This window comes from Archocentrus centrarchus, chromosome 13, assembly GCF_007364275.1.
Source record: "Archocentrus centrarchus isolate MPI-CPG fArcCen1 chromosome 13, fArcCen1, whole genome shotgun sequence".
Classification (NCBI taxonomy): domain Eukaryota; kingdom Metazoa; phylum Chordata; class Actinopteri; order Cichliformes; family Cichlidae; genus Archocentrus; species Archocentrus centrarchus.
The window spans coordinates 36,359,497-36,501,928 of NC_044358.1; the positions used below are offsets into that span (position 1 = coordinate 36,359,497).

At 40.9% G+C, this 142,432-nt stretch overlaps 7 protein-coding genes and 1 long non-coding RNA gene across 17 annotated transcripts; 4 read left to right on the top strand and 4 right to left on the bottom strand.

The window, feature by feature from the left end:
* Positions 1-424: 424 nt before the first annotated feature.
* Positions 425-35,747, bottom strand: LOC115791274 (von Willebrand factor A domain-containing protein 5A-like). The gene is made up of 24 exons (XM_030745462.1): positions 35,634-35,747; positions 22,678-22,725; positions 21,541-21,743; positions 21,224-21,446; positions 20,575-20,741; positions 20,377-20,491; positions 19,877-20,025; positions 19,701-19,789; positions 19,458-19,602; positions 18,973-19,052; positions 18,768-18,882; positions 18,470-18,628; positions 18,283-18,386; positions 13,395-13,615; positions 10,413-10,451; positions 9,679-9,714; positions 8,867-8,872; positions 6,788-6,817; positions 6,091-6,126; positions 4,131-4,160; positions 3,433-3,468; positions 1,940-2,085; positions 1,249-1,372; positions 425-1,145 (listed from the first exon to the last, which is right to left on the bottom strand). Exons 2-24 carry the CDS (start codon positions 22,718-22,720, stop codon positions 1,066-1,068), a joined length of 2,376 nt encoding a protein of 791 aa, XP_030601322.1. The 5' UTR covers positions 22,721-22,725; positions 35,634-35,747; the 3' UTR covers positions 425-1,065.
* LOC115791285 (uncharacterized) lies at positions 29,439-31,872 on the top strand. Of its 2 annotated transcripts, none has more exons than XM_030745482.1 (6): positions 29,439-29,895; positions 30,176-30,456; positions 30,553-30,743; positions 30,826-30,919; positions 31,085-31,281; positions 31,393-31,872. In XM_030745482.1, exons 1-6 carry the CDS (start codon positions 29,800-29,802, stop codon positions 31,572-31,574), a joined length of 1,041 nt encoding a protein of 346 aa, XP_030601342.1. In that variant the 5' UTR covers positions 29,439-29,799; the 3' UTR covers positions 31,575-31,872. The 2 variants fall into 2 exon arrangements, with proteins under 2 accessions (XP_030601342.1, XP_030601344.1); XM_030745484.1 differs by having other exon boundaries at positions 30,274-30,456.
* LOC115791282 (uncharacterized) lies at positions 31,987-35,051 on the bottom strand. 6 transcript variants are annotated; one of them, XM_030745480.1, is made up of 6 exons: positions 34,492-35,051; positions 33,775-33,851; positions 33,488-33,556; positions 33,221-33,330; positions 32,887-33,132; positions 31,987-32,445 (listed from the first exon to the last, which is right to left on the bottom strand). In XM_030745480.1, exons 2-6 carry the CDS (start codon positions 33,789-33,791, stop codon positions 32,144-32,146), a joined length of 744 nt encoding a protein of 247 aa, XP_030601340.1. In that variant the 5' UTR covers positions 33,792-33,851; positions 34,492-35,051; the 3' UTR covers positions 31,987-32,143. The 6 variants fall into 6 exon arrangements, with proteins under 6 accessions (XP_030601340.1, XP_030601339.1, XP_030601338.1 ...); XM_030745479.1 differs by having other exon boundaries at positions 33,775-33,946; XM_030745478.1 differs by having other exon boundaries at positions 33,775-33,903; positions 34,492-35,050.
* Positions 35,748-40,004: 4,257 nt separating the features above from the next.
* On the top strand, positions 40,005-94,695 carry LOC115791277 (von Willebrand factor A domain-containing protein 5A-like). Of its 2 annotated transcripts, none has more exons than XM_030745467.1 (22): positions 40,005-40,108; positions 57,872-57,919; positions 58,618-58,820; positions 58,915-59,137; positions 59,621-59,787; positions 59,860-59,974; positions 60,102-60,250; positions 60,338-60,426; positions 60,545-60,689; positions 61,156-61,235; positions 61,326-61,440; positions 61,580-61,738; positions 61,824-61,927; positions 71,109-71,329; positions 77,109-77,147; positions 87,207-87,239; positions 89,234-89,272; positions 90,446-90,475; positions 90,777-90,809; positions 91,878-92,023; positions 94,099-94,222; positions 94,333-94,695. In XM_030745467.1, the coding sequence occupies exons 2-22, from the start codon at positions 57,877-57,879 to the stop codon at positions 94,410-94,412; spliced, it is 2,337 nt and encodes a 778-aa protein (XP_030601327.1). In that variant the 5' UTR covers positions 40,005-40,108; positions 57,872-57,876; the 3' UTR covers positions 94,413-94,695. The 2 variants fall into 2 exon arrangements, with proteins under 2 accessions (XP_030601327.1, XP_030601326.1); XM_030745466.1 differs by lacking the exon at positions 40,005-40,108 and adding an exon at positions 40,856-40,963.
* LOC115791278 (uncharacterized) lies at positions 50,491-54,809 on the bottom strand. Of its 2 annotated transcripts, XM_030745469.1 has the most exons (3): positions 54,513-54,809; positions 54,327-54,395; positions 50,491-53,970 (listed from the first exon to the last, which is right to left on the bottom strand). In XM_030745469.1, exon 3 carries the CDS (start codon positions 53,189-53,191, stop codon positions 51,407-51,409), a length of 1,785 nt encoding a protein of 594 aa, XP_030601329.1. In that variant the 5' UTR covers positions 53,192-53,970; positions 54,327-54,395; positions 54,513-54,809; the 3' UTR covers positions 50,491-51,406. The 2 variants fall into 2 exon arrangements, with proteins under 2 accessions (XP_030601329.1, XP_030601328.1); XM_030745468.1 differs by having other exon boundaries at positions 54,327-54,809.
* A 3,142-nt stretch (positions 94,696-97,837) lies between the features above and the next one.
* On the top strand, positions 97,838-100,136 carry LOC115791290 (uncharacterized). Its single transcript, XR_004020859.1, has 3 exons — positions 97,838-98,056; positions 99,684-99,795; positions 99,935-100,136. It is a non-coding gene; the product is annotated as an uncharacterized LOC115791290 (long non-coding RNA).
* A 16,747-nt stretch (positions 100,137-116,883) lies between these two features.
* Positions 116,884-120,150, bottom strand: LOC115791284 (serine/threonine-protein kinase shk1/pak1-like). 2 transcript variants are annotated; one of them, XR_004020858.1, is made up of 7 exons: positions 119,863-120,150; positions 119,120-119,506; positions 118,904-118,998; positions 118,440-118,487; positions 118,070-118,279; positions 117,435-117,964; positions 116,884-117,347 (listed from the first exon to the last, which is right to left on the bottom strand). XR_004020858.1 is itself a non-coding variant. In XM_030745481.1 (6 exons), exons 1-6 carry the CDS (start codon positions 120,074-120,076, stop codon positions 117,779-117,781), a joined length of 1,140 nt encoding a protein of 379 aa, XP_030601341.1. In that variant the 5' UTR covers positions 120,077-120,150; the 3' UTR covers positions 116,884-117,778. The 2 variants fall into 2 exon arrangements, 1 of the variants encoding a protein (XP_030601341.1); XM_030745481.1 differs by having other exon boundaries at positions 116,884-117,964.
* A 3,952-nt stretch (positions 120,151-124,102) lies between these two features.
* LOC115791286 (von Willebrand factor A domain-containing protein 5A-like) lies at positions 124,103-136,374 on the top strand. Its single transcript, XM_030745485.1, has 9 exons — positions 124,103-124,297; positions 124,381-124,495; positions 124,623-124,771; positions 124,859-124,947; positions 125,046-125,190; positions 126,383-126,403; positions 135,287-135,432; positions 136,011-136,134; positions 136,233-136,374. Exons 1-7 carry the CDS (start codon positions 124,118-124,120, stop codon positions 135,329-135,331), a joined length of 744 nt encoding a protein of 247 aa, XP_030601345.1. The 5' UTR covers positions 124,103-124,117; the 3' UTR covers positions 135,332-135,432; positions 136,011-136,134; positions 136,233-136,374.
* The last annotated feature ends 6,058 nt before the right edge of the window (positions 136,375-142,432 follow it).

Consider the following 142,432-nt stretch of genomic DNA (forward strand, 5'->3'; position numbering starts at 1 on the left):
TCCTGGAAACGAAACCTGCTCATCTCCAGTGAGTTTTTGTAGAGTGTGAAGTTACTACCAAGGTGCAGTTGTTTTCATTGGTCTCACTTCCACCTGGTAAGAGAAACAGCGGAGGAGAGCCGAAACCACGACCCGACAAAGAGTCCTCAGTCAGCACGTTTGACTGCAGGTCACATTATTGAGAGTGCAGTTTTAGCCTTTGTGTATACGATCAGAGTTCTACATGGCAAAAATCACATCATCAAACCATCCAGCTGTGGTGTTATCTCCACGGTCCACGGACTACTGGCTTCATCAGGGCACTTAAGCAATAGTCCAGAATGAATGGGACACTATGAAACTGCGGAAAAATAAGTAATGCTTGCTGGGTAACTGGTTTTGGAAGAGGCCGAGACAATAGATGTAGTTTAATTTTTAAAAATCATTCAAGAGACTTTCAAAGTCTTTTAAAAGTTTAATGGTTTTTGTAATTATTATTGGTATTATGGTTAGTATCAGAACAGTTTTGTTTGATTAATTATACACAGACAGTCTGATTTAACTACACTAATGTTTTCCATACTTTTTTTGGACACCACTGGGACTATGTGCTGCTGTAGCATTTTCTTTTGTAAAAGGTAAAATACACTTTGGACCTTTTGTTTAGAAGCTGGTGTAAACTGTGGAAAGAGTTATTTTAGCTGTTTAGCTCCATTCACTCCAATTTACTGAGGACTAGCTTGCAGGGACCCTGAACTGCAGCTATTTACAGAACAATAACAGAAAGTGAAATGAACATCATCACCATCTAGTGGGAGAGAAAAGGAATGTACACACTTTCTGAATGAGCTGCTACAGTAGCTGTCCAACCTTTGTGTGTTAGTGACATTTTTTTACAGTGGTAAACCCAAATTAGGTACAAACTTCAAATATAATTAACAATAAAGAATCCATAACAGTCCTGATTACATAACAACTATAAAAGGGGTAGATAATATGAAACAGCACTGAATCAAAGGCAGTATGGTGAGAGTAGATCTGCTTCTGTTCATCAGCCCTGAAGGTGAAGCCACTTTAAGAAATCCCTCAGAGCCCCAGAGCTTCTTTCTTCACGCTGCAGCCCAACAGGACATTTCCAGCTTCCACACACTCTGTCACACATGGTGCTAAAAACACAAAAACAGAGTCATAAGAATGGATTTGTGGGTGGGGTGCTAACTGCAGCATCAAACAATGTTTAAAATAATTTGTTATTTTTATGGTTTCTACCGTTCTGAGCACGGAGCCATGATGTAGCCTTCATAGCCAGAAGCTCCCACTCGTCCTTTGCATCCATCTTTAAACCATGAAGCCAGATCAGAGCCAGAATGGTGGCCCACACTTCACTGTTGGCCTAATTCAAACAGTCAAAAATAATCAAATAAAACAGAACACACAAAAAAAACCCACATGATCTTTCTTTGTACAACTAGCAGTAGCAGCTAGTTTAAACGGCTCCCTTGTCACAAGGGGTCACCAAAGCTCTGCATATTTGATGCCCTTCCTGATGCAGCCATGAAGGGATTTGTGTCTCCTGCTGGAAATCTGCCGTCTCCAACTGTGATAACATAAATAATCTAAAATAATGTGTTGAAATACTTTCACAACAACTGCTGAGTGATGAGGGAAATACTTTCTCCTGCTGTGTGGTTACTTAGTAAAAAATCAGACTTTGGTGCAGCTCAGTGGGTGCTTAGGAGAGAGAGTACCACCAGTACTTTAACCTCTGATACACGTTTATTTTCATGCAGCAAGGCAGGCCTACATTTAGTCTGACTTCATTTTCATTTGTTGTATGTTCTCTTGTGTTTCCATGTGTTTCATTACATCCTGTGTTTTTGTCTGAATCATGCTTTCAAATGTATTTTACAACACCTCACATGATCATTTTGTTTTATTATTTAAATTGACAGCAACCCACCTTTGCAGGCTTTGACTTTTCCACCTCCTCGCTGCTCTTTCCCAGTGCAGCAGCCAGAGCTGGATCAAGCAGCCAGCAGCCAGACGCCTCCTGGAGGGAGACTAACTGCAGCAAAGGGTCTCTGGGAGGCTGATCGGGCACAGCAGCTGGTGAAATGAAAATATAATAACATAAAAAACAGACAGAAATAAAAACTGGATCTGATTGTGGTGCTAGATGAGAAGACTAAAACTCTACATGATAAACTCCATAAACCACCACACAACAAACTGTGTTACAAATAAAACATTTGAATATCTGCAAAATATTTAATAATTATATAAGAGATCAACACCGCAAATCAAATGTTTCAGGCTAAATACATGCAAGAAAAACAGAAACTTATAGACTAATAATTTATTCAACAGTAGAAAACTGGATCTCATTAAATTTGTTCTCCACAGAATTGAACATCGTACAGTTACTTTGATTTTTTGTCAAATAATGAGAGCAATTATGTCACTATAAAAATCAGTGAATTAGTGAGTCCTAATGAGTGTGAACTCACAGTTCATGTCCACCAAGCGACAAAATAAAACTCCATTACTAAACCAGTGACTTATATATATTTGGTTTTACATACATGAACAAGGCAAGAATTTCCATCAGTTGACTTTTGACAAGACACGCTTATTAATTAAAACTAAATTATTATTAAAACTTATTTGGCTTTTTACTCATCCTTGCTCTTCACCCCCCCCCCCCCCCTTCAAAGACTACATCTGAATTAGTAAACAAATGATGAAAAAAAAAAAAAAGAAAAAAGAAACATGCCCCTGACGTGCATGTTGCTCTGCACATACTCTGGACTGTCATACCAACTCTTACACGTATTAGCTCACATCACTTCCTCCATCTGTGTATTCATAGAAATACCTGAAGTATAAGTTTTAATTCTCTCATTCATTAAAGTTTTTTTGAAATAAAAATAAAAAAATAAAATAAAAAACAGTGTCAAGACAATTACAAGAATTTGTCAAAAAGAACTAAAGTACTGACTTCACATCTTTTCTTTGTTGATAAATACAAATTAAATTGTTTCAAAGTATTTAAATGTATAACAATCTGATCAGTCTGATTCTTCTGTTTTCAAGTCCCAACTCTGTTATTTCAGGACTTTCACCTCTCTGTTATGTCTGTCACCTGCTTCTGTCCTCTCCTCTGATTGGTCCCTGCAGTATTTATACCACCTTGATCACCATCCTTGATTTACCAGATTGCCTAGTTCCCACTGTTCTCCCTTAATTTTTTCATTATGATGATGAGCCTGGTATCAAAATGTAGGGAAAATTAGACCCTTTATTTTCTGTTTTGCTCAGTAAGTTTCTGGCTTCTGAGGTTTTCACATTTACACATTTAACATTTCAAAATAGTAGAAACAGAAATTTGCTGGTTTATATATTTATTTTTAGAAACACAAACATTTCCTGTACTGTCATTTAGATTTTACTTACTGGGCTCAGAATAATACATTGCCACGGGTCTATCCACTATGATGTTGGGGAGAGAGAGAAAAGAAAAAAAAAAAATCAGGTCAAAACATTTAATTTCTTAAGAACTACAACATTTACCTCTGAACATTAATAGAATGATATACAAATACAACAGAAATACTATAAAGAGCATTTAAAATATGAGATGTTCATCAGTGTGGTTGTTCTGTTTCATGTTCTAACTCTTCAGTCATTTCAGATCTTGTTACTCTCACCTCTCTGACATGTCTGCCACTAAAGTTTCCCCACCTGATCCTCCTCTCCACTCACCTGTTTTCCCTTCTCTGGGTGGTCAGTGTAGTATTTATACCCCTTGATCACCATCCTCATTTGCACAATTACCTAGTTCTATTGCACGCTTTTCCTGTTAGTTTTCATCCTATTATTTGCCTGTTCTGCATCACGTATGGTCTGCCACATAATTACTCAGCCTCACTTCAACTTAAAAACCAAAAAAATGTAAAGAATCACATTTTACTTTAATTTGTATTTAAAGTATCAAAGATATTCACTAATGTTCCGAATATCACAAAATGTTTTAGCAACTCAACCTTATAACCTTGTCACTTATACACATGGAGGACCACACTATGTGATCACTATCATATTAATAGAAATGTCGAGATATTTGTTGAACTTTCACCGAGTGTTTTACTCACAGTTGATCTGTGCTTCTGTCTGTCTGCAGCCTATCATGATGTTAACATAAAAAAAAAAGAAAGGAAAAATGACAGCATGAGATGAAGGCATTGAATTATTTAACAAGAAACAACAAGTTTTGGGCTTTTGACATTATTACAGTGACCTGAAAATTATTACAGCTCTTATTATATATACACAATTCTTCACTTCATCTAAAGATGAAGCAACTTATAGCAACTATCAAAGCAAATATTGGAGCTGCTGTACATACAGCTTTGCATATTCAACATTTCAGAGAAGTTAAAAAAAGAAAAATATTGGTTTGTTTCAGCGTTAATTTCGTTGACGAAATATTTTTGTCATAGTTTTCGTCGACGAATCTTTTTTTCATGACGATAACGAGACGATAACTAAATAAAAACTACCTAAAATGATAAAAACGATAACGAAATTAATTTACACTTTCGTCAACGAATGAAAACGAGACGAAAATGCTTGGTGGGACGAAATACAATCAGAACTGATTTAATTTTATAAAAGGGCGGGACAAGTGAGGAAAACATCCAATCAAATGCACAGTTGCACAAATTTGCTCTAAACCCAGGAAGACCAAACTAGTCTGTGATTTGTCTTTAATTCCGATAGAACTAAGTTATGTAAACAATGTCAGCAGTTTGAAAGAGAAGAGCCGACGTATGGACACATTTGTCCTTTGACGTTGTGACAAACAAAACGATGTGATGTGGGGCGACTATCTTGGGTAAAAACACGACAAATCTTAAACAACATCTGCAAACCAGTCACCCAGATCTCCATGCAAAGGTAAGCATTTTAATGTCATGCAGGGTAAAGTGTTTTTCCCAGTTTAGCGTTTGTGTTTAGAGAAAATCACCACACCGCGGTGGATTAGCCTTTCCTAATCTTAGTCCTGAACACTGCCCTGTACCTTTCAGAGTGTGTCCTGCTGTAAAAAGCTGTATTATCTCAGTAAGGTGGTGTTAATGATCAGGTGTGTGGGAAGCAGGTGAAACGCTAATGTTAATATTATTAATAATATTCCATAACTTTTAAAAAATGTTTAATTTTGTGTAAGTGTGTATAATGACTAATCCAAGGGAACTGAAGGAAAAGCATTTACATTTTGCACCCTTTATATTTTAGTCGACTAAATCGACTGTGGATTTCGTCGACTATATTCTTACAATAATTTTGTCGACTAAAACTAGACTAAAACTAAAACTATTCAGATGACTAAATTATGACTAAAACTGAATTACATTTTCGTCAAAAGACTATGACTAAAACTAAATCAAAATTTGCTGTCAAAATTAACACTGGTTTGTTTTGTTCAGATTTTACTTACTCGTGGCCTCTGGAACAAGCTTTGGAATGGAGTTACACACTATGATGTTAGAATAAATAAATACAAAGAAATACATTGTAGTAATAATAAATTTAAAATAAATAAAAAACAGTGTCAAGACAATTACAAGAATTTGTCAAAAAGAACTAAAGTACTGACTTCACATCTTTTTTTTGTTGATAAATACAAATTAAATTGTTTCAAAGTATTTAAATGTATAACAATCTGATCAGTCTGATTCTTCTGTTTTCAAGTCCCAACTCTGTTATTTCAGGACTTTCACCTCTCTGTTATGTCTGTCACCTGCTTCTGTCCTCTCCTCTGATTGGTCCCTGCAGTATTTATACCACCTTGATCACCATCCTTGATTTATCAGATTGCCTAGTTCCCACTGTTCTCCCTTAATTTTTTCATTATGATGATGAGCCTGGTATCAAAATGTAGGGAAAATTAGACCCTTTATTTTCTGTTTTGCTCAGTAAGTTTCTGGCTTCTGAGGTTTTCACATTTACACATTTAACATTTCAAAATAGTAGAAACAGAAATTTGCTGGTTTATATATTTATTTTTAGAAACACAAACATTTCCTGTACTGTCATTTAGATTTTACTTACTGGGCTCAGAATAATACATTGCCGCGGGTCTATCCACTATGATGTTGGGGAGAGAGAGAAAAGAAAAAAAAAAATCAGGTCAAAACATTTAATTTCTTAAGAACTACAACATTTACCTCTGAACATTAATAGAATGATATACAAATACAACAGAAATACTATAAAGAGCATTTAAAATATGAGATGTTCATCAGTCTGGTTGTTCTGTTTCATGTTCTAACTCTTCAGTCATTTCAGATCTTGTTACTCTCACCTCTCTGACATGTCTGCCACTAAAGTTTCCCCACCTGATCCTCCTCTCCACTCACCTGTTTTCCCTTCTCTGGGTGGTCAGTGTAGTATTTATACCCCTTGATCACCATCCTCATTTGCACAATTACCTAGTTCTATTGCACGCTTTTCCTGTTAGTTTTCATCCTATTATTTGCCTGTTCTGCATCACGTATGGTCTGCCACATAATTACTCAGCCTCACTTCAACTTAAAAACCAAAAAAATGTAAAGAATCACATTTTACTTTAATTTGTATTTAAAGTATCAAAGATATTCACTAATGTTCCGAATATCACAAAATGTTTTAGCAACTCAACCTTATAACTTTGTCACTTATACACATGGAGGACCACACTATGTGATCACTATCATATTAATAGAAATGTCGAGATATTTGTTGAACTTTCACAGAGTGTTTTACTCACAGTTGATCTGTGCTTCTGTCTGTCTGCAGTCTATCATGATGTTAACATAAAAAAAAAAGAAAGGAAAAATGACAGCATGAGATGAAGGCATTGAATTATTTAACAAGAAACAACAAGTTTTGGGCTTTTGACATTATTACAGTGACCTGAAAATTATTACAGCTCTTATTATATATACACAATTCTTCACTTCATCTAAAGATGAAGCAACTTATAGCAACTATCAAAGCAAATATTGGAGCTGCTGTACATACAGCTTTGCATATTCAACATTTCAGAGAAGTTAAAAAAGAAAAATATTGGTTTGTTTCAGCGTTAATTTCGTTGACGAAATATTTTTGTCATAGTTTTCGTCGACGAATCTTTTTTCATGATGATAACGAGACGATAACTAAATAAAAACTACCTAAAATGATAAAAACGATAACGAAATTAATTTACACTTTCGTCAACGAATGAAAACGAGACGAAAATGCTTGGTGGGACGAAATACAATCAGAACTGATTTAATTTTATAAAAGGGCGGGACAAGTGAGGAAAACATCCAATCAAATGCACAGTTGCACAAATTTGCTCTAAACCCAGGAAGACCAAACTAGTCTGTGATTTGTCTTTAATTCCGATAGAACTAAGTTATGTAAACAATGTCAGCAGTTTGAAAGAGAAGAGCCGACGTATGGACACATTTGTCCTTTGACGTTGTGACAAACAAAACGATGTGATGTGGGGCGACTATCTTGGGTAAAAACACGACAAATCTTAAACAACATCTGCAAACCAGTCACCCAGATCTCCATGCAAAGGTAAGCATTTTAATGTCATGCAGGGTAAAGTGTTTTTCCCAGTTTAGCGTTTGTGTTTAGAGAAAATCACCACACCGCGGTGGATTAGCCTTTCCTAATCTTAGTCCTGAACACTGCCCTGTACCTTTCAGAGTGTGTCCTGCTGTAAAAAGCTGTATTATCTCAGTAAGGTGGTGTTAATGATCAGGTGTGTGGGAAGCAGGTGAAACGCTAATGTTAATATTATTAATAATATTCCATAACTTTTAAAAATGTTTAATTTTGTGTAAGTGTGTATAATGACTAATCCAAGGGAACTGAAGGAAAAGCATTTACATTTTGCACCCTTTATATTTTAGTCGACTAAATCGACTGTGGATTTCGTCGACTATATTCTTACAATAATTTTGTCGACTAAAACTAGACTAAAACTAAAACTATTCAGATGACTAAATTATGACTAAAACTGAATTACATTTTCGTCAAAAGACTATGACTAAAACTAAATCAAAATTTGCTGTCAAAATTAACACTGGTTTGTTTTGTTCAGATTTTACTTACTCGTGGCCTCTGGAACAAGCTTTGGAATGGAGTTACACACTATGATGTTAGAATAAATAAATACAAAGAAATACATTGTAGTAATAATAAATTTAAAATAAATAAAAAACAGTGTCAAGACAATTACAAGAATTTGTCAAAAAGAACTAAAGTACTGACTTCACATCTTTTCTTTGTTGATAAATACAAATTAAATTGTTTCAAAGTATTTAAATGTATAACAATCTGATCAGTCTGATTCTTCTGTTTTCAAGTCCCAACTCTGTTATTTCAGGACTTTCACCTCTCTGTTATGTCTGTCACCTGCTTCTGTCCTCTCCTCTGATTGGTCCCTGCAGTATTTATACCACCTTGATCACCATCCTTGATTTATCAGATTGCCTAGTTCCCACTGTTCTCCCTTAATTTTTTCATTATGATGATGAGCCTGGTATCAAAATGTAGGGAAAATTAGACCCTTTATTTTCTTTCTGTTTTGCTCAGTAAGTTTCTGGCTTCTGAGGTTATTACAGTGACTTGCAAATGATCAAAAGTAGTGTTATACATAAAACCAGGAACATCTTGCCTAATGGTACAGCCCATTATAGCAACTATCACAGCAAATACTGCAGCTACTGTACATACAGTATTTCACATTTAACATTTCAAAATAGTAGAAACAAATTTGCTGGTTTATATATATTTATTTTTAGAAATGCAAATATGCACGTTGTACTATCGTTTAGATTGTACTTACCTCTTTCTGGGTTTTCATCATATATTCATATTATGAGGTTGAGAGAAAAACAAAACAAAAACAAACAAACAAAAAACAATAAAACACATCAAAACATTTCACTTCTTAAAAAACAACTACAGCATTTACTTTAACATTAATAGAGTGTTACAAATACAAAACAAATACCATAAAGAGTATTTAAGATGTCAATGTGTTCTAACTCTTCAGTCATTTTAGATCTTTTTACTCTCACCTCTCTGACATGTCTGCCACTAAAGTTTCCTCACCTGATCCTCCTCTCCACTCACCTGAATCCCTGTCTCTGATTGGTCCCTGCAGCATTTATACTACTTGATAACCATCCTTATTTGCATGATTACCTAGTTCTATTGTTCTCTAGTGTTTAGTTCTTCTCTCAGTTTTCTTCCCATTACTTGCCCATTCTGCATCAAGTACTCTCTGCTACACAATTGCTCAGCCTCACTTCAAGTTGAAAACAAAAAAAGAAAACAAAAAACAGGAAAGGTCAAGCCAGAGTAAACAAACAAGCCAGTAAACAAACTAAAATACTGGATTCTGGTATTGCTGCAATGCCTCACAGGTTTCTTTATGTAGTATTTAAAGTGTCAAAGATATTCACTAATATTCCAAATATAAAAAAAATGCTTTAGCAACTCAATGGATACAGCCCATTATTCTGACTACCAACTGTACATAGAGTATGTCGCACTAAACATTTCAAATAAGTAGAAACAGAAATTTGTTGGTTTGTTTTTTTTTTATTTTACAAACACAAACATTTGCTGTACTGTCATTTAGATTTTACTTACTGAGCCTGGAACGACACATTGCTATGGGTACACCCACTATGACGTTGGGGAGAGAGAGAAAAGAAAAAAAAAATCAGGTCAAAACATTTAATTTCTTAAGAACTACAACATTTACCTTTGAACATTAATAGAATGATATACAAATACAACAAAGACCATTTAAAAGATGAGATGTTCATCAGTCTGGTTGTTCTGTTTCATGTTCTAACTCTTCAGTCATTTCAGATCTTGTTACTCTCACCTCTCTGACATGTCTGCCACTAAAGTTTCCTCATCTGATCCTCCTCTCCACTCACCTGTTTTCCCTTCTCTGGGTGGTCAGTGTAGTATTTATACCCCTTGATCACCATCCTCATTTGCACAATTACCTAGTTCTATTGCACGCTTTTCCTGTTAGTTTTCATCCTATTATTTGCCTGTTCTGCATCACGTACGGTCTGCCACATAATTACTCAGCCTCACTTCAACTTAAAAACCAAAAAAATGTAAAGAATCACATTTTACTTTAATTTGTATTTAAAGTATCAAAGATATTCACTAATGTTCAGAATATCACAAAATGTTTTAGCAACTCAACCTTCCTCACTTGCTGAGGATACAGCCCATTATACTGACTACCAACTGACAGTATTTCAGTATTTCAAATAAGTAGAAACAGAAATTTGTTTGCATTTCTAAAAATAGATGGACGCAAACAGAGATGTGTGTTACACTGCCAATCAGCTTTTACTTACTCATGCGTGGTGGACCACACATTGCCATGGGAACAGCAACTATGATGCAAAAAAAAAGTGAAGACATTTCATAAGAATTTGTTAATAATTTTTGGTGTCATTTCAGGAATGTACAAATACAAGACAAATACTGCACCAAGTATTTAAATATCTTGATCTGTTCATCTATCTGGTTGTTCTGTTTTCATGATCCAACCCTTCAGTCAAATTGGTCCTGGATGAGGGGCCAGAGAAAGGTTCCTTTCTCTGGAAAGAGACTCCTGGAGAGGGGCTGGACTCTGTTCCAGTCTGGAATTGCCCTCGGTGAGAGGCGGTGAGCTGGGGTGGGTATTCTTGTATCCCCTCAGCTATCTACCTGTACCTTGGAGTTTTCACCAGTGGACGACAGAGTTCCTTCCCTGTGCCTTCGGGCTGGGGAACAGGTCCTGACTTGTTTGCGCTTACCCACCAAATGATAGTTCAGAGTACCGAGCCTTCTTGGAGTTGCTGGGTGGGGTGCTCCATCCAGTGTCTCTAATGAGTCTGAATGGACAATGGTCCACACCTCCATTGTGGAGGCTGCTGCAATGTGGTTGGTGCCTGTTGTGGTAATACCTGAACCAGATATTGGTCACCAGAGGTGAAGGGAGCCATCAAGCTGAAGGAGGAGTCCTATCGGGCTTGGTTAGCCTGTGGGACTCAGAAGGCAGCTGATGGGTACCTGCAGGCCAAGCAGCTTGCAGCTTGGGTGGTGGCCGAAGCAAAAAGTTGGGTGTGGGAGGAATTTGGTGAGGAATTTGGTGAGGGCATGGAAAAAGACTTTGTTGGTTTGCCAGAATCACTTCAGGGCCATCCCAGACAACTCAGGAGAGGGAAGTAGTGCTCTACTCACATGGGATATGGTGTGGGTGGGGCTCTGCTGACTGACTGAAGCTATAGTGGGGAGGTGGAAGGAATACTGTGAGGACCTCCTTAATCCCACTGATGTGCCCTCCGTAGTGCAAGCAGAGTCTGGGGACAAGTGGGACGACTTGCCCATCACTGGAGGTGAGGACACTGAGGTGGTTAATAACTCCTTGGTGGCAGGGCCCCTGGGGTGGACAAATTGTGACCCGAGTCCCTGAAGGCTCTGGATGTTGTAGGACTGTTTTGGTTGACATGTGTGGAGATCGGGGGCGGTGCCACTGGCATGGCAGACTGGGGTGGTGGTCCCCATCTTTATGAAGGGGGACCAGAGGATGTGCTCCAACTATGGGGGGAGCATAGTTGGAACACTCCTCAGCCTCCCCAATAAGGTCTATGCCAGGGTGCTGGAAAGGAGGGTCCGTCCATTAGTCGAACCTCAGATTCAAGAGGAAAAATGCGGTTTTCATCCTAGTTGCGGAACACTGGACCAGCTCTATATCCTCTTGAGGATATTGGAGGGTGCGTGGGAGTTAGCCCATCCAGTCTACATGTGTTTTGGGGACTTGGAGAAGGCATTCGACTGCATCCGGGTTTTCCCTAATCAGAAATCCTGAATGAACAGCCAGGTCTGTTCACTCCTCTAAACCCACGATGCTGCCTTCAGGTCAGGTAACAGAGCTCTGTACAGTGCTGCTCAGGCTGACCTGAAAAGAGGAATTAAAAAAAGCCAAGGTGGACTACTGTAGGACAATAGAGTCCCACCTGTCCAACAATAACACACGAGAGGTGTGGCAGGACATTCAGAACATCACAAACTTCAGAGGCTGTGATGTGACAGCAGGAGACCTGAGTGTGTCACTAGCAGAGGAACTTAACTGTTTCTTTGCTCGCTTTGAGACACCTCAGGACCAACCACCCAAAAAGGTCTTCCATCACCAGCCTAAATGATTACTGCCCTGTGGCCCTCACACCGGTAATCATGAAGTGCATTGAGAGTGCCCACTCTGGCTCAGGGACATGTTGCTGCCCCAGGTGGAGGAGTTTAAGTGTCTCTGGGTTTTGTTCATAAGTGACGGGAGAAGGGAGCGGGAGATTGAGAGAGATTGAGGTTACATCTGCAGTGAAGATTCATTTCAAATCCATTTTATTTATATAGCGCCAAATCACAACAAACAGTTGCCTCAAGGCACTTTGTATTGTGGGTAAAGACCCTACAATAATACAGAGAAAACGCAACAGTCAAAACGACCCCCTATGAGCAGCACTTGGCGACAGTGGGAAGGAAAAACTCCCTTTTAACAGGAAGAAACCTCCAGCAGAACCAGGCTCAGGGAGGGGCAGTCATCTGCCACGACTGGTTGAGGCTGATGCAGCAGTTGTGGTGAAAAGGAAACGAAAGCGAAGCTGTCGGTTTACTGGTCAATCTACGTCCCTGTCCTCACCTATGGACATGAGCTTTGGGTAGTGACCGAAAGAATGAGATTGCAGCTACAAGCAGCAGAAATGAGCTTCCTCCAAAGGGTGGCTGACCTCTCCGTTAGACAGGGTGAGGAGTGCAGTCAGAGCTGCTGCTCCTCCACATTGAAAGGAGCCAGCTGAGGTGGTTCGGGGCAGACCCAGGACACACTGGAGAGATCATATCTTTGGCTGGCCTGGGAATACTAAGGTGTCCCCTCAGATGAACTGCAGGAGGTGGCTGGGGAGAGGGAGGTCTGGGGTTCTCTGCTTAGGCTGCTGCACACGCAACCCAGCTTTGGGTAAACGGAAGAAAAATGGCTGGATGGAAGGAACTCTTCAGTCAATTCTAACTTGTTAGTCTCACCTCCCTGACATGTCTGCTACTAAAACTTTCTCACCTGCCCCACCTCTCCATTCATCTGCACCCCCCCCGGTCCCTGCAATGTTTATACCATGTGCTCAAAATCCTTTATTTCCCAGATTGTCTAGTTTCCATTATTCTCTAGTGTTTAGATTATTCTCCTATCAGTATCTTGATTCCTTGAGCCATCTCATTGTACTCCTTTCATTCATGTTCAGTTATCTTTAACTTCAAGCTGTGACTGACAGTTTTAGTTTTTCCTTATGAAACAAACTCACAGGGTGTTGGAATATTTCTGCGCACAAGAGGTCCTTCAATCACTTTGCTGTTGTCTTTGTTGACAGCAATGAAGGCGGTGAAAGAACTGCTCACTCCTGATTGGACACTGAGCTTCACCACCTTCTCCTTCACTCCTCCATCCTGCTGTCCTCTGTGCTCTCTCTCCTCCATCTCCAGGGAGCGAATAAGAGTCCGAGCACCCAACCTGTGGACCGTTAATCTGCAGACAAGAAGGAAAACTTTATAGAATCATAATGTTTGTCATTTTTCTTACATTAGTTTATCAGTAACTTGCATCTATTTTTATACCATTGTATCCCCTTTCAGGTTTTGCCTTTGCCACGGGCACCACAATAGTTGGGTAATTCACGCAAATACGCTTATTTGGGAAAATAGTATAAAGTAAATAGTATGAAGATCACAATAGATGGCAAGAGGAAATGCAACAAGACAAGATGTCTGTGAGATCATCTAAGTCAGAAAATGACTGCTCCCTCAGTTCTCCCTCAGCAGTCCGTCAGAGTCTTCAGGTCACACTAGAACAACTCTGTGCTCAGTTTTATCTCTCTAGGGCTGATCAAACAGTACTGTGATCTGATAAACCCAGAGAGGCCACTGGTTTATACTATCCCCTTATATTAGCATAGCACATGTCCAACCTTTACCCCTTGTTGCAGCAGGGGCGACATATTGGAAGAAGTTACTGAGTGACTTAGTTATAGGACATTGATTAAAACTTCCCATAACTGGGTTCACTGAGGCATATATGTTATAAATGCTGCACAGTTTCCACTGTAGTTGCTCTTGTGTTGTCCACATCTGGCCTAGGGTGGCGGCAGACAGCTGTTACACATCTGTGGAAATTCGTGTGATAAATAAAGGGGACAAATGTTCAGTGTCAGGGGTACAGTACATACAGTATACCTGATAATGATAGTTGCAGACCATCAGGTGTCTACATACAGGCACATCACCTTCCTGTGGTCTGCCAGTCAGGTGTTAATTGCAATCAAAGTGCCAAGGACAGTCAAAACATACTGAGCTCCGTCTCATTCATCAACTGCTTCCTGACACTATTACTCTGGCTCAATTATGACATCAAATTCAGTGGGCTTTATCAATCTTTTCCATTATGCATACACATTTTCTGTTGTAGTTACATTGTGCACATGGTGAGTCAGTTTATTAGCTTGAGTTAACTTAGCTGGGCTAGATTTTACGGACTGTGAAAGTTACAGTTTAACAAGCAACTAGTAGCTTAAGTAGTACAAGAACAATTAACCATCAGCTTGAGAATGTCCTGTGCTGCGTTTCAGTCAACACTAAAGCTGCACCTGTTCCCTTGACCTCAACATACAATAACTGTTGTGGTATATGAACATGAGCCAAAAATACTTTTGGCCAGAATTTCAGTTAAAAAAATCTGGAACTTAGCAGAAATCCCGACAAGCAGTTTGTGTTATCATTTGTGATTAGCCAGATTATTGAATTCAATTCAGGTTTATTTATATAGCACTAATACAACAACAGTTGCTTAAAAGGTGCTTTACATATATTTTGAGCTGACCCAGGAGAAAACCCCAGAAAAATCAGATGATCCCCTTAAATAAGCACTTGCCAATGGTGGGAAAGAAAAACTCCCTTCGAACAGGAAGAAACCTCCAGCAGAACCAGGCTCAGTGAGGAGCAGTCATCTGCCATGACCGGTTAGGGGTGAAAGAAGAGAGGAGAGTGAGAGACGCCATGCTTCTAAGATTGTTTGGGCCAAGTACAATAACTTCAGTTTTATCTGAATTTAGAAGCAAGAAATAAGAGGTTATCTAGTCCTCGATGTCTTTTAAGACATTCCTATAGTTTAATTGATTTGTGTCACTGGGCTTTGTGGATGATTAGTTAAGAAAGCAAAGAGAAATTTAAAGATTAAGATTAAAAGGTAGGTGTTTTTGCTGTTAAAGTCCAGAGTATTTTTTTTAAATAATGCACACTGCAAAAATAATTGACTAAGTCTCACAATCTCATATTCAGCCAAAAAGTATTTTTGATCTTGTTTTGAGAGTGAATGTGTAAGATTATTAAACTTCTTTTTCTAAAGACATGATTTGTTGTCTTATTTCAAGAAATCTTACCAAGTGTAATATTTTTACTGCACTGGCAGATTATTTCTCTTGATTATAGTCTTTATACTTTACAAAGTAAGTGAAATCATCTGCCAGTGCAATAAAATGATGCTATAAATTTTGTTTCCATCGCTCACACAAACAGAGGACGGTGACCTCTGGTGTAAGATATGCTGTCTGTCTATTTAACCACCAGGCTGAAGCAGTCCTGACAGTATCTTTCCCAGATTCCTTTCTGCAGCTGATTGATTTGCCTCGAGAGGTCAGACATGCTATGATTTCTTCTCTAAACAAACTGTGAAATTGTGCAATGCACAGACAAATCTGTCATGCTTTACAAAAACAGGCACTGAAAAACACAAATTAGTTGCTTTTGGTGAGGTACCGGTGTGTGTCAAGATTTTTGTTCTTGTACAGCACTAAAGGTGGCAGATTTATTGCACAATCTTGGACGTGAGTCCAAACAATGGCTCCTTGATTTCACACAAACTTAGTGATTGTCATTAATAACATACTGACACCCTTAATCCAAGTATGAAGAAAATATCCATCCATCCCTCTGTGAATCGCCATCTTATCGTGGTGGAGAGGTTTGTGCCCCCCAGTGAACCTAGGAGCTATGTTGTCTGGGGGCTTTTGCCCCCTGGTGGGGTCTCCCATTGCAAACTGGTCCTGGATGAGGGGCCAAACAAAGAGTGATTCCAACAACCCTTATGAGAGAGAGATTAAGGGAACAGTTTACCCTGACCAAGATAGGGTTACTGGGACCCCACTCTGGTGCCAGGCTGGGGGAGGGAGCTTGAGGGAGGGCATCTGGTGGCCAGGCATTAGCCTGTGGTGCCCGGCTAAGCCCAGCCTGAAGAGAAGACATGGGCCTGGCCTCCAGCTGGCCCATCACCCAAAGGAGGTGTCATAGGGATGAAGTGCAATGTGTGTCAGGTGGCACCCAAGGGTGGAGGTCATGGCAGACCGATCCCTTGCTATTAAGGCTGACTATCAGGACATGGAACGTCACCTCTCTGTGGGGAAGGAGCCTGAGCTAGAGCGTGAGGTCAAGAGATACCAGCTAGATACAGTCGGGCTCACCTCAATGCATGGCCTGGGCTCTGCAACCAGTCTCCTGGAGAGGGACTGGACTCTGTTCCAGACTGGAGTTGTCCTCTGTGAGAGGCAGTGAGCTGGGGTGGACTAGAGGGTTGCTTCCCTGGGAACAGGTCCCGACTGTTGTTTGCACTTAAGCGCCAAATGACAATTCAGAGTACCCAGCCTTCTTGGAGTAGCTGGGTGGAGTGCTCCATTGTCCTACTTGGGGATCTTAATCTCCCACCTCCGGCAGCATTCTGAGGGAGGCTGAGGACATTAGATCCGAATGGACCATGTTCTGCACCTCCAATGTTGAGACTGCTACTCAGAGCTGTGGCTTCAAGGTGGTTGGTGCCTGTCATGATGGTAATCCCCAAACCACATATTGGACACCGTAGGTGAAGGGAGCCATCAATCCGAAGGAAAAGTGCTATCGGGCTTGGTTAGCCTGTGAGACTACTGTGCCACTAGATTGGCAGACTGGGGTCGCGATCCTCATCTTTACAAAGGGGGGCCAGAAGGTGTTCTCACATTCCTCAACCTCCCTGGGATGGTCTATGCCAGGGTGCTGGAAAGGAGGGTTTGTCTGCCAGTTGATCTTCAGATCCAGGAAGAACAATGCAGTTTTCGCCCTGACCATTCGGTCCCTTTACAACTGAGTCATTTCCTGTGGGTGTTGGGCTCCACCAGGGATGCCCTTTGTCAGTAATTCTGTTCATAATTTTTATGGACAGAATTTCTAGATGTAGCCAAGTGGTAGGACACTTCCACCTTGGTGGACTCAGACACTCATCTCAGCTTTTTCCCGATGATGTGGTCCTATTGGCTTCATCAGGTGGTGGCCTCCAGCTTGTACTGGAACTGTTCACAGCTGAATGTGAGGCTCCAAGGCACAGTCCTTAGCTGGAAAAGGGTAGAGTGCCCACTCTGGCTCAGGGATGAGTTGCTGCCACAGATGGAGTTTAAATAACTTGGGGTCTTGTTCACGAGTAATGGGAGAAGGGTGTGTGAGATTGATAGACTGATTGGTGCTATGTCTGCAGTGATGCAGACATAGCACTGGTTTGTCGTGGTGAAGAAGGAACTGACCGGATGAACTGGAGGAGGTGACTGGGAAGAGAGAGAGGTCTGGGCTTCCCTGCTTAGGATGCTGCCCACTCGACCCAGCCCCAGATAAACAGATGAAGAAAATATAATCAAGAAAAGGTGATGGCACTGAAACATGTTTAAAAGTAGATAAACAGCATCAGGTGTGTGTTATTAACAAACTGTTTCCCAGTAAGTAGTGCCATTTTCTGAAAATATGCTATTATTTTTAACCCAACACATGTAAGCTCATGATTCAAAGCTGAACATTGCTGCTTGCATTAACCCTTTAACTCCGAGTGATCGCTGCTGAAGCGCCAGTTTCCTGCTCTTACAAGCCGCAAACAGCTGCTTAAGATGTGTATCACCGCCAAGTCAGCTGGCCAAAGGAACTTTTATCAGCTGGCTTTTTACCGTAACTCCGTGACCATTTGCCCTGTCGGGAAAAATTCAAACAGTTCCTGAAATCTCAGATATTGTACTTCACAGCCATATAGGGTTATTATGGTATTTGTTGCCAAAAGTCTGCAAACGGCAACACTTTTGAAGTAGGTTGTGCCATGGCCGACGCCTTTGGGGTTATAGGGTTAAATTATTTTACCCAGTGTCTGCTGCAGGTCTGAGACTGAAGTGCAGCTGGTTCTCAGAGGGATGACCTGCCAGGCTGTACTTCACTGTCACACAGCCCTCTGCTGCCTCTGAGCTCTGAGACAGAATTACAGTGTTTGAAGTCATGTTAATGACTGTCATCAAATACCTAAACAACAACATGATGGTGCTGCTCCTACCTGTCCACTGAGCTGGGCATAAATCAGTGACCTCTGACCCTGGAAAAGTGCTGTGATTGGTGGAGAGAGGACAGTGACAGACACTTCCTTTGGTAAATCCCATGTGACTGAGATGTCGACCACAGTCGGCTGCAGAGCAAATCGCAGTGACTGCATCACCTGAAAAATAATGAAAAACTCTCCAAATCTACACAAACAGCTGGAACAGACATTTTACTCACTGCAGGTCTGATCTCAAATACATATCTGCTGCTGCTGCAGTGTTTCACTTCACTTCTAATTGTGTTTAATGTCTTACTTTTGGTTGCATCCTGTCAGTCCCTGTGATGAACTGAGCGTGACCTCCTCCTTCCTTGGCAATCCCATTGATGAGAGCAGAGCTGGCCCCTTCCCCAATCCCAAAAGAAAAACACCTGTAGTACAACAGTTTTCTTTAAGTACATTGAGGACATGTTGGACATCCTGGGAATTGTGTAGATATAGTTGTGTGTTTGTAGTTTCACCTGTGAGAATCTGAATTCTTCTTCACCAGATCTATCACTTCTTTGGTGTTCCCCACCTTTCCATCAGTAAAGACAAACAGCTGAGAGGAGAGTTGGTACATAAGGGACAGAACATCAGACCCAGAAACACACAGTTTGTGCTGAGAGCTGAGTTAGCTTTCAGAAACACAAATGTGTGAGTGTGACTGGTCGTCAGCAGTGTTAATTTCATTGATGAAATATTTTTGTCGTAGTTTTCGTCAAGACGAAATCATTTTCGAAAGTATCAATTAATTTTCTTGCAAAATTAATTGATACTTTCCTCAAGACGAAAGTGTCAATTTTGTCATCGTTTTTATCCTTTTAGGTGGTTTTAATTTAGTGTTAGCCCTAAGATAAGCTGGCGACCTGTACAGGGTGTACACTGCCTCTCGCCCTATAGCAGCTGGGATGGGCTCGAACCCCCCTGTGACCCTGAAAAGGATGAGCAGAAGTGAATGTGTTACCTGTCTAGGCTGGTTGGGAATGCAGGGCTGGCTGTAAATATGTTTGAGGGGCTGCAGGATCTCCGTTCCTCCCAGATTAGCCTCCATCTGCTCAACTTTCTTCAGAGCTTCCTCCATGGTCTGCTGGCTGTACTCCACACTCTTACTGCCATCACACAAAGATGCACCAAAACACACATGCAGATAATTTACCAAAGACAGCGGAGACTTTCTTGAGCTGACTGATATGAGGGAGAGACTTACGGGAAGATGTGTTCATATCTGGACCCAAAACTGTAAATGTTGAAATAGCAGCCCATTGGTAAACTCTTCAACAGGAGCAGCAGAGAATCCTTAAGAGAAGAGGGAAAACATGGTGAGACCACTGTGTGAGAGGGACACTGAAAGACTTTATGATTGTAATAAATTATTATGGATACCCTGGCACTGCGGATGCGAGTATTACTCATACTTCCAGATCGATCCATTAGGAACACAAACTCTCCACATGAAGCCAATGAAGACATCACAGACTGGGGGAACTCAGGGTACAGACTCACCATCACCACTGGATCACCCATCAGAGTGCCTGAAAAAGAAGAGGGACAGAAATCTGTTTTTACTGTTTATTCCGACATATTTACAGTGTATCACAAAAGTGAGTACACCCCTCACATGTCTGCATATATTTAAGTATACCTTTTCATGGGACATGGGAGTTATTTTGAGGGAAGAATAAATTATCACTGTTATATAAGCTGCACACAGACTACTTTTCATTGTGTCAAAGTGTCATTTTGTCAGTGTTGTCGCATGAAAAGATATACTTAAATATCTGAAAAAATGTGAGGGGTGTACTCACTTTTGTGATACACTGACATAAAGAATGAAGATAATGAAAATTTATTTGCAAACCAACAACTTCACAGTCTTCACTGACCTGCCTCAGCAGAGGCCTGTCCTGCCTCCACCACAGCAGTGGGCTGGTGGGCGTCTTTGTAATAAATCAGCAGTTCAACATCTCTGTCAAACTTGTGTCCTGCAGCCAACTTGACCTGCAGACCACAAACACATTCATATTTAGTTCTCAGTAATCAGTAACAACCACACACAGCAGACACATCAGCACTCTACCTACCGTGGCCTGGGTTTGATCAGTGCTGAGGTACTGGAGAGGGTCCAGGGAGCAGTTGGACTCTACTTTAGAGACTGGACGAGGAGAGGACACTCGGGCAGAGAAAGACAGACTGTAGGGCACCAGAGAGGCTGGAACAGAAGTCACCTGGACACCTGCAGCTTCACTACCTGCACACAACATCAGGTTAGAAATGCTGTAAACAACAAGGCTGCTCACAGTCAAATAATTTAAGCTGTTAAGAACCTCTGATCCAGATAAAGGTTTCAGTCTTTTGAGTAAAGATTCTGTACATCTGAAAATATTTTACAGCTGTTCTTTAAAACATAAATATGACATCAAAGTCAAACAAGAGTCCTTGTTTCAGTAAATATTTCCATGTATTTTTAAACTGTGTACATTAATATACAAATTAGTTTAAAGCTGCAGAGCTAAAAAAAAACCCATCAGAGCTCAAGTGTCTGAGAACTGTGCATTTGTGCAGTTTGACAACTTAACTGTCCAGCTGTGTTCTGCAAATGATCCACATACTTACTCAATCTTAAGAGAGAGCATTTCAAATAGTTTTATAACAATGTTGGCAAAATAATGGAATCCACATCAATTGTTTAATCTTAAGGATTTCTGGTCCAACTATGTTGAAGTTTCCTACCCTGAGGTTGGTATCGAGGGTTGAGCACAGCAGGCAGACAGAACCTCAGCCCATCATCAGCCTGCACAGCCAGCTCAGTGACGTACTCCAACCTGATGGAGGCGCTCTCTCCTGGAGGCAGACTGCCCACACTCAGAGAGAATATATCTGGACTCTGCTCACTCTCCTCCAATAGGAAGGCCTGCTGACCGCTGCTCAGAGCATCATCATACTCCTCACGAGCCTGAAGGACGGAGACACACGTCAGTATCATTCACTGTGTTTATTGTTGTCTTTAATCTTACTTATAATGAGGTCATATTTACTGTCCAGCTCACCTCCTGTTTCTCCTTCACCTCAGCTACAATCTGTGTCTGTCCAATCTTAGCACTGAAATGACAGACAGCAGCATCTCCAGGCAGAGGGAAGACAAAAACAGCCTCTAATGGTTTGTCCTCCTTGTTCTCGTAGTTCAGAGTGGAGACCACTGTAGCCACATGGTCCCTCACCTCCAGCTCCACCTCAATGCTCTTCAGAGGAACTGACAGAGAAACAGAATTACCATTAATGCATAAACCACACAGTTATTTTTCAAATGGCTCTCAGATTGTTTGTGTCCCATTTCAGTCACACAAAACTCTGACATTATGGACGAAAGCTCTGGCCAGGTGATGGATTCAAACACAGGACCTTCTTGCTGTGAGGCAACAGTTCCAACCACTATGCTCTTTTTTGGGGGGGGTAATTACCTCCACCAAGCAGGTAATGTTTTTTGGTAGCAAACAGGTTCCCCTGACAGTTTGAGTCGTAGTATCTACCAATCATGTAATCCACCACAGAGGCAAGGCTCAGTAACAACCAAGTACAATCCCCAAACCTTCACTACTCCATCTTCCTCCACTTTAGAAAACACACAGTGGTTCAAAGTGGAGCCATCAAAGCAACAGTTCAACAAACTGCTAGAGGAGAAACCTCTACTTTGTTGTCTGTGGAGAGCAATGAAAAAAGAACAGGAGCCAATATTTATGTGTGTTATATATACTGTAAGAGTGTCAGAGGTTGTTGTCCAATCCAGAGATTTCGCAAATCAAATTCCTTATTCTTTTATTTATTTTTTAACAACCACACACACACACACACTTACAAGCTGTATTTGGGATTGAAGGCTCTGTGCCCTACTGTGTGATCAGAGTGCCTATCCTTTTATTTTTCTTTTTTTCCATTTTTGGCCACAGCGGCTTTTTGTGACAGTGGAGAGAGACAGGAAATAGGGGAAAGATACAGGGGAAGACACGCGGGCAAATCGGCGCCGGGCTGGGACGCGAACCCGCGCCGCCCGCACCGCAACGCGGCGTGTGTATGTGGTCGCTAGCTTCACCACTAAGCCACCCAGGCGCCCCCAGAGTTTGAACATTTGAACATTACAAGAATGAAAAGAGGCTGCAGAGAAAACAGAAATCTGTTTCCATCAGTACCTGGTTCCTTCTGCAGAGTTAGCAGACCACAGCGGTTCATCATCGTACCTGTGAAACAAGAACATTTGAGGACTTAGTGTTGAAATAAACTTTAGAGCTGCTGCACAGTCTGGACATTCCTTAGGAATATAATTTTAAAAAATAAATAGAAACACATATTTCCACATAATCTCAGATAATGTTCTGATCAAATCAATGAATGCGACAAACTGATGAGCTGACCTCAAGTATTATAATTGTTGTTAATACTTATTACTTGAGTATTAAATGTTTCCTCTGATATGGCCAACAGCCAATCACAGCAGGACGTCTCTCCAATATCAAAGGTAGGACCAACCATTACTTCCATTTTCTGGTTACATTCTTCCTGTCGTCTGCCTCACTGAGTTTAAAAACACCACAAATATCTGAGCCTGACTAAAATCATCTGTTGTAGCCAAATACACTTTGTTTATTGTATCACATTATACACATGTGAATCAGTGTGAAAGCACCCATATGAGTCTTAAGGTTTTTAATGCAAGTTTACACTAAATGGACACTGTGCAGTGAGTCATTACGTAACCCTCATCCTTTCAAAATACATGGACTACCAACTCTAGGGTCTGAAGACTTCAAGAATAATTTACATATTAACATATTTATAATAGTAAAATCAATTTCTTCACAAAACATTACTAAGCAAATTAATACCATCTAAAGAAGAAAAAAAAACAATTATACAGCTGTGATGAGGATGCTGTCATAGTTTAACGTGGATCTACACACACACACACACACACACACACACACACACACACACACACACACACACACACACAAATGGCAAAGAGAAATAGGTGGAGGAGCCCTTCATCAATACACCTGATCAATGTGAAGAAAAGCTAACTTTGTAGCTGCTCCCATCCACCACCATTTGTTTTACACAGTGAAAATCTACAGTAAATATACACAAGTTAAAATATGCAGATTAACTGTTAACTTAGTCTGAAACAATGTGTAAATCAGGCTGCTGAAGGCTGTCAGCAACCGTCCTGCTTTATATGGCAGTGATACCTGCAGCAAGCAGGTGTGCGTCTGAACGGGGGTCGTGGGGTGCACTAGACCATATTGATTTAAAGAACTTAATAACATTATTTTGCATATATAGATTAATACAAATATGCATAAAATATTTTATTGACATTTTAAAATAGACAAAAGCCCCCCCCATAGGCCAGTAAAAATGTACACACGCCACTGGGCACAGAATTAATATTAACATTTATTGTTAACATTAATTATGAACATCTACACCATCACCAGCAGGACACAAAACAAACAAACCTCAGTTCTGAGAATGTTGACATGCTCGCTTTTCTTCATTGCAGTCACTACAAGCTCCTTTAAAATCTTACACCCACACATTCATTCACACGTACACCAAATTTACCTCATCCAGGAGATACAAGATTGACAGAGCTCGCTTTTCTTTTTGCTTTATCTTAATGTAAGAAAGCCTTCCAAGTAGACAGAGTAAAAGCTACTTTATTTTATGCCTTAGTTTAGGTTGTATACTTTATTATACTTGACAGTAATGTCAACTATACTTTATTATACTTGACATTACTGTGCTTGTGATTATTGTGATGATTTATTTTTGAAGAAAATGTTTTCTTTAAAAATGTGATTTTAATATAGCACATAAAAACAATCAAAGGGTTTAGGTTTTTGGACAGATGCAGTATACAGGTAAACTATTATAACACTGCAATTCCTACAATTGAAACCAATTAGTTTCTTTTAAAACACCTGTGTTTTCTCTTTTAATATTTATTATTGCTCATTAATAAGACAAAACTATCTCTTATTCAATTACTTGATTAATGACAGAATAATCAACAGAATACTCAATTACTAAAATAATCGATAGCTGCAACCCTAAAATAAATCATCATAATTTTTCTTTTGGTGGAGAGTGACACATTTTCACCCGACAATTCAATTCAGTTTTATTTATATAGCGCCAAATCACAGCAGTAGTTGCCTCAAGGCACTTCACATTACAAGGTAAAGATTCTACAATGAGACAACCCCCTATGAGCAAGCACTTGGCAACAGTGGGAAGGAAAAACTGTTCAAACTCCCTCTGACCAGGAAGAAACCTCCAGCAGAATCAGGCTCAGGGAGGGGCAGCCATCTGCGACGACCGGTTGGAGGTGAGGGAAAAAGAAGAGAGGAGAGAGAGCCAAACTATGCGAGAGAAAGCAACAGTTAATCACGAAGGCTGGTTTAAAACTCTAAATGCAATGTGGTGTATAAACTCATGGTGAGTGAAGAACAGTGCATCATGGGAAGTCCCCCAGCAGCCTGGGCTGGGAGGGATGGTTTCGGGGGTCACTTGATCCAGCCCTAATTGATCAAAAAGGAAAGTTTTAAGCCTAATATTAAAATTATGACATTACAACGTCCTCTCAGAAATAAACTGTAATCTTGAAGTGCCTTGACATCCTCTGACTTTATTGGAGCCCATGACAACACCTTTTCCTTGGAGGCAACTACAATCCTTTGCTCATTTGCAAAATGTTCCTGCAGCAAAGCCTTTGTCTGCATAACCTCTCACAGGGTCCACATGACGACAACTTTTCACCAGCTCCTTTGGGTGACCTCTAGTGAATTGCTCAAGAAAATACAGACAGTCACTATGGCTGTCAGTTTTACTTTCAACACTCTTTTCTAAACTCTCATAAATGAGTGATACCCCAACGGTTCTCCATCAAAAACCTTAATATCTCTTTTAGGCAAAAGATGACAATTGCTGTTGTTGAATCAGTAAAGTTATTTCATTTTGCTTCTTCAAAACACTCAATACACTGCTGCCATCACCTGTGCCTGAGCAGGTATTGATAGAAGGTATTGTTAGAAATTTGTGCATGAGCAATATGTGGCAGTGTTTCAACCTTTGTTAGCATTCCTTTACTTCTGACATATGGGTTCATGGCATCTGACTGTCATGTAACACTGTTTCTAATACCATTAGTACTCACAGCTGTTGGAACACTCAGCTTAGCCATATTTGCAGCAGTTGGATTTGGATTCACATCATTTTCTTGGCTCACTTGAGATGCAACAGAACCGGTGGCTTTAATTATTACTTGAGGCAAATTGTCCATTTGAAAGAATGGCACTTCAATACTTGGAACAAAGTCAGACTCCTCTGGATTAACAGAGCTTTCAACTTTATTCAACCACTGACTTACAGCTTCCTTAAAGCCATCAGTGTAACTTTCAACACTTGAAAACCAGCTATATTGTTTCATTTGTTCATCCTCAGGCAATAAAGAAATAAGTGTTTTCATGACCTCTTATGCGTGTTTGCAACTGAACTTTCACCTGTTGACCATTTTCATTTTGTTGCATAAGCCCATAAGGTCATAAGGTCTCAATTCTCTGGTTTCATTCACATGTATCTTGCGCTCCTTTTGCAACTTTTCAGTTTTGTTTCCTAAAGCCTTTGCAGTGAGTTTGACTTTTCTCTTTACAACCAAAGCCTCAGACTCCTTATTTTCAGCGTTTATATTTGCTTCACTCATACTGGCTTTATAAAACTCCACAGTTTTATATGTTACAGCAAACACACTCAAAGTACAGTCCATTCAATTACAATTTGGCGTCTCCCTCTTCCAACTCCATAATGAACTTAAGATGTAACATCTTCAATAGTCAGGCAAACTTCGCCCCCAATAACACCATTTCAGCGTTTTCCCCCATGCACAGCAAACAAACAGCATTGTTGCATGCCTGTCTTTATGCTCCCATATCCGCCGTTCTCTTACTTGACAACTGCACACAGTTCAGTGTAACATTAGTCCGATCATACCGATGGGATTCTGTTACGACGGGACAACTCTGTACTTCCATAAAAAGCAAGTAACTGCAGGATTTCAAAGCGTCCATTTTTCTGTTGACAAACTTGTGCAGCGACTCCACACCTTTTTGCCACTGTTGACTCGTCTTGAGCTAACCAGGGGCCTATTCCAGAAAGCAGGTTTTGCTAAAAACTCTGGGTTTGTTAACCCTAAAATGAGGGAAACTCGGGTTTTCAGTTCCAGAAAGTCAGTTACCGAGGTAACAGACTCTGTGAACCTAACCTGCTCGCTGGCAGGTTTTATCCAACGCCGAGATCCAGTTCAGGCTCCAGTTATTTTGCAGCTCATCCAGTCTGGATCTGTTCATAATGTCTTCATCTTCCAGACACGATCTGCATTCTTTAATTAAAATGCCTCATCCTCCCAAAATGCACTGAATTTTAAAATGTATAAAGCTGAGGCATTTATCATAACATGTTTGCCTTTACTGGTGAAACTTTACATTCATTACAGACTTGGATGCTCTGAATGTTTTCAGCTAAATATGAAACTATAACTGAACTCTGACCTTTAACAGTAACTCAGTGAAACATCTCTGCTGTGGCTGTCAGAGAGCTGTCATCTATCAGTGAAGCTGATCTTAGATCAGATTAAAACGGTTAAACTGGAAACATTAAAGCAGTTTTTCTGCAAATCTCATTTTTATCCAGTAATGGCAGAAATAATGAAAAACTGCAGCAAAAACCGTTTTTATTAAATAAACTGACCTGAGGTCAGCTCCCTCCGGGGTCTGCTGCTGTCTCAGTCTCTAACACACAGGTCGGTCAGTAAACTCAGTCTGAGCTGTTTCTCCACATCTTCACTTTCTGTCTCCTGCAGTTTGTCCTTCAGGCTCAATAATTAGATTTTATAAATTAAATGTAAAATTAGGATTCAGCTTCATCTGATGGAGATTCAAGTTGTGTGAATGATGACAGCAGACATTATAAAAGAAATGATATATTTGATAAACTTTTTTCTGTCTATGATGATGACAGAGTGGGTCAGGCTGATTAAAGTGACTCGTCATGCTCCACACTGACACGTGCGATCCTCCATCCATCGGATTAAAATGGAGGCTCCGCTCTTTAATTACCCGTTGCCATGGTGAATCCTGTTATCAGAGCTCCATTGATGATGGCTTTCTTTCCTTACTCACGCACGTGCTAAATCAGGGTGAACCTACTCAGAGTTGATTGAACTAACCCTGATCAGCTGTTCTGGAACGGGAAACTCAGAGTTGCCGATCAACTCAGAGTAGGTTTATAAACTCAGAGTTTGTTGAACATGCTTCCTGGAATAGGCCCCAGCAGATAATCCGGTTCCAAACATTGCAAATTAGGTTATTTATTTGCATGTTTCAAACATCCACACTGCAGTCAAGCCCAAACACAAGCAAGCTCATGGCACTTCATACAAGGCAATTGGCATGCACGTAAAAGGCGTAAAGAAAGCTGTCAACAGAAAACACACTCTCTCTACTCACCAATACTTCATGTCGCCACACCAGTGACCAGGTGATTATATTTCCTACCCAATCATTAAACACCTCCCACGTGACATGCGTGCCTACTGCAATCCTACGTACAGTATGAGTAAACATGCAACACCATATGACTACCTTAATACCATTAGCTGTATATGGCTCTTATACTATGGTTTCTAATAATACTGCCTAAGGGAAGCATGTATAATGTAATTAGAATTGGTCCTACCACAGAACCCTGTGGAACTCCATAATTACCCTTAGTGTGTGAAGATTCCCCATTTACATGAACAAATTGGAGTCTATTAGATAAATATGATTTGAACCACTGCAGTGCATTTAATACATGCTCTAATCTCTGTAATAAAATGTTATGGTCAACAGTATCAAAAGCTGCACTGAGGTCCAACAGGACAGTCACAGAGATGAGTCCACTGTCAGAGGCTCTAAGAAGATCATTTGTAACCTTCACTAAATGGTAAATGGACTAGTTCTTATATAGCGCTTTTCTACTCAGATATGAGCACTCAAAGCGCTTACACAACACGTTCACATTTACCCCATGCACACGCATTCATACAAGCACTTCCATGATTAATTAATTAAGCTAAGTGCTTTAATCGTCTAACATTCACTCACATTCATACTCCGACGGAACGGTCGGAGAGCAACTTGGGGTTAAGTATCTTGCCCAAGGATACATTGGCACGCAGCCTGCAGTAGCCAGGAATTGAACCACTGATCTTCCAATCAGTAGGTGACCTGCTCTACCTACTGAGCTACAGCCACCCCAATGCTGTTTCTGTACTGTGATGAATCTGAAACCTGACTGAAACTCTTCAAATAAACCGTTCCTCTGCAGATGATCAGTTAGCTGTTTACAACTACTCTTTCAAGAATCTTTGAGAGAAAAGGAAGGTTGGAGATTGGCCTATAATTAGTTAAGACAGCTGGGCCAAGTGATGGATTTTTAAGTAATGGTACAGTAATTACTGTGGTAATATAGTTTGATCATATTTAACATCAGCACATTGATTAATGGTTCGACTTCTTTGAGCAGTCTTGTAGGAATAGGGTCTAATATTGATGGTTTGGAGTAAATAACTAATTAAATTAATCCAAAGATCAACCGGGGTCTAAATAAATGTCAGCAGTGTTGAAAGTAGCTGTACATAATGGTATGTCCCGCACTTTAAACATGCTGTAAATAAAAGAAACAGCTTCCAGAAGATTTCAAACTGCAACTCTGAACATAACCTGCTGGTTATGTGCTCAGTATAAGTTTCCACGGTGATTTAGCCAGGTTAACTCTGACTTTGAACTCGACATAGCTCGCAGAGCCATTAGTCTCACTTCGTACACGCCTCAGCTCTTTCCAAACGGTCCGTGTATTTTGCGGCCAACGGATTTTCGTTTAGGAATCAGAAAACGAAAAACGGGAAACGCCTCGTTTCCCGATTTTAGTTTCAAAGTTTAAAAACGGAAAACGGAAAACGAACCGTTTCCCGATTTTCATTTCAAAATGGGAAAATAAAAAAATGGAAAACGAGCCGTTTCCCGATTTTTGTTTCCTGATTAAAAATTTAAAAATGGATTTTAAAAATCCGGCGTGGAAATCGGATTTCTGAGTTTTTATTTTTTTCCCCAATTCTCACCCGGAAGTTGTCCCCATACATTTGACAGTTTCATGACAGTAGAGGGCGTGCTGCAGTTTCCATCGTTGTCAAGTGTATTTTGGATGTCTGCGGGATGGCAACGGGCAGTTATGTCCTTTTTCGAGAAAGCAGACGTGTTACACTTAAGGAAGATGACATGTCTGTGGACAAGATATGCAGGATTTTTCAGGTGCCGTAACTGTTCAACTTATAACTGATAGATTTATATATAAGAATATTTATTTTGGCTTTACGGAGCCTTGGTTAGCTTAATGGCATGTGATCGAGTAAATGCTAATGTTAGCTAAAAGTAACTTTGTGGTATGTCTAAACATTTAAAGTACATTGAAATATGATTTAGAATTGAATGTTTCCAATATTATTTTGTGCAGATGTTTGTTCTAAATAACATAAAATCTGTGAATAATTAGCACTTTATAATTTTTTTTTTATTTTGCCAAATTAAACAGGTTAATTGCAGTAGTCTGTACATTACAGATGATGCAAACACTGCAATATTTCCAGAGCCAGCAGGACATTTTTCCATCCTAAATCTTTCACATCACAGTCATTATGAGGTCCATGGAGATCCAGTTCATAGTCCACTTCCTGCAAGCAGATCCCTACCCACTACTGGTATTCCATTTGCCTTCATGCACCGACCCTCACCTTCTGCTCTGACTGACACACCACGGCCTTCAGCTGGAACGCCACGAGCAAGCAACCTGTTCCCAGCAAGATCTTTCCAAAGGTTAGCTGTTAAATATTCAACTTGTCTTTACTAGTAAAATCTCTCTACAGCCATATTTTTTCATCTTATTTTTTTAATGATCTAATTCCTCCACAGGGCTATCCATATTGCCAAAATAGTAAATGACAAGCTCAGTACTTCCAAAACAGTCATCATTCGCTTTTTGGAAGCTGAAGCAAATGTGGAAGGAATAACACAGAAGGTGAAGGATGCCTTGGGCTGTGATGAGGTGATTACCCTGACAGACAGCCAAGGAAATGAAATAGTAGACTCGGAGGGCACAAGAAGTAAGCTAAGTGATCAAAAACTTGCTTTTTACATTTTACCATTAAAATTAATAAATATAGAAATACATTGTCTTCTCCTAAGGTTCCCATTACTGGAAACAGAACTCCAGAAAAATCTATGCAATCTTTGAGGATGACTTTGTGGAGTTCCAGAATGGAAGAACAGCTAAAGCAAGGTAATGTATGTAAAGTCAAACTCATTCTCTACACAAGGGCAAACAGTATAAGTCATTTTACCTGACAAATATTTTTTAAAAGAAAAACTGAAGGCCTCATAGGCAGATATAAGAAAAATATTCATGCATTTGGCGATTTCACTATTTTGTCGTTCTACATTTAAGTCGAAGGGCCGACGACAGTATGAGCATACAAGAGGTCATTGGCAAAATTGACCAACTAAAGCAAGCTGCTGAGAGCCTCCAAGATATCACCTCAGCAATAAACCAGCTGTCTGAGCTTGCAAAGCACACACGCAAAGCAGTGACTGATGCCCACCTGCATTCTGTAAAGGATGCCTTTGCCTGCCTCGTTTGCAAAGGTATGCATTACATATTACAGCAAATTTAAATGTGTTTAATTTTCTTATTTTATATTTAAAGTAACTGGCACATATTTTTCTGCATCAATTTCTTTTTTTAAAACCTTGTAGCTCTAATGGAGGAACCCATGTTTTCCACGTGCTGCGAGTCTCTAGTTGGATGCCGAACATGTGTGGAGCAGTGGCTGTTAACTGCAGATCACTGTCTGAAATGCAGAGCTGAAGAAATTGATCGTAGGGTACACCAAGTTAAGGGTCTCCATGCTGTTCTCTCTCTCCTCAAAGAGATATAGATGTGTAATTCATCTAACATTGAATATAAATGGGCATTTGTCACTACAAAGCTAAAGAGGGTGCAGAGTTTGTATTTCAAGCCAACATCACACCAGCTTAATTGACCAGGTTTTCCTACAGAGGAACCTTTTATAAAATCAGCTTGGGTAGTGTTGGCATATATACTAACCTGCAGCCTCTGCAGCTTATCAGTAACACGTTTCCTCATCCTGTTTGATGGGTGGTTTTCTCTGTAATCACATTGTCTTTTTTACTTGGTTGTCCTTAGGTTTCAAGCCCAGTTTGATGTTTATAACATGGTTTGGGAGTGGAACAGTAGTCGGTAACTGCGGTTTTCATTATGTAATTATTAAATGTTACATTGTTTAAATGATATACAAGCTTGGGTGTTTCCATTTTAAAAAAGAATTAGAGAATTGCAAGTTCTCCTTTATTGCCAACAATCAGAAACAAGATTGTAAATACAAATTATTTGAACTGTTATAAATTGAAACAGCTTGTAGTTTTCTCTGTAATAAATTTTTTTTGGAGAAGTTTACTCGTTTCTTCATTGAATACCACTAATGGATCACACACAACATCTGGTGATGTCAATAAGAAACCTAACAGCATCTTTAAAGGGTCCATAGTTATGATGAACCACGTTTTGGTAAAGTGAAAACAAGTCAAAATGAGAACCAAACTCTGTTTCAGTCCACTGTTTGGCTTCTTCAGAGGAGAAAGGCTCCAGTCCAAAAATGGAATCTCTCTTCAAGGCTGATCCCACCTCCTGCTGATACAGGTCAGCTGCAGCGGCACCATTAGGCAGAAGTTCCTCAGCAATTTTTGCAGGACACCCCCCTTTAGCCAGTTCATTTGGTATTCCTTTTCCTGCATGACACACAAGTGTGTTTTAAGGGTTTACAAATGAAGGAGTTAAAATTTACTTGGTATAGTAAAGTGAACATAACTGCAACAGATTCACAGCATTTAGAAATATGAGCTTATCTTATTACTTTAGTGTTGCTTCAAAGGGGTGATTATGTGTTCATTGAACAGATCTAGATATAAATACAACAATAAAAGGAAATCTACACAAAATAGCAAAATACCCAAATAATTCAGAACAAATCGATGAGGTATTTTAGAAATTGAAGCTGCCCCATCTATTGAAAATTTCAGTCAGTAGTGAATATACAGATATGCAAATAAGCTACACATTTGTAAATGCAGTTCATATCAAAATTTACTACAGAGTGGTAAACTAAATTGAAATTGCTTTGTGAAGAAAATATTCTTGTAACAGAGCCAGTAAAAAGGAATGAATCATACCTGGGATTCTGTGTGCATTCCATGCCTCTACAACATTAGTGATACCAATCCTGGCCATCTGGCATGTCAAGTTTGACACACAGTACTTGGATGTGCTGTCCTCCATGTCCAGTTCCTCCATGTCCACCAGTTGTACCAAAGCAGTCTTCAGAGGATAGTTGACTCGGGCATTTACCTCTGACCACATTCTCTCAATCACATGGTTCTGTGCATATTTTAAAACAGCATGACTCGGCTTATTCTCATCTGAAATGAGTTTACAAAAAAAAGAAAATATTTTACCACCACATTGTTACCCTTGTAGAAGGTGTCTGAATGTAGGGCTGCCTCTGACAATTGTATCTGTATTGTGCCAGCCTTTCCTGGATGAACAGTGCCAGGTAAAACTCCTTCCCACAGTCAACTCTGACCTGATCCCACAGTCCACAAGAAAGCAGAGCAGGTCTGAAGATAAAACACACAAACATAAACCCTTTAAACCTAACAAGCATCCCAGCCACTCCTAAAGTAACGATAAAAAAAGTATTTAGTTAAAACTGGACGGAGCAATAATAGACTGAGGAATAAATGAATACTAGTAGCAGTAGTCAGGTTATTTTACCTGTACACATCCTCGTAAATGATGATGTTGTTTTTTACCGGCATGGTGGAATGACTGACAATCTTCTTGCTGAAACCATCAATAGCCATGACATGGGTCACTCCAAACATAACAAGTTTTTCATTTTGATCTAAGTGAAGCTTATGACCCATGTATTCTGCATTGTAGGGTATGGGGTTGAGATTTCGGGCACCCTAAAATCAAACAAACTATAAATACTCAATATATTTGCAAGATTTAGATTCTCAACACCAGTGCTCTACTGGAAAACTGGTATTTAACATTACCTGCTGTCTTGCTGCATGATAGGGTTGATGAATGCTTCTCAACACTTTGCCCACTCTGCCTTCAGAAGCTTTAATGCCTTTTGCAGAAAGATATCCAGTCATCATTTTTCGACCAAAAGATGATCCAGTCTAGAAGTGGGGGGGGAAGACAGACTTCACAGGTCACTACATGCTTGGAGAAAAAAAATGGGAAGCTTGTTATGTTTGCAAAGCCCAACATAGTGACTTAAAAAAAAAGTTTAAGCACAGAAGCTGACAGTTTATCCATAGAGGCACTAAATAGGGAAGAATACTGTTAAAAATAACTTTACATTTCCAGTGGAATGTTTGGAGAAGTAAGACTGTTAATACTTATCATGTTAATAATGTGACAAGTGAAATATATTATTTGGATAAATTATGTGTATAGTCCTTCCATGCATTTTTATCCACGTATCCAGTTCAATGTGGGAGACTCTCACCCTCACCCCTCTGGCAGCTGGAGCCTATCCCAGCTGCCAGAGGGGTGAGAGGTGGGTTACAGCCTGGACAGGTCGCCAGTCTCTCGCAGGGCTAACAGTGTATTAGCCATTTAATTGAATCTGTAAATTGTAGCATACGACTGATGTCTGGCTTCCCATTAGCTTGTAGTCAGCTTTTTAGCTATATTAATGTAGCCATTGCATATTTCACAAAAAGCATTCATCATAAAAATAATTATAACAATGAAAAACTTACCTCAGCAATACCTTCAGCGACTTCAACTTCAAGCTGGCTGTCTGAACAGAATTGTGTGAGCAGCCCCTGCTCAGCACACCATCTCCGCACATTCCTCTCAGAAAAACCCCGTCTTGTTCCGAAGTGGGTGCATAACATTGATGCGATTTCGCTACAACACTTGCCATTTATTCTGCTTACTGCAATAAAATCTGCATATTCGTGCAACGACATGTCTTCTTAGATGTATATGTGAATCATGGCTCCTAATCAAATCAAACGTACCGCCAATGTCTGCGTGTGCCGCGAGAGTTCGATCATTTCCGGGTCAAGATACAAAAATGAAGAAAAATGAGAAATCCGATTTCCACGCCGGATTTTTGAAATCCATTTTTAAATTTTTAATCAGGAAACAAAAATCGGGAAACGGCTCGTTTTCCATTTTTTTATTTTCCCATTTTGAAACGAAAATCAGGAAACGGTTCGTTTTCCGTTTTCCGTTTTTAAACTTTGAAACTAAAATCGGGAAACGAGGCGTTTCCCGTTTTTCGTTTTCTGATTCCTAAACGAAAATCCGTTGGCCGCAAAATACACGGACCCCAAACCCACGCAGTTTTTCTCAACCTGTTTTCTGTTCCTCCTGTTAAAGTACATGATTTATAGAAGCTGTTTTGTTTCTAGAGATCCTTATTGTCCTGTGTGAGCTCAGCATTTAAAGGAAGAAAATACTCATGACTCATTTGTTTGAATGTATTCAGCGATACAAAATTATAAATACAATGAATTTTAGTTGTCAGCACAGACTGGCTCCAGTGACTCACCGTGTACAGCAGCTGTCAGGCTAAACCTTTTGGTCAGCAGTTTGAATCCGTTTCAAGTGACTTTATCTTTTTATTTATTTATTTTTTAATCTTATTGACCATTTATATCGTCTAAACATGACGTTACTGACGCAGTTAACTTCAGTTTTCGCTTCTAAAAAAATCTCATAGATGTGGCGAATCCAGGACTAGAAACATCTGGACGGTGTTACGACAGCTTGAAATGTTGTCAGGAATCACCAAAAAACATGAAAACCAATTACGCTGGAACACCGTCGACTTACAGCTTCCAGTCTGAGGAGCTCCTCGTGTAGATGATGATGAATGACAGCAGAAGCTTACCTGTAAGGACAGCTGTATCCGGACAGTTTTACCCTTTTTCTTGCAGCAGTGTTTAACACACACCACAGACTGAGTTACAAAAGCAGGTCACAACTACCGGGTACGTCCTATTTCCTTGTAGATGAGCGCCGGGTGGGTGGAGCTTCATACTGCAAAACCAGTTTTTTTTTGTTTTTTTTCAGTTGTATTTATTTATTTATTTTAAAGAATTTTCTCTGTCATTGAGTTCAGTTTTATCTTTAAAATATTTCTGAAGTGCGGAACATATGACAAAATTTGAAAATTCACTCAACGTTTTTCTGCTTTCGTTTTTCAAAAATATCTGTAAATTAAAATTAAAAAAGAGGAAAATATGACATTTGAAAATATGACAAACCAGCAAACATGAACGAAATGCTTATATTTTGTGGATAAAAATTAGAAACCTGTTAGAGAAACAAAATGAGGTTAATGTTTCATTTTAATTTGTCCATAAAAACATTGTTTCCACATGCAAGAAGGAAGTAAAAAGTGACCAGCTATGAACAACATCACCAACTAGTAACAGAGAACAGCAAGTAACCTTTTAAAAGAGCTGCCACAGGGTCTGTTCTATTTTTACTGTTTTCACAAAAAAAAAAATCTGAAATAATGTTTTTACAATGTTAAACTCCAAATACAGATACACCACACACACACACACACACACACACACACACACACACACACACACACACACACATATATATATACAGAAAATTCTGTATATTTATAGTATATCGTCCTTTCTTTCAACTCTAAAATGAAAAATTTTCTTTCTTTACTATATGTTTTATGTGCAATTAATGAAAACCAAAGAACAGGAAGGTAATTATACAAAACAAACAGCTGAACTGAGGGATTTAAGTAATTATGTCATTAACCAACAATATAAAATACAAACAAATAAACACTCCATAGGGCAACAGAATGTGTGATATCTTATTAGAAATGGATTTTGCACCCCCTATTAGCCAGGACATATGGATACTTCTTTGAGCCACTCCAGCTTGCACAGGAAAGCCCACAAAACAGCCGGGCTGGTGTGAAGTCGCTGATAGTCTGATCAGAACTCTGTATGAGAGGGGAGTACCAAAAATGCCAACGCCTGCTGAATGATGGTGCTGCGCTCAGCATTAAGGTCCTGTGACTGAGCAAAAACAAAATACACTCTTTGACAACCTTCTTTCTTTTTTTTTTGTCTGAGTCCAATGAAGCACAAACTGAACCAAAAGAATAACAATCCAGTGGTTGGTTGTCAGAGTTTACTTTTAAAATAAAGAACAAACATGTTGACTTCTAATGATGAGTTATGATCTGTCTGTCATGTTCTCCTATCCTTTATTTGTTGCATTCAGAGAGGTTTGTATGAATGTTTATAGTGCAAAGTGACCTACCTGGTATGATTTTACTGGTATATAGCTGCGCCCCTGGGTGCAGTTACTGCAGGGTGACGCAGGATGATGTTCAGTCCAGCTTTGGAGACGTTCTTGATACCTGTTTTGGTCAGTTCGTGGGAACAGTACAAAGGCGGTCCTTTGACTCAGCCAGGCTTCGTACTTTACTTTCAGTGGAGATTGCAAAGCATGTGAACTCAGCCCTGAGTCATAGTACAGTGCAGACATCTGTGCGATCAACAGATCCACACCACAAAATTGAAAGAAATAGCTCATCATGTGATCAACATCTTACATATTTAGATATAGAATATACAGAATAAACTAATTAAATATTTACACACACACACACACACACACACGCACGCACACACACACACACACACACACACATACACATACACACATGTATGTGTGTGTGTATATATTTATTTTAGTCTATATATTTTTCTTATTTTAATGTATTTAATTTAATTTTATTGTTTTTTACACTCCTACTCAAAAGCTCTGCACAAGAATTCCTATGTACCCAAACCTTGCGTGTGAGTACAAATGGCAAATAAAGTATCGAATTAAATAAAAGTCTTGAATAAAGCTCTTAATTTTAAAAAAGATCTATATATTGTGATGTTACAACTCTCTTTTCAAATGGAAGTAGCCTAAACCAATGCACATTGTATTTCACATTGTATTTTATCCCTATTGTGGTCGGTTGCTTCAGTTGTTAGTCTGTGTCCTTTTCCACTTGTCTATATTCAGACAGTGGAACAGTGTGAATATAGACACAGTCCAACAAGCAGGGTTTAATGCTTTACGAGGTTCATGTTAGAGTACATAACTACTCTCTTTAACTAGAGTCTACATTTCTGTAGATGTGCTTAAACTCTCTTAACCCTTCCCATTGATTATCAGCGGTAGTTATTTTCAGTATGGATGTAATACTCCCTCTGACCATAATGTGGTCCTGCTACACTTCACATTTCATATACATCAGCATCATCATATCGCACTGTTTAGCTGACACAACAAGTACACAGTTCAAAATCTTAAGTTGACAGAACTTTATCGTTCACACTTTTGAGTTGGCTCAACTTATTTATGTCTCTCAGGTCAAAGTTGGACCAACGTTTCTCCAAGGTGAAATATTGAGTTAGTGCAGCTTTTTATAGTTGTTGGGTCAACTTAATGTCTCTCACTGGAGTCCAGTTGGCCCGGCTGTTATACTATTTAAATATGAAGTTAGCTCAGTTTGTTGCAGTTATTGGTCTCACTCGTTGTTCACTCACAGCAAGTTGGCCTAACATAATATTACAGTGTGGTTACTCCAAAAATTAAATACACAAACATTTCATTTTTAAAACCTTTATTTACTTTAGAAATTTGGAAAACACAAAGAAAAAAAACACACTAACAACAAACAGGATTTCATAAACTGATGGCAGTGAAAATCTCTGAATACCAGCCATAGACAGCAGCACAAACCATGAAGTACAATCAGCACCAAACATGCAGATTGTAGCGGCAGAGAAGGTCCATAAATACTGCTGTCTCTTCTTCCTTACGGATTTCATATTTATACCGATCACTAATCTTTATTACTAAATACTAATTAATGTTGTTCCAGGAGCCTCACTGAAACTGACCAATCACATTTTAGTGACACTGAGAGAAACGGACTGGAGAAATGTTAAGTGCTGAACCGAAAACTGACCTGAAACCAGTAAAACCGGTGATGATTCACAGAATGGGTGAGTTTAATGGGTCAGGGGGTACTGTGGATTCACAGATGGGAGAGGCCGTCCCTTAACTAGGTTTGATATGTCTTTAGGGGTTGTGCTTAAAAACTGCACTAACACAAGTTTTCATCTGTGAAAGAGACGAGGAGTATGAGGAGTAGCTGTCGTGTGTCGGGGGTCCAGGCCCATCCAGTCAAGTCGCCGTGCCCCCTCAGCTGAATTTTACTGATACACTTCAACTGTTACACAAATTCAAACAGTTTGATAATGAAAAACTTAAACAGCCATGTCAGCGGAAAGTTGTTGTAGTGCGAGCTCAGTTGAATTTTTCGGTTTAACGCTTCGTGGTGACCAGCATGAGTAAAGACAGTGAGCGGAGGGTCGATGCAGGTCAGACTTTGGAAACCTCCACTCATGTCTGAAAATAAATAAGAGGTCATTTCAGCGCGTGCAGCTACTTTTAAAGCTCGAAAACTGCAAAACAAACGAGGACTGAGGATTTTCAGCCCCACAGTCAGCTGTCCCAGCATGTGCTGAGTTCGTGGATTCCTTTTTGCACTGAAAGAAAGTGTTTCTCCTGTTTGTGAATGGATAGCCAATATTGATCTCCACAGTAAAAATAATGAATTATACGTGCGTGTCCGCTTGTATCAGATAGAAGCGATCAAAAACAGCAATTCGGCAATTACAAGGCCCAGCGCAAAATGACAGGTTCGTTTAAAAAAAAAGAAAAAGAAAAAAAAAGAAATCCTGGTGAAACGCACCAAAACCTCGCTTGGCCACGATCACGTGATGTAGGTGTTTTTGAACCATGTTTCGGAGCAGTGTTTAGAAACATCTGCGCTTGGGAAGCTCGACGCAGTGTCGAAACGTCAGTATCCAGCATCCAAATATATATAATTAGTAAAATAAATATAACGCCGCTAGTGAGTGGATTTTCACCTACCGCGGGGGTTTCTACAACGTAACCCCGGTGATAGGTGAGGGATCACATAAAGCATCCAAGCATCCACAGTGAAACACGGAATAATGTGGAAGAATAAGTCAAAATATTTCACAAATGAGAGTTTTTTTTTTTTTTTTTTTTTAGCACGTAAGAGATATTGTAAAAGAAAAACGCAACTAGATCGAGAATATCCTTAAAAATAAATACAATTAAAAAACAAAATGTGCAATTTCAAGCTCCACCCACTCGGCGCTCATCTACAAGGAAATGGGACGTACCCGGTAGCTGTGACTTGCTTTTGTAACTCAGTCTGTGGTGTGTGTTAAACACTGCTGCAAGAAAAAGGGTAAAACTGTCCGGATACAGCTGTCCTTACAGGTAAGCTTCTGCTGTCCGTCATTGCATCGACTGGGGTTCGGACAGACCCCAGAGTTCGTTTCTAATGTCACATCATTGTTTTCTATTTCTGCTTTGATTATTGCCTTTAAAAATGTTTTAGGGTCCCAGGAGACCCCAGTCAAAAGTACCCAATTTCGCTTGTGTAGTTCTAATACTATTGCCATAAGTCCTAAAGTGTCCCAGTATCGGGTGGGTTCAGTCACTCTTTCATAAGAAGAAAGACTCAGATGTCATTCATCATCTACATGAGGAGCTATAAGACGACGGTGTTCCAGCGTAATTGGTTTTCATGTTTTCTGTAATTTTTGACAACATTTCAAACTGTCGGAACACAGTCCAGATGTTTGTCGTAACACACTCCAAATGTGTGTTTAGTTGCGTCAGTAACGTCATGTTTATGGTCATTAATATGTTTTTTAAATTAAAAAAAAAAAAAATAAAGTCACTTGAAACGGATTCAAACTGCTGACCAAAAGGTTTAGCCTGACAGCTGCTGTACACGGTGAGTCACTGGAGCCAGTCTGTGCTGACAACTACGACGTTGAGTGAATTTTCAAATTTTGTCATATGTTCCGCACTTCAGAAATATTTTAAAGATAAAACTGAACTCAATGACAGAGAAAATTCTTTAAAATAAATAAATAAATACAACTGAAAAAAACAAACAAAAAAAACTGGTTTTGCAGTATGAAGCTCCACCCACCCGGCGCTCACCTACAAGGAAATAGGACGTACCCGGTAGTTGTGACCTGCTTTTGTAACTCAGTCTGTGGTGTGTGTTAAACACTGCTGCAAGAACAGGGTAAAACTGTCCGGATACAGCTGTCCTTACAGGTAAGCTTCTGCTGTCATTCATCATCATCTACACGAGGAGCTCCTCAGACTGGAAGCTGTAAGTCGACGGTGTTCCAGCGTAATTGGTTTTCATGTTTTTTGGTGATTTCTGACAACATTTCAAGCTGTCGTAACACCGTCCAGATGTTTCTAGTCCTGGATGCGCCACATCTATGAGATTTTTTTAGAAGCGAAAACTGAAGTTAACTGCGTCAGTAACGTCATGTTTAGACGATATAAATGGTCAATAAGATTAAAAAATAAATAAATAAAAAGATAAAGTCACTTGAAACGGATTCAAACTGCTGACCAAAAGGTTTAGCCTGACAGCTGCTGTACACGGTGAGTCACTGGAGCCAGTCTGTGCTGACAACTAAAATTCATTGTATTTATAATTTTGTATCGCTGAATACATTCAAACAAATGAGTCATGAGTATTTTCTTCCTTTAAATGCTGAGCTCACACAGGACAATAAGCATCTCTAGAAACAAAACAGCTTCTATAAATCATGTACTTTAACAGGAGGAACAGAAAACAGGTTGAGAAAAACTGCGTGGGTTTGGAAAGAGCTGAGGCGTGTACGAAGTGAGACTAATGGCTCTGCGAGCTATGTCGAGTTCAAAGTCAGAGTTAACCTGGCTAAATCACCGTGGAAACTTATACTGAGCACATAACCAGCAGGTTCAGAGTTGGCTCAGCTGTTATAGCAACCTTCCTTTTATCTCAAAATTCTTGAAAGAGTAGTTTTCAAATGCCTCATCATCATCTGCAGAGGAACGGGTTATTTGAAGGGTTTCAGTCAGAATTCAGAATTCATCACAGTACAGAAACGGCATGAGTGAAGGTTACAAATGATCTCTAATGGCCTCTGATAGTGGACTCATCTCTGTGGTTGCCCTGCTAGATTTCCATACAGTATTCAACACTGTTGACCATAATATTTTATTACAGACATTAGAGCATTCTGTAGGCATTAAAGGTAGTACTGCACTGCAGTGGTTTGAATCATGTCTATTTAATATAATTCAACTTATTCATGTAAATGGGGAGTCTTCTTAACACATGAAGGTTAAGTTCCACAGGGTTCCATTTAGGACCAATTCTATTTATATACTTTCCTTAGGCAGTATTCTTAGAAACCATAGCATACATTTTCATTGCTATGCAGTTGGTGCCTTTATCTATCCATTAAGCCAGATGACACACATCAATTAGTTAAACTGCAGGAATGTCTTAAAGGCATAAAGGCCCAGATGACCTCTAACTTCATGCTTAGTAAATTATTGAACTACAAAATATTGGAAATATTTCATGGTTTTTTATGTTGAGGCGGCAGGGGGTGCTGCCGGTGTTGTACCGATATTCCACCAATCCCACCACCAGTATTTCCAATGGATGCGGCCCTACCAAAATGTAAGGAAGTGGAGAAAGTAGTTAGCACAGCAAGAGCAGGATCGGCCCCTGGGCCGAACGGAGTGCCGTATAAAATCTACAAGAATTCACCTGGCGTTCTTTGCTATTTTTGGGAGCTAATGAGGATAGTTTGGGAAAAAACAAACAATACCAAAGGTATGGCAGTGAGCTGGTGGCATACTGATTCCAAAGGAGAAGGATGCATCGGATATCAACCAACTCCATCCAATCAGTCTGTTAAACATTGAGGGAAAAATCTTTTTCAGCGTTACTGCACAGAGACTGGCTGGATACCTCAAAAGGAACAGTTATATTGATACATCAGTACAAAAGCCAGGAATCACTCGGTTTTCCGGTTGCCTTGAGCACACCAGCATGATATGGCACCAAATTCAAGCAGCCAAAAGGGACAAAAAAGACCTCCATGTCATTTTCCTTGACCTGGCCAATGCATTCGGCTCAGTTCCTCATGATCTTCTCTGGGAATCCTTCAATTTTTTCCAGGTACCAGAACCCATTATGTTGTTAGTAAAGCCATATTTTCAAGACCTCCAACTCTGCTTCACAACAGCAGAGTTTACTACAACATGGCACTGTTTGGAGGTTGGTATCATGGCAGGCTGCACAGTGTCACCACTGGCTTTTAGTATGGCCATGGAGGTCATTGTTAGGGGCTCAAAATGGGTTGTAGGTGGAGAGAGAACTAAGACCGGGCTCCGTGTCCCACCCATTAGAGCATATATGGATGATATGATCATACTGACCACTACTGAGGCATGTACCAAGTGACCACTTGGGAAACTGCAGCATAACATCAAGTGGGCAAGGATGAAAATCAACCCAAATAAATCCTGAAGCATATCTCCATAGTCAAGGGGGTACTCAAAGACAGGAGATTCTGCATCAGTGAAGATCCAATACTGACAGTGTCCAAGCAGCCTGGAAAGAGCTTGGGCAGATGGTACAATGCAGACCTAAAGGACAGAGAGCAGGTGCAACAGCTAAGGCAATACATTATCAGTGGTCTTAAAAACATCAATAATGCCCTGCTGCCTGGCAAGTTAAAAGTCTAGTGCCTACAGTTTGGACTTTTCCCCTGAGTAATGTGGCCGTTGGAGAGAATGATCACCTCATATGTGAAGAAATGTTTTGGTGTCCAGCAGGCTCTGAGCAACACTGGCCTCTACGGAAAAATGATATTGTAGCTGTCACTGACAAGTCTCAGTGAGGAGTATAAGTGTTCTAAAGTGAGGCTCCAGATGACGCTAAACGACTCCAGAAACGAAATCATCAGCAGAGCTGCATTAGCTGTGACAACTGGGCGGAAATGGGCTCCAGCAGAAGCAGTGCAGCAAGCCACATCTGCTCTGAGACACAAAGACATCATGGGGAAAGTTCAGCAAGGAAGAGGCAGTATTGGGTTAGAGGCAGGCAACCCATCTTGGCTGAAAGCTACAACAGTAGATGAGAGGAGGATGGTGCTCGGCGAGGTATGCCAACAAGAGAAGGCCATAAGGATGGCGAAAGCAGTGTCCCTTGCTAAACAGGGGCAATCGACGCAATTAGGGCTGGATCGGGTGAGCCTGACCCCTCCTTCCCAGCCAAGGCTGCCGGGGGTTTCCCATGATGCACTGTCTATTGCTCACCATGAGTTTATACACCACTTTGCATTTAGAAGTTTAAACCAGCATTAGTAATTAATAAACTGTTGCTTTCTCTCCCATAGTTTGGCTTTTGTCCGCCCTCTCTCCTCTCTTCTCTTTTTCCTCACCTCCAACTGGTAATGGAAGATGGCTGCCCCTCCCTGAGCCTGATTTCTGCTGGAGGTTTCTTCCTGTTAGAAGAGAGTTGTTTGTTTTTTTTTTTACAGAGGACATTTTTTGCCAGGGAAGAGAACTGCAACCTGAGGGGGAAAACAATTATAAACATAAAAAAAAGCCACAGGTCTTTTAAAATGAACTGCTCATTGTTTCCATTGTGGGAGTTGCAGTGTTTTTAATAATTTAACTGTATACTGCATCTGTGAACAAAACTTCTAAAATCTTTCTTTCTATTTACGTACCATATTAAAATCACATATTTCAGGAAAACATTTTCTTAAATTCAAAAATAATCACAATAATTATAATCACATCCTCTCTTACATTTAAGGTAAAGCCAAAAAAAAAAAAAAGTGAGTTCTGACAGTCTTGTATCTGTTGGTTGTGTGTGTGAATGAATGTGTGGGTGTGAGCCTTTAGAGGAGCATGTGGTGGCTGCAATGAAGAAAAGCGAGTATGTCAGCATTCTCAGAACTGAAGTTTGTTTGTTTTGTGTCCTGCTGCAGAAAACAGACGTTATGGTGGTGTAGATGTTGATGTAGATGTTGATAATTAATGTTAACAATGAATGTTTATGCTAGTTCAGTACCCAGTGGCTCAAAGTTTTACAGCCTTCAGTCAACTGCATGATTTAAATATCGTGTCAGACTAAGTTACCAGTTCATATTCTAACTTGTGCACATGTACTGTAGAGTTTTGTTGTGTAAAACAAATGCCGGTGGCTGGGAGCAGCTTCCCATTCTTCACGTTTGCACTTGTTGATCAGGTGTGTTGATGAAGGCCTCCTCCAGCTTTTTCCCAGTTCCTCTAATGGTGATTAGAGGAACAAGCTTTTTTGATTTGAAAACTTGTATTTATATATGTACAATTTGGCAGCAAATGAAATAAGGTTTATACAAAAAGAAGTGTAACACAGTAGAGAAAGGTATTATATATTCTAGATGAATGGGCCAATAGGTTCGGCTATGGGAGCACAATGAGGTGTTTAAGTGACACACAAAGGCAGCTGGATAATTTTAAAGGACAACCAACTTTAGTGACATAAACCATAAAATTGACGAACAGTTGTACAAGGCTCACAATTATGAAAATGAAATTACACACAATAAAATACATAAAATAATAATACTACTTGGCCAAGTGCTAATTCTCAATATCAAATCTGTTGGGTGCACCCTGGTAATCTGAATTCCAAATTGTAATGGACAACAGAACAACAGATTAATCAATTTCAGTTCCAATTCAGGTTCAACTCAACACCATTCACATGAGGAGGATTTCCTACACAGCAGGTTGTTATAATGTCTGAAATAAACTTGTCCAAAGGGTAATGTCCAAAATTCCAGGATGAAACAATAAGCAAAAAATGTCAGTCAGTGGTCTCGCGCATAACCAACTGTGTGTGAAGGTATGAGTGATACAGGCCTACCACACCGCAGGGTGCAGCAAGACTCCAAATGGAAAAGAAGGGATCCAGTTCTTTCTCTAAGTTCAGGTGGGAAGGCTCGCCATCACAGTCACAGGAGGAATCCACCTCAGGAACAATCCAGCATGGGAAAAAAAAACCTGACCTGTCGACAGACAGGACCAGCAGAATAATAGAATTTCTATTAAGCTGTTCTAGCTTTAATCCCTAAATCAGATCTCTATAGACATCATAGTTGACATCAATCCATCATCAAAGCACTCAAATTTGCAATAAGACAATTGTCTTTCACTTCAGTGCAGTATTTCACTGCATTCCTAACCCACTTTGTTGTAGATTACACAAGCATTTTCCAAATACAACCTTAAAATATCACATTTTACCCAAAATCAGTAAAAGTTTACATTTGAATAATTAAACAGTTCAGATAAGGGCTATTATTTAACAACAATGTAATAAACAGAACAAAAAACCTGAATGGAAGGCACATAATATGCTCACCGATCTCAATGCGACACGTTTGGGACAACGATATGGTGGCTCTTAGTCCGGACACGTGGGGCACTTCAGCTGAACGGAGAACGAGATGAACTTCAAGGAAACCAGTAGCCAATAAGAGCTAACAAGGCTAACGAGGTAGCTCTAACAGTACTCGGCAGAAAACTGAAGCTCAATCTATTTACTCACTTCACGACTTCCAGCTTAGAAGTCAGATGGCAAACAGCAATTGCAATTGCAAAAGAGCTCGTCTCAAGTTCGTATCCAGTACTATAATCGTCTTAACACACAGACTCTCACGCTGCACAGCTTAGCAGTCTCCTCCTCATGGCGGATCTTCACGCTCACACAAACAATGCTACCGACACGGGGAAGGAGGGCGGGACCTACAGCGGCGGTCTGCATTCTGATTGGCTGATACACACCAGAACTAAACTTTTTTATTGGCCAGGTAGACTACCTAGCTTCCCTAACCCCTGCTTCTTAAAGAGGCATCCCCATTTTATGTGGGTTACACCCTCCCCTCTGAAGGGTATGCCCGTCCCTGGGCATCTGCAATGTGACACTGAGTCACACGGCTTACACATGCCTGACGGAATCATGAGATGCATTCTCAAAACCATTCAGGGAGCTAGTCAGTGCTTCACTAAGACCCTGGAAAAGAGAATTCACCACCATTATCAGAGGATTGCCTAGTTTCACATAATCCAATCTCTTAGGCTTTGTGTGCACTCTTTGAGAGCGACGAAGGGATGTTTCAGCATCCTGAAGTCCATCAGTCTGAAACTTTAAGGGTTCAGGCTGGACAGTAACAGGTGCATTAGCATCACAACACCCATCATCATGTACTGCATCTGAACTCATCTCATTATCTGGAGGAGTTTCCTCAGATTGCTGCAAATCCAAACACTGGGGGGATCTGTCAACTGAGTTCAGTTCAGGTAAGACGTTTGCTTCAGATAATCTGTCTTGTTCAGGTAGGTTGTCATGTTCAGGTAGGTTGTCATGTTCAGGTAGGTTGTCATTTTCAGGTGAGTTGACATTTGATGCACCTTGAATGTCTCCAGTATTTCCATTTCCTACAACGGACTGAGTTGCTGGAGCATCGGGTGAAAGGGAAACTACAGACTCCTCGGTTTCTGCTGACTGCCGGACTGCACAAGCAGGCTCACTCGACTTGTGAGTTTCAGGCACTATGACAAATGCATCAGGTGTAATACGAGGGAAAAACGTCCAATCAGGAACATCATCCGAGTCTGAGATGATCTCCTCTTCACTCTCAACAACTGGACATTGTCTCGTTCTGGGTCTCTTGTTTGTATGAGATTTAACTGTCTCAGGTTCTGCAGCTGCTGACAGGAATCCACATGGCAGAAGCAGGTCTCTGTGCAGGGTCCGCACTGGTCCATCTTTACTTTCCGGTTTAACTGTGTAAACTGGCATGTCTCCAGCTCGCTTGAGGACAATATAAACATCCTCCTCCCACTTGTCTGCCAACTTATGTTTTCCACGCAGCTTCACATTTCGTACAAGAACTCTGTCTCCTTTCTGCAAGATTGATTCAATCAATCGCCGATCAAATCTGGCTTTGTTGCAACTTGCATTCTTTCCTGCATTACTAGTAGCAATACGATAACTTTCTTCCAACCGAGATTTTAAATTGCCAACATACTGGGAATGAGTCTGCTTGCTAGCATTGGTGGGCAATCTGAAGATCAAGTCAATGGGTAGTCTGGGTTGTCTCCCGAACATTAATTCATAGGGGGAGAATCCAGTTACATCACTCTTTGTACAGTTATAAGCATGTACCAGAGGTTTGACAAAATCTTTCCAGCGGAGTTTGTCTGACTTATCAAGTGTTCCAAGCATTTGAAGAAGAGTGCGGTTAAATCTTTCAACCGGGTTTCCCCTGGGGTGGTAAGGAGTTGTGCGCACTTTCCTCATGCCAACAAGTTCACAAAGTTCCTTTATGGTCCTCGATTCAAAATCAGCACCCTGATCGCTAAAGAGCTTTTCAGGAAGACCATAATGGACAATGAAGTTTTCCCAGAGGCACTTCGCTACGGTCTGTGCTCGCTGGTTTGGAGTTGGTATAGCCACTGCATATTTTGTGAAATGATCAGTTATTACTAGAACGTCTTTCGTATTTGAGCGATCTGGCTCTATTGACAAAAAGTCAATGCACACCAGTTCAAGTGGTCGGCAGGTTTTAATGTTCATGAGTGGAGCAGCTTTTTCTGGATGTGTTTTTCGGCGAATACATCTCTCACAGGCTTTAACCATTTTTTCAATGGTCATGCGCATTTTCGGCCAGTAAAATCTGGCTCTTGCCAAATCTACTGTTCGTTCGACTCCAAGGTGGCCCATATCATGATGAAGACTCCTAAGTGCTGTAGCTCTTAGCTCCTCAGGAAGCACAAGCTGATATGAGATGTTTGGACCATCTTGTCGCTTACGATAGAGCACTCCATTCTGCATCTCCAACCGAGCCAACTCTCTGAGTAACAAGGGTAGTTCTGGAAACTCCAACCTGAGGCTGGGACATGGAGTTTCACCGGTCTCCAAGAGTACAATGACTGCATTGATAGTAGGATCTGATGTTTGTTTTTGCCTCAACTCTTCTTCTGAAAATGAATGGACAAGAGGGGACCCATCCACTTGCTCCTGCTGGAAGCAGTCGGGGATGGCTGTGGACTGGTGAGTGAGGGATTCAACTAATGTCAACCCAGGATTGGCGGCTTGAACATCAGCTACAGGTGAAGTGACCATATGACGTTCACAAATAGCCTCAATCACCTCCTGGGGAACAGTTTCTGGACTGTTAGGATTGCTCAGATGGTACAGTGTGAACTGCCGGATTCTCTCACTTTCTTTCTTGGATGCATAATCATCCTTTGGTGGGTCGTTAGGTCGGCGAGAAAGTGCATCAGCATCTAGGTTTTGCTTTCCCGCTCTGTACTGAAGACTGAATGAGTAGGTAGAAAGACTGGACAACCACCTGTACCCTGTCGCATCAAGCTTTGCGGACGTTAAAATATATGTAAGTGGGTTGCTGTCAGTCACCACTGTGAAATCTGTACCGTATAGGTAACCAGAGAATTTTTCTGTGACTGCCCATTTAAGGGCCAAGAATTCAAGCTTATGAGCCGGGTACTTCCTCTCGCTCTTGGAAAGTCCTCGACTTGCAAAAGCTATGACTCGAGATTGACCATCTTGAACCTGATACAATGCAGCCCCAAGGCCAACAGTGCTGGCATCTGTATGCAGGACATATGGAAGTTGGGGGTCTGCAAATCCCAAGACTGGAGCTGATGTTGGCTTCCTTATTATGTCATCAAAAGCTTTCTGACATTGGGATGTCCACCGCTGACCAAAGGACTCCTTTGGGTTGCGATATTCTGAGCTTGGATTTACCTTCTGTCTCTTGTTCAGCTTTCTGAGTGGTGGATAACCGGAAGTTAGTTCATTAAGTGGTTTTACAATAGCAGAGTACCCCTGAATGAACCGTCGGTAATATCCAGCAAATCCCAAAAAGGATTGAAGCGCTTTAAGGTTTGTGGGGATCGGCCAGGTCTTTAAGGCCTCAACTTTCTCGGGGTCGGTTTCAACACCTCTCTCAGAGACAATGTGACCAAGGTATTTTACTGACGGTTGAAAGAATTTGCACTTCTCCGGTGCCAGTTTCAAACCGTATGTCATCAGTCGTTCAAGGACACGCTGCAAGCGCTGTTCATGCTCTTCCAAGGATGATGAGAAAATGATGAGGTCATCAATGAACACTAAAACTTCTTTTAGATTCATATCGCCAACACACTTTTCCATCAGTCTTTGGAAGGTTGAAGGTGCGTTTGTTACTCCTTGGGGCATCCTGTTGAATTCCCAGAATCCAACTGGACACACAAATGCAGTCTTATGCTTGTCTGTTTCTTCCATTTCAACCTGGTAGTAACCAGACTTGAGGTCTAGGATGGAGAACCACTTAGAACCAGCAAGTGCAGTGAAAGCATCTTCCAATTTTAGAAGAGCGTAGGCGTCCTTAATGGTCTGCATATTCAGCTTTCTGTAATCCACGCACAGACGAACAGAGCCATTCTTTTTGCGAACCACAACGATCGGGGAAGCAAATGGGGACTCAGATTCCCGTATGACTCCAGAATCTAGGAGCTCCTGTAGATGCTGTCTCACAGCATCCACATCATTGGGGTGTATCGGACGGGCCCTTTGCTTAAAAGGCGTCTCATCACTGAGCTTGATTCTGTGTTTAACTTTATCAGTATGGCCAAAGTCCAGGTCATTCTGAGAGAAGACGTTTGGCATACTGTTTAGCATGTTTGTTATTCGCTCTTTCCATTCAGTGGATAGAGGTGAATCTCCAAAATCAAAGCTTAGCTCTTGGGAAGACTTTGCTGGAGACTGAGAACAGTCTGGTTCTCTGACAGTATGTTCTTTGTGTAGCACTTGCACTATAGCACTAACATCTGCCACAATAGTTTTAGGGGGAATGACAATGTCATGGTTGGTGTCATTTCTTAGTACGACAGGAACATGACATGAACATTTGCTTGGTAAATTTACTGCAATCGCTGAAACCAGTAAGCCTTTTGGTAGAGAAGAAGCTGATGGTTGCTCAAGAATGACGTCTCTTTGAATGTTCAGACGATCCACATGAACAAAGGCTTCAACAACAGCGGTCTGTCTTGCAGGGACAACTTTAGGCAGATTGCCTATTAGTTTTGCACAACCAAGGCTGCTGCGGTTAGACTCTCTTTGTCGTATCTCAAGTATTTTGAGAACAGCCTGATAGCCACTCATCAAAGGCTGAAAGGGTGAAAGTTTCTGATAGTCAGTATAAAGAACGTCAAGTGTGTTTGTGCCTACAAGCACCTGTTCATGGGCTGCAGAGCGGAGGTGAGGGATGACCAAGGCCAGCGTGTTTATTTCAATATCAGAGCCAACAAACTCTTTAGGAAAGGTGATGGTAAGCTCGACATATCCTAAATAGGGAACAAACTGGCCATTAGCACTCTCCACTTCAAGCAAGTCATTCAAAGAGTGGATGGTCAGATCAGAAAGGTGCTCTTCATAAAGGGACTGGGGCACAGTTGTGACCTGTGAACCGGTGTCTAGAAGACAGTTTATGTCTTTCCCTGCAATGGATACTTGGGCTGTGGTTTTAGTTCCCACAAGGCCATGTGGTAATTTTGACCCTTCTACCCCAACACTCTTGACAACAGGTTTCATGGTTTTGGGACTGGCAATTTGTAACTTCGCTCCCATATGTCCCTCTATGGGAGCAGATGTTGGTTTAAATGTGTCTCACTTTGAGAAACATTACAAGCTTCCCAAGCAGCCTGCCTTTCTTTCAGCTGTTTTTTCTTAGCTGCTACAAGGGAAGGATTTGGTGCTTTATCACAGACTGAAACAACATGGCCATCCTCTCCACACTGGAAACAGTACCAGGGACGTGGTCTGCCATCTGCTTTGAACGTGGAGGGATGCTGACGGGCTGGTTTTGGTTTCACAACGTGGGCTTCATGTGTGACACATAGAGGAACAGACCTTGCTTTTTGCTGCTTAGGTCGTTTTGGGTTTTGGCCCTCTGACACAATGCTCTTCACCTGAATGCTGAGATCAGCAATTTGTTGCTTGAGCATCTCAAGATCAGTCTTATTTATCAAATCATTAGTGTCATGTGCGAGATGCACTTGTGACATGACACGCTGCTTACTGGAGTTATGGCCAGACTTTGCATGGCCAAAATGCTGCCGCATGCGAGTCATTTTTGCAGCCTGTTTATCCTCTTCCGTCCTAAGAAGGAGCAACAACTCTGCAAAGGCAGGTGGTTTCTCTTTCCTTTGTTCTAACTGAAGATCGACTATTAAACCATTTTCCCAACAGCCTCTACAGAACTGCTTCAAAAGCTGTTGGTCAAACTCATGGGTGGACACACCACCTCGTCTCATTGCTTTGCTTAAAGCAGTGTGCAGTCTCTGCAGAAAGACAGAAGGTAACTCTCCATCATTCTGGAATGTGCTCATGAACCTAGCATAAAGCTCGTCGCCATCTTCAACTGTCCCGTAAGCGGAGTCAAGCAACTTAAGGTAAGTTGAGGGACTAGACTGTGGGCTCAAATGCTTGATCATTTCAGAAGCAGGAGGAAGAAGACTGTCCAATATACGATGTGTGCAATGCAAGTCTGACACAGATGGATCTCTGATAAGAATTTCAACACTTGCACGCCATGTATCGTAATCTGCTTCGTGGCTTGGACGTGGACTCTTGCCTGAAAAAGCTCTGAGTCTACCGGGTGAAGCAAACTGGGGTGAGTTATCCTTGCTGCGCACCACATGCTCAACCACCACCCGCTGAACTGCAGGTGGGTTGACATCGATTAGGGGCGTAGTAGTGAATTCAGAGGAGACTGAAAGAGTCTGTGGGGGGTTGAGATCAATCAGGTTTTCACTGAAAATGGCAGGGGTGAGAGACTTACTTGGATCAGTTGCTGGTGTCAAAATCGTGGATTCGGTAAGCGTCACTGGTTGAGGGTTCTCAGAAGATGTGACATCTCTTTGGCTGGTTGAGCCTTTTTGTGGGGTTGGACTCTGTGAAGCTGAGGATTCTGAATCAGTCTGAGGTGGTTGGGCAAAAGCACTTTCTGCAGATGCAACCAGACTTTTAAGTTCCTCCTTCAACATTTCCCCTAATGAATTTCCACTCAGCCTGGCAATTTCAGAGAGCTGTTCCATGTACATCTTAGTAGCTTTGCTTCTGGCATCTACGGTGTAGACACTTCCTAAAGCCTTCAACTCATACACAATGCCTGCTTGAGTCGAGCTTGGAAGCTGAAGAGGCAGAAATGGTTCTAGTGTCTGCATGCCAGTTTCATGTGCAAACTCAATAATCATGTTTTTATGGTAATCCGATTTAGGATCATCTAAGCGAATGTAACGGTTAATGGAACCATACTTCTGGAGAAAGGTGGACACTTCCTCATCTGCCTCAGACCCTGTTAAACCACTAACAACCACAGAGAGGGGAATTTTGATGGACTCCCTGAGCACTACATCCATTTTTCCCTTTTTTTTTTTTTTGAAAGAGTACTTGGCACGTCCTAACAATATGTGTAAGAGGTCTGACACTTAAACACACACACTCATGCTCCTGGCTGGCTCGCCACAGCTTCTCTGTAACACAGTAGAGAAAGGTATTATATATTCTAGATGAATGGGCCAATAGGTTCGGCTATGGGAGCACAATGAGGTGTTTAAGTGACACACAAAGGCAGCTGGATAATTTTAAAGGACAACCAACTTTAGTGACATAAACCATAAAATTGACGAACAGTTGTACAAGGCTCACAATTATGAAAATGAAATTACACACAATAAAATACATAAAATAATAATACTACTTGGCCAAGTGCTAATTCTCAATATCAAATCTGTTGGGTGCACCCTGGTAATCTGAATTCCAAATTGTAATGGACAACAGAACAACAGATTAATCAATTTCAGTTCCAATTCAGGTTCAACTCAACACCATTCACATGAGGAGGATTTCCTACACAGCAGGTTGTTATAATGTCTGAAATAAACTTGTCCAAAGGGTAATGTCCAAAATTCCAGGATGAAACAATAAACAAAAAATGTCAGTCAGTGGTCTCGCGCATAACCAACTGTGTGTGAAGGTATGAGTGATACAGGCCTACCACACCGCAGGGTGCAGCAAGACTCCAAATGGAAAAGAAGGGATCCAGTTCTTTCTCTAAGTTCAGGTGGGAAGGCTCGCCATCACAGTCACAGGAGGAATCCACCTCAGGAACAATCCAGCATGGGAAAAAAAACCTGACCTGTCGACAGACAGGACCAGCAGAATAATAGAATTTCTATTAAGCTGTTCTAGCTTTAATCCCTAAATCAGATCTCTATAGACATCATAGTTGACATCAATCCATCATCAAAGCACTCAAATTTGCAATAAGACAATTGTCTTTCACTTCAGTGCAGTATTTCACTGCATTCCTAACCCACTTTGTTGTAGATTACACAAGCATTTTCCAAATACAACCTTAAAATATCACATTTTACCCAAAATCAGTAAAAGTTTACATTTGAATAATTAAACAGTTCAGATAAGGGCTATTATTTAACAACAATGTAATAAACAGAACAAAAAACCTGAATGGAAGGCACATAATATGCTCACCGATCTCAATGCGACACGTTTGGAACAACGATATGGTGGCTCTTAGTCCGGACACGTGGGGCACTTCAGCTGAACGGAGAACGAGATGAACTTCAAGGAAACCAGTAGCCAATAAGAGCTAACAAGGCTAACGAGGTAGCTCTAACAGTACTCGGCAGAAAACTGAAGCTCAAACTATTTACTCACTTCACGACTTCCAGCTTAGAAGTCAGATGGCAAACAGCAATTGCAATTGCAAAAGAGCTCGTCTCAAGTTCGTATCCAGTACTATAATCGTCTTAACACACAGACTCTCACGCTGCACAGCTTAGCAGTCTCCTCCTCATGGCGGATCTTCACGCTCACACAAACAATGCTACCGACACGGGGAAGGAGGGCGGGACCTACAGCGGCGGTCTGCATTCTGATTGGCTGATACACACCAGAACTAAACTTTTTTATTGGCCAGGTAGACTACCTAGCTTCCCTAACCCCTGCTTCTTAAAGAGGCATCTTAAAGAGGCTAATACAGCTGTATTACATTAAAGGTGGTGGTGCACAAGACTTTAAATAAAATTTTAGATTGCATAATTGTTTTGAAAAGTAGCAAAAAGTGTGACATTTTACTTGGTTATCATCCTACTTAAGTAGTTTAGTGCACAAGCTAATTAAAATCAATTTACATTACCTGAAATAACCACAATCATCATGTAGAATGGCTCATTTTAGCATCATATATAGTACTAAACACCCACTCCAGGTTGAGAACACATTGCTAAGGATCAAGTATAAGTGAGAGGAGCAAGAGATTGACAGTTTGACTGGTGCAGATGCCTAATGCAGATGCTGTACCGATTTGTTGTGGTGAAGAGAGAACTGAGCGTGAAAGCGAAGCTTTTGATTTACCGTTCAATCTACACCCCCTACTCTCAGCAATGGCCATGAGCTTTGGGTTAGGAACAAAAGAATGAGTAGAGATGAAAATGACTTTCCTCCAAAGTGTAGCTGGACGCTCCTTGAGGGAGAGGGTGAGGAGCTCGGTCATAGGGGGAGACTCAGAGTTGAGCCACTGGTCCTCCAGATCGGAAGCCCCAGGGCAGACCCAGTACCCGATGGATAGATTACATGTCTGGACTGGCTGATTGTTTGTGTGTAGCCCGTCTACCATATATAAATAAAGATGTAGATAGGGCCCTAGGTTCTTTTCTGTATCTACTTAACAATTCAAGATTATGCAACTCAAATTACCCCCATAAAACTAACATACATTAAAACACAAGAGAATTAGCAACAGAGCATGTACATTTACTACTAATGCCGTAAAACACTAAAGAGAATGATCTTTACTATAAACACAATAAACAGTATTTAAAATTGAAAGGGTCATCTTACTGATATTTCAAGGAAAATAAAAAAGATATAAAAAATTAAAGCCCCTTCTGTTATTCAACTGAAATTTCAAATCATCCGTATCATCTACCACTATATTACGAACTGCTTATTTATAACAGTTTTCCTTTTTTTTTTTTTTTTTTAAAAAAAAAACTGGATGTGTATTTCAGTTATTTTAAATTGAGGAAAAATGACCCAGAATGATTTTGTAGCCTACTTTGGAACAAAGCTACAAGTTTTCTTTCAGAAAAACTAATTTATTTATTTTTTTTGGTGTAAATTATGTAAATTAATTGTAATTTAGCTTTTTTTTTTTTTTTTAAATTTAGATAATAATTTGATAGCCAATAATGTTTTCTGAAAAAATTGTTTTTTGTATTATAAATATTTCACAATTTTATATTTGCTTCTTACAGTAATTTCTTAAAGTCTTCAGGCCCTAGAGTCAGTAGTCCATGTAGAGTGGGGAAAATGAGTATTTGATACACTGCAGATTTTGCAAATTTTCTCACCAGCAAGAACAGAGAGGTCTATAATTTTTATCGCAGGTAAACTTCAACAGTGAGAGACAAATAAAAAAACATTTTTTTAATACTTAATTTGCATTTTATTGCACAAAATAAGTATTTGATGCAATAGAAAAACAGAACTTAATATTTGGTGCAGAAACTTTTGTTTGCAATTACAGAGTTCAGACGGTTCCTGTAGTTCTGGACCAAGTTTGGACACACTGCAGCAGGGATTTTAGGCCCACTCCTCCATGCAGATCTTCCCAGATCTTTCAGGTTTTGGGACTGTTGCTGGGCAACATTGAGTTTCAGCTCTCTTCAAACATTTTCTATTGGTATGATGTTTCCACCCTCATGCTTCATGGTTGGGACGGTGTTCTTGGGCTTGTTCTCATCTTTCTTCTTCCTCCAAACATGACAAGTGGAATTGATACCAAAAAGCTCTATTTTGGTCTCATCTGACTTTGTCCCATGCCTTCTCTGGATCATCCAGATGGTCGCTGGTGAACTTCAAACAGGCCTGGATATTTGCTGGCATGAGCAGGGGGACCTTGCAGGATTTTAATCTGCATAGTGAGTTACTAATGGTCATCTTTGAGACTGTAGTCCCAGCTCTCTTCATTGATCAGGTTCCCCCATGAAGTTCTGGGCTGATTCCTGAACTTTCTCAGAATCATTCTTACCCCACGAGGTGAGACCTTGCATGGAGCCCCAGACCAAGAAAGACTGATAGTCATCTTGTCTTTCCTTTCATTTCCTAATAATTGCACCAACAGTTGTTGCCTTCTCAACAAGCTGCTTACCTATTGACCTATAGACCATCCCAGCCTTGTGCAAGTCTACAATTTTGTCCCTGGTGTCCTTAGACAGCTCTTTGGAGTTGGAGTATGATTGAGTGTGTGGACAGGTGTCTTTTATACAGGTTTATTTGTTTTTTTGATTCTGTCTCACACAGTTAAAGTGTACCTATGATAAAAATGACCTACATTCTTTGGTGGGGAAAACTTGGAAAATTGGCAGTGTATCAAATACTTAGTTTCTCCACTGTATTTTAAATATGTTGGTAGGATGAGGCTTAAGTACTACTCACTGCACAGTGTCAGATTACTGTACACTAGCATAAATACTTTAAGACTTAGGATAGTAATATGGGTGCTTTCACATTGATTCACGTGTATACTGTGATATCTGGAGCTTTTTTTTCAAGTTCCAGAGACTACTATGATCTGGTTGACTGAGAACCTACACAGACATACACTGTCATAGATAGTCTATTTGGCTACAACAGATGATTTTAGTCAGGCTCAGATATTTGTGGTGTTTTTAAACTCACTGAGGCAGACGACAGGAAGAATGTAACCAGAAAATGGAAGTAATGGTTGGTCCTAGCTTTGATATTGGAGAGACGTCCTGCTGTGATTGGCTGTTGGCCATATCAGAGGAAACATTTAATACTCAAGTAATAAGTATTAACAACAATTATAATACTTGAGGTCAGCTCATCAGTTTGTCACATTCATTGATTTGATCAGAACATTATCTGAAATTATGTGGAAATATGTTTCTATTTATTTTTTTAAGTTATATTACTAAGAAATGTCCAGACTGTGCAGCAGCTCTAAAGTTTATTTCAACACTAAGTCCTCAAATGTTCTTGTTTCACAGGTACGATGATGAACCGCTGTGGTCTGCTAACTCTGCAGAAGGAACCAGGTACTGATGGAAACAGATTTCTGTTTTCTCTGCAGCCTCTTTTCATTCTTGTAATGTTCAAATGTAAAAACTGCTTCACAGACTGTTTATGATGGAGAGAATATCTGAGGGATGCTGGTTTGATGGCATCATTAAGGATCATTAAATCTCTGGATTGGACAACAACCTCTGACACTCTTACAGTATATATAACACACATAAATATTGGCTCCTGTTCTTTTTTCATTGCTCTCCACAGACAACAAAGTAGAGGTTTCTCCTCTAGCAGTTTGTTGAACTGTTGCTTTGATGGCTCCACTTTGAACCACTGTGTGTTTTCTAAAGTGGAGGAAGATGGAGTAGTGAAGGTTTGGGGATTGTACTTGGTTGTTACTGAGCCTTGCCTCTGTGGTGGATTACATGATTGGTAGATACTACGACTCAAACTGTCAGGGGAACCTGTTTGCTACCAAAAAACATTACCTGCTTGGTGGAGGTAATTACCCCCCCCCCCCCCCCCCCCCCAAAAAAAAAGAGCATAGTGGTTGGAACTGTTGCCTCACAGCAAGAAGGTCCTGTGTTTGAATCCATCACCTGGCCAGAGCTTTCGTCCATAATGTCAGTTTTGTGTGACTGAAATGGGACACAAACAATCTGAGAGCCATTTGAAAAACAACTGTGTGGTTTATGCATTAATGGTAATTCTGTTTCTCTGTCAGTTCCTCTGAAGAGCATTGAGGTGGAGCTGGAGGTGAGGGACCATGTGGCTACAGTGGTCTCCACTCTGAACTACGAGAACAAGGAGGACAAACCATTAGAGGCTGTTTTTGTCTTCCCTCTGCCTGGAGATGCTGCTGTCTGTCATTTCAGTGCTAAGATTGGACAGACACAGATTGTAGCTGAGGTGAAGGAGAAACAGGAGGTGAGCTGGACAGTAAATATGACCTCATTATAAGTAAGATTAAAGACAACAATAAACACAGTGAATGATACTGACGTGTGTCTCCGTCCTTCAGGCTCGTGAGGAGTATGATGATGCTCTGAGCAGCGGTCAGCAGGCCTTCCTATTGGAGGAGAGTGAGCAGAGTCCAGATATATTCTCTCTGAGTGTGGGCAGTCTGCCTCCAGGAGAGAGTGCCTCCATCAGGTTGGAGTACGTCACTGAGCTGGCTGTGCAAGCTGATGATGGGCTGAGGTTCTGTCTGCCTGCTGTGCTCAACCCTCGATACCAACCTCAGGGTAGGAAACTTCAACATAGTTGGACCAGAAATCCTTAAGATTAAACAATTGATGTGGATTCCATTATTTTGCCAACATTGTTATAAAACTATTTGAAATGCTCTCTCTTAAGATTGAGTAAGTATGTGGATCATTTGCAGAACACAGCTGGACAGTTAAGTTGTCAAACTGCACAAATGCACAGTTCTCAGACACTTGAGCTCTGATGGTTTGTTTATTTATCTCTGCAGATTTAAACTAATTTGCATACTAATGTCCACAGTTTAAAAAGACATGGAAATATTTACTGAAACAAAGACTCTTGTTTGACTTTGATGTCATATTTATGTTTTAAAGAACAGCTGTAAAATATTTTCAGATGTACAGAATCTTTACTCAAAAGACTGAAACCTTTATCTGGATCAGAGGTTCTTAACAGCTTAAATTATTTGACTGTGAGCAGCCTTGTTGTTTACAGCATTTCTAACCTGATGTTGTGTGCAGGTAGTGAAGGTGCAGGTGTCCGGGTGACTTCTGTTCCAGCCTCTCTGGTGCCCTACAGTCTGTCTTTCTCTGCCCGAGTGTCCTCTCCTCGTCCAGTCTCTAAAGTAGAGTCCAACTGCTCCCTGGACCCTCTCCAGTACCTCATCACTGATCAAACCCAGGCCACGGTAGGTAGAGTGCTGATGTGTCTGCTGTGTGTGGTTGTTACTGATTACTGAGAACTAAATATGAATCTGCAGGTCAAGTTGGCTGCAGGACACAAGTTTGACAGAGATGTTGAACTGCTGATTTATTACAAAGACGCCCACCAGCCCACTGCTGTGGTGGAGGCAGGACAGGCCTCTGCTGAGGCAGGTCAGTGAAAATTAGTGAAGTTAGTAATTTGGATTAAAAAGGTCCATGATCATCCTCCTTCAGTGAGCTACATGTATTTGAATATATTGTAGATTCACATAATTTTTCAGTCCCTCTTCTTTTTCAGGCACTCTGATGGGTGATCCAGTGGTGATGGTGAGTCTGTACCCTGAGTTCCCCCAGTCTGTGATGTCTTCATTGGCTTCATGTGGAGAGTTTGTGTTCCTAATGGATCGATCTGGAAGTATGAGTAATACTCGCATCCGCAGTGCCAGGGTATCCATAATAATTTATTACAATCATAAAATCTTTCAGTGTCCCTCTCACACAGTGGTCTCACCATGTTTTCCCTCTTCTCTTAAGGATACTCTGCTGCTCCTGTTGAAGAGTTTACCAATGGGCTGCTATTTCAACATTTACAGTTTTGGGTCCAGTTATGAACACATCTTCCCGTAAGTCTCTCCCTCATATCAGTCAGCTCAAGAAAGTCTCCACTGTCTTTGGTAAATTATCTGCATGTGTGTTTTGGTGCATGTTTGTGTGTTTTGGTGCATGTTTGTGTGATGGCAGTAAGAGTGTGGAGTACAGCCAGCAGACCATGAAGGAGGCTCTGAAGAAAGTTGAGCAGATGGAGGCTAATCTGGGAGGAACGGAGATCCTGCAGCCCCTCAAACATATTTACAGCCAGCCCTGCATTCCCAATCAGCCTAGACAGGTAACACACACACACACACACACACACACACACACACACACACACACACACACACACACACACACACACACACACACACACACACACACCTTCAAATGTGTCTTCATATAAAAATGTAAAGACTTAAGTTAGGGGTGTTTTCTTTACATCCCCATAATGGGACGGTGTGAATAGATTTCATTTCCAACAACATGAGTAAAACTTGGATCACAAACATGTTCTGCTAACGTCTCTTTGCAGTAACAAAACAAAACTATCATGAGTTTTTATGTCATGTATTTTAACCCTGTGAGTAAAATCATTGTTCAGGTAACACTTTTGTTTGGAGTTCCTACTAACTGTACATTGTTGTTTGCACATTATCATAAAAACCATTTGTGTTTCTGAAAGCTAACTCAGCTCTCAGCACAAACTGTGTGTTTCTGGGTCTGATGTTCTGTCCCTTATGTACCAACTCTCCTCTCAGCTGTTTGTCTTTACTGATGGAGAGGTGGGGAACACCAAAGAAGTGATAGATCTGGTGAAGAAGAATTCAGGTTCTCACAGGTGGAACCACAAACACACAACTATATCTACACAATTCCCAGGATGTCCAACATGTCCTCAATGTACTTAAAGAAAACTGTTTTACTGCAGGTGTTTCTCTTTTGGGATTGGGGAAGGGGCCAGCTCTGCTCTCATCAATGGGATGGCCAAGGAAGGAGGAGGTCACGCTCAGTTCATCACAGGGACTGACAGGATGCAACCAAAAGTAAGACATTAAACACAATAAGAAGTGAAGTTAAACACTGCAGCAGCAGCAGATATGTATTTGAGATCAGACCTGCAGTGAGTAAAATGTCTGTTCCAGCTGTTTGTGTAGATTTGGAGAGTTTTTCATTATTTTTCAGGTGATGCAGTCGCTGCGATTTGCTCTGCAGCCGACTGTGGTCGACATCTCAGTCACATGGGATTTACCAAAGGAAGTGTCTGTCACTGTCCTCTCTCCACCAATCACAGCACTTTTCCAGGGTCAGAGGTCACTGATTTATGCCCAGCTCAGTGGACAGGTAGGAGCAGCACCGTCTCATGTTGTTGTTTAGGTATTTGATGACAGTCATTAACAGGACTTCAAACACTGTAATTCTGTCTCAGAGCTCAGAGGCAGCAGAGGGCTGTGTGACAGTGAAGTACAGCCTGGCAGGTCATCCCTCTGAGAACCAGCTGCACTTCAGTCTCAGACCTGCAGAAGACACTGGGTAAAATCATTTAATACAGGCAGCGTTGTTGTGCTTTGAGTTATGAGCTTACGTGTGTTGAGCTTAAAATAATAGCAGCTTTTCAGAAACATGACACTACGTACTTGGAAACAGTTCTACTGTTTAACATCTTGCAGTCACTTTTTTTGATTATATTTTCTTTGATCTGGGGCTGGAGGGCAGCAGCTTAAGTAGAGAAGCCCAGACCTCTCTCTCAAGAGAAGAAGGCATTCTAGCTCCTTTCAATGTGGAGGAGCAGCGACTCTGAGCCGTGACCCCTTCCCGGATGAATGCACTCCTCACCCTTTCTCTGCAGGAGAGGCCAGCCAACATTTAGAGCAGGGGTCTCAAACTCCTAGCCCACGGGCCACTTCCGGCCCCCGCCCCCCCTCTTTCAGCCCGCAAATTGATGTCAAAAGTATAATACAATTTGGTCCTTTGAGTCATTTTTTTAAGATTTCGCTTTCCCCTCCAATTAAGACAACCATTTCTCATGTAATTTAAATCAGATATCCCCAGGTACCAGTCAGCAGGTCATTTGGTTCTGGGCCGCACTGAAAAAATTAATTAATTACATTATTTCTGTTGTATTTATCATGAGTCTGAACATTTTATTTTGAAAAATGGGTGGATTCTCTCCATTAGATCCGTCTATGATTCACTCTTGACACGTGTCATGATGCTTGTCTCGGTCACGTAATACATTACTGCTAAACTTAAACCCACAATCTTCACCGGTTCCCGTACCTGTTGAAAGGGCTTTACACACCGGACCCATAAATTTTGTGCACTAAAAATATTTTTCGGACTCACGTGTTCTTAACCTCCTGAGACCAAAGCTCCTGTTTGCGATGCATTTTCAATTTCTCCTAGATATTTGTGATTAGATGGACCTGATAAGTATATATACTAAGCTTCCCCTTTGAACAGGAAGTTGTATTTTGTTACATGGTTGTTGTCCTCAGATGTGGACACTGGGATTATTTTATAGCATAACACAACAAAAACAACATGACTTAACAAAGTATAAAATACTGTTGAGCACAATGAAGTATAAGGTGCCAAAATCTAATGTCCCCATATGTGGACGCAGGGTCTCAGGAGGTTAATGCAGCCATTCACACGACTGCATCATTTCACAGGACGATTTTGCTGGCAGTTATTTTTTTGGATTAAGTTTGATTTTTCTGACTTCTGACCAATCAAAGCGCTGCATTTAGCAACGTGTGAGCTTATACCGCAAAGAGCGCACCCATACACTGAATATGCAGTGAAGTGGGAACAGTAAAATAACACAATGTTACCTCAGACACAGCTTCATGCTGCTCCGGGTCAGTCGGCTCTCTGAAATAATTTCTCTGCCTCAGATGTGATCCCAGCTCTGCCAACAAGAGCTCAAACTGCCCACTAACATCCTGAAATATCACAGACTTCAGCTCTGGGATCAAACCATGAAACTGTCCTTGCTGCCGATTTCTTCTGAGTTGGATGAAACCAGAATCTCTTCTTTAGAAACATCAGGACTTCATTACATCATCACTTGATGTTGACTTAATTTTTTTCTCAGTGCGTTTTATGAGGACGATTTATTCACAAAAGCGCAATGTGTCCAGAGTGTGACGGCCTTAATGAACTAGGTTGGGTGACCTGTGTAACGCTCATATACAACACTCTGAGTACTCAACTAGAGTAGAAAAGAGCTATATGAGAACTAGTCCACATTCAGTAGTTCACATTTATATTTAACAACACTGGGGATAGGAGTCAGGTGGACCCATCCAAGATTCATGTTTATTATTGTATTTAGAAAAAAATATCACAGTTTTTATCATGTATCAATTATTTTGTTGTATTTAGTAGCTGAAAAGAAGAGTTTATTTTGATTATGTTGCTCTGTCGGCAAACACTGTGACAGACCGGATTAATGCACTATATATACACTCCTGATCAAAATCTTAAGACCAGTTAAAAAATTGCAAGAATTTGCATTTTGCACTATTGGATCTTAAGAAGGATCTAAGTAGAGCTTCACAATGCTAAAAGAAGAAATCGGCGCAAGAGACAAAAACGTTTGAGCAGGGAATTTATTGAAAACTGCATTTACACTCAAACATGATTTTTTCAGCCAATCAAAAGTTTAAGACCATAGCTCAAAAAAAAAACCAAAAACCCCCCTCAAAATAGAAATCAAATTGTCAAAAAAAGGACTCAGTAATGAGTAGCTCCACCATTCTTGCTGATCACTTCAAACAATCCTTTAGGCGTGCTTGATGCCAGTGTTTCCAGGAGGCTAGTGGGAACGTTGCTCCAAGTGTTGAAGATGGCTTCACGAAGGGCATCCACTGTCTGGAACTGATGTCCCTTTTTGTAAACTTCCCTTGCCATCCATCCCCAAATGTTCTCAATCGGATTTAGATCAGGGGAACATGCAGGATGGTCCAAAAGAGTGATGTTATTCTCCTGGAAGAAGTCCTTTGTCATTGTGAACTGCAGCATTGTCCTGTTGAAAAACCCAGTCATTACCACACAGACGAGGGCCCTCAGTCATGAGGGATGCCCGCTGCAACATCTCCACATATCCAGCTGCTGTTTGATGCCCCTGCACAACCTGAAGCTCCATTGTTCCACTGAAGGAAAACGCACCCCAAATCATGATGCCTGTCTTGACGGACAGCCAATCGAATGCTGTGGCTCAGTGCTGGTGACATTTTTTTGAGTCTACCACTTGACTTTTTTGTTCCATAACCCTCAGGATCATTTAAAAATGCAAAATGACTGTCTTACTGCATCCAATCTTAGCAGCAATGGCACGTTGTGAGAGGCCTTGCTTATGCAGCTCAACAATCCTACCACGTTCAAAGTCAGTGAGCTTTTTTGCTTTTGCCATCAGGGGGTCTTGACAGTGTAAAGACTTGACAGAAAATGACATGGAATCCATATTTTTGCACAGCTTTTGGCTTTTAAAGGCTATGGTCTTAAACTTTAGATCAGCTGAAAAAATTATGTTTGAGTGTAAATGCAGTTTTCAATAAATTCCCTGCTCAAAAGTTTTTGTCTCTTGCGCCGGTTTCATCTTTTAGCATTGTGAAGCTCTACGTAGAACCTTCTTAAGATCCAGTAGTGCAAAATGCAAATTCTTGCAATTTTTTAACTGGTCTTAAGATTTTGATCAAGAGTGTATAAAACACAGTGGCCTTCCACTGAGATGCCAGTAGTAGTTGTCCCCAGGCCATTTGAGTTTGAGACCACTGGTTTAGAAGAAGCTGATTTCTGCCGCTTGTATCTGCAATTTTGTTCTGTCGCTCATTATGCAAAGCTCATAACCATATGTGAGGGTAGGGACATAGATTGACCAATAAAGCTTTGCTTTCACGCTCAGCTCCCTCTTCACCACAACAAACCGGTGCAGCTTTTGAAGAACTACAGATGCAGCCCCAATCCATCTGTCAGTCTCCGGCTCCCTTTTCCCATCACTCGTGAACAAGACCCCAAGTTAATTAAACTCCTCCTCCTGGGGCAGAAACTCATCCCTGAGCCGGAGTGGGAACTCCATTCTTTTCCAACTAAGTAGTCAAGGACCATGGCCTCAGACTTAGAGATGCTAATTCTCATACCAACAGCTTCACACTCAGCTGCGAGCTGTTCCAGTGCAAGCTGGAGGCCTCCACCCGTTAAAGCCAATAGGATCACATCATCCACTAGAAGCTGAGATGAGATTCTGAGGCCACCAAGGCAGAAATTTCCTGTCACTTGGTCACGCCTAGAAATTCTGTCCATAAAAATTATGAAGAGAATCAGTGACAAAGGGCAGCCTTGGTGGATTCCAACTCATCTCTCACTTTGGTTGTACAGAGACTGAATGGCCCACAACAACGGACCAAACACTCCATACTCTTGCAGTACCCCCACCCCCCATAGGATTCCCCAAGGGATGCAACCGAATGCTTTCCCCAAGTCCACAGCACAAATGTAAAATGGCTCGGCAAACTCCCACACACACTTGAGTATCCTCGAGAGGATGAAGAGCTGGTCCAGTACTCTGCAACCAGGACAAAAACCACACTGTTCTTCTTGGATCCGAGGATTTGACTAGCAGACAGACCCTCCTTTCCAGCACCGTGGCATAGACCTTCCCAGGGTGACTGAGGAGTGTGATCCCCCGATAGTAGGAGAACACCCTCTGGTCTCCTTTTGTAAAGATGGGGACTCCCACCCCAGCCTGCCTATCCAGTGGCACAGTAGTCCCACAGGCTAACCAAGCCCGATAGGACTCTTCCTTCAGCTTGATGGCTCCCTTCACCTCCGGTGTCTACCATCTGGTACAGGAATTACAACCATGACAGTCACCAACCACTTAGAAGCTGCAGCTCTGAGCAGCAGCCTCAACAATGGAACATGGTCCATTCAGATTCAATGTCCTCAGCTGCCAGAGATGGGAGTTTAAGATCTCATAGACTGGAGCCACTGCCAGGCTTTTCCAGCGCACCCTTGCTATATGTTTAGGTGTACCAGGTCTGTCCAGCATCCCCCCCCCCCCCCCCCCCCCCCCACCTGATCCAACTCACCACTAGGTGGTGATCAGTTGACAGCTCAGCTCCTCTCTTGACCCAAGTATCCAGAACATAAGTGTAGTGTTCTTGTGCAGTGTGTTGAAACTCGGACTAAACACCTAGTTAAACCAGCTCCAATGAAGACGCAGAGTTGTAATAAGCTTGACCATTTACTAAAACTTAACATATTCTTCAATGGCATTCTGATGAAAAGGCACTGCTTCTATGATGCATCAACACTGATGAAGCAGATTGTGCTCAGCACTTGGTGAACATGGCTGCCATGCTTTTTAACATCAGGAAGTGACATCGTGCGTAAATAGGAAGTGACAATGTGACATCACGACATACACCTAAAATCGCTTCTTCTAAACTTCTACTAATTTCTACTTCCAAACAGAATATTTAAATAGCAGAATTATTACATTCTTTAAACAGAAAAACAATTAAATCGAACTGCCCAAAGGGCAGCACAGTACGGTTGCAAATCTGATGATACAATTACAAAATTGATCATCAACCAGTCACCTAGGGTGTCCTGGTGCCATGTGCACTTATGGACATTCTTATCTTCGTTCTGGACAAACTGTGGAAGTCCAATAACAAAACACCACTCGGGTTCAGATCAGGCAGGCCATTTCTCACGTGAGTGTTGAAGTCTTCCAGTAGGACGATGGAGCACCCTTGAGCACCCTGCCCAGCGACTCAAGAAGGCTGGGTACTCTGAACTGTTATTTGGCGCATGAGAGCAAACAATAGTCAGGACCTGTTTCCTGGCCTGAAGGTGCAGGGAAGCAGCCCTCTTATCCAGTTAACTCCAGGCTGGAACAGAGTCCAGCCCCTCTCCAGGAGACTGGTTGCAGAGCTCAGGCCATATATTGAGGTGAGCCCGACTGTATCTACCCAATATCTCTCAACCTCACACACTAGCTCAGGCTACTTCCCCACCAGAGAGGTGACATTCCATATCCTGATAGCCAGCCTTAATAGCCAGGGATTGTTCCACCATGGCCTCCACCCTTGGGTGCCATCTGACACACATTGCACCAGATCCCTACGACACCTCCTTTGGGTGATGGGCCAACAGGCAGCCGGCCCATGTCTTCTCTTCAGGCTGCGGTGGCCAAGCATCAAGGGCTAATGCCCTGCCACCAGACGCTCTCCTTCAAGCTCCCTCCCCAGGCCTGGATCCAGAGTGAGGCCCCTTTAACCCTGTCTTGGGCAGAGTAAACTGTTTCCTTGATGTCTCTCTCATAAGGTTCATTGGAATCACTCTTTGTCTGGCCCCTAACCAAGGACCAATTTGCCATGGGAGACCCAACCAGGGGGCAAAACCCCCGAACAAAATAGCTCCTGGGATCACTGGCACACACAAACCTCTCCACCATGATAAGATGATGATTCATGGAGGAATGGATATTTTCTTTATACTTTGATTAGGGGTATCTGTATTTCATTACTGAAGACAAACAGTAAAAATGACAGAAAAATCTCAGTCTGCTTTGAAATAACTAATTCTGTGTGAAATTAAGAAGCCAGTGTTTGGACTCCAGTCCAAAGATTGTGAAACAAATCTGTCCCCTTTAGTGTAAAATACACATGCTGTCTAAAAACAAAAACACTTGACACACACGGGTAGCTCACCAACAGCAACTAATTTGTGTTTTTTCAGTGCCTGTTTTTGTAAAGCACAAAAGATTTCTCTGTGCATTGCACAACGTCACAGTGTTCTGTTTGTTTAAAGAAGAAAACGTAGCCTGTCTGACTCTCAGGGCAAATCAATCAGCTGCAGAAAGGAATCCAGGAATGATGCTGTCAGGACTGCTTTAATCTGATGACTGGGGTTATATAGAGACAGACACAGCATATCTTGCACCAGAGGTTGCCATCCTCATTGTATGTGAGCAATAGAAACATAAATTACAGCATGAGGGTAACTTTCTTTCATTTATAAATCTTCAAAGTGTACCCCATGACAGTACTGCATTATTTGAAAAAAAATATTCTGGACTTTAACAGTAGAAACACCTACCTTTAGCGGCAGTAAGTTCAATGCACTGTTATCTATGACAAATTCCTTTTAAAAATATTCTCTTTGCTTTCTTAACTATTTATACACAAAGCCCAGTGACACAAATCAATTAAACTATAGGAATGTCTTAAAAGACATCGAGGACTAGATGGCCTCTTATTTCCTGCTTCTAAATTCAGATAAAACTGTGCTTGGCCCAAACAATCTTAGAAACATGACGTCTAACCAAATACTTAATCTGGATGGCCTCCAGTAACACTGCGATGAATCATCAGTCATCTTTGATCAGTGTGCACATTCAGCACATATGTAGGACTGTCTTCATTTATTTGCACAATATGGCTCAAATTAGGAAAATTACCTCTCAGAGTGATGCTGGAAAACTATTATCAGGTCACTGTAAATGCTCCCTGAAAAGCCTTCAGTTTATCCAGAATGCTGCAGTAAGAGTGCTGGCAGGGACTAGAGAGAGAGAACATATTTCTCCCATATTGGCTTCTCTTCACTGGCTCCCTGTTAAATCCAGAATTGGATTTAAAATCCTTCTCCTCACATACAAGGTCTTGAGTAATCAGGTCCCATTATGTATAGCAGCCCATTGGTAAGCTCTAAAAAATTTCATAGTACCATATTGTCTCAATAGAGCACTTCACTCTCAGACTGCTGGCTTTCTTGTGGTTCCTAGGGTTTTTAAAAATAGAGTAGGAGGCAGAGCCTTCAGCTGTCGGGCCCCTCTTCAGGGGAACCAGATCCCAGACAGGTGCCCTCTATACTTTTAAGACTACGCTTAAAACTTTCCTTTTGGGGCTGGATCAGGTGACCCTGAGCAATCACTTAGTTATGCTGCAACAGGTTTAGTCTGCTGGGGGTTTTCCATGAAGTCATGCTTCTCCATTCACCATGAGTTTATACAACACTTTTCATTTAGAGGTTTAAACCAGCATTAGTGATTAATAAACTCTGGTTCTCTCTCCCATACTTTGACTTCTGTCCTGCGCCTCTCACTCGCCTCTCTTCTTTCACCCCTAACCGACCATGGCAGATGACTGCCCCTCCCTGAGCCTGGTTCTGCTGGAGGTTTCTTCCTGTTCAAAGGGAGTTTTTCCTTCCCACTATTGCCAAGAACTTGTTCATGGGGGATCATCTAATTGCTGGGGTTTGCTCTTTAATATTATAGGGTTTTCAGCTCAGTGTATATAAAGCACCTTTAAGCAACTATTGTTCTGTTTTAGTGCTATATAAATAAACCTGAAATGAATTGAATGAAGTGGCCAATCACAAATGATAACTCTTAGCAGAAATCCCGACAAACAGTTTGATAAGTTCCAGATTTTCTTAACTGAAGTTCCAGCTAAAAATATTTTTGGTTCATGTTCATATACCACAACAATTACTACATGTTGAGGTCTAGGGAACAGGTGCAGCTTTAGTGTTGAGTGAAACACAGCACAGGACTTTCTCAAGCTGATGGGCAATTGTTCTTGTTTTACTCAAGTTTTACTCAAGTTACTAGCCTCTTTCACAGTCAGTAAAAACAAGCCCAGCTAAGTTAACTCAAGCCAGTAAAATGACTCACTATCTACACAATGTAACTACAACATAAAACATGTATGCATAACAGAAAAGATTGGTAAAACCAACTGAATTTGATGTCAGAATTGTGCCAGAGAAATGGTGTCAGGAAGCAGTTGATGAGTGAGACTGAGTGCAAAATGTTATGACTGGAAACCTGCACACAACAGAACTTGAGCAATGTCTATAAGTGCTTTGAGTGCTCAGACAGAGTAGAAAAGCACTATATAAGAACTAGTCCATTTACCATTTACTATATACTGCCGCCTAAGCTTGTCTACAAACATTATGATCAAAGTAAGGTGATAGCATTAACTTTTCTGCTGCAGCTACTTCTCCAACTCCCTTCCCACAACCAAACAGCAAAGTTTGACTGAGACAGAGTCATGTTGTTAGGTGCACCAAAAGGGCTAACTGTTGAGAAACCAAGAATCACCTCCTCCTCCTTCAGGGTGCTGCACTAATAGCAGTTGGCAGAGGTAGCCATGTTTTTTAGTTTGTGTTAATTTCCTGAATTCTTTGCAGTGAAATAATAGTGATCGATCATGGGCATGGCGTATGTGTTTTTGACACTTCTTATCTGTGGATTTGATCAACCATACAGACTGAAGTACAGACAAAAACTTCTCTCTGGTTCAGATCCTACCTATCAATCTAAAACAACACCCTTAATGCCCACCCAGTTTTCCTGATGAGACCGGGTGATATGATGGTCCACTGTATTGAAGCCCATTTTAAAGAGGGAGCAGTCATTTTCTGACTTAGATGATCTCACAGACACTGTGTCTAGTTGCATTTTCTCTTGTGCTCTTTTGTGATCTTCATACTATTTACTTTATACTATTTTCCCAAATAAGTATATTTTCATGAATTTCTCAACACATGGAAGAAACTATTGCATTGCCCATGGCAATGGTGAAACCCTAAAGGGGATACAATAGTATAAAAATAGATGCAAGTTACTGTTAAACTAATGTAAGAAAAATAACAAACATTATGATTCTATGATGTTTTCCTTTGTCTGCAGATTAACGGTCCACAGGTTGGGTGCTCGGACCCTTATTCGCGCCCTGGAGATGGAGGAGAGAGAGCACAGAGGACAGCAGGATGGAGGAGTAAAGGAGAAGGTGGTGAAGCTCAGTGTCCAATCAGGAGTGAGCAGTTCTTTCACCGCCTTCATTGCTGTCAACAAAGACAACAGCAAAGTGATTGAAGGACCTCTTGTACCTAGAAATATTCCAACAGCCTGTGAGTTTGTTTCAAAAGGAAAAACTAAAACTGTCAGTCACAGCTTGAAGATAAAGATAACTGAACATGAATGAAAGGAGTACAATGATAACGTTTAAGAGCAGAATTTCAGAGTCAGTTCAGAGGATCTAGATACAGTGGCTTGCAAATGTATTCATACCCCTTGAACTTTTCTATATTTTGTCACATTACAACCACAAACATAAATATATTTCAATGGAATTTAATGTGAAAGACCAACACAAAGTGGTAAGAAAATTATACATGATTCAAAACATTTTTTACAAATACAAAACTGAAAAGTGCGGTGTGCCAAAGTATTCAGCCCCCCTGAGTCAATACTCTGTGGAACCACCTTTTGCTGCAATTACAAATTAGTCTTTTAGGGTATGTCTCTACCAGTTTTGCACATCTAGTGACTGAAATTTTTGCCCATTCTTCTTTGCAAAACAGCTCCAGCTCAGTCAGATTAGATAGAGAGCGTTTGTGAACAGCAGTTTTCAGATCTTGCCACAAATTCTCGGTTGGGTTTAGGTCTGGACTTTGACTGGGCCGTTCTAACATATGAATATGTTTGGTTTTAAACCATTCCATTGTAGCCCTGGCTTTATGTTTAGGGTCGTTGTCCTGCTGGAAGGTGAACCTCCGCCCCAGTCTCAAGTCTTTTGCAGACTCCAACAGGTTTTCCTCCAAGATTGCCCTGTATTTGGCTCCATCCATCTTCCCATCAACTCTGACCAACTTCCCTGTCCCTGCTGAAGAGAAGCAGCCCCAGAGCATGATGCTGCCACCACCATATTTGACAGTGGGGATGGTGTGTTCAGAGTGATGTGCAGTGTTAATACTCCGCCACACTTAGTGTTTGGCATTTTGGCCAAAAAGTTCAATTTTGGTCTCATCTGACCAAAGTACCTTGTTCCACATGTTTGCTGTGTTCCCAACATGGCTGCTGGCAAACTGCAAACGTGACTTTTTATGGTTTTCTTTTAACAATGGCTTTCTTCTTGCCACTCTTCCATAAAGACCACATTTGTGCAGTGCACGACAGATAATGGATTGAACAGTGCTCCGTGAGATGTTCAAAGCTTGGGAAATCTTTTTATAGCCTAAGCCTAGTGATGAGAGTGTGAAACTGAAGCTTCGATATGTGCTTTGAACCCTGGGCTTACAACTCCATGGAACTACTGCTTCAAAGCTTGCTTCAGAGTGAAAAAAATCATGTGACATATGATGTATGAAGCAGCAACTGCTTCGTTCTCGGAATGAATCACGTGACTGGTTCAGGTGATTCGCTGGTTACGAGTGAAGGAGCGAGAGCGAGACAGTCAGCCAGGTTCATACTCTCACAGTTTTAGCGTTGTTATGGCCAACAGTTACTGCTGAGTTATGAATTAAAGACAACCTTTGCTGGCTCGTCCTTGGAACGTGATGACGGACACTGTCATATCAAGATTAACGCAAAAAGCGGTAGTTACACAAGCACACCCAGTTAATGCCACGTTTTCCCAGTACTCTGCTCAATAACACAACACACACATTCATCCATCTTTATTTGTAAATAGAACCTGATATCATGATATTTGGTCATAACGTGTGCGCCTCAAACAATGCAAAGATGCTTCAGAGCACTGAGGTGTGTGAGCGCGTGCATGCAGGTGTATAGATGAAAACATTGCACTTTTCCAGGAGAGGGCGCTATAATTGAAGCTTCGAGTAATGAACCTATTTTCAAAACAATTGGTTCAAGTGGTTCAGTGCTTCACAAAAGCTTAATTTTCTCATCACTACCTAAGCCTGCTTTAAACTTCTCCACAACCTTATTCCTGACCTGTCTGGTGTGTTCTTTGGACTTCATGATGCTGTTTACTCCCCAATATTCTCTTAAGCAACCTCTGAGGCCGTCACGGAGCAGCTGTATTTGTACTGAGATTAGATTACACACAGATGGACTCTTTTTAGTCATTAGCAGTCATCAGGCAATTGTATACCGCTTTGTATTGGTCTTTCACATTAAATTCCAGTGAAATATATTTGTTTGATTGTAATGTGACAAAATATGGAAAAGTTCAAGGGGTATGAATACTTTTGCAAGCTACTGTATAATACAAAAAAGGTTTATTGAAGCAAAAAGCAATGGTTCAAGGAATCAAGATACTGATAGGAGAAAAAAATGTAAACAGAGAATAATAAAAACTAGACAATCTGGCAAATAAAGGTTAGTGATCAAATGGTAGAAATACTACAGGGACCAATCAGAGGAGAGGATTCAGGTGAGAAAACTTCAGTAGCAGACATATCAGGGAGGTGAGAATAACAAGTTTTAAATGACTCAAGAATTCCATCCATCCAGCCATTTTCTTCCACTTATCCGGGGCCAAGTTGCATAGAAGCCCAGACCTCCCTCTCACCAGCCATCTCCTGCAGTTCATCTGAGAGGACACCGAAGTGTTCCTAGGCCAGCCAAGAGATATGGGCCATTTCTCAATACTCAAGTATGCAAGTACAAACTTGTTCTCTGGCAAATGCCAAGCGTCCTACACGGTTTTGGGCTGTGAGCACAACCCCCATCTGTGGATGTCGGGCCCTCATACCATCCTCATGGAGTCGGTTTCTAACCGTTTGTGCAGACACATGCACATTTGTGGCCTGCTGGAGGTCATTTTGCAGGGCTCTGGCAATGCTCCTTCTGTTCCTCCTTGCACAGAGGTGGAGGTAGCGGTCCTGCTGCTGGGTTGTTGCCCTCCTACGGCCTCCTCCACGTCTCCTGGTGTACTGGCCTGTCTCCTGGTAGCGCCTCCAGCCTCTGGACACTACGCTGACAGACACAGCAAACCTTCTTACCACAGCTTGCATTGATGTGCCATCCTGGATGAGCTGCACTACCTGAGCCACTCGTGTGGGTTGTAGAGTCCGTCTCATGCTACCACAAGTGTGAAAGCACCACCAACATTCAAGTGACCAAAACATCAGCCAGAAAGCATAGGTACTGAGAAGTGGCCTGTGGTCCCCACCTGCAGAACCACTCCTTTATTGAGTGTGTCTTGCTAATTGCCAATAATTTCCACCTGTTGTCTATTCCATTTGCACAACAGCATCAGTGTTGCTTCCTGAGTGGACAGTTTGATTTCACAGATGTTTGATTTACTTGGAGTTATATTGTGTTATGTTGTTCCCTTTATTTTTTTGAGCAGTGTACATATATGCACAGCTCTGCTACTTACTGAACAAAAACAGGTCAGATGTTAAAATTGTTAATTTTATTCCAGAAGACTTCCACCACTTACAACAGGCAGATTTTTAGAATACAGTCAAATAAATATTAACATTTTAAATAATATAATTTCATCATTTCCGGAGTAGGCTTGTCATCAGTCTTCACGATCTCCATAAACAGCATCAACATGCTGCTGCGATGTTCCCGTTCCCAGTGAAAAGGCTCTTGTGTTGCTTCCTGAGTAAAATATTCTTAATATCAATTTTTTGATTTGCTCAGGAACAAATGAAACACGGAAATAAACCAAACATCATCTGAGTGAATTATATCTGTTTAACTTCCCCTCAACAGCAAAAACCAGCAGGAGTTTTGAAAATGATGTGCTGACAGTCAGGCGTTCTCCCCACATATAGCGAGCCTCGTCCGGCTGGCGAGCAGGCAGCTGCTGTTAGAGCAGCGGAACGAACCTCTCTGAAAATGTCAAAGCACTTTTGCAGATAAGCAATATCTTGATAAACTGAGCAGATATTTGATGTTTACACATCTACATTCTTGCCTGAAAACACTCTAAAAGTTTGTTTTGTGTCACAGGAGCAGTAATATTTCAAAATTTACTCACAGTTTTAGCCGGTCTACTTTGCTGTTGTTATGTTTGAGTTTCATTCGAAATGCATTCTGGGATACTTGGCTGCACCAAGTCAACACAAGTCACCACCGATGCAGACTCGATAGAAGGGGCGGAGCAAGAACACATCCAGGTATTTTGAGCAAAATTGCCTTTATGTGAACTTTGATTTGGAACAGTACTTGGGCTGAGACTGATGACGTTTCACAAGTACACAAGTCCACACAAGTACGCATATTGGGAAACGGTCATGATCTGTCCAGTGTGTCCCAGGTCTGCCCCGAACCACCTCAATTGGCTCCTTTCGATGTGGTGGAGCCACATCCCAAATGACTGTACTCCTCACCCTGTCTCTAAGAGACAGGCCAGCCACCCATCAGAGGAAGCTCATTTCTGCTGCTTGTATCTGTGATCTTGTTCTTTTGGTCACTACCAAAATCTTGTGTATAGGATAGGATAGGGACCTAGACTGACCGGTAAATTGACGGCGTCCCTTTTGTGCCCGCCAGGCAGAAGCCGTCTGTCACTTGGCCATACCTAGAAATTATTTCCATAAAAATTATGAACATAATCGGTGACAAAGGCCAGCCCTGGTGGAGTCCAAAACCCACGGGAAATGAGTCCGGCTTATTACCAGCAATCTGGACCAATCTGCGGTTGTACAGGGACTGAATAGACCAGACACCTGATACTCCTGCAGCACCCCCAACAGGATTCCCTGAGGGACGTGGTTGAATGCTTTCTCCAACTCCATTTATAATGGATGGGCAAACTCCCTTGCAATATTCTCGAGAGGATAAAGAGCTGGCCCAGTGTTCGGTAACTAAGATGAAAATTACACAAAGAACATGTAGACTGGCTGGGCAAACTCCCACGCACACTCGGACATGCTTGAGAAGATAAAGAGCTGGTCTAGCATTCCATGACCAGGTCGAAAACCGCATTCTTCCTCTTGAATCTGAGGTTTGACTAATGGACAGACCCTCCTTTCCAGCACCCTGGCATAGGCCTTACCAGGAAGGCTGAAGAGTGTGATCCCAATAGTTGGAGCACACCCTCTTTTCCTGCTTTGTAAGGATGAGGACCACCACCCCAGTCTGCCAGTCTGATTCAACTCACCACCTCAGCTCAGCTCCTCTCTTCACCCGAGTGTCCAGAACATACGACCACAGATCTGATGGTACGATTACAAAATCGGTCATTGATCTACAACCTAGGGTGTCCTGGTGCCACATGCATTTATGGACATCCTTATTTTCGAACATGATGTTCATTATGGATAAAATATAGTTTGCACAGAAGTCCAATAGCAAAACACCATTCGGATTCAGATCTGGCAGGTCATTCCACCCAATAATGCCCCTCCAGGTCTCACTGTCTTTGCTCAGTGCTCACATTGATCCATTGAAGTCTCCCAGTAGGACGATGGAGGCACTGGATGGAGCACCCCGCCTAGCAACTCCAAGAAACCTGAGTACTCTGAACTGTCATTTGGTGCGTAAGTGCAAACAACAGTCAGGACCTGTTGTCTAGCCCAAAGGCGCAGGGAAGGAACCCTCGCGTCTACCGGTGAAAACTCCAATGAACAGGTAGATAGCTGTGGGGATACAAGCATACCCACCCCAGCTCACCGCCTCTCACCGAGGGCAACTCCAGACAGGAACAGAGTCCAGCCCCTCTCCAGGAGACTGGTTCTGGAGAAAGGAACCTTTCTCTGGCCCCTCAGCCAGGACCACTTTGACTGAAGGGATGGATCATAAAAACAGAACAACCAGATAGATGAAAAGATCAAGAAATTTAAATACTTGGTGCAATATTTGTCTTGTATTTGTACATCCCTGAAATGACATCAAAAATTCATTAGTAAGAAATTCTTATGAAATCTCTTGACCCCGTTTTTGTTTGTTTGTTTGTTTGTTTGTTTGTTTTTTACATTATAGTTGCTGTCTATATGGCAATGTGTGCAATAGGAAGCAAGAGTAAGTAAACACTGAATGGCAGTGTAACACACATCTCTGCATTTTTAAAAAAGAAATAGAGGCATGGCAATAGACTGTCAGTTGTATTCATTATAATTGGCTGTATCCTTAACAAGTGAGGAAGGTTGAGTTGCTAAAACATTTTGATATTTAGAACATTAGTGCACATCTTTGATACTTTAAATACAACATCTAGTAAAATATGACATTCTTTACATTTTTTTTTTCAACTTGAAGTGAGGCTGAGTATTTATGTGGCAGACAGTACTTGATACAGAATGGGCAAATAATAGGAAGAAAACTAACAGGAAGTGATGACAATAGTCTATGTAATTGTGCAGATAATGATGTTGATCAAAGGGTATATAGACTGCAGGGACCAATCAGAGAAGAGGATTTAGGTGTATGAGGGGCCGTTAGGGACATTATTACTGAAATGCTCACGCACACACTACTGAAACACGTTCACACACACTACTGAAACGCCTTCCTGTTTAGCAAAAAAACAACTTCCTGTTTAGCCAAAACAACTTCCTGTTTACACAAAACACCTTCCTGTTTACTTGAAACGCCTTCCTGTTTACACGAAATGCTCTCACACACACTACTGAAATGCGCTCTCACACACTATTGAAACGCTCACACACAGTTATTTAAAATGTGGTAGTAAACACACGGAAGATGGATACTTCATTCCAAAATTTCAATCAGGTTTGCTGCTCATATAAATTTAATGGACCATTTTTTCCTTTGTCAAAGGTGAAATTGTCCCAAACCTTGGATTGTTTAGGATGCCATGTTGTTTCACCAGTAGCCGCCATGACTAAACATGCCACTGAATGCTTCTACTGCCCTCACCAGGTGCTGTACCGAATACATGGTTAGACAGTGAGCTAAACACTTGCCCAATAGAACACTTCAGACAGGAGCTGACGTTGAGGTTGTTTATTGGACGTCCTCTTTTGTGAAACTGTTAACATTGACATAACGACAAAGAAATGGATAACAGTGTTACATTGAAATCACTTATACCATGAAACAATCTACATTTGTACCAGTTGCACACCCTATTCAATATACAACTGATTAAAGACAACTCTGAAACATTAAGAAAGAATCTAACAATAACACAGTTGTTTCTGATTGAACATTGCCATGTGATCACCAGCTCTGATTATGAGGTCATTGAACAATAAGAAATGTCAATCTGCATACAATGAGCTTGCTACTCATCAGAAAAATGTCCAACTGAAAATAATACTCACAATTTGTGCGAAATCAAGATCATAAAAGAGAGGATGGATTTGGATTCTGCCATGCCTCATTACGCTGCTGCGCCCTCAGACAAAATGGAGGACCTACCTCGAACATAAGTTTTAAGTCCCCCCTACCACTAGATGTCAGTATAACAAACTAAATCCACTGGAACCAGAACACTCCCCGCCTAACTTGGTAAAATACCAAGTTAAGTAATAACATAGGATAAGGTGTATCACAGTATGCATTCACATTTCCCTCTAGATTGTTTCCTTAGAAACAAGAAGAACGACCTCTGTCACGGGTCTTAAAAACAGTCTCTGTTCACCATTCTTTACAATCCTTACTTCTATCTTCCTGACTTTATCATCTTGACTAGGAAATGTCCTGGTAACCAGTGCAACTGGCCAGTCATTCCTTTTCACTTGGCTATCCTTCAATAGCACAACATCTCCTTCTTGAAGGTTAGGCCTTTCAGTTCTCCATTTCCGACGTCCTTGGAGTTCGTTAATGTATTCCTTTTTCCAGCGATCCCAGAATGTATTAGCTAGGCTCTGGACACGCCGCCATTGATTTCTGAAAAGGTCCGCTCCATCGAATTGACCAAGTGGTACTGGTGCTGTGCCTACTTTCTGAGTGAGCAGCATAGCTGGGGTGAGAATGATTGGCTGGTCCGAATCTGTAGAAACTGGTGTGAGTGGCCTTGAATTTACTATTGCTGTCACTTCGGCCATAAGGGTCACTAGGACATCATGCGTAAGCTTTGCCGAACCCTGTTCCAGAAGCATGGCGTCAAGGATGCGCCGTGCAATGCCGATCATTCGCTCCCAGGATCCACCCATGTGCGAACCATGCGGAGGGTTGAACAGCCACCGACACCCTTGATCCAAGAGGTAGCTTCCAATTTGTCTGTTGTCACAACCCTTCTTCGTGATCTGAAGCTCCCTGCAAGCACTCACAAAGTTGGTACCACAGTCGGACCTTAACTGCTTTACCGGTCCTCTGATGGCAAAGAATCGCCTGAGAGCATTGATGAAGGAGGATGTGTCCATGGACTCAATGACCTCTATATGGATTGCTCGAGTGCTCATGCAAGTGAAGATAACGGCCCATCTTTTATCATTGGCTTGCCCACCTCTGGTTCTTCGTGTTACAACAACCCAGGGACCGAACACGTCTAAACCCACGTTCGTGAAAGGAGGATCTGTGCTCAGTCGGTCTGCAGGCAGGTCAGCCATGATCTGCTCTTCTTGTCTGCCTCTCAACCTGCGACAGATCACACAGTGAAAAATCACACTGCTGATCAACCTCTTTCCCCCAACAATCCAGAATCCGGCTGCCCTCACAGCTCCCTCTGTAAAATGCCTACCCTGGTGACAAGTTCTCTTATGGAAGTGCCTGACCAACAACAGGGCAACATGATGCCTTCCAGGGATGAGCATAGGGTGCGATTCGTCTGACGTAAGCTGGGCTTGCGTTAGCCGGCCTCCAACTCTGAGAAGTTGACTTACGTCGACGAAAACATGGAGTTTGCTGAGCGGGCTTGATTTGCTGACCGATTGACCATGCTGGAGACATCTGACCTCATCTGAATATGCTTCTCTCTGAACAGTGAAGATTATTGTGGCTTTAGCCTGGTTCAGTTGCTCTTCACCGAGATGCATGTTGCACCTATGCCAGCCGTGACAGACGTGATGCTTAAATCCATGGCTGAAAGACTTTGCAATGTGTTTGAGCAGTGAAACAGCCCTCACAAGAGTCTTCCAAGTAGAGAACCGCTCAAAACGTACACTGCTGAACGTGTTGTGAGCCAGGCTGGTGACACAAGTTGTGCCCTCTGAACGTACCTCTGGATCTGAATCAGGTTCCACTAGGCCGAAACTCTCCTTGCAACACCGACTCTGTGCCACCTCAGTCAGAAAGTTAGGTCCTGTTAGCCATGAAGAAAAGGACAACTGGTTGGCTGGTAGTGACCTGGTTGCATGATCAGCTGGGTTGTTGTTGGTAGACACATAATTCCATTGACTTGCTTTTGTTGACTGCTTGATGCGTTGCACACGGTTGTGAACATAAACGTAAAAGCGTCTTGACTCACTGACGATGTAGCCCAGCACCACTCTGCTATCGGTAAAGAACTGCACGTCATCCAGTGTCATATCTAACTCCTCCTGGAGCAGCTCTGCTATCTCAACGGCTAGCACCGCAGCACAGAGTTCGAGTCGTGGGACTGTGATCTCTGGTTTTGGAGCAAGCTTAGCTTTCCCAAAAATGAACCCGACTTCACTGTGACCTTCTCCGTCTGTTACGCTCAGGTAAGCAACAGCTGCTACCGCCTTGATGGATGCATCACAAAACACAAACATTACTTTCCTTTTAGCCTTTGACAAAGGAAGTGATGTGTACATCCTTGGTAACTTTAGCTCTTTTAAGTCCTGAAGAGAAACTCTCCATCTCTGCCATTTTTCGTAGCTGTCCTTTGGGAGCGGTGCATCCCAATCACAGGCAATAGAAGTGATGTCCCTTAATATCAAGCGACCCTCGATGCTGACAGGTGTGGCAAATCCCAGCGGGTCGTACAAGCTATTGACTGTGGACAGCACCCCCCGTTTGTAAAAGGCCTCTCACTGAGATCTACTCGAAATGTAAAGCTGTCTGAGGACAGGTCCCAGCCGAGCCCTAGGCTTCGTTGTGGAGGTGCAAAGTCTTCCCCGAACACAAGACCCTGGAGCTCCTTAGCAAGGTCCTCATCTGTAAAGGCTCCCATGACTTCTGCGCTGTTGGATGCTATTTTGTGCAGTCGCAGATTGGATTGTGCCAACATGCACTGAGCTTTCTTTAGCACATCAATTGCCTCTTTCGTGGTAGCAAATGACTTAAGTCCATCGTCGACGTAAAAATGGCGTTCCACGAAGAGTCTTGTATCTGCTCCATATTCCCCTTCTCCTTCCATGGCTGTCCTTTTCAAACCATAGATGGCAACTGCTGGAGATGGGCAATTACCGAACACATGGACCTTCATCCGAAACTCCACGATGTCCCCATCAAGGTTATGTTCATGGAACCACAAGAAACGGAGATAATCCCGATGCTCTTCTTTAACTAAGAAGCTGTGAAACATTTGCTGAATGTCAGCCATCACCGCAAAGGGTTCACATCTGAAACGGACGAGCACACCGATTAGACTGTTATTTAGATCTGGGCCCTTGAGTAGCACGTCATTCAGGGACACATTATTGTACTGGGCGCTGGAGTCAAACACCACCCTGATTTGACCAGGCTTTTGAGGGTGGTAGACACCAAAGCTTGGTAAGTACCAACATTCATCTTCATGTTCCAGAGTAGGAGCTGGTTCTGCATGACCGTTACTGAAAATCTTCTCCATGAACTGCACGTAGTGGTCCCTCATCTCTGGCTTCTTCTTCAAAGTATGTCGAAGAGACATCAGACGTTTAAGGGCCTGTTCCCTATTATTAGGCAGGCGCTGTCTTGGTGACCGAAATGGGAGAGGGGCCACCCAACTGTTAGATTCATCCTTGGAGAACTCTTCATTCATAATATGGAGGAAAAGTTTGTCTTCAACTGACGGCGCCACTTGGTTGTCTTCTATGGTGCGACTAAAGATCTGCTTACCAAGGTTATCTTGACCCAATTTTTCCGTAGGCGCAGTTGCTTGGTCACTTGTAAACCTCTCTTTGACACTGATGTGGTTCACACATGGTCTGAAGAAACTGGGACGACCATTCTCCAGAATACTGGTCTTAAATGCATTCACATTAGGCTTGTGGGCTCCTTTCAGGCACACGTCTCCTATTATTACCCATCCCAAATCGAGTCGTTGGGCATATGGTGCATTATGTGGCCCATTACAATGACTGCGAACTTTGTGGACACGGATAATGTCCCTTCCAAGCAATAGGAGGATTTCGGCTACTGGGTCAAGAGGTGGGATTTTGCCAGCAATGGGTCTAAGATGAGGATAATGAGTAGCAGCCTCTGGTGTGGGAATTTCCTCTCTGTTGTTGGGAATCAAGTTGCACTCAACAAGTGTTGGCAATGCCAGAGGCACACCCCCATGTAGAGCTTCTATGATGAATCCCATGGCCCTTCTTCCACTAGTGTTTGTTATGCCAGAGCATGTTTTCAAGGTGTAAGGAGAGACAGGTCCTTGAATGTTGAATACGTCAAAGAAAGCAGACCTGGCCAATGACACATTACTCTGGTCATCCAGAATTACGTACATCTTCTTCTTTTGTTCAGGACAGTCTTTGGGATACACATTGACTAGACACACCTTTGCACATGACTTGCCATGGAGGCCTTCCCCACAGACTTCTGTGCAGCTGGATGTTGTGATAGGGGAGCCGTGGTCGGTTTGTTTTCTGTCATGCTCCTCTGTTGAAATGGAAGACTCTCTTATCATCCATGGTGGAGGACCATCATGAAGGGCTGAAATGTGCAGATCGCTGTTGCACTCTGAACAGTGAGTAACTGCCTTACAATCTCTAGCTTTATGGGTTACTGACATGCAGCACTTGTAGCAAATTGAATGCTCCCTGAGAAAGCTCTTCCTCTCATCCAAAGTTTTCATTCTGAAACCCCTACATTTCTTCAAAGAGTGTGGTTTCTTGTGAATAGGGCAGAGCTTGTCTGGATCCATGCATAGCTTTTTGTTATCCGCAGATTTGGAGGCTTCAATTTCTGTCTTGTTAGCAGAGACGGGAAACTTAGCTTTCCACTGCTTCTCTAGAGTCCTCTCAGATTTTGGGGGTGCTGCACTAGAACTTTCAAGGGAAAAGCTTGGGTCTGTTTTCATTTCCGCATGATAGTTAATAAAAATAACAAAGAATGAAAATGGAGGGTAATGCACCAAATGCTCTTGTTTGTATCTAGTGCCTTGAGCAACCCACGACTCTTGAAGGTAATGTGGGAGCTTTTCCACAATTGAGTTAATCCCTCTTGCGGAATCAAGGAAGTTTAAGCCTGATAAGTAGCCTTCATTTTTGGCGGTTTCTACCTCCAGGAGGAGATCAGCAAGCTCTAGAAGCTGTCGACTATCCTTAGCAGAGAATTTCGGGAAATTCTCAAGACGCTTGAAAAGTGAAGCTTCTATGACTTCAGGAGAGCCATAGTTTTTATTTAGTCTTTGCCACAGTCTATCAAGACCCACTGCTGGGTTATTGATGTGGACTGCTCTGATTCTTAGAGCGTGCTGAAGTGACTCCCCGCCAAGCCACTTGGTCAGTAAATCCAGCTCCTCGCTAGGTCTGAGATTCAAACCTTCTATGGCGCTGCAGAAGGTGGATTTCCATGATGTGTAATTCTCTGGCCGATTGTCAAATACTTTAACCCCTGTTGAAAGAAGATCACGACGAGCAAGGAAAGCCGCTAGGTCTGAAATGTCTGTGGAAATCTGTGTAGGCTTGCCACCGACTTCATGAGGAGTGTTCATTGTATTCTTGCTGTGGGGTGACAAGGGACCATAGGCTTTAAGGCTGACGTGATGCGTGGCTTCAGTGTCTTGAAATCGGCGAGATGTGTAAGAAGAGAGAGGCTGCACATTGGGTTGTCTGCTGTATGTGGCACCCACAGGCCGGGTCTGAGAAGAATCCTTCATTTCATCTTGCTGATGACCGAAGTGAGTATTAATGTACTCATCAGTGCGTTGTCGTGACACAGCTGATGCTAAAGGAGGCCCAGTGATGCCAACTTCACTTTTACTGTCTTCATTAACTGCAGCAGTCTCTAATACTTTTGCCGCAGCTAGGGCAGCTTCAGCTTCACCTTCCTCTTTAAGGGCATTAAGTGTAGCATCAAGGCGAGCTCTTTCAACTTCCATGTCGATTTGCCGTCTTGCAAATTCTGCTCTGGTGCGAGCTGCTTCCGCTTTTGCCCGAGCTTCTGCTGCAGCCTGGCTTGCATGTGATTTGCAGGATCGACGTGATGACATTGACCTTGCTGATGAAGCTTTACACTCAGACCTGACCTCCAGGTTCGCCGCTTCATTAGGATCTGGCACACTTGACATGTTAGCACTTCACAAGAACGTAATGCATATGCAATCCGCCGTGATGTTCTTGATGTATTTACAAATTTTTCACTCTACTGCCCTCACCAGGTGCTGTACCGAATACATGGTTAGACAGTGAGCTAAACACTTGCCCAATAGAACACTTCAGACAGGAGCTGACGTTGAGGTTGTTTATTGGACGTCCTCTTTTGTGAAACTGTTAACATTGACATAACGACAAAGAAATGGATAACAGTGTTACATTGAAATCACTTATACCATGAAACAATCTACATTTGTACCAGTTGCACACCCTATTCAATATACAACTGATTAAAGACAACTCTGAAACATTAAGAAAGAATCTAACAATAACACAGTTGTTTCTGATTGAACATTGCCATGTGATCACCAGCTCTGATTATGAGGTCATTGAACAATAAGAAATGTCAATCTGCATACAATGAGCTTGCTACTCATCAGAAAAATGTCCAACTGAAAATAATACTCACAATTTGTGCGAAATCAAGATCATAAAAGAGAGGATGGATTTGGATTCTGCCATGCCTCATTACGCTGCTGCGCCCTCAGACAAAATGGAGGACCTACCTCGAACATAAATTTTAAGTCCCCCCTACCACTAGATGTCAGTATAACAAACTAAATCCACTGGAACCAGAACAATGCTACTTTTTTTTGTTTTTGTTTTATTCTCCATCAACCTTTTATTAAAGAAAGTTAAAAAACAATACAGTAACAGTATAAAAAAACTTTAGAATACAAACTCTCATGGAGGATAACAAGCTAGGGGCCACGCAATAATAAAAAAATGAATTAAAGCTGCAAGCAGCGTCTGTCCGCCCTTGCAGCTCAGTGCCGCTCGGCCTTGTGGCGACCGCGGGAGCTCCGGCACTGCCCCCCTGTCGCCGTCGTTGACCCTCTCACGCAGTCCAGTAACCGTCCACTAGGGCTGGTGATGTTATCAATCTGCCACACCTATGTCTCAAGCAGTGCTCTCTGATGCTGCACAAAAAATATGGTGCAGATCGGATGATGTATGAGGGAGATATAGCTGTTGGAATAATGTAGGGGGGCGCACTGGAGTAAAATTCCAATATAATCCTATTGGGCTCTTTAGAGGTTAACAAAGGTCATTCATATCCAGTTTGGTGCAAATCGGATGATGCATGTGTGGTTTAGAGACAACCGTATGCAAACGGCGGGGGATTGATATTTGCCATGAATGTTGGGTTGATGGGAACTACTTTTTCTTCCACCTGGTAAGTGTGTAGTGGGCTCGACACACGGGAGCGACGTCGCCCCCTCTCATTCATTTCCTATGGAGTTTATGTGATGAGGCTACAATCGCTTGCCCTCCTCCCACCAAGCGACCGGCCAAATTTGTGCATGTGAAATTTTAAGTTCGTATAGTAGACGTCCACACATGGGCAGGCGATGAGCGATGAGGATCATTTTTGCTGTGATTGACTTTTCTATATAATAGGAAATAGATGATAAAGGATGAACCCAAGGTTGTCTTTGTCTTTTGTAGAGGAGACCTAGTAACCAGTAAAATCGTCTGACTCTTCATCTTTATTGCTTTGTCTGACACGGACTGCTTTGAAAATGCTAAAATTGCTCCAATTTCATAACCAATCAAATTTCTTGGAGATAAGTGATGCAAAAGCATGATTCACAATGCTGCCATCGCTATCACGTCCCATGTGTCGTTTGTCGCACCCCGTGGGTCCTGCCAATAATGGGTAAGGACATAATGCCTAAGTGCAGCGTACGGCTGCTGCTCACTCATATACAAGAAGTCACACGTGGAACTTTTTCAACTCCACAAATAGCTAAGATGTGATCTGTGAATGAGTAATTAATGAGGCTGCTACCTCCATGTACTTCTGAGTTTAAAATAAATAAATGAAAGTGATATCTTGTGTTCTTTATGAAGCCAAGATTTGAATCACACCCCTTTTTTTAGGTGTTTTTGCACAAAGTATTGGTATCAGATCGGTATCGCCCATACCAGCTTGAATTTTAATCAGTATTGGATCGGAAAGGAAATCGATGGTATTGAACATTACTACTTGCCAGAGATAGACAGACAGGAAGACGTCTCACTGTGTTAAAAAAAAAAAACATCAGTAATAAAAAACGACTGTTAACAACAATTAATTTCGTCATCAACTATTTTTATTGTCAATTATTGTCGACAATGTTGACTAATCATTGCAGCCCTATTTTGATGTGCCTTTTTTTCCTCAGCCACCTTACTGTTCACCTGAAATGCCTTCCTTTTGACACCAAATACCTGTTTACACAAACTCTTGATTTTCAAGTGTGTGTGACCACGTTTCAGTAGTGTGTGTGTGTGTGTGTGTGTGTGTGTGTGTGTGAGCGCGTTTCAGGTGTGTGTGTGTGTGTGTGTGTGTGTGTGTGTGTGTGTGTGTGTGTGTGTGTGTGTGTGTGTGAGCGCGTTTTAGTAATAATGTCCCTAATGGCCCCTCATATAGGTTAGTTCAAAGAAGGAGCAGATGAGGAAACGTTAGTGGCAGACATGTCAGAGAGGTGAGAGTAACAAGATCTGAAATGACTGAAGAGTTAGAACATGAAAACAGAACAGCCAGACTGATGAACATCTCATATCTTAAATGATCTTTGTAGTATTTGTGTTGTATTTATATATCACTTTATTAATGCTCAAAGGTAAATGTTGTAGTTTTTTTTTTTCTTCAAGAAATGAAATGTTTTGACCTGATTTATTATTTTTTTCAAATGCAACATCATAGGGACTAAACGCAGTGCAATGCGTGCTCTCACGGGTAAGTAAAATCTAAATGACAATACACATATGTTTGCATATCTAAAAATAAGTAAAGGCAAATCAGCAAATTTCTGTTTCTACTTATTTGAAAGGTTAAGTGTGAAATACTGTATGTACAGTTGGTAGTCATTATAATGGGCTGTATCCTTAGCAAGTGAAGAAGGTTGAGTTGCTAAAATTTTTTTATTATATTTGGAATATTAGTGAACATCTTTGATACTTTAAATACAAATTATAGTAAAATGTGACATTCTTTACATTGTTTCATCTTGAAGTGAGCCTGAGTGAGTAAGTGGCAGACAGTACTTGATTCAGAATGGGCAAATAATAGGAAGAAAACTAACAGGAAGTGAGAATAATAGAACTAGATAATTGTGCAAATAAGGATGGTGATTAAGGGCTATGAATACTGCAGGAACCAATCAGAGAAGTGGGGCAGGTGGGGAAACTTTATGCTGCATTTCCACTTGTACCTACTCAGCGCGACGCGACACACCACGGTCCTGTTTTGTTTCCGTTACAATTGACAACACTCCCTGGCCAGTCAGTGGCATGCTCTTCTTTGACAATTCTTTGAAATTATAAAATGACCTTCCTTTTCTTGTTTGTCATTTTATTTAAAAGCCTTATGGATTGATCATTTTTTTCTGCTCTCCGAGTTTAAGCTGGGAGCGCCGTCGGGCAGCTGTGCGTGTGCGTGCCTGCGTGTGCTCATCGCGCTGGTCCAAAAAGTAATGGCAGCGGTCTGCCGAGAAAGCGGCAGAGTCCCATATGGAGTTTCTTTGAGTCCGATAATACAGATAGAAGAGCGTCATGTTGTGACTGATGAAAAATGTATGGAACATGTCTCAGTGAGGAAAAAACACCAACATCAAAGTCCACCTGAGAAGTGCACACAAGGCAGCTACGGAAACCGCTCTGAACCGACGTAATCTGGCATTCACCTCCGGAGAAATGTGACTACTCCTCGCTGCCACGCAGCCGCAACGTTGTGATGAACCTGTTCCGTCCTTGTGCGTTTCCGGCCACTTTATCAGTGAGAGAATAACAATCAGGAACAATCAATATAAGGATTCGAGGGAATGAAGAAAGTGTAAAAACAGGGACAAATATGTTTTCAGCCAAAAAACTGAGCACAAAGAGCGAGGACCAAAAGAAGTCCCAGCCAGCACCGCATATAAAACACCAGCACACAACCGTAAGGTAATGAACACACAATCCAGCTACACAAGCAGAAATGGACATGAGGTCGGCTACATATCGAGCATCTAACCGAGCTAGCTCCAAAACAGAAGCTGTAGTCAATCTGCTGCACTGATGCTGAACTTTATTGGGAGTTTATTGTAGAATTTATTGAGTTTGGGAGTTTGTTTTTCTTTGTTTCTCCCTGTTGATGTACATGTGTGTCCTTAAAATTACGCACATTTAGCACGTAGTGTGCTGCTGTCTTGTGAACAGTTGGTTGTTGAATATATTTCTTTATGGTATCTTTTGTTGAGTTTTTATTACACAAGAGTTACTCTTGTACCTTGAATCTTGCACCTGACAAAAGTATGAAAAACTAAAACTAATACTGAAACTAACGAAACTAAAACTAAACAATAAACCAAAAATAAAAATCGAGCAAAACCACTCTGAAAACTAATTAAAACTAACTGAACTAAAGAAAAAAAAAGTAAAAACTAACTAAAACTAAATGATAATGTAAAATCCAAAACTATTATAACCCCAGTGCAGAGTTGAGTCCCGCTGAGTAGGTAATAGTGGAAACATGGCATTAGTGTCAAGGGGTGAAAGTAACAAGCTCCGAAATGACTTAAGCGTTAGAACATGAAACAGAACAACCAGACTTAACAGATGAACATTTTAAATACTGTTTGTAGTATTTGTGTATTATTTGTACATTGCTCTATTAATATTAAAAAATAAATGCTGTAGTTCTTTTTAAGAAATGAAATATTTTGGCCTGCTTTTTCCTCCTCAAAATCATAGGGTATGTTTCCATGGCAAGCTGTGCTCCCATGGCGATAAGTAAGTAAAATCTAAATGACAGTACAACAGGCATCTTTGCATTTCTAAAAATGAAGTTTCTATTTATCTGAAATGTTGAATGTGAAATACTGTATGTACAGTAGCTGCAGTGTTTGCTGTGATAGTTGTTGTAATGGGCTGTATCATTAGGCAGTAAGTGAAGACGTTCATGTTTTTATGTATAATTCTGCTTTTGATCATTTACAAGTCACTGTAATAACCTCAGAAGCCAGAAACCTGCTGAGCAAAACAAAACATAAAAAGTCACATCTTCCCTACATTTTGATACCAGGCTCATCATCTGGCTGTGATTCATTTTGTGTAAATTTGATTTTCTAATTTAGTAAATAATTAAAGGCAATCTGGCAATTCAAGGATGGTGATCAAGATAGTATAAATACTGCAGGGACCAATCAGAGGAGAGGACAGAAGCAGGTGGGGAAACTTTACTGGCAGACATAACAGAGAAACTAAAAGTAGCAAGTTCTGAAAAGAGTTGCCACTTGAAAACAGAACCAGACTGATCAGATTGTTATCAGGGTTATTATAGTTAATGAAAATGAACAAAATAACGAAAACTGAAATTGAAAAAACGAACTAAAAGTAAGTAAAATTATGGATAAAATGACCTTCCTTTCCTTGTTTGTCATTTTATTTAAAAGCCTTGTGGATTGATCATTTTCCGCTCTCCAAGTTTAAGCTGGGAGTGCCGTCGGGCAGCTGTGCGCGTGCTCACCGCGCTGGTCCGAAAATTAATGGCAGTGTGCTGCTGTCTTGTGAACAGTTGGTTGTTGAATATATTTCTTTAGACGGGAGCTTTTGTTGAGTTTTTATTATACAAGAGTTACTCTTGTACCTTGAATCTTGCACCTGACACAGTATGAAAAACTAATACTGAAACTAACGAAACTAAACTAAAACTAAGCAATAAACCAAAAAAAGTAAAAACTAACTAAAACTAAACGATAATGTAAAATCCCAAACTATTATAATCCTGATTGTTATACATTTAAATACTTTTAAACAATTTGATTTGTATTTATCAACAAAATAACATGTAAATTCAGTCCTTTTGAGTCTTATAATTGTCTTGACACTTTTTATTTATTTTAAATTTATTCTTACTACAATGTATTATTTATTTATTTGTATTTATTTATTCTAACATCATAGTGTGTGACTCCATTGCTCCAGAGCCCATGAGTAAGTAAAATCTGAATGAAACAAACCAATATTTTTCTTTTTTAACTTATCTGAAGTGTTGAATATGCAAAGCTGTATGTACAGCAGCTCCAATATTTGCTTTGATAGTCGCTATAATGGGCTTCATCTTTAGAAAGCAAGTGAAAAATTGTGTGTGTATATATAATAAGAGTTGTAGTAATTTACAAGTTACTGTAATAACCTCAGAAGCCCAAAACTTAGTCAATGTTTCTTGTTAAACAATTCAATGCCTTCATCTCATGCTGTCATTTTTCCTTTTTTTATGTTAATATCATGATAGACCTTCTCTCTGGAGGAGCAGTTCCACTGAACAGTGAGTAAAACACTCGGTGAAAGTTAAACAAATATCACAACATTTCTATTAATATGAAAGTAATCACATGGAGTGGACCTCCATATGTGTATAAGTGACACACGGATTATTTAGAACAGCATTTTGTGTAGAAATCATTTTATCATAGTCTGATATTTGCACCTTTTGTCTTCATTCACACTGGGCAGAGGACGGGCTGAAGATTTAGCTGGTTTTGCCACAAAACAAAATGTATTAAATTTTTACTTTTTTTTTTTTTTTTTTTTTTTTTTTTTTTTTAAACAAGGCACCCCACCTTTGCCTGTAAAATGAAATTACCAAACTTTACCATAGGATCCAGTAAAAAAAAAAAAAAGGGTCCAGGGAGATATAGAGGGTTTTAGCATTTGAACTCTTCATTTTTCTATATTAATTAATTTAAAAAATCAAAAAAAGTTGATTGTGCATTTATAATGTTCACTATATCTATAACAAGAACTGGGGACAATTGCTGTGTTTCCATAACAGCCACCAACATAAAGGAGAAGAACATGTAAGTGCAAGACTTGCACATCACATCAATAAAAACTGTATGAATTTGACAGGAAAAATGATACATCAAATGATAATATATTACTTTGGATACAATATTATTTATGATTTACGAGAGCATGTGGCCCTCACACTGTCTGCCAAGAAGAATTCCGGCCCTTGAACAAATGTAGTTGATGACCCCTGGTGTACAGGTTGACAGCCTGTCACAGGGCCAATTTACCTCATAATGTATTAAACATTCATCTCATCATCGGGATTACTTTCAAAAGGTATTCATTAAAACCTGGTAATCTCAATCTGTTTAAGGTGGTGAAGCTTCTATTTCTCTTCCATGTCTTCAGGCTGTTGGAAATATTTGATTTGCAATGTTGATTTCTTATAATTATTATGTGGCAGATATTCAAATTAAACAAATAATGTTTTATTTGTAGCACAGTTTTTTGTGTGGTGGTTTATGCACCAGTTTATCATGTAGAGTTTTAGTCTTCTTATCTAGCACCATAATCAGCTCCAGTTTTTATATCATATTTCCAGCTGCTGTACCCGATCAGCCTCCCAGAGACCCTTTGCTGCAGTTAGTCTCCCTCCAGGAGGCGTCTGGCTGCTGGCTGCTGGATCCAGCTCTGGCTGCTGCACTGGGAAAGAGCAGCGAGGAGGTGGAAAAGTCAAAGCCTGCAAAGGTGGGTTGTTGTTAATTTAAATGATAAAATAAAATAATCATGAGAGGTGTTGTAAAAAAAAAAAAAATTTGATAGCATGATTCTGACATAAACAGGATGTGACTAAACACATGGAAACACAACAGAACATAGAAGAAATGAAAATAAAGTCAGGCCTGCGTCGCTGCATGAAAATAAACATCTGCAGAGGTGGCAAAAAGTACAGACATTTTGTACTTAAGTAGAAGTACAAATGCTTGTGTTAAAAATACTCCGATAAAAGATTCAACTTAATTACTCAAGTGAAAGTGAAAAAGTACATTCTCTGAAATCTACTCAAAGTAAGAAAGTAAACATAACTCTTCTGAGTAGGTTTCTACCAGCTATTTTTGTGCAAAGCTAACTGAACCCCATGCTATATTAATATAATAAAGCAATATTATTACATGAGAATACAAACTTTATTTCAATCTAAATTCTAATTCTAATGAAGCTCAAACTCAGCTTGAACACTGTTATGCAGAACACGAGCAGAGAAAATGTTTTTTAAAGAGCTCTATTTGCTTTTACTTACATGGTCGAGGGTGACTCTTGCCTCACCTGAACAGGAAAATGAGTGCAGTCAGTGGGATTCAGCAGGTGGGGGAACCCTAAGATCACTTGTAGTGACACAGCAATAGTTACTATTGAGAGCTCCAGTAAATTTTCTTTGTGCCAGGCTGTGATCAGCTGACCTGCGCTCCTGCTGCTTTGTGTGGATTTACACAACTGAATTCAACAAGATGTGACCCAGTATTTCATGAGCTATCTTGGCTGATTTCCACCACCTACACCGACAGTATACGGTTTACACTGTCTTTGTACTGACAGTGTAAACTAATCTGTGCTGCACTTGATGTGACCTCACAATGAGCATGAACACCACAGCTGCTGTGCACCAGTCCAGCACAGAGCTTTACTGTAAATTCACCACAGTACAGCAAATTAACCTGTTTATCCTGCACTAAACTGCAGTATGTTCGTGCAACCTGTGAATAACACAAAGTAACTGTTCCTCAGTTTGTTTTGCACGACATTTCACAATATGAAAAAACATCAGCTTCACATCATATACAGATCCAAGCTCTGATTTTAAAATGTAAACTTTAAATTTCCAGTTTACCAGATGTCACCTCTCTTCTTCCTCTCCTGTCCTCTTTCTTACATCTTTCTCTATCTCTGAGTGAACTTCTCTCTGACTCGCACTGGAAATACAGCAGCTATTCTTTTAGCTCGCAGAAACTGTGTGACAAACTGCAGACACTTTGTGTGTTTGCTGATATTTGTAGAGCATTCAGAAACGTTACATTTTAAATGACCTTCCACAACACGTTACTCCCTTTATTTTCGCTGCTTGTCAGTAGCACTAGCTAAACGCTGAAGTGCCATGACCACAACTTAGGGACATTTGTAGTCGGTCTGGCCCACTTTAACCCCTAAGTACAGCACTCTAAATGATACATAAATTATCTGGTTTTCCCACTTTGATCTCTTTGTATAAGATAAACCTCAGTGATAGATACACCATTACAATTGTCTCTCATGTGTTACTTTTCCTCCATTTAGGCTCAGATCAGTTTGATGTTTGAAGGCACAGTGACCGAAATAAAACCTTCCCTCAGTAAAGTACAGATACCTGAAAAATCTACTTAAGTACAGTAACGAAGTGTTTGTACTTGTTACTTCCCACCTCTGAACATGTGTATATCAGAGGCTAAAGCACCCACTGAGCTGCACCAAAGTCTGATTTTTACTAAGTAACCACACAGCAGGAGAAAGTATTTCCCTCATCACTCAGCAGTTGCTGTGAAAGTATTTCAACATATTATTTTAGATCATTTATGTTCTCATATTTGGAGACGGCAGATTTCCAGCAGGAGACACAAATCCCTTCATGGCTGCATCAGGAAGGGCATCAAATATGCAGAGCTTTGGTGACCCCTTGTGACAAGGGAGCAGTTGAAACTAGCTGCTACTGCTAGTTGTAGAAAAAGAGGTCATGTGGGGTTTTTTTGGATGTTCTGCTTCATTTGATAATTTTTGACTGTTTGAATTAGGCCAACAGTGAAGTGTGGGCCACCATTCTGGCTCTGATCTGGCTTCATGGTTTGAAGATGGATGCAAAGGACGAGTGGGAGCTTCTGGCTATGAAGGCTACATCATGGCTCCGTGCTCAGAACGGTAGAAACCATAAAAATAACAAATTATTATTTTAAACACTGTTTGATGCTGCAGTCAGCTTTTTTTTTCCCCCTAAATCCATTCTTATGACTCTGTTTTTGTGTTTTTAGCACCGTGTGTGACAGAGTGTGTGGAAGCTGGAAATGTCCTGTTGGGCTGCAGCTTGAAGAAAGAAGCTCTGGGGCTCTGAGGGATTTCTTCAAGCGGCTTCACCTTCAGGACTGATGAACAGAAGCAGATCTACTCTCACCATACTGCCTTTGATTCAGTGCTGTTTCATATTATCTACCCCTTTTATAGTTGTTATGTAATCAGGATTGTTATGGATTCTTTATTGTTGATTATATTTGAAGTTTGTACCTAATTCGGGTTTAAGTAAGTAAAATCTATTTATATAGCACTTATCACAGATAAAAATCACAAAGTGCTTCACAACAAAAAACAAAAATAAAAGTACAACAATATAAAACAATAGAATACAATATACTTTGTTAATTAAAAGCTTGTCTGTATAAAAATGTCTTCAGCTGCTTTTTAAAAGAGTCAATGGAGTCTGTACAGCGTAAAGACAGTGGAAGAGAATTCCACAACCTTGGTGCCACAGCCCCAAAAGCCCGATCCCCACAAGTTTTGAAACGAGTGCGAGGGACCAACAGTAACCTTTGACCTGATGATCTATGAGCTCGGGATGAAGAATATGGTTTCAACAGGTCAGAGATATACTGGGGGGCTTGGCCATGTAAGGCCCTAAAGGTTAAAACTAAAATTTTAAAATGAATTCTAAAATATACTGGCAGCCAATGAAGAGAAGCCAAAACTGGAGCGATATGAGATCTTCTATTGGTGCCAGTTTCTTGCTGCAGCATTCTGCACAGTTTGAAGACGATCCAAAGCTGATTTGTTAAAACAAGTAAAAAGACAATTGCAATAATCCAGACGGGAAGAGATAAAAGCATGAATAATCATCTCAAGCTCAGCCTTTGACACCAGTAATCTGAGTTTTGAGATATTCCTTAAATGATAAAAACAATTCCGAACCAGCTGTTTGGAGTGATGCTCGAGGGACATCGAACTGTCGAAAATGACACCTAAATTTCTGAGGCTTGATGGCACAGAAGGGCCTAAGAAGCTCATATGTTGCCTAATTTCCGAGATCATGTGGTCAGGAGCAATAATCAGTGTTTCCGTTTTATCAGTATTTAATTGGAGGAAATTGTCGTTTAACCATTGCTTGATTTCTGTCAGGCAATTACTTAAACTGGACATTTTATAAAACTCAGAGGCTTTGAAAGAACAATATAACTGAATGTCATCAGCATAGAGATGATAAGAAATATCATTGTAACGTCTTATAATTTGGCCTAGAGGAAAAATATCAAGTAAGAAGAGAATTGGACCCAAAACAGATCCCTGAGGTACCCCACAAGACAAAACTGTTGTTTCAGACATCACTTGATTCATATGAACCAGGGTTATTATAGTTCACGAAAACGAACGAAATAACGAAAACTGAAATTGAAAAAACATTGTCGTTAACTGAAATAAATAAAAACTACAATTAAAAGGAAAAAAACGATAACTAACTAAAACTGTATTGTGAGTTTAAAAAACTAACTAAAACTAACTGAAATTATTGTGGATTGATCATTTTTCCGAGTTTAAGCTGGGAGCGCCGTCGGGCAGCTGTGTGCGTGCGTGTGCACGAGAAAGCGGCAGAGTCGCTCTGAACCGATCGGGTTCAGAGCGGGTCCACAACGCTGTGATTAACCTGTTCAGTTCTTGTGCATTTCCGTCTACTTTATCAGTGAGAGAATAACAATCAGGAATAATAATCAAAGCACACAAATGTCAGCAAATTCCTGGAGGGAGACTGCTGTCGGAATGGACGTGAGGAAATGAAGGAAGTGGAAAAACAAGGACAAATATGTTTGCAGCCAGAAAACTGAGCACAAAGAGCCAGGACCAAAAAAAGTCCCAGCTGGCACCGCAGCACACAACCACAAGGTAATTAACACACACAACACACACAGCTACACAAGCATAAATGTGGACATGAGGTCGGACACTTCTATAGGTTGTGTACAGAGGCTGCAAAGACCCTGCGAGTCTAATCGGCGAGCATCTAACCAAGCTAGCTCCAAAACAGAAGCAGCTTCAGGTGGTGAGAACATCAGGATGCAGCTGGATTTGAGCTTTGACTCCTTCAAAGAGTTTGTTTTTGTCAAACACCACATGTAGCTGTTGTTAATCTACTGCACTGACACTGGAGTTTATTGGGAGTTTATTGTAGAATTTATTGAGTTTGGGAGTTCATATTTTTCTCCCTGTTGATGTTCATGTGTGTCCTAATTATTACACATTTAGCATGTAGCGCTTCTGTCTTGTGACTGTTGGTTGTTGAATATATTTTATGGTATCTTGAGTTTTTATTACACAATAGTCACTTTTGCGCATTGAATCTTGCACCTGACAAAGTATGAAAATACTAAAACTAATACTGAAACTAAACTAAAACTAAGCAATAAACCTAAAATAAAAACTAATAAAAACGAGCAAAACCACCCTGAAAACTAATTAAAACTAACTGAATTAGAGAGAAAAAAAGTAAAAACTAACTAAAACTAAACGATAATGTAAAATCCAAAACTATTATAACCCTAATATGAACACTAAAAGATCTCTCAGATAAATATGACATGAACCATTCTAAAACAACAACAGTAATCCCAAACAGATCTCTAAGCCTGTTTATCATGATACTGTGATCAACAGTATCAAAAGCAGAGGTGAGATCTAATAAAACCAGAACTGTGAACTCTCCAGAGTCTGCTGCCATCAAAATGCCACTAGATACTTTAAGTAACGCAGTTTCAGTGGAGTGCAATTTGTGAAAACCAGACTGGAAAGTGTCCATAACATAACAAGTTGTTCTGCTACTGTTTTTTCCAAAATCTTTGACACAAAAGGCAATTTGGATATTGGCCTGTAACTGTTTGGAAGAGATGGGTCCAAATGAGGTTTCATTAAAAAAACAACAGCTTGTTTAAAGAAGCTTTGAACTGAGCCAGTTTGAAGAGAAGTATTTATTCTCCACTATACAGGGGCCAATAGAGTCAAACACACTAATAAAAGGTTTACCACTGTAAAAAATGTCAGAACTGCTCTGAATACTCTGAACGCAAACACAGTAAAAGTTGGACAGCTACTGTAGCAGCTCATTCAGAAAGCGTGTTCATTCCTTTTCTCTCCCACTAGATGGTGATGATGTTCATGTTTGGCTTCTTTGACTTGTTTCACACAGAAATAGCAAAGCCACTCCACAGAGAGTCATTTCACTTTCTGTTATTGTTCTGCAAATGGCTGCAGTTCAGGGTCCCTGCAAGCTAGTCCTCAGTGAATTGGAGTGAATGGAGCTAAACAGCTAAAATAACTATTTCCACAGTTTACACCAGCTTCTAAACAAAAAGGTACAAAGTGTATTTTAGCTTTTACAAAAGAAAATGCTACAGGAGCACATAGACTTTAAAAAGTGTCGTTCAGACTGAGTAGGAGATAGGGTAGCCAACATACAGACACTATAATCATTAGGCTACAGTCATGACTCTAGGATTTAAACACCTCTCAGAGATAAAGAGTTCATGAGAAGCTCATTCCCTGTTGGTACTGATGTTAAGCCCCGCCCACACGAGGGACTCCACAGATGTGGCGAGTGCAGAAGAAAACCCTCAGCTGGGTAAAACTGTTTCTGTGGGAACACTGTAGACAAACAAGCTTTTGCTTCATATGGTGCAGGAGGGAGGTACTTACCGGGTGCCCAAATTCCTCTTTTCAAAGGTAGGCTTTTCTTCAAATGTTACTTTAATAGATTAAAAAAAAAAGAAAGCAAATGCAAACTACACCAACAAGGACACTGCATCTCTGTCACACTGCATTTTGTAAATGTATTTTTGGCTTAATTTTTTTTTTCATCTTGTTTTATAGTGTTAAAATATTTTTGCAGTTTTACATTTTTTTTTTTAATATATATTTTGGTTTGATTTATTTTAGGTATTTTAGTTTTAGTGTAAGCTGTTTAGTTTTATTTTCTCTAATATGTATAATTCTGAAGTGACACGCTTCATGAAAATCAGCCTTCATCATATGGATGAAGGTGTTGTCTGCAGGTGTGTATGAGTGTCTGCTTTGCTTTTATTCCACGGTGTTTTCAGAGCAGTTCTGATCCTGAACAAGCAGAACAGGAACATTTATCTCACTGCTTATTGATTGAAGTACAAAAGTAAAAGGTGTTGATTTTTCAGCTGAAGCATAAAGTAAACAATAAATCAACATTTGGTGACTCAGTCCAACCCATTAATACCAGATTTGTGACAATGAAAGACTTTGGACAAATCCCAGATCAATAAAATATAACTTGCTCATGAGAAACAAATGTCGATGCGTTTTTCCAACCGCAGTAGGTACAAAAACCCACATCCACATTTCTGTGTCAGTCTGTGGTTGTGAGGAGAGTGCAGGGACCTTGTACAAAGTGCAGCACACATGCAAAAAAGGCCATAGAGCAGCTGTTGTTCTTCAATGTGCTCACATAAATCTGAATTGGACTTTGAGTTTACTTTTAATGTTTAGTTTAATCAAAAGCAACAATAATGTAATGTTGGCCAGGTATGCAACAGAAATGTTGAAACTGAAAGAGATTAAACCCCAAACAAACAAACTTAGAGGGCAGCCCTTTAAAATGTTATCCATGCTTGTTTTTCACCATGTTTGAACTGCAGTCTCAGCCAAAACTCCGTCTCCCACCACCAATTTGTTCAAAACTCAGCTGAGACAAAATCCCATCAGTCCCTTCCTCTCTACACTACACTGACTACCTGTTAGATGAAGTTATTTCCAACTTTTACTACATTCTTCTACATTCTTACAAGGCTTGCTCCGACCTTTATTAATAATTAAATTACACCTTATGAACTGAGTCACTGCCTGCTTGTTGAAGAAACCTCATATCCCAGTTTGTATCTCATGGTGGAGAGGAGCCTGGATCTGAATATGCAGTTTCTGACCTCTAGGATAATGCTAGGACATCAGTTATTTCTCTACCTGATGCAGTTTGACTCACCTGTGATAGATTTCTGGACAATGTTGAAGAGACCGTACCTACTCCAGCACTCCGTCGGAGTCAAAGGTCAAATGCAGGGATTCATCCTAATCCTCATCATCTCCCTGGGTCTGTTTCTAGTAAAATCTCAATTAGTCCTGATTTACTGTCTGTTACTAACCAGTGTGGGTACTGTTTACTTCAGGGAAGCTGTTAGTGAGGTTAAGAATTTGACTTAAGTCAGCGAGGACATTGACTTTGTTGTGGGGGAGAGTGTAGTCGGGTGGAAAATGGGTGGGAAGATGTTTTCCATTGCCATCAGTGGGTGATATTTTACTGGAAGTCTTCTTTGGTTTGTGTTGGCAGGAGCTGAAGGGGGAGGAAAAGTACAAATACCTCCACAGGAAACAGGAAGTTCAGTTGCTCTGCTCCATCGGACCAAGTAGAAGGCCACACTCAAGGCTTTTGGAACAAGCCGGTGAGTTTTAGGTAAACTGTCACATGTCATTGAATCTGCTTATATGTAACTCTAAATCAGATATATCTGTATGTGTTTTATATGGATGTGTTAATTCATTTGAAAATGCAAAGCTTAAGTGTTTGTGCAATATCTGCAGGCTTGTTGGTGTGGTTTAAGGGTCAATGACCTTGCAGACCTGAAGGGATGAGGACCATGTGTTTCCGTTGCCTTGCATGGTATTTACATGTTTTATATTGGGTTATTTCATGTTTTCATTTGCGGGTGGGGCCCAAAGCAATGCACTAGAAGTTAGTATTGTATGTATTTCATTCTTTAATATGTATAACTGTGTGTTTCTTGTAGTTGATATTTTGTTTTCTTGTTGAATACTGGAAACTGAGCCACTATAGTTGTTTGTGCACTCAAATATGGATTGGTTTCCTCTTGAAGGTTTTTAAAAAGTTTGTTCAGAATAAAGGACCTTTTTATGTATATTGTGTTTTGTCTTCAGCTCATTTGGCCAGACACCAGACATGTGGCAGTTAAAAGCCATGCAGCTGCGTTTTGCACCAGCTGGAGACGAGACAGTGATAACTGCAGGTGTAACAGTAGGTTTTGTGTATTGTGTAAGAAGGCCCAGATCTACAGGACAGGTCCCACCAGTAATACCAGGACAAAAACCAAAACCTTTGTCTTCTTGTCATTAAATGAAAAAAGTTTAGTGCCATCCAGGTTTTAACTTCTTCTAGGCACCTAATCAAAAAGTTTTATAGAATAAGACTCTTCTTGTTTTAAGGGGACAAACACCTGGCTGTCATCAGCATAAAAATGGAACCTAAGGGAAGAAGATAAAGTGAAAATAGCAGAGCCCCAAGGATGGAATCCTGGGGTATTCAAATTATTGAGCGTACCACAAAATTTTCTGTCAGCCAGACAGCACCCAAACCATTTCAGGGCAGTGCCATGAATGCCTGCACAATACTCTAGATGAGAAACTGAAATACTGTGATCCACTGTATGAATAGCAGCTGTTAAATCTAGTAAAACTAGGATCACATGCAGTAGTCTCTGGAGTCTGTAGCTAAAGGAATATCATTAAAAACTGTCTGTAGTTTCTGTGGTATGAAAAGACTTAAAACCAGACTGGACAGACTGACTCTCAAAACTCTTTCTTGTATACAAATGACTGTGTGAGTTCTGAGCCAAATCAGCACATTGTGAAGTTTTCCAATGACCCTGTCATTCTGCTCACCAAGGATTGCAGTGCCTCCACCCACAGAGCTGCTGTGGATAGGTTTGTGGCCTGGTGTGATAACCATAACCTTCACATAAACCCCTGCAAGACTGTTGAGATGCTGTTAGATGCAGCTTTGTGCTCTTGGGGTACTGCCAGCATGGCATTTTGTGGCAAACAGTGTAATACCGTAATTCCTGCACTTTTTGTAGCACTGGGCCCAATTGCTGACCATATGTGTTCAATATTATTCCGTTGATGCTCAGCAATTCTGCATGCTGAATAATTATTATTTACATATTACAAATGGCTTATTTACTAGTCTCTAATTAGGTGCATTTGCATAGTTATGCAAAAATACACATCTTTTGGATGAAAACAGTCCAAAACATCAAACACCTATGCCCTCTAGATTGGATATGGTATGCATTGATACTTGTCCCACCCTCCACGGTGACATGGACATGACATAGTTTTACAGTGTGTATCATACTGAAATACAGCTTTATCTGTCCATGAAGCCAGATTAAATGTTGTCATCAGGGACTATTGGCCCTGATCACATTGTCAAGTCTGGCCCTCCTTGAAAAACTTTGGACACCCCTGATGTACAGCACTTTATACTCTGTCTGTGTACAAATATATATGTGCTCGGTATAATGCGTCACATCATTCTGTCCAAAATAAGAGGAAGCATAATTGTTACCTAGTACAGCACACAAAACACTGAGAAAAATCATTATTTTTAGATATTTAGGTTAAAGGTGTGTTGAAAGGCTGCACAGTAGTTTGAATTTGTAGCCTCTGTGCTGGTTAAACATGTTTTTAAAAGCCCTCAAGCAGGTGAAATAACAGATTTTAAAAAACTAAATGATACGTCAAAGCTTTGCAATTTAAGCATTACTAAAGTAAGTTAAAAAAAAAGTATAATAGTATTATTAGCAAAAGGTATGCCCACACTGAATAAGAGTAAAACAGTGTCAAATGCTTCTAAGACATAGTTGCGGCCAGTCTAAGCCAAAAATCCCAGGGCCGATTTTTTTGTCCCAGACAGTGAATTAATTTTGACATTGAAGAAAACTAAAAGCTAATGTCATGAAACCGAGGTGGTTGAAATCAACAATGCAGACTCCGGAGGAAGGTAAAAAGGTAGTTTATTGGCAGTAACTCAGGGGATATTACAGGGTGTCTTGGGCAAGGGGGCTGCGGGCCTTCCAGTGGGGTTCCAGATGTCTTCCTCAGGTCTGATCTCCTCAACACGGGTCTCTCCCTCCTCTCACGGTATCTAAGGCACACGACAAAAAGCAGGTTAGCGCATATCCAGTACGTGAGAGGTTTTACTGGCGTGAATCTGGAGACAGCCAAACTAACTGTTGCTCAGTCAACGATCCAGCGAAGACCAGACGCCACTCATCAGATTAAGGAGTCCTGATGGCCACATCAGGAACAGGCGTGCAAAAGCCTCCTGCAGCAGCTGGTTCGGTGGGAGGAGACTCAGGCTGACCAAGACCAGTCAGAACTAGAGAGAGAGAGAGAGACAGAGAGAGAGACAGAGAGACAGAGAGAGAGAGAGACAGAGAGAGAGAGAGAGAGAGAGAGACAGAGAGGGAGATCCCCCGCAGAACCACCCCAGGACTACCAGGGACTATGACAGCTAATCAATTACTGTTTTTTAAAGATTAATTGATTATTTACAGATTATTAGTTAGTTAAATATTAATGGATTATTTACAGTTTTCTAATTAGTTACACATTAATTGATATTTACAGACTATAGTTAACAAGTTTGTAACTAATTAATTTTAGTAACTATTTAACTATTTAAGGCTTTGGCTCGCCTTTAATATCAATATTAAAATGAGGAGGACACTCATCTAAACCGTAAGACATGTTTACGTGAAGGCGGCCGTCTTCACCCTCAGACGTCGTCACTGTGGGACGATTTAGTCTCTCCCACAGCTTCTGCTTTACGCGGCGTCCCAGGGCCAAACTGTATGGACGGACCCGACCGTTCTTGTACCTGTGAGGTGCAGAAAAACCAGGAATAACATCATGAAGACGTGTGATTAAAAATATTCAGTTTTAGTTTTGGTTTTTTTGTGTTGAGTGAAAGAAGTTTGAACTTTGACCCAAACACACCTCAGCATGCCATCAACGACTTCGTGGTACAGCTGCTGGTACCCCTCCACTGCGTGGTTGTGGATCCTCAGGGGGCCATCTTGCTGCACTGGATCGATGGAGGGCTGGAAGCTGGGGGCTGCTGGAGATGGAGAGCGCTGGCGCTTCAAGTGAGACTTCTGTATGTGTAGAAGGTCAGTAAGACGTCAGTAAATGTCTGACCTAACAACATCCTTTAAATGTTTTTATTTATTTATTGTCTAAAATATGAGAGTTAGAGTTGTAACCTGATTGTCCCTGCAGCATGAACACGGTCTCTGGGCTCCGAGCTTTCTCCTCCTCTCGTCCAGTCGTGCAGAGACTCTCCTCGCTGTGAGGTTGTCCTGGGCTGGAGCAGCACACTGCAACAATACATACACATGAGAAAGGAGCCTTACAGGCTGGAGCCTATCCCAGCTGTCACAGGGCGAGAGGCAGAGTACACCCTGTACAGGTCGCCAGCCTGTACAGGGTGTACTCTAATGTACTGGATTTTTGTCAAACATAAAGGAAGCAAGCAAACCGAGTATGTTATATATATATAAAAAAAACCTAATAAACCCAAATTATTTTAAATAAATAACTTCTGGTTTTGACATACAGTAGTTTAAGCTCACTGGGTTTACTTGTTTAATTTTTGCCTGACAAGCATATATCACATGAAACAACTTTGTATAAAACAATGTCATCCAAATGGATGGAAATGTTCTATTTAAGTCAAACTGTCCTAATCAATTTTGAGCATATTTGCTTTGAGTTAGACGATGTTCAGTTAACTTTGAATTCTACTGATTGATGCACCTCTGAGTCTCATTGTGCTGAGTGAATTTGTCCTAAAAATGACTTCATTAGATATATAAAAACTAAAAAAGCAAACAATTTCAATACTTTTGGACTTTGGAGTAAACAGTGTAAATTTTATCATATCTCATTATATCAGGTCTAATGGTACAGTCCAGGTCTAATGTCAAAGTAACCTTTCCCTAAAAGTGTCTGCAGAGCACGCATCTTTACTGTTTAGCTGGTTTGAATTTCTATCTTTATTTCTAAGTGCTCTGAACAGAACATGAATGAACTTTGAGGCCTGCAAAAATCTGACCCGTGAAACACATTGAAAACAGACTTTCAAAGGGTTCAAATCTCACATTTTCCATCTTCAGTCTCTGTCAAAGTAGTCGTCAGTAGGAGCAGTAGTTTCCTTGAAGCTGTCACGTGAGCTGTGTCAAAAGCTGTCTCTAGTGTCAGAATATTGTTCAGTTTAAATGATGACAGAAATGGTGAACCTGCAGTTCATCGTGGCAACCATTTAAATCCAGCATTCCATGGTTTCCATGGTTCCTCTGCAGGTTCATCATTTTTATGAAGAAGAATAAATTTCTTCTTCTTCTTAAAAATGATGAACTTTTATTTAGTGCACAGGTGTTTTTGTAAACAGCATAGTGGCACAAGATGTTTTGACACATCTCACCTGCGGGGTGTAAAGTTTCATCAAGTGTGCAGAAGTGACTGTTTGTGCACGTGTGTTTGCAGCACTTTGAACTAACCGGGCTCAGTTTCAGCCAAACGGAGTCCAGGTTAAATAAGAAGAAAATATAAATAAACATAAAAATATTTAATAATTGCAGTCATCACATAGCAGCAATTCAGAACGAGCATTTTATACACGTGGCACAGCAGCAGTGTCCTCATTCATGAGTGTATTTAGATCTGGTGGCACAGCTACTTTCTCAGTGAAGACCTCGTGGCATTACATGCTGCAGATTCTCCATATCAGACTGGTTTGCTGTCACACACACAGATCCCAAGTGGAGAGAAACCATCTGGAAAACAGAATCCTCAGGATGCGTTCAGCTCCCTCAGAGCTATCTAGACATTTCTTATCAACCGAATCCAAAGACCACTTCCTCTGGAGGACCACAGGTCTTTCAGAGATTTGTTTCATGTTGTGTGACACAAAATGAAAGTGTCACAATGTTTGTAGCAGAGACTGCACACAGAGATGTGCACTAAATACACTTCCTCTCATCCTTGAAGTACATATCTCATTTTGGCAACAGTCACAATGAAGCAAATATTACTGGAGCATGAAGCGGATCAAGACATTAACTGCAGTTTTTGTGCGACTGTTTTGGTTCAGTTCTAATGTCAGAGTTTTTCTGTGGATCACTGAACCAACACGTGTCTCACCTGAACATGCTGTGAGGTATTACAACATAGACTAAGTGGTACTCACTTCACCACCACTGACACACATTTGAAATGCACAGAGCTGCACTTTATGCCTTAGCTTTGAATTACTGTTAGGATATTCTATGTGTCACTGTCACTTAAAATTATATTCCATTTTGTTTGATTATATAATGTAATCTGTATTAATGTGACTGCAAATTAAAAATCTAAACACATTTATATTTCATTTCTAAATGATCACCTGTAGACTAGAACATTTCTAATCAGGCAGACCTACTGAGCTGCTTTATTCCACTTCAGCCAGCACTCCAATCAAACTACTGCAAAGGATTTTACTCTGTCTCTACTCAGTGTGTGATAAGAAAGCCCCCCCCCCCCCCCCCCCCCCCCCCATAAAACATAACTTTGAGCTGACTTTATTACAAAGCAACCCATGTAATGCTCTTGGATCCACTGCATACACTCAGTGCAGTTATTCAACATAAGAACATGTTTAAATACCAATTATTTATTTTAAAAAAGTTGAACTGCATTAATTCCATGCTGTCAGATATCATTTTAACTCAGTTATACAAACTAGATTGCATGGATTATTATACTGCTGTAATTTATTAAATTAATATCTTACTTTATTTCCTAACATACTGCAACCCAACCTGCAATTATTGGCTACATTTGAAGAGCCAAGTGTTCAGAATATTATAGGATTATTCAGATTATTAAAAAGCCACCATGATAGTTCTGCCACTAAATGCTGTTGGGAGGAGTATTTTTGTGGCTGTACTTATTGCTGTGTATTAGTATGAGTTTCCACTTAAGAGCATAAAATTCTGGGAGGAATGAAATGAATGAAGCAAATATGACTTTCTAACTAATGTAACTTACAGTTATATACACTGCTAAAATAAATTAAAGAAACACTGAAAAAAACATCAGCTCTAAATTAGGGCTGGGACTTTAACGCGTTAATTTCGATTAATTAATTATGGGGAAATTAACGCGTTAAAAATTTTAACGCATTTTAATCGCACTTTGCACCGTGGAACGTTTCTCAGTGCGCGAGTTCCCGGCATACAGATTATATCGACGCACAATGTCCAAATTAGGGGCCGCATCCTGCGAAGGACCCGGCCCACGTCTTTCGCAGCCCACGAACACCACAAAGGCCGGAAGTGAGCGGCTAGCCTTCATATCAGCTGCCGTCACCTCTGCGTAGCTCATGTCGCCTAGCAACCGTGAGTGTGAAGCACAGCTGTGTAAAGCAGCTGTTAAACGGAGAACGAACTTTTTCTCCTTTTTGTGGTTTAATTTAAGTCTTTAATTCAAAATAAGCTGTTAAAACAAGCATAACACATTTCAACATCAAGGAATACAGCTGAGCGAATGATTAATTTCCAACTATATTAAGTGAGACACAGGGTTATAATAGTTTTGGATTTTACATTATAGTTAAGTTTTAGTTAGTTTTTACTTTTTTTTCTCTAATTCAGTTAGTTTTAATTAGTTTTCAGAGTGGTTTTGCTCGTTTTTATTAGTTTTTATTTTTGGTTTCATGCTTAGTTTCAGTTAGTTTCAGTATTAGTTTTAGTATTTTCATACCTGATCAGGTGCAAGATTCAAGGCGCAAAAGTGACTATTGTGTAATGAAAACTTGACAAAAGATACAGTTTAAAGAAATATAGTCAACAACCAACTGTTCACAAGACATACTAAATTTGTGTAATATTAAGGACACACATGAGCATCAACAGGGAGAAACAAAGAAAAACATGAACTCCCAAACTCGATAAATTCTACAATAAACTCCACAATAAAGTTCAGCATCAGTGCAGCAGATTAATAACGCCTACATGTGGTGTTAAACAAAAACAAACTCTTTGAAGGAGTCAAAGCTCAAATCCATCTGCATCCTGATGTTCTCACCACCTGAAGCTGCTTCTGTTTTGGAGCTAGCTTGGTTAGATGCTCGCTAATTAAACCTGCAGGGTCTTTGCGGCCTCTGTACACAACCTACAGAAGTTGCCGACCTCATGTCCGCATTTATGCTTGTGTAGCTGGATTGTGTGTGTTAATTACCTTGTGGTCGTGTGCAGGTGTTTGTACTCAAAGAACCTCCATACAGGACTCTGCCGCTTTCTCGGCAGACCGCAGCCATTACTTTGCGGACCAGCGCGGTGAGCGCACGCACATGCGCACTCACACAGTTGTCCTGTGGCGCTCCCAGCTTAAACTCGGAGAGCGGGAGGATCCAAGATGGCGGAATGAGCGGTTGCATTTTGCAGGCCCTGATGTATATAGTTTTCTTTTAGTCCTTGAATCTTCATTTTTGTGCATTTTGCCGCATAAAGTGAGTTGTTTGACTGCTTCTTAAAAGTTTGCCGACCTTTTTGTAAAGAAACAAGTTTCTAAAGTTCTTTTTGTCAAGTTACTGAATACGGTTGGTAGTAATGGAGGATCACGACTACGACATGGCTGCCCCCCTCGGAGCTGGGGATGACGGACTCAGCGAGGCTACAGACATTGAGACAGATGAGCAGATGTCCAAGGCTGATAAGATCAACCAGGTACACACTCCAATTAAACCTCCTCACCCCAAAAAGCACAAGAAAGATAACCGAAACCCTCACGGAGATTGTATTGGCGAGACGATTCTGCAGGCGGTGAACTCACTGACTGCGAAAATGGATACCCAGACTGAACTTTTGCTAAAGTTTGAAAAAAGAATTGAGGAGAACACTGTTGCAATTATTGAGAACAGGCAAAACATTGAAGCTCTACAGGGAAAGATCAGCAAACTTGAAGAGGAAAACAAGCTACTTAAGGAGTCTGTGTCTGAGCAAGCTCGTTATAAAAGGAGATGGAACCTGAGGATTAACGGTCTGGCTGAAAAAGACGGAGAAGATATAAGAGAGGTTGTCATTGGCATTTTAACCCGAGTGGTGCCCGTCTCAGTGGAACAGCTTCGCGGGTCGGTCGACACTGTGCATCGCCTGGGTAAGAAAAGAGACCCCGCCACTTCAAACAACGCTCCACGTTCAGTAATAATCCAGTTTGTGGCGAGGATGATTCGAGATGATGTGTGGAAGCGATCCAGAGATGCCAGGGTCTGTCAGGAGCTGCATATCCAATTTAAGGAAGATTTTTCCAAAGAAGACAGAGAAGCTCGTAAGAAGTTATGGCCGAGAGTACGGGAAGCCAGAGAGAGAGGGCAGAGAGCTTTCCTGAAGGAGGGATATGCACTGATTAACAATCAGAGAGTCGACCCTTAGTAGCCAGAGCTTCCCTGTTTGACGGTTTATCATTCTGCCTCACCTGACGAGTTTATGGTAAAATGCACCTTGCCCTGATTGTATAAAGGACAAAACTCTCATTCCTGCGCATCTTTTGGCTCTGTTTTCTAGATCTAAACATTTCAGACATATTATCTTTTATTTCTTTAAATGCTAGGGGGCTTAAAACAATGTGAAGCGCAAAGCGGTTTTTTCTTTTTTGCAAGGAACAAAAGGCTAATTGTGTTTTTTTACAAGAAACCCATTCTGGGGAAGACGATGTTAATTTTTGGAAGTTACAATGGGGTGATTCAATTTTTGTTAGTCATGGTACATCTCACTCAGCTGGTGTCATGATTTTGTTTAATAGATTTCCTGGTAAAGTTATTGATCATACAAGCGACATAAATGGGCACTGGTTGATTGTAATAACAGAAATCAATGATGAAAACTTTATTTTAGTGTGTGTTTATGGCTACAATGAAAGAGGAAAAAACAAGATGTTAATTTCTGACTTATGCAAACATATTACAGATAGTATGCATGCTTATTCAACTGACAAAATTATAGTTGGTGGTGATTTTAATTTGGTGCCTGATCTTTGGTTAGACAGAAATCCACCTAAGGTTAAATATCACAAGTATGATGACCTGCTTGCCCAGTTAATGAATAGTGCCAATTTGATTGATTATTGGAGGGTTAAAAATCCTGGATCTCTACGTTTTTCCTGGTTTCATGCCTCTGGTAATGGTGTAAGCTCTAGAATAGACTACTGGCTCATATCTGCTTCCTTGGTAAACTATATTAACAAGTGTGATATCTCTGCTTCACCTTTAACAGACCATTGTATTATATCTGTATGCTTTTTACTCTCAAGGCACATTTCTGGTCCCTCTCATATCTGGAAATTTAATAATACTTTATTGGAGAATTCCAAATTTTGCAAAGATATTAGACAATTAATTGCGTATATTGATACCTTGGAAATGTCATCTGTAAGCAAATGGGAATGGCTGAAGTTTAGGATACGAGAAACGGCAATTCATACAAGTAAAAAACTGTCTAAGTTTAAAAAACAAAGACAACTTGATATTGTCACCAATATTAATAATCTCTGTGGAAAAACTGATTTGTCAGCTGAAGAATGTGTTGAATTAAGTAAGTTGCAGAATGAACTGGATACCCTATATCTGGAAAAAGCCAAAGGGGCCTTTGTACGCTCCCGAGCCCACTGGATTGAAGAAGGGGAGAAAAATACAACTTATTTTTTTAACCTTGAAAAACATAGACAGCTAAAAAAGAAAATTACTAAATTAAACATAAATGGATCTGTTTCTGAAGACGTCAGTCAAATCAATAAAGAAATACATCGCTTTTACTGCAACCTATATAAATCTAACTATTCAAAAACAGACTGCTCCAAATTTTTAAATGATATAAGTGAATTTAATAGAATAATTGATATAGACTTTAAACAATTCATGGAAAAACAGATTACAATTGAGGAGATAGACAAGGCTATTTGAAGATGTCCACAGGAAAGTCGCCTGGTTTGGATGGGTTAACAACTGAATTTTACAGGTTTTTCTGGAAAGATATTAGAGAGATGCTATTCAAAGCCTTTTTAGAATGTATCCAAACGGGTAATCTTTCTAATACAATGAAGCAAGGCATTATTACCTTAATTCCAAAACCAAATAAAGATCTAACATCTTTGGACAACTGGAGACCCATCACTTTGCTCTGTACTGATTATAAAATATTAGCTCATGTTTTTGCTGAGCGTCTGAATAGTGGACTAAAAGACATAATTGATGAATGTCAATCAGCCTTTGTTAAAGGAAGAAGCATACAAAATCATATAAGATTGATTCTTGACATGTTAGATTACCGCGATTTTATTGACAGCGATTGCCTTATACTGTTCTTAGATTTTTACAAGGCATTTGATACTATTGAACATGCCTTTTTATTAGATGCTCTAAAATTTTTGGGTTTCGGAGATTATTTTTGTAGACTAATTGAGATGTTTTACAGTGATATTTATAGTTCAGTCTCCTTAAACCCAGGACTTAGCTCTAGATTTAAGATCAAACGAGGCATTCGCCAGGGTTGCCCTATTTCCCCAAAATTGTTCATCCTCACTACTCAATTGTTAGCCTTAAAAATGTATAATAGTCCGGAGTTACAAGGAATAAACATTTTTGATAGAGAATTTAAGATTAGCCAGTTTGCGGACGATACAGCTTTGTTTCTTAAAAACTATTCAATGGTTGAAAAAGCCCTCAATGTAATCTCAACATTTTCCAAAGCTTCAGGGTTAGGACTTAACATCAAAAATGTGAGATTTTACCCATTCATAACTGTACACATAAAAACATTTCATCAATTAGGGTCGAAAATGAAGTGAAATATTTGGGCATATTATTATCAAAAAATCTAATAAGAAGAGAAGATGTTAACATCTCAGATTGCCTAATAAAAATTAAAAAAAATCTTAGCCGTTGGTTGACAAGGGATTTGACTATTTTTGGGAGAAGTTTATTAGTTAAAGCAGATGGTATTTCCAGGGTCATTTATCAGTGTAATTCTATGTATATATCACCTCAAAATATGAGAAAAGCTAACTCCATTATTTTTCAGTTTTTGTGGAAAAATAAAACACATTATATTAAAAGATCCCAGTTAGTTAAAAAATATGAGAACGGTGGCATTAATGCATTAGACTTTGAGGCCATGGTTGGTGCATCTAGGATCAAATGGCTTAAAACATTTATTCTGCAGCAAAATTCATTGTGGTTTCATATTCCAAATTCTCTTTTTAAGCAACTTGGAGGAATTGAATTTCTTTTAAAATGTGATTTTGAGATTAGTAAAATCCCAGTCAAGCTATCTAACTATCATAAACAAACTCTCCACTTCTGGAAAATGATATTTCAGCATAACTTTTCACCCCACGGATCCATTTTATGGAATAATAGGACAATTACTGTTGGTAGGAAATCATTATTTAGGAAAGACTGGCATGAAAAAGGAGTTATCTTTGTAAACGATATGTTAGATTGTTGTGGAGAGCCAATAGACTACTTAGCTTTTGTTAGGAAATTTAATCTTGATTGCCATTACAAAGATTTTGAAAAGGTGTCTAAAGCGATTCCTTTAGCATTGATTCAGTTAATCCAAAATGTTATTAGGTATTCAAAAGTGACCTTTTCGATGCCCACATTAAAGATAAATGAATGTGCCCTAGTTGACTTTAAATGTAACAAGAAGGTTATTAATGATGGTATAAGACAAAAGATTTATTTTGACTATAATAGAGGTTCCTTTAAGATGCATCCTAAGGCAAATGAAAAAACCAGGATTTTTGCTCATTCCAAGTTTGTTAAATGGCCTATAGCCCCTAAAGTGAAAGAAACCCATTTTAAAATCATTAATAAAATATATCCTGTATCTATGTTTCTTGAAAGAAGATTTAAATTTGATGTTGAGTTATGTGTTTTTTGTAAATCAGCAGAGGAATCTCTTGAACATTTGTTTGTTTTATGTGAATATTCACAGAGTTTTTGGACTGACATTGGGAACTGGATTAATCTCAAACTTAACGTTCCTTCATTTGATGTTAATTCTATTTTATTTTATGTGGAAAACTTAAATCCAGCCTTCTCTGATGCTATAAATATAATTGTTCTTTTAGCCAAATACCACATTCATTGTAATAAATGGAAAGGTAATAAGCCCTCCTTTTCCTGTTTCATGAACGAATTTAAATTATATTATTCATCGATATGTAAGATCAAAAAATGGAAAACTGCTAGAATCATCTCACAACAGATAGCTGAAAATTTTCTGTTCTAAGTCTATATTTGTTTGGTTCTCTCTTTTATTATTCAATTCATTACTATTGCATACCCCCTAGCTTGTTATCCTCTATGAGAGTTTGTATTCTGAAGTTGTTTTATACTGTTATTGTATTGTTCTTGAACGCTGTTTAATTAAAAAAAAAAAAAAAAAAAAAAAACAAAGGCCGGAAGTGAGCGGCTAGCCTTCATATCAGCTGCCGTCACCTCTGCGTAGCTCATGTCGCCTAGCAACCGTGAGTGTGAAGCACAGCTGTGTAAAAGCAGCTGTTAAACGGAGAACGAACTTTTTCTCCTTTTTGTGGTTTAATTTAAGTCTTTAATTCAAAATAAGCTGTTAAAACAAGCATGACACATTTCAACATCAAGGAATACAGCTGAGAGAATGATTAATTTCCAACTATATTAAGTGAGACACAGGGTTATAATAGTTTTGGATTTTACATTATAGTTAAGTTTTAGTTAGTTTTTACTTTTTTTCTCTAATTCAGTTAGTTTTAATTAGTTTTCAGAGTGGTTTTGCTCGTTTTTATTAGTTTTTATTTTTGGTTTCATGCTTAGTTTCAGTTAGTTTCAGTATTAGTTTTAGTATTTTCATACCTGATCAGGTGCAAGATTCAAGGCGCAAAAGTGACTATTGTGTAATGAAAACTTGACAAAAGATACAGTTTAAAGAAATATAGTCAACAACCAACTGTTCACAAGACATGCTAAATTTGTGTAATATTAAGGACACACATGAACATCAACAGGGAGAAACAAAGAAAAACATGAACTCCCAAACTCAATAAATTCTACAATAAACTCCACAATAAAGTTCAGCATCAGTGCAGCAGATTAATAACGCCTACATGTGGTGTTAAACAAAAACAAACTCTTTGAAGGAGTCAAAGCTCAAATCCATCTGCATCCTGATGTTCTCACCACCTGAAGCTGCTTCTGTTTTGGAGCTAGCTTGGTTAGATGCTGCTAATTAAACCTGCAGGGTCTTTGCGGCCTCTGTACACAACCTACAGAAGTTGCCGACCTCATGTCCGCATTTATGCTTGTGTAGCTGGATTGTGTGTGTTAATTACCTTGTGGTCGTGTGCAGGTGTTTGTACTCAAAGAACCTCCATACAGGACTCTGCCGCTTTCTCGGCAGACCGCAGCCATTACTTTGCGGACCAGCGCGGTGAGCGCACGCACATGCGCACTCACACAGTTGTCCTGTGGCGCTCCCAGCTTAAACTCGGAGAGCGGAAACAATGATTTCATATCAATCCACAAGGGTTAAACCCCCCCCCCCCCCCCCCCCCCCCCCCAAAAAACAAGTAAATGAAAGTCAGTTTATCGATAATTTCAGTTAGTTTTGTAAACTCACAATTCAGTTTTAATTAGTTATCGTTTTTTCATTTTAATTATAGTTTTTATTTATTTCAGTTAACGACAATGTTTTTTCAATTTCAGTTTTCGTTATTTCGTTCGTTTTCGTTAACTATAATAACCCTGGTGAGACATTAATGTTGAATAAAACTATCCAGTTATGATGCTTAACTCTAATTTCAGGAGTTTGCTTATCACAGGAGCACTTCCACCCTTCATTGGTCTGTGTAGTAGACTGGTGGGAAAATAAACACAATTTTGAAGTTTAAGCTTATGTATATTGATTCATTCATCAACTAAACTTAAATTAATATTTCTCATGTCAAATATTGAAATGCGATTAAAATGCGATTAATTTCGATTAATTAATTACAAAGCTTGTAATTAATTCGATTAAATTTTTTAATCGAGTCCCACCCCTAATTTAAATGTATTTAAGCTGTTGATGGTTTTAAAGTAATTAGTTATGGCAGTTATTAACCCTTGTTTCTTCCGAGGTCCATTTCTGATTGGTGGGGGGTGGTGTTTTCATGAAGCGCACATGAGGATACGCCACCTGACTTCCATTCTTAATCAACGGATTGGACTGAACCATGGGATATGGAAGGCAGGGAAGGGGGTTATTTTGCCATGGGGATTTTGTTAAAATGCTTTCTATTATTATTTAGATTTGCGCTAGTTTTGGTAGGATGCTCATGTTATTCATTTTAGGGTTTAATACAGGTATCTTATGAGATATTGTGTACATAATATTAAATATCTTTGGGAATGACTCCCCTGTAGTTATAAGGAAGGTAATCTATAAATAGAGGAGGTTTTAGGGTGTTTTTTTTTTTTGTGGTCTGGAGTTATTTAGGTGTGTGTTTGACGTCACTGTGTTTCACTGTGTTTTTTGTTTAATCGCTAAGTAAAAGAAAGACAGAGCTCTGGATAATTGAGTCACCTCTCATTTTGTTTATCTCCATGCACCTCAAGCCATGGGGTGGCCATCTTGACAAGGGTTGTGTTCAGCAAAAACCCCACAATAACATTCAAGTTAGTGGTTAATACAGTTAGTGGTTACTTTGAGGGGCCCAGATTCTGTGTTGTGCAATGCTTATAAGAATTTTTTTTAATTGTCTTTACAAACAGAAAGGCTAAAGATTGGTTGGTACCCCCTTTAAAAGGTGAGTTTGGAAATTGATCTAAAATGTTAAGAAGCTTGGATTTATTTAAAAGTGGCTTAATTATAAAAGAAAAAAAAACTTTCAGTTTTTCCTTTAAACTATTGGTGGTCTGAGGGCTCCTCCTCTAGTGGCTTAATTTAAGTGCTCAGGCTCTGAGGGTGTTCTTTGAGGTGTGTTATTGTATGCCTATGGCACATAATACATAGCAGTGATCTCCACTGTTAACATGTTTTTCCCCAGTAAGAGTCACTGTGTTGCTGGAAGTGTCTGAGCTGATACTGAATTTGTCCTTTTAATGAGTCTTTGTAAGCTGAGTCTTCAGTATATCTCAGCACAAAGCCACTCTGGTCCTTTTCCTGCAGGCTGTCTGATGCAACCTGTTGAGTAGCTGCTCCATATGTAAAGTTTGAAGTTACAAATACTTGGTGAAAACAAATGTTTCATAAACCGTTTTACTGCATCTATAAGAGTGTTAATGCTGAATTTGGTTTTACTAAAAATAATACTGAAAGAGGAAGTTTTGACTTCCATTGTTAGAATCAGGGAACAATTATTATTTCCACAGTTCTTGAGAACGTCATAATGAATGTCATATTTATGCAGCTCATTCAGTTGATGATGTAAATGATTTTATGTTAGAATTTATGCTTCAACTGTTATTCAAGCATATTTTATTATTCTGGTAAATATGGTGAAATGTTTGTAAGGAAAAAGAATATTTAGATGTCATTACTCATCTTTTTTACTATTGCTTTTTATCGTGAAATATAACTTACATGATGTACATCAGTGGTGTTCAGACATCTTGCTGTTGTATCATTTTACAGTTTATTCTGATTACATTAATCTAGTGGAGATGTCCAGGTTCTTTAAATAAATCAATCAATAAATAATATCAAATACACTTAATGCTTACTGTAGACCCAAGTGAGTACAGCAGGGTTTTGTACAGATGATAAAACAACTTCAGTCACAAAGTAAGATCAGTTAGTCTTCACCTGTCCAGCTGAGCATTAGAAGCAGCAGTCCTGCCCTGCAGTCCATCATGTTACACTGTGTGCCCTCTGTTTTCAGCAGTCAGGTAATTAGAGGTGAGACTGAAAAACTTTACCTTGACTCCTCCTCTGAGAAAGAAAAGTAATGCACATGTATACTAGAAATATTCATTGTATGGAAAAATGAATCTGTCATGTTCATGGGTAAGGGTCAGTGTAGAGAGACAGTAATAAATGTGAGCATAAGTGATAGCAGCATCTCATCCCAGTCCCTTCAGACCTGCCTGTCTGACTCAGACCATTCAGAGGGGGTACAGTTCAATTTGTGGCATTCTCCAGGCCTTTTTCACATTCATTCAGAGTCTGACTGTCAGCAGCTGTCAAAATAAGAGAAGACTGTCTCTTACTATTCATAATTATAGCACACATGGTTGTGTGTTGCTAGTTGCTGAGTATTTGTGCAGGTCTGTCAGTGGTTTGTATCACTGTGTAGTGACGCACATCTATTATATATATATATATATTCCAAAATGTATTCTGTTGCATCAATTGTAATACTCCAGTGATCAGGCAAATCCGAACCGTCCCTTATATACACTGCTGTACGTCCAGGCTGTTCAAGCTTGTGTATGTTCTGTCTTTTCTTCTTCTCGTTTAATATTGCATACTCTTCAGTCTTCACAAGCAGTTGTTAATTTGCAGGAGAATCTGCAGCCTGAGGACACAGCTGTTTATTACTGTGTGCGTTACTACTGAGTTTTAATTCTCATACTTTCTCAGTTTTCCTACATGTGTCAATCCCTTTGCAGCCAGTAAATAGCTCAAAATACACCATGAGTTTTAAAAAAATGTAATAAAAGAATCCTCAAATGAGATCAATTTTTTTTATTTAAGTTTATAACAAGTATTCTGATTTCTGGTTATTAATAATCAAATAACATTATTAATCAGTAGAATAACTTGATGGATCTCCTGACAAAGCCCAAGCTCTCTCTGAAGACGAGGAAAAACTCCCCTGACTGATAGGAAGAAGGGAAAGGCAATTCAAAGAGAGATCCCCCTTTCCCTGGATGGCTGGGGAGTTCCAGGACGGAAAATAAAGATTGATGTAAAGTAGCAGTCAAAAGTTTCAACTTTTCACTGCTACTGGGCAATGTGAGTGAAATTTAGAATAGTCCAATTAAATAGCATCAATCTTTTTTCTGTTAAAAGCATTTTGTGTGTGAGTGTGTGTGTGACAGTTCATCTGAACCATCGATGACGCAGGAGGTCCTTCAGTTTCGGCCGTCTTTTGGGGTCCAGGTTGAAACACATTTTCAAGAAATCCTGGCAGTCTGCAATGAAAGAAGAAGAGAGAGATGAAGACAACAGTTCCAGTGATCCAAGTGAAAAGTGAATGTTGAAGTGTGAACTTTTCTTACTTTCAGACAGCCTCTCGCTAATTTCTAAGCTCCCTTCAAGGACATATAGTATATCAAAGAAGGCTCCTGCATGGACTGTTCTATACAACACGGCTCCCAGCTGCCACACTGTGGTGGGTCCAGGCCTATAGTACTCGTGGATCATCCACTCTGGAGGGGAGTAAGCAGGTGTGCCTAAAAACATACACAATTACAATTTCTTTTGTTAGGTTGGCCCTTATTTCAACTCTTGTTCTGATATAAGAATGAAAGCTTACAGTATGTTGGCATTATATGCATTTTTAAGGAGTGAAAAACAAAAAGGCCCAGATTGGTGCATCTGTGAAGAGCAGGAACAAAATATCTTACCAGAAAAAAACGGTGTACCGTGAGCGTTCATTACAAAAGCAGCTCACTCCAAAGTCAATGAGGCGAACACGAGGCACATCGGAGCCGGTCTCAATCAGAATGTTGTCAGTCTTGATGTCCCGGTGAAAGACGTTTTTATCCTCGAGTTCTTTTGCCGCCTCAATCAGTTGTTTTAGAATGACCTGGGAAAGATGATAAATTACGATTAGTCAGTGCATTAACATTTCTGTTATACTCTGTGCTTTGATTCAATGCTGTACAGTATAAGGCTCTTCCAGGAAACTTACCTTGGCTGTCTCCTCTGTTATAGTATCTGCATATTCCTCTATGTATTTATCTAAGTCCACAGCAGGGACAGGTCTCTCCATCACCAGGATCAGCTCCTTGCGCAAATCGAACCAGTCCAGCAAGGACACGGTAGCTGATGATCCTGGTGTTCCAGCTGCAAGTTTGAGCATAGCAGCCACTTCCATGGGGATTTGCTTCCCGTTCTCAGCCTGAAAAATGGCAACAAAGTGGATGATGAGGAACAGACGTTCCACAGCGCAAAGATGTATAATAGATTTTTTGTACGATGTCCAAGTCAAATTTTCCTGTGGGGACAATAAAGTATATTTGATTGATTGATTGATTGAGATTTAAGCATTGCATACTTACCTTTACTTTGCAGGGGACATTCATCTCTGGAATGTGTTTGATAGCGACCTAAAAGACACAACAAACAGGGCATTGGTTAGCATTTAAAGCTCCAGATTTCTACCTCACTAATATTAATTTACATTTCACTCAGTGAACGCAGCCACAGCCTCAAGAATATGAAAATTTAACAATTGTATAAAAATGAACTACCTGTACAGCTGTGATAGAGGTGGAAATTAGATAAACCAAAACAGTTATTTGTTTTGTACGAGGCTGTAAACACATTTATATCCACTGTAAAGTCAGACATTTTAACATGGGACTGTGGGGACTGACACCCTTTTAGAGTCAGCTTCGACTGACCATTTCACAATCATGCAACAAGACACGTGGACATTTTAGCATGAAAAATAAAAACACTGAAAGGACAGAATCTATGCAGTCATGTGCTCTTATATCTGAGAATACCTGAAAATACTTACTGGAAAATTGTCTTCTTTCCTGTAGCCGGCAAACACTGTTCCACACCCTCCTTTTCCAAGCTTGTGCAGCTCCACGTACTTGGCTTTAAATTCACCTGAACAGACAGACACAGATTTTATTTTAGTACAGCTATAACAGAAATTATTCTATCCTGTACCCTAAATATTAATTATATTTTTCACTTTAACATAGAAGCAAAGTTGCTTTCTACTTACAGATTTTTGCAGCCTCTAATTCTTCGGCGCTGCATTTGCTCTCCTCCTGGTCCAGGCTCTTCTGTTTCTTTGCTGGTGATGCTTTTCCATCACCTGTGGCTTTCCTCTTGCACACCTTTTCTTTTGAATCAGTGGAGCTCTCTGAAATTTCAGTGGAAAACATGCACTTATCTTCCTCCTCAACGTGCTCCTCATCATTGAGCACGTGGTCAAAAAGTTTCATTTTCTTTGCTGGTCTAAGACAGTCCTCTTCATCGTCCGAGACCTTCCTTTTTTGTCCTCTGACCATGCATGCGTCTTCAACCCAGTTCATGGAAGGATCACGCAACTGAACGACGCTCCTTACTTCAAATTTGAGCTGCTTTACAAACCTCTTGGGTTTTGGATCTGTAAATGACAACAATACAGTGGTGAGAAAGGGGCTCAACATCAGGACTGGAGGCATTTAGAAGGCATCAAATTCTAAATGAGTATACATTGGTCAAATACATTTTCTACAAGAATAAATTTGTTACACCATTTTACCGAAAAACAGAATGCCTCAGTAACTTCTCTGATTTTTTTTATATATATATATATATATATTTTTAGTGTAAGTAAATTAAATCTGCTTTGTTCCAGTGAGTTCCTGTTGGAACAATCTTCTGCCATTGCAATAGTCCAAACTAGACAGATACAAATATCTGAAACCTAGATGTCCATCTGTACATTTAATCTAATGCTTTCTCAGTAAATGAGCCTACCTTTACTTTTTTCCACGGAGGACGATGCTTGCTCCTCATCATTGAGCACGTGGTGAAAAAGTTTAATTTCCTTTGCTGGTCTAAAACAGCCCTCGTCATCGTCCGAGACCTTCCGTTTTTGTCCTCTGACCATGCAGTCTTCAGCCGAGTTCATGGAAGGATTGGGCAGCTCAGCGATGCCCTTTAAATCAACTTTGATACACTTTTTAAACATCTTGGTTTTTGTATCTCCTGAATCTCGACAATTTCAGAATATCGATTCAAGCTTTTGTCTCTCTGTCTGAGTTTGCAGTTGTACTTAATAGACTCCGGAACCAGAACAAAGAATTCTGCCTCGTTTGATTTTTTGTTACAAGTTTGTGACGTCGTGACATTCTGTCAGTGACTGACTGATGAACTGACGGACTTTAATTTATCCTTTTATTTATTTATTGTTTATTTTTTCTTCCTTTATTTTTTGTTTGTATTATGTTAATGCTCTGAGAATGGTTAATAAAGACTTAAAAAAAAAAAAAAAAAAGACGGACTGACTGCCAGTACAAATTACCATGGTGATGTACCTCAGTAAAAAAATAAGCACCGAGACTATGTTGTAGTAACGCGAGACTTCAACGCGAATCTCGGCAGTATCAAGCAAGGGCGGAAGCCATTGATTGTTAAATATTCTAGTGAATTTAATATTTTTCGCCAGCTTAGTTATAGACAGCTTTAAAGGTTATAAAATTTATATTAGCTAGATAGTCACTAACTGAAGCGCACTGGAGGGCGGCAAGAGTGCGTGGACAGTCTGCAGATATATATTGACGAGTGTTTCGAGCGAGTTTTCATGGGTAAACCAGACAAGACTCCGACTCCCTCCGGCAACAACGGAGCTCCGTTCACCAAGAGCAGTCGCCCTAAAGATTCCCCAGAGGCGGCTTCTCCACATACCAGCGATATAGTGGATATTTTGGACTCCATAGACAAGAAACTGTCCGATTTCGACGCTCCCCTTTCCATTGTGGAAATTCTCCAAAAGGAGTTTCAGACTCTCCGTGAGTCTGTGGAGTTTAGCCAGCAGCAGTTGTCGATCTGGAAAAGTCGTGAAAAATCCCGATCTGGAGACTCCCGTGCTGTCATCCCGGTGGATAAGTTTAACGTGAACGGACAGCTTTACCGTGACCAGAAAACCACGCTATGGCTGTACTGATCTAACAGGTGATCTGTGTACACAACAACGCCTTTTTCCAAATCTTCATCACTCCATTTTTCTACAGGTTCATCACTCAGCATAGCGCATTGTTGTTTTGTTATCATGTTGTTTTTGTTTGTTTTTTACGTTTGTCACTTTGTAATAATGAAAACTGTTTGCACCGTTTCATTTTCTCTCTCACTTTACACACGTTTTCTCTTCTCTTTCTGCACCCAGTAAGTTTGCCATACAGTTCATACAGCACACACACTGTCATATAAGATACACACACACACACACGCGGTCATGCAGGACACGTGCGCGCGCACACAGTCATGCAGGATACGTGCGAGAGCGCGCACGCACACATCTTTAATGAACACACAACACTTCACAAGCTAGTGTAAACATGAGCACACTGAGGTTTCAATGGCGCTTTCCTTTTCAAGTTGTTGCAGGCAGCAGATGACTTTTTTCTTGTAGTTGCTTGTGGGATCACGTCTCAAGACCTCGTAAGTATTGTTGTCACTGAGGAGTGTAGTGATTTTGTTGTGGTGATCAGATGAATTCAGAACAACCGTGCATCTCCCCTTGTCAGCTGGCAGTATGGTGGTGTTTTGATCCTTACTTAGGGCTGTGATGGCCTTCTTCTCTTGAATGGTGAGGCTGGATGGAGGAAGTCTTGCACTGGAGAGGGTGGCTGAACCTTTCATCCTGATCTGTTCTGCTTCAAGTTGAAATAGTTTGTTGTTTCTTATAGCGGTTTCTGTTGCTGTGATGATGTCTACTATGGGAAGCTGTTGTGGGGCTATAGCAAAATTGAGTCCTTTGGCTAGCACATTTTCTTCTGGTTTGGTGAGGACCCTGTCTGATAGGTTCTTCACCCACTTCTCTTGGTTACCATTGCTTATGGTGTCTTCCTGTTTGTTAACAGATGAATGGTATGTCTTGGTTTGAAATTTATGGAGTTGTCTTTCCTTGCCTTTGATGTGTTGTGCGAGCTGGGCTTTGTCCACAAATGTAAAAACTTCTTCTACGATGGTGTGAGGTAAGAGTGATGAGAGTTTCTGCCGAGTCTGGTGGATTTTGTTCTGGAGTGCATCTATGGTGAAGTGGACCTGTGGACCTCTTTCATGCTGGCTAAAATGTATAATTTTCAAACTTATTCAGTGCTTCAAGTAGAACAAAATAATTGCAATGACACATTATGTTACATGTTGCGCCAATGAAAATTGCAGCTGCAGAGTGCTGTGCAGATTGAGGGATTACCACTTTACCCCCATTGATAGCAACAAGGTTCAGATGTTTAACATATTCCCATGCAATTCAATGAATTTCATGAAGACTGTTTTTCCCTCTGTTCCTCTCTTTCATGCTGGCTCACATTATCATAATTTTTAAACCACTGATTTAATTTAATGTATTTAATTATTTACTTTTTATTTTAGGGAAGCACAGTCTCAATTAAATGTCTCAAAATGTGCTCACAACCTTTAAATTAACAGTGTTTAACATCACTTCAACAACTGAAGCACCACTTATGTAATATGACTGATTAAGTGAAACGTTTTTTGCCTTTCTCATATACTGAGCTTTGGCACTGAATTCTCTATAGAGAAAAAAGATAATAGACATTGTTAAAATTTATGAATTTTACCTCTTTTCAGCATGCTGAAACACTATCAGTGTCTTTAGTGTTCAAACTGAATGCACATTCAATCAGGTTGCAATATTATAACACACTCTTTGCAAAACTGTCAACACAACTCACAGCTTTATGTCATGGTTTGGCTGTGCGGTGGAAGGGTAGGACCCAAATGCAGGACGCGTGACAAGGAGCTAAACTTTAACAGCTTTATTGTGCTGATGCTAACAGTGACAAATAAACAAAAATGACAGAAGACAAAAACTGAGGGCTTAAATACACAGCAGGTAATCAGGGCAAGAGGAAACAGCAGGGCACAACAGGTGAAGCAAATGAAACTAATAACATAGGGGAAGCAAAACTAAATAAAAAAACACAGGGAACACAAGACTGGCAAAATAAAACAGGAAGTGACTAACCAAGGTACACGCAGACTACATACGGGGGACTGGCACACAGACAAGGGACAGAGACGCAGACTAGTCACAACACTAGGAAAAACAACATGAAAACACAGGAGGTCAGGGTCAAGACAAAATGACAAAACAGACAAGACTGGGGAGACAGGGACAAACGGAACAAAAGTATCAAAACAAACTGGGAAATAACAAAACTCAGGGAAAATAAAACTAAACACAAAACGCTGGGCAGACGGCCCAGGACCATGACACTTTACACTTAGCAATCATTTCTGTGCTGTGTTTGCTTCTAAATACTCACCATCCATGAAATACTCATCCAGGCTGACAAGTTTTTATTGGAAACTGTTTTGCCTTGAACACAGAATAAGTGAAAGCAGCAGTGTTTTTTGCTTGTTTGGTTGTTTGCTTGCTTGTTTTTATTATACTGTTTGTTAGAATGATGTCTTGCATGTAATTTAACAATAAAAGTAAACCTTTTTAAAAAAAAAAAAAAAAAAATCTTTGTGCACGCAAGACCTGTGACATGCTTTGCTGGCTCAGGACAAGATGAGTATTTTGCCAAAGTACCTTAAATTATCAGGAATAGTACTTAAGAAATTACAAATAAGAAGTAATCACATTAGGACAGCTGCTACAATATAAGACTCTGTATGTTACCAATGGTAGTGATGACTAAGGGAAGAAGTTTTTGTATGACTCTCCTATTACTTCCTCTTACTGTGTGTCACATCGGGCACAGTAATAAACTGCTGTGTGCAGTCTTCAGACTGCTCATCTGTAGGTAGACTTTACTGCTGGAGTCGTCTCTGGAGATGGTGAATCTACCCTGGAATGACTGGGAGTAAAAGATAGGAGAACTGTAAGTGCTGATATAAGCAATCCACTCCAGCCCTTTTCCAGGAGCCTGTCTGACCCAAACCATCCTGTAGCCGCTGAATGTAGCCGCTTTTGACTGGGGTCTCCCAGTCAAAAGCTAAATTTATCCCTGATCAGGTCTTTTTGGAAACATCTAACCTGATGTTGTGTGCAGGTAGTGAAGGTGCAGGTGTCCAGGTGACTTCTGTTCCAGCCTCTCTGGTGCCCTACAGTCTGTCTTTCTCTGCCCGAGTGTCCTCTCCTCGTCCAGTCTATAAAGTAGAGTCCAACTGTTCCCTGGACCCTCTCCAGTACCTCAGCACTGATCAAACCCAGGCCACGGTAGGTAGAGAGCTGATGTGTCTGCTGTGTGTGGTTGTTACTGATTACTGAGAACTAAATATGAATGTGTTTGTGGTCTGCAGGTCAAGTTGGCTGCAGGACACAAGTTTGACAGAGATGTTGAACTGCTGATTTATTACAAAGATGCCCACCAGCCCACTGCTGTGGTGGAGGCAGGACAGGCCTCTGCTGAGGCAGGTCAGTGAAAACTCATGAAGTTAGTAATTTGGATTAAAAAGGTCCATGATCATCCTCCTTCAGTGAGCTACATGTATTTGAATATATTGTAGATTCACATAATTTTTCTGTCCCTCTTCTTTTTCAGGCATTCTGATGGGTGATCCAGTGGTGATGGTGAGTCTGTACCCTGAGTTCCCCCAGTCTGTGATGTCTTCATTGGCTTCATGTGGAGAGTTTGTGTTCCTAATGGATCGATCTGGAAGTATGAGTAATACTCGCATCCGCAGTGCCAGGGTATCCATAATAATTTATTACAATCATAAAGTCTTTCAGTGTCCCTCTCACACAGTGGTCTCACCATGTTTTCCCTCTTCTCTTAAGGATACTCTGCTGCTCCTGTTGAAGAGTTTACCAATGGGCTGCTATTTCAACATTTACAGTTTTGGGTCCAGATATGAACACATCTTCCCGTAAGTCTCTCCCTCATATCAGTCAGCTCAAGAAAGTCTCCGCTGTCTTTGGTAAATTATCTGCATGTGTGTTTTGGTGCATGTTTGTGTGATGGCAGTAAGAGTGTGGAGTACAGCCAGCAGACCATGAAGGAGGCTCTGAAGAAAGTTGAGCAGATGGAGGCTAATCTGGGAGGAACGGAGATCCTGCAGCCCCTCAAACATATTTACAGCCAGCCCTGCATTCCCAATCAGCCTAGACAGGTAACACATTCACTTCTGCTCATCCTTTTCAGGGTCACAGGGGGGTTCGAGCCCATCCATGCTGCTATAGGGCGAGAGGCAGTGTACACCCTGTACAGGTCGCCAGCTTATCTTAGGGCTAACACTAAATTAAAACCACCTAAAAGGATAAAAACGATGACGAAATTGACACTTTCGTCTTGAGGAAAGTGTCAATTAATTTTGCAAGAGCCATCATCTGTCAGTGAAGCTGATCTTAGATCAGATTAAAAATGGTTAAACTGGGAACATTGAAGTCCTTTCTCTGTAAATCTCATTACTCTTTTTAATCTAGTAATGGCAGAAATAATGAAATTCTCAGGTTAAAAAAAATGAACAAAGTGAGGCTGCTATTCCATCAATAGGTTACATTTTTACTGAATTCTTATTTAAAAATTAAATGTTCATAAATCAAACTGTCATAAACTGCAGCAAAAACAGTTTTTATTAAATAAAAACTGACCTCAGGGCAGCTCCGTCCCCGGGGTCTGCTGCTGTCTCAGTCTCTAACACACAGGTCGGTCAGTAAACTCAGTCTGAGCTGTTTCTCCACATTTTTATCTTCACTTTCTGTCTCCTGCACTTTTGCCCATCAGACTGCAGTTGAATAATGAGATTTTATAAATGTAAAAATGTGAAATTAGGATTCAGCTTCATCTGATGGAGATTCAAGTTGTGTAAATGATGACAGCAGACATTATAAAATAAATGACAAACTTTCATTCTGTCTATGATGATGGCAGAGTGGGTCAGGCTGATTAAAGTGACTCGTCACACTGACACGTGCGATCCTCCATCCATCGGTTTAAAAAGGAGGCTCGGCTCTTTATTTACCCGTTGCCATGGTGAATCCTGGTATCAGAGCTCCAATGATGATGGCTTTCTTTCCTCCCTCACGCACGAGCTAACTCAGGGTGATCATACTCAGAGATGATTGAACCAACTCTGATCAGCCGTTCAGGAACGGGAAACTCAGAGTTGTTGATCTCAGAGTTGGTCAACTCAGAGTATGTTTTTAAATTCAGTTTGTTGAAAATGAAGTGACGAATCATTTATTAACCACTGTTATTACTGTATTTGATTTTTTAGATGAGCATATATTTAGTGTATTTATTGTATTTATCCTTGACCTCATACTAATGTGTGTATATATCTGTATTTTATCCCTGATCAGGTCTTTTTGGAAATTCATCCGGTAAGTAAAATAAATAAATAAATGAACAGCAACAACTATGGTATTTGTAAAGATGTTAAGTAGAGCTGCAGAGTCAGAGTATTGCTTATGATGGTCCTGCAGTACAAATTTTAAAGAAAAAAATTAAATGAGGGAAATATGGTAACACACAAAACAAAAACATCTTCAAGGTGAGCATCATGAAGGCAAACTAATTGGAGCTCAAATTAGTCTAATTTAATCTATTTTTTTAAACTGCTCTTTGTGAATCACAGTAAGAAGTCTAGCTGATACTGTTTGTTGTAGATATTATTGTAATGTATTTCTCTCCCATCCTTTTAATCTGAAAATCCCTTGTAGGTTGCTCAGCTCCAGTGACTGGTGGGTAAAAAACTGTGTATGGTTTTGATTAATAGAGTAAATGTATGTAAATACAGAATAAGCCAACACGTTTCCATGGTGTACCTAGTACTGTACATTTTAAAAGAGTTTCTAGAGTAGAGTTTTTACAACTTTATGACATTTTGATTTAAGATTTTAAGATTAAGATAGTGTTTATTTGTCACATGCACAGTTATACACAGTACAATGCACAGTGAAATGTATTTTGTACCTGCAACCATATATACACACACATATAAATAAGAAGAATAAAAATAGGTAATTCACACTATACACTATACTCTATATACTATACACTATACACACTTTTACATGGAATTATAGAATATTATAATATTAACATTGTGCAATAATGGTCCAGTTAGGGCTCAGAGTTGAGCAGACGGATGGCTTGTGGGTTAAAAACTCTTCTTCAACCTTTCAGTCTTAGTCCTCAGGCAGCGGTAACGCCGGCCTGATGGGAGCAGGGAGAAGAGAGAGTGTCCGGGGTGGCTGGGCTGTTTTAGGATCTTCATGGCCCTCAGCCTGCACTGCTTGGTGTAAATGTCCTGCAGGTTGGGGAGGGTGGTTCTGATGGTCCGTTCAGCTGAACGAACCACCCTTTTTAGGGCCATGAAGTCCTGCTTGGTGCAGTTTCCCATCCAGGTGGTGATGCTCCCACGCATGATGCTCTCGATGGTGCAGGTGTAAAAGTTCCTGAGCACCTTGAGTGGGAGCTTGAAGTCTCTCAGCTGCCTGAGGAGGTAGAGACGCTGTCTGGCCTTCTTCACAGTGATGTTAATGTGATGAGTCCAGGACAGGTCCTGTGAGATGGTCACTCCCAGGTATTTGAAAGTGTCCACTCTTTCCACCTCAGCACCACTGATGACAAGTGGATGGTAGTCCCTCTGCTGCTTCCTGCTGAAGTCCACAATCAGTTCCTTCGTTTTGCTGACGTTGAGCAGAAGGTGGTTCTCCTGGCACCAGTTCTCCAGGCGGGAGACCTCTCTCCTGTAGGCTGTCTCCTCATTGTGAGAGATTAGTCCCACAACAGCAGTGTCGTCAGCAAACTTGATGATGACATTGGACTCTGACGTGGCCTCGCAGTCATGGGTGTACAGTGAGTACAGCAGAGGGCTGAGCACACAGCCCTGGGGGATCCGGTGTTGAGGGTGAGGGAGGATGAGGTGAGGTGAGGTGACCCACTCGTACCACCTGTGGTCTGCTGGTCAGGAAGCTGTGAACCCACCTGCACAGGGATGGGCCCAGGCCCAGGTCCAGCAGCTTAGAGACCAGCCTGGAGGGAACTATGGTGTTGAATGCTGAGCTGTAATCTACAAACAGCACTCTCACATAGTTCCCCTTACCGGAGTCTATGTGCGAAAGGGTCTTGTGGGGGAGGAAGGATATGGCGTCATCTGTGGATCTGTCTGGCCGGTATGCAAACTGTAGTGGGTCGAGGGTGGTGGGCAGTGAGGAGGTGATGAATGTCTTGATGAGTCCCTCAAAACACTTCATCACCACAGAGGTGAGTGCTATGGGCCTGAAGTCATTGGGGCTGCTGGGGTGTGGTTTCTTTGGGACAGGGACTATGATGGACTTTTTAAAGCAGGTGGGAATCACACACAGTTTCAGTGAGAGGTTGAATATCAGTGTAAACACAGGTGCCAGCTGGTCAGCGCAGGTCTTAAGGACACGTCCACTAATTAGTAGAAACATCAGAAACCAATTAATTTTTGTTTTATTAAATAATTCTTGAGCGTTGACTTCATACCAATATGTATGTATATATGTATCTCTTCTATCCCTGACTTGGTTTTGGTGCATGTGTCTCCTGTAAGTAAAAAAATAAATAAATACTGAAAAAGCAACAACTACAGTATTTGTAAATATGTTCAATAGTCCTACACGGGCAGAGTATTCCTGATGATGTTCTTGCTTTGTCATTTTTAACCCATAAGAGCCCACACACCCTTTTCTTTTGAGGAAAATCTACACAGAATTTCAAAAACTAAACTACAAACTTATTCAAGGAAATTTCCTTGACATGTGACACATGTGACAACGGTGTCACTGTGGGTTCCTATAGGTTCAAGATGGAAAAAACAAGAGAAATGAGAAAACATACAAGACAAAAACATCTTCAAAGCCAGCAACATCACAGCAAATGAATTTAACCTCATAATCTGATCTCAAATCAGTCTGATACTGTTTGCTGCAGATACTATTGTAATGTAATTTATGTCAAAAAAAAGTGAATTGTTACTACACAAAAAAGCAAACAAACCAAGAAAATGTAAGAAATGAGAAAACATATCAAACAGAAAGATCTTTTAAATTTGACCTCAAATCAATTTGCCTTGATGCTTTGCACACATGCGGCATCATCTTCTTCAGGAGGTCATTGCCTGGAATGTTTTTTTAATTTTTAATTTAACACGTGTGTCTTGTCAAAGTTAAGATGTGGAATTTCTGGTTTGAAACCATCAGTTATGACGTGCTGGGTTAGTGCTGATATACAAGTAGCCCCGTTCCACCTTTCATTAATCTATTTTATGGCAGGGACCACTTAACTAAATAAAAACAAACAATAATTGATTAATACTGTAAAAACATGACATGAAGTTTCTTCATATATTACAAAAACCATCAAGCGCTGTGAAAGAACCGGTTCTAACGAGCTGTAGAAGGACCAGGAGAGGAACTCATTGGTGACACTGTGGAACATTTATCCACAGTGTGCACAGTGTTGATATGCTGAACATGAAAGTGATGAATCGTTTATTGTTAGTCACTCTTAGTTATATATTTAATTTGTTGATAATCATTTGGAGGTGCCTTTGAAGAAGAAGAAGAAGAAACAGCCTTTATTGTCCCACAGAGGGGAAATTTGGGTGTAACAGCAGCCGCAGTTATTTTAAATATAAATAAAAATATAATAATTTACACTATTAAGAAAAGAATATATATATATATAAAATCAACAAACAAGATTAACCTTAATACTACTAATAATAACACTATATACAATGTACATGATGTGCCTGTGTGTTGAACCTTAACAGGCCGGACTATTTACAGTATATTATATATTATCCTACATTGTGTAGGCTATTGTGGTTTTTGTTGGGAGCAGTGATGGTTATAAAGTCTTACAGCCGCTGGGAGGAAGGATCTGCGGTAACGCTCCTTTGTGCATTTAGGATGCAGCAGTCTGTCACTGAAGGAGCTCTCCAGCTCAGCAACAGTTTCATGCTTGGGATGGGAGACCTTGTCCATCAGTGATGTTATTTTGGTCAGAGTCCTTCTGTCTCCCACCACCTGCACTAAGTCGAGAGGACATCCTAGGACAGAGCTGGCTTTCCTGATGAGCTTGTCTATCCGCTTCCTCTCAGCTGTAGACAAGCTGCTGCTCCAACATACTGCTGCATAGAAGATGGCTGATGCCACCACAGAGTCATAGAAGGTCTTCAGGAGTGTCCCCTGCACTCCAAAAGACCTCAGCCTTCTCAGCAGGTAGAGTCTGCTCTAACCCTTCCTGTAGAGCGCATCAGTGTTATGAGTCCAGTCCAGTTTATTGTTTAGGTGAACACCCAGGTACTTATAAGAGTCCACTATCTCAATGTCCACTCCCTGGATGTTCACCGGTGTCCGTGTGGTGGGTCTGCGCCTGCGGAAATCCACCACCAGCTCCTTGGTTTTAGCGGCGTTGATCAGGAGGGGGTTCCGCTGGCACCAGTCCACAAAGTCCTGAGTCCACTGTCTGTACTCTGAGTCATCCTCACCTGTGATGAGGCCAACTATGGCAGAGTCGTCAGAGAACTTCTGCAGATGGCAGCGTGGGGAGTTGATGGAGAAGTCTGCAGTGTAGAGGGTGAAGAGGAACGGTGCCAGCACAGTTCCCTGTGGGGCCCCCGTACTGCAGACCAGCCTGTCAGAGACACAGCCCTGTGTCCTCACGTACTGTGGGCGGTCAGTGAGGTAGTCCAGTATCCACTCGGAGATGTGGTGGTCCACTCCTGACAGTTCCAGCTTGTCGCTCAGAAGTCCTGGCTGGATGGTGTTAAAAGCACTGGAGAAATCAAAGAACATGATCCTCACAGTGCTTCCAGGCTTCTCCAGGTGGGTCAGAGCTCGGTGCAGGAGGTAGATGATGGCGTCATCCACCCCGATGCCAGGCCGGTAGGCGAACTGCAGCGGGTCCAACGAAGACGACACCATGAGGCGTAGATGGTTGAGGACCAGCCTCTCGAGGATCTTCATTAGATGCGATGTCAGGGCTACCGGCCTGTAGCTGCTAAGATCCTTTGGATGTTTGGTCTTTGGTACCGGTACCACACAGGAGGTCTTCCACAGTTGTGGTACTTTCCCCAGCTTCAAGCTCAGGTTGAACATGTATCCCATGATGCCACACAGCTGATCTGCGCAGCACCTCAGGAGCCTGGAGCTGATGCCGTCTGGACCAGCAGCCTTTCGCACCTTGATCTTACGTAGCTCCTTCCTCACATGATGAGTTGAGAGGGACAAGATGGAGGTGGGGGATGGGGGTTGTGAGATGGAGTCCTCAGAAGTGAAGGGGGTGGGTGATGGCTGAGAGCTGAGAGGTGTGAGGTCCCAAGAAGAAGAAAGGTTGGCAGTCATTAAAGATGGTGGGGCTGACAGCAGGGGGGACTGGGCTGGGGGAGGGGTGGGTGGCTGGTCAAACCTGTTAAAGAACTGTTTCAGGTTGTTCACCCACTCTAAGTCTCCCACAACCCTAGGGCTTGGTTTGTGGCCTGAAATTGAGTTCAAACTCCTCCAAACCCCACTGATGTTGCTCTGCTGTAGCTGGTCCTCCATCTTCTTCCTGTAGATGTTTTTTCCATCCCTGATTTTCCTTCTCAGATCCTTCTGCACGGCTCTCAGCTCCTCCTTATTTCCTGATCTAAAGGCTCTCTTCTTCTCCTTCAGGAGAGCCTTTATTTCAGAGTTGATCCAGGGTTTGTTGTTTGAAAAACACCGTACCCTCCTGGTGGGCACAGTGTTTTCCACGCAGAAATTGATGTAATCAGTGATGCAGTCCGTGATGCTGTCGATGTCCTCCCCATGAGGGGCACAAAGCTCTTCCCACACAGTGGAGCTAAAGCAGTCTCTCAGAGCTTCTTCAGTCTCCTCAGACCATTTCTTCACTGTGTGTGTCACAACTGGTTCTCTGTGTACCAAGGGTTTGTACACAGGCTGGAGATGAACCAGGTTGTGATCTGAGCCCCCAGGGGAGGCAGAGGTGATGAGCTGTATGCCTCCTTGATGTTGGCATACAGTAGATCCAGTGTGTTGGTATTCCTGGTGTGGCAGGTGACATACTGGGTGAAGGTGGGGAGAGTGGAGGACAGGGAGACGTGGTTAAAGTCCCCTGAGATCAGAAAGAGGGCCTGTGGGTGCTGTGTTTGGAGTCTGCTGGTAGTAGCATGGAGGACATCGCAGGCTGCAGCAGCGTTAGCAGAGGGCGGCACATACACAGTTATCACAATAACATGTGAAAACTCCCGAGGAAGATAGTGCGGTCTCATACTAACAGCGAGCAGTTCAATGTCCTTACTGCAGAGCGTCTCTTTGATGGTTAGATGTCTGGAGTTGCACCATCTATCGTTCACAAACACAGCCAGACCCCCGCCCCTCTTCTTACCACTCTCCTTGGTTCTGTCGGCACGGATCAAATGAAAGCCGTCCATGTTTATGTGTGAGTCCGGGGTTAGCTCGGTTAGCCACGTCTCCGTCAGGCACATGAGGCTACTCTCCCGGTAGCTCCTTTGATGTCGCGTTAGCGCCGCCAGCTCGTCCACTTTGTTGGGAAGAGATCTCACGTTTCCCATGATGATGGACGGGATGACGGGCCTGTACCTTCTCCCCTGGCAACGACGACCTATGCCCGCACGTCTCCCGCGTCTCTTCCTTCTCAGTTCCCGGGGAATATCAAGTCGTTCTGCAGGAGTAGGCACAGCGGAGCTCCCGATGGAGATCAGCTGGTCCCTAGAGTAAACAATAGGAGCGTGGCCCCTCTCGCAGTCTCCAAACATAAACACCATAAAAAGGGTAAAAAACAAAAACAAAGTTTTCCAGAAAAAAGTCCGCTCCATCATGAGGAAAAAGAGCAGAAGATACAGAAACACAAAAACACATCTAATACTAAACAAAATGAGAAAAAACACGGAATGAGTGCGGAGCTGCTGAAACTGGCTGCCTGCTCGCGTGGCGCCGGAAGAGATGAATTGGGACAGCCTTAAAATGTGGCCTTAGAAGAACGCAGTCCCTGAATTGGGACACATCCTTTTGCACGCTATTAGCAATAACAGCACAAGCAGGAGTGGTCCACAGACCGGATGTACCACATCAGAATCAGAATCAGAATCAGAATCTTTATTGTCATTGTACACAGAAGTTGCACAACGAAATTTAAAATGCATTCCTTTCTAGGTGCCTCAGACAATAAATAATAAAATAATAAAAATATGAGTGATAAAAATGATTACTAAAATACAGTGCACAATAGTAAATTAAGACGAATCTAGCCCCAATACACACACCAACGCACGCACACAGTCAGCACTACCACCCCACATCACTGTCCAAACCACACAGAGTTCAGTTCAATGATAGCCCTGGCATAAAAGCTGTTCCTCAGTCTGTTTGTTCTGGCCTTCATTGTCCTGAAACGTCTGCCTGATGGCAGTAGCTGAAACAAGGAGTGTCCAGGGTGTGAGGGGTCCTGGAGGATATTCTGTGCCCTCCTCTGGCAGCGGGCATTGAACAGTTCCTGGAGGGAGGGCAGGGGACAGCCTATGATCTTTTGAGCCGTGTTGATGATTCGCTGGAGTGTTTTCCTGTCTGCTGCTGTGCAGCTGTTGAACCACACGCACAGACAGTAGGTCAGGATGCTCTCTACAGAGCAACGGTAGAAGGACACCAGCAGATTCTGGGTCAGATGGTTGCTCCTAAGAACCCTCAGGAAATGCAGTCTCTGTTGGGCCTTCCTGACAATGCTGGTCGTATTGATACTCCAGGTCAAATCATCCTGCAGATGTACTCCCAGGAACCTAAAATCTGAAACCAGCTCCACTTCATCCCCCTCGATGAACAGAGGTTGAATGACATGTGTTGTCCTCCTAAAGTCTACTACCATCTCCTTTGTCTTAGTGGTGTTCAGGATCAAGTTATTCTCACTGCACCACCTTGACAGCCGCTGCACCTCGTCCCGGTATGCTGACTCATCCCCGCCTGATATGAGCCCCACCACAGTGGTGTCATCCGCAAACTTAATGATGCAGTTACTGGCATGTATGGAGGTGCAGTCATGTGTGTAGAGGGTGAAGAGTAGGGGACTCAGCACACAGCCCTGTGGAGAGCCGGTGCTGAGGCTGATGGCTGAAGAGAGGTGGGGACCTACTCTTACCCTCTGGGAACGGTCTGTCAGGAAGTCCTTGATCCAAAGACAGGTGGAGCGTGGTATCCCCAGATCTGACAGTTTAGTCACCAGTCTGCCAGGAAGGATGGTGTTAAACGCCGAGCTGAAGTCCACAAAGAGCAGCCGAGCGTAGTTCCCCCCTGCTCCAGGTGAGAGAAGGCAGAGTGGAGGGCCGTGGCAATGGCGTCCTCTGTGGACCGGTTGGCTCTGTAGGCAAACTGGTGGGGGTCTAGTCTGGGAGAGAGACTGGAGATGACGTGAGCCCGGACAAGCTTTTCAAAGCACTTCATAACAATTGGTGTGAGTGCTACTGGCCTGTAGTCATTCAAACCTCTGATAGTGTTCTTCTTGGGGATGGGGACGATAATGGAGGACTTCAGGCAGGAAGGGACAGCAGCCTGGCTCAGGGACTGGTTAAAAATGCTGGTAAAAATACCAGCCAGCTGAGCCGCACAGACCTTCAGTATCCGTCCAGAGACACCATCGGGCCCCACAGCTTTCCTGGGGTTCACAGTTTCCAGCATACGCCTCACCTCTTGCTCTTGCAGCCTGAGGATGCTGCTGCTGCCTGCTGAGGGATGTTGGATGGCTGTCTCTGATTGCTGTACCTCAAAGCGTGCAAAGAAGCTGTTCAGCTCCTCTGCCAGATTGATGTTACGCTGATCAACTAACAGGCTGGGTTTGTAGTTCAAAATATGCCGAACCCCTTGCCACACCTGCCTGAAGTCGTGGCTCTGGAAACAGTCCTCTGTACAAACAGTACTTTGTACACTGACTCCATCTGACAACAGAGCTCTCTGCAGATAGACGGGCCATGCCCCGGAAATCAGTGCACAGGCTCAGTAACACTTCCAGTGATTGTTGTCTGTGAACTTTTGACAAGACTCACTTGTTAATTAAATTAAAAAACAGTCTTGGAAATGACCTTTTGAAACTGGTGAAGATACCTTTGGTGTAAAAATCATAAAGGCAACATGAAGACATGTTATGCTGGAGTGATTTATACACTGATCTATCTGGTAGTTGTTGTACGTCTCCTCATCTAGCACCATAAAGTGGTCATTTTAACTTTGATTTTCCAGACCCTGTGCCCAGGCCGCCACCCAGAGACCCTTTGCTGCAGTTAGTCTCCCTCCAACAGGCGTCTGGCTGCTGGCTGCTTGATCCAGCTCTGGCTGCTGCGCTGGGAAAGACCATCGAGGAGGTGGAAAAGTCAAAGCCTGCAATGGTGGGGTTTTGTCAGTTTCAGTCACAATAGAAAAGAGTTATTATAAAACAAATTTCACAGCACTTAATGTAACTATTCATGTATAACGTGATAGAAACAAAAAATGTAAAAACAAAACAAATGAAAATAAAGTCAGTAGAAGCAGAAAAAAGTATTTTCCTCACCTATTTTCCTCAACTGTTCTTGGGAAAGTGTTTCAGTGTCTTACTTTAGAGCAGGGGTGCCCAAACTCCTGGCCCACGGGCCGCATCAGGCCCCGCCCCTACCTCCGGTCCGCGTATTGATGTCAAAAATAACATACAATTTGACCCTTTAAGTTACTTTTTTTATTTTTACATTTTGCTTAACCCCCTTAATTGGAGGGGAAGGCGAAATGTCAAAAAAGTAACTTAAAGGATCAAATTGTACGTTATTTTTGACATCAATTTGTAGACTGGAAGTAGGGGCGGGGCCAGAAGCGGTCGGCGTGCCAAGTTTGGGTAATCCTGCTCTAGAGGGAGTTTGTGATTCACGCACGTGTGCGTGTGTGTGTGTTCTGCCTGTTTCATTTCATTGTCTTTTGTTTTTTGATGAATTAGGCCAACAGCGAAGTGTGGGCCACCATTTTGGCTCTGATCTGGCTTCATGGCTTCAAGATGGACACAAAGGACAAGTGGGAGCTTCTGGCTATGAAGGCTACCTCATGGGTCCGTGCTCAGAACGGTAATAACCATGTAAATAACTGAAAAACACTTTGTTATGGCTACAGCTGCTTTTCTGCATTCATTGTTTTAATAATTGTTTGTTTTCTGTGTTTTTAGCAGTGTGTGTGACAGAGTGTGTGGAAGCTGGAAATCTGCTGTTGGGTTGCTCCGGGGCTCTGAGGGATTTCTTAATTATTATCTGGAAAAAGGCATGATCTATTTTGAAACAAAATGTCATTTCAAGCCATGTCTTTTAGATTAAAAAGGAATTTTAATTAAGTTTGGTCTGATGGTTTTAATTATTTCATATTTTCATTTAATTCACTTCAATTAAACACAAAGATATGTTTTTTTATTTTCATTTTGAAAAAGAAGAAGAAAAACTTGATTCTGACATGGGGGCTCAAATTGCAGTAAATACCGTATTTTTCGGACTATACGTCGCTCCGGAGTATAGGTCGCACCAGCCAAAAAATGCATAATAAAGAAGAAAAAAACATATATAGGTCGCACCGGACTATAAGTCGCACTTTTTTTGGGGGGGTGGGGGGGGGGGTGATAGAATCCGAGACTCAGAGCACAAATTCCATCTTGAACGGCAATTTAAAATAATAATGGATTAAAGAACAGGACGAACACGGTTACACCTACGTTATGCTAACGTAGCACATTCAGCTACATGACGCACAACGAACACGTGTTCGGTATTGTAACGTTGTAAACACACTTCCAAAGTCGGCGATATTCACAACAAAGGTCGTCTTTATTAACAGAAAAACGGCTGCTGTAGGCCACAGCCACGCCAACCACAACTACAACAGCTGAACAGCAACACACACACAGGCAAGCTCTCGGTCTTTTTCTCTCTCTCCATGCTGCCTTCACGAACCTCCCGAACAGTCCGAAATCCCACAACATCAACACGCTCTCTAACTAAGAGAATCGCTACAGTATGTTAACGTAACATTAAGTTATTCAGATAATCATAGCATAAAGAACATACTAACAAGTTAACCAAACCATCAATCCATTGAATTCTTCATCCTCGGTGTCACTTCTAAACAATTCCGTACACTCCGTAGACGAAGCGCCGCTTCCTCTTCTGTGTCGCGTTAGTCAGACTCGTCGTCAGCTGCAGTTCCAATTATTCCAGCCTTTCTGAATCCCAACAGGATGGTTTGTCACTGAAGCCCATGTTTTCTTGATCCATCCAATGACTTCCAGGAAAGTTGGGTGGCGCATTCTCCCAGTTGCCGTTAAGCTGTGCTCTCCGTCCATCATCCACTGCGCCCACAGGTTACGCAAGACTGCCTTAAAGCTGCAGTTCACGGAGATGTCAAGTGGCTGGAGTATTTTGGTTCATGTGTTATAAATGTCACATATACGTCGCTCCGGAGTATAGGTCGCACCAGCCAAACTATGAAAAAAAGTGCGACTTATACTCCGGAAAATACGGTACTTGGAATGAGCCAAGTGTTGGTGTCTCTGAGGACCTGTGGGACATTTGTCCTCTCTCCGATTTTTGTCGGCCCGCCTGTTTTTTCATCTACGTGACATGTCCTCTTCCTGTGGCTTGGTTGGTAGAGCAGGTCACCTACTAATCGGAAGGTTGGTGGATCAATTCTCGGCTGCTCCAGGCTGCATGCCAAAGTATCCTTGGGCAAGATACTGAGTTGCTCTCCAACGCAAGTGTTGGAGTGTGAATGTGTGTGAATGTTAGACAATAAGCACTTAGCTTAGTTACATATGGAAGTGCTTGTATGAATGGGTGTGAATGCAAACATGTTGTATAAGTGCTTTGAGTGCTCAGAGTAGAAATGCGCTATATAAGAGCTAGTCCATTTACCATTCCTGCATAAGCGGAACAGCCACTCACCTCTTTATTGCTACAACTCCAGTTGGTAGCAGTGGTGGCTCAGCAATACAGATATAACTGCAGCATGAAGTCAGTGTTTTCCCTGTCTCGATTTTGCTGCCATGTGTTTTTGAGTTCACCATTCATTGGAGGGAGGGGTCTCAGTGTCATGGGTTTGCCTGCATTTTAGGTTTTTTGATATGCACATTTGATGTGTTTGCATCCTTTCGAGGGTGATTATTTACAATAAGCTCTCCATATTTATTAGTAAAGAAATATATGCATTAATGATGTTAGTGGTGCAAACATAAATTCTTCAGCCCATATTTATTGATGACCTGAACAAAATTAATGCAAATTTTTGGTGACTGACTTGAAGCAAACGCAGAATGTAGCATGGCATTGGAACATCAGTGAATATGAAAATGGAACAAATTGGGATTTTTTAATTCATAATAAATCTTTACCTGTGTGTGTGTGTGTGTGTGTGTGTGTGTGTGTGTGTGTGTCAGGGTGCGTGACCATTCTGTGTGGCTGTGTAAGGAGGTAAGGACCCAATTGCAGGAGACGGCAGGTAAGAGTGATGAGAAGTGAATATTTATTTAAGTAGGGGTGCAGTGGCAACAGGAACCAAAAGATGAGGCAAACAGATGAAATAAACCTAAACTGGGAACAAACTAGAAATATCAGGGAAACAGGGAGCCAGAGAGCAGACACAGCCGTAAAACAACAACAATCCAACAAAGGGAAGACAGACTATAAATACACAACAAGGTAATTAGGCAATGGGCGACAGGAGAGGGCACAGCTGAAACTAATTATACAAACGAGAAAGGGAAGTAAAACTAAACACAGAGCACAAGGGACAAGAACTGACAAAATAAAACAGGAAACAACTAGACGAAGACAGAAACGCAGACTTGACACACTACACAGGAAGTAAACACCACAACACACAGAAGACCAGAGACGTGAAAAGGAGCAAAACAAACACAGGGGTACCACAAAGGGAACACTATGAATAACTAACAAATAAGGAACACAAAACAACAGAGACCCTAAATGAATAAACTAAGAAACACCATAACACCAAATCATAAGAAGGAAAACACAAAATGCTGAGTATAAGGCCCAGGATCATGACAGTGTGTTAATATTCACTCTTTGTGTGAGGCATGTTGTGCAAAGGATCAGGTTGCCCACAAGATATTGCATTCACAGTGGGTTAAAAATGTGTGATGAGTATGTGAAAAGTGTCGTTCAGACTGAGTAGGAGATAGGGTAGCCAACATACAGACACTATAATCATTAGGCTACAGTCATGACTCTAGGATTTAAACACCTCTCAGAGATAAAGAGTTCATGAGAAGCTCATTCCCTGTTGGTACTGATGTTAAGCCCCGCCCACACGAGGGACTCCACAGATGTGGCGAGTGCAGAAGAAAACCCTCAGCTGGGTAAAACTGTTTCTGTGGGAACACTGTAGACAAACAAGCTTTTGCTTCATATGGTGCAGGAGGGAGGTACTTACCGGGTGCCCAAATTCCTCTTTTCAAAGGTAGGCTTTTCTTCAAATGTTACTTTAATAGATTTTAAAAAAAGAAAGCAAATGCAAACTACACCAACAAGGACACTGCATCTCTGTCACACTGCATTTTGTAAATGTATTTTGGCTTAATTCTTTTTTTTTCATCTTGTTTTATAGTGTTAAAATATTTTGCAGTTTTACATTTATTTTTTTTAATATATATTTTGGTTTGATTTATTTTAGGTATTTTAGTTTTAGTGTAAGCTGTTTAGTTTTATTTTCTCTAATATGTATAATTCTGAAGTGACACGCTTCATGAAAATCAGCCTTCATCATATGGATGAAGGTGTTGTCTGCAGGTGTGTATGAGTGTCTGCTTTGCTTTTATTCCACGGTGTTTTCAGAGCAGTTCTGATCCTGAACAAGCAGAACAGGAACATTTATCTCACTGCTTATTGATTGAAGTACAAAAGTAAAAGGTGTTGATTTTTCAGCTGAAGCATAAAGTAAACAATAAATCAACATTTGGTGACTCAGTCCAACCCATTAATACCAGATTTGTGACAACGAACAAATCCCAGATCAATAAAATATAACATGCTCATGAGAAACAAATGTCGATGCGTCTTTCCAACCGCAGTAGGTACCCACATCCACATTTCTGTGTCAGTCTGTGGTTGTGAGGAGAGTGCAGGGACCTTGTACAAAGTGCAGCACACATGCAAAAAAGGCCATAGAGCAGCTGTTGTTCTTCAATGTGCTCACATAAATCTGAATTGGACTTTGAGTTTACTTTTAATGTTTAGTTTAATCAAAAGCAACAATAATGTAATGTTGGCCAGGTATGCAACAGAAATGTTGAAACTGAAAGAGATTAAACCCCAAACAAACAAACTTAGAGGGCAGCCCTTTAAAATGTTATCCATGCTTGTTTTTCACCATGTTTGAACTGCAGTCTCAGCCAAAACTCCGTCTCCCACCACCAATTTGTTCAAAACTCAGCTGAGACAAAATCCCATCAGTCCCTTCCTCTCTACACTACACTGACTACCTGTTAGATGAAGTTATTTCCAACTTTTACTACATTCTTCTACATTCCTACAAGGCTTGCTCCGACCTTTATTAATAATTAAATTACACCTTATGAACTGAGTCACTGCCTGCTTGTTGAAGAAACCTCATATCCCAGTTTGTATCTCATGGTGGAGAGGAGCCTGGATCTGAATATGCAGTTTCTGACCTCTAGGATAATGCTAGGACATCAGTTATTTCTCTACCTGATGCAGTTTGACTCACCTGTGATAGATTTCTGGACAATGTTGAGGAGACCGTACCTACTTCAGCACTCCGTCGGAGTCAAAGGTCAAATGCAGGGATTCATCCTAATCCTCATCATCTCCCTGGGTCTGTTTCTAGTAAAATCTCAATTAGTCCTGATTTACTGTCTGTTACTAACCAGTGTGGGTACTGTTTACTTCAGGGAAGCTGTTAGTGAGGTTAAGAATTTGACTTAAGTCAGCGGGGACATTGACTTTGTTGTGGGGGAGAGTGTAGTCGGGTGGAAAATGGGTGGGAAGATGTTTTCCATTGCCATCAGTGGGTGATATTTTACTGGAAGTCTTCTTTGGTTTGTGTTGGCAGGAGCTGAAGGGGGAGGAAAAGTACAAATACCTCCACAGGAAACAGGAAGTTCAGTTGCTCTGCTCCATCGGACCAAGTAGAAGGCCACACTCAAGGCTTTTGGAACAAGCCGGTGAGTTTTAGGTAAACTGTCACATGTCATTGAATCTGCTTATATGTAACTCTAAATCAGATATATCTGTATGCGTTTTATATGGATGTGTTAATTCATTTGAAAATGCAAAGCTTAAGTGTTTGTGCAATATCTGCAGGCTTGTTGGTGTGGTTTAAGGGTCAATGACCTTGCAGACCTGAAGGGATGAGGACCATGTGTTTCCGTTGCCTTGCATGGTATTTACATGTTTTATATTGGGTTATTTCATGTTTTCATTTGCGGGTGGGGCCCAAAGCAATGCACTAGAAGTTAGTATTGTATGTATTTCATTCTTTAATATGTATAACTGTGTGTTTCTTGTAGTTGATATTTTGTTTTCTTGTTGAATACTGGAAACTGAGCCACTATAGTTGTTTGTGCACTCAAATATGGATTGGTTTCCTCTTGAAGGTTTTTAAAAAGTTTGTTCAGAATAAAGGACCTTTTTATGTATATTGTGTTTTGTCTTCAGCTCATTTGGCCAGACACCAGACATGTGCCAGTTAAAAGCCATGCAGCTGCGTTTTGCACCAGCTGGAGACGAGACAGTGATAACTGCAGGTGTAACAGTAGGTTTTGTGTATTGTGTAAGAAGGCCCAGATCTACAGGACAGGTCCCACCAGTAATACCAGGACAAAAACCAAAACCTTTGTCTTCTTGTCATTAAATGAAAAAAGTTTAGTGCCATCCAGGTTTTAACTTCTTCTAGGCACCTAATCAAAAAGTTTATAGAATAAGACTCTTCTTGTTTTAAGGGGACAAACACCTGGCTGTCATCAGCATAAAAATGGAACCTAAGGGAAGAAGATAAAGTGAAAATAGCAGAGCCCCAAGGATGGAATCCTGGGGTATTCAAATTATTGAGCGTACCACAAAATTTTCTGTCAGCCAGACAGCACCCAAACCATTTCAGGGCAGTGCCATGAATGCCTGCACAATACTCTAGATGAGAAACTGAAATACTGTGATCCACTGTATGAATAGCAGCTGTTAAATCTAGTAAAACTAGGATCACATGCAGTAGTCTCTGGAGTCTGTAGCTAAAGGAATATCATTAAAAACTGTCTGTAGTTTCTGTGGTATGAAAAGACTTAAAACCAGACTGGACAGACGGACTCTCAAAACTCTTTCTTGTATACAAATGACTGTGTGAGTTCTG

Bases quoted from the DNA above. Each gene is read 5' to 3' on its own strand.
- LOC115791282 (XM_030745475.1), bottom strand. From the start codon at position 34,704: ATGTCGTTGCACGAATATGCAGATTTTATTGCAGTAAGCAGAATAAAT. The intron at 33,682-33,774 runs GTAATGTTAAAT...GTTTGATTTTAG, and splicing joins ATCATGCAGCAAGACAGCAG to GGTGCCCGAAATCTCAACCC. The intron at 33,331-33,487 runs GTAAAATAACCT...TTTTATCTTCAG, and splicing joins ATTTACGAGGATGTGTACAG to ACCTGCTCTGCTTTCTTGTG.
- LOC115791277 (XM_030745467.1), top strand. From the start codon at position 57,877: ATGATGAACCGCTGTGGTCTGCTAACTCTGCAGAAGGAACCAG. The intron at 77,148-87,206 runs GTAAGTAAACAC...GCAACATCATAG, and splicing joins GTGTGCAATAGGAAGCAAGA to GGACTAAACGCAGTGCAATG. The intron at 94,223-94,332 runs GTAGAAACCATA...TTGTGTTTTTAG, and splicing joins ATGGCTCCGTGCTCAGAACG to CACCGTGTGTGACAGAGTGT.
- LOC115791286 (XM_030745485.1), top strand. From the start codon at position 124,118: ATGTTGTGTGCAGGTAGTGAAGGTGCAGGTGTCCAGGTGACTTCTGTT. The intron at 124,298-124,380 runs GTAGGTAGAGAG...TGTGGTCTGCAG, and splicing joins CTGATCAAACCCAGGCCACG to GTCAAGTTGGCTGCAGGACA. The intron at 124,772-124,858 runs GTATCCATAATA...TCTTCTCTTAAG, and splicing joins CTCGCATCCGCAGTGCCAGG to GATACTCTGCTGCTCCTGTT.
- LOC115791285 (XM_030745482.1), top strand. From the start codon at position 29,800: ATGGCAACGGGCAGTTATGTCCTTTTTCGAGAAAGCAGACGTGTTACA. The intron at 30,457-30,552 runs GTTAGCTGTTAA...ATTCCTCCACAG, and splicing joins CCAGCAAGATCTTTCCAAAG to GGCTATCCATATTGCCAAAA. The intron at 30,744-30,825 runs GTAAGCTAAGTG...TCTTCTCCTAAG, and splicing joins AGACTCGGAGGGCACAAGAA to GTTCCCATTACTGGAAACAG.
- LOC115791284 (XM_030745481.1), bottom strand. From the start codon at position 120,076: ATGTTTAAAAAGTGTATCAAAGTTGATTTAAAGGGCATCGCTGAGCTG. The intron at 118,280-118,439 runs GTAAGTATGCAA...GCCATTTTTCAG, and splicing joins ATGTCCCCTGCAAAGTAAAG to GCTGAGAACGGGAAGCAAAT. The intron at 117,965-118,069 runs GTAAGTTTCCTG...CATCTTTCCCAG, and splicing joins TAACAGAGGAGACAGCCAAG to GTCATTCTAAAACAACTGAT.
- LOC115791274 (XM_030745462.1), bottom strand. From the start codon at position 22,720: ATGATGAACCGCTGTGGTCTGCTAACTCTGCAGAAGGAACCAG. The intron at 21,744-22,677 runs GTACTGATGGAA...TTTCTCTGTCAG, and splicing joins AACTCTGCAGAAGGAACCAG to TTCCTCTGAAGAGCATTGAG. The intron at 19,603-19,700 runs GTAAGTCTCTCC...GTGTGATGGCAG, and splicing joins AGATATGAACACATCTTCCC to TAAGAGTGTGGAGTACAGCC.
- LOC115791278 (XM_030745469.1), bottom strand. From the start codon at position 53,191: ATGGATGTAGTGCTCAGGGAGTCCATCAAAATTCCCCTCTCTGTGGTT.